This window comes from Mesoplodon densirostris, chromosome 8, assembly GCF_025265405.1.
Source record: "Mesoplodon densirostris isolate mMesDen1 chromosome 8, mMesDen1 primary haplotype, whole genome shotgun sequence".
NCBI classification, from domain to species: domain Eukaryota; kingdom Metazoa; phylum Chordata; class Mammalia; order Artiodactyla; family Ziphiidae; genus Mesoplodon; species Mesoplodon densirostris.
In genome coordinates this window covers 111,181,200-111,325,378 of record NC_082668.1, presented here as the reverse complement: position 1 = coordinate 111,325,378, position 144,179 = coordinate 111,181,200, and the positions used below count along the sequence as shown (strand labels likewise).

The following is a 144,179-nucleotide window of genomic DNA, read 5'->3' as shown; positions in this document are numbered from 1 at the left end:
TCGCTATTCACTTGACCCAGAAAATCCCACAAAATCATGCAAGTCGAGAGGTTCAAATCTTCGTGTTCACTTTAAGAACACTCGTGAAACAGCCTAGGTCATTAAGGGTATGCATATCCGAAAAGCCACTATGTATCTGAAGGATGTCACTTTAAAGAAGCAGTGTGTGCCATTCCGTCGTTACAGTGGTGGGGTTCATAGGTGTGCCCAGGCCAAACACTGGGGCTGGATGCAGGGTCAGAGGCCCAAAAAGAGTGCTGAATTTTTACTGCACATGCTTAAAAATTCAGAGAGTAATGCCGAACGTAAGGGCTTAGATGTAGATTCTCTGGTCATTGAGCAAATCCAGGTGAACAAAGTCCCCAAGATGTGGCACAGGACTTATAGAGCTCATGGTTGGATCAACTCATACATGAGCTCTCCCTGCCACATTGAGATGATCCTTACTGAAAAAGAACAGATTGTTCCTAAACCAGAAGAGGAGGTTGCCCAGAAGAAAAAGATATCCCAGAAGAAATTGAAGAAACAAAAACGTATGGCCCAGGAATAAATGCTGCAAAAAATAAATGCAAATAAAAGTAAAAAAAAAAAAAAGAAGTCCTAAAAATAAATTCTTGGTGGTAAGGTATTATGTTATCAGGAAAAGTAACACACTTAGCCTACAAATATACTAGGAGGGTTTATTTATGATCAATTATTAATATGACCCATCTTCACCTAGTAGAGACAGGTACTAATTGAAAAGAAAACAGAAGGAAGGCTTGAGCAGGGGCACTAGCTTGGCTTCCCTAGAAGCACAGCCTAAGACAGGGATTATTATTCAAGTGGTTTATGAAAGAATGCTTCCAGGAAAAGAGAAAGGGAAGCAGGATAAGACAGGGGAACGAGTGCAAGGATGTGGTCTCAGCTGGAGATGAGCTTCAGTGTAATTTAGGATTGGCCCCACCTTGAGGCAAGAAGGGAGGAGAGGATGGGACAGTGGGGGACCACATCTTTTGATAAGGCTCCCACTGTCTGGGAAGGAGGCAGCAGGGAGTGGTTATCAGCCACCCATCACAGCAGGGGATGAATGCCCATCAGGCATCTGGAATGTACCAACAGCATCCAATACAGGCAAGGGACCAGCAGGGAGCCTGGGGTCCCCAGCATCCCCAGGGCAATCAGTAGAAGACTTGAAAGACAAAGAAGAAAATGAGGCCAGAAAAGGAAAGTTCCATCAACCTGGGAGATTCCTAAAGACAGTTCTTGATAAATTATATTTCTCCTCTGGTAGCCCCCTGAAAGAAGGGAGTATTTCCCCCACCTTGTTCTGCACTTGCCCAACACTCAGCTTAGAAAAGCCTTAGAATCTAGCAATGGGAGGCACCCCAAAGCCCTAATCTGCCTTGCCTCAACTGTGACTGCAAGATCCCAACTCCTCACTCTCCAGGTTGGAAAGGGCTGTCAACAGTCCCTGCATCCACTACTGGTCCCTGACCAGCATTTTCCCCTTTAATCTCTAGCAATGCTAGCACTGCCTGGAGCATGACACTTACACTATAGCTGCAAATGTGGGCAGGAGGTGAGATGCTGCCAACTCTCACTTCCAAATGGTTCTCTGTGGATTCTCCTCAGCATAGCCAGCCTTGGGGAACTGCTGAGAAACAGATCAGTAGCCCAGTTCTCAGCTGGAGAGTATCACTGCCATACTGGGGAAATAGCTTCTGCCTTGGCCAAGCTTCAGGGGAAAAAAGCAGAAGTAAATGTGAGCATTGGTTCTTCAGGAGTCTGAGGGACTAATGGTATGCAAATGAAAAAAAAATCCTTGTATATGTTGTTAAGAACCATGGTTCATAAAATATGCCCCACCCAATCCTGGGATTCCTTTAGCTAAACTAAGGTCTTTTCTTCTAAAATCAAATATTAGCCATTTTCCCAATTCAAATAAATTAATAAATAGAATTTTTTCTATTTACATCTTCTTTCTATTATATTCTCTTACAACTCTGTCACCTGTTTGTTTGCTGGTAAACATTTCTAAGCAACAAAACACAAAGCAAGTATCAACTAGTTATGAACAAAAAACTGTGGGAAAACAAGGTATGTCTGGTTTATGCTTAGTGAATGTGCAGTCATGGTTCTGATCTTATATTCCATACAGAGGATATTAAAATAATAACTGCCATTTTTAGCCCTACTATGTGCTAGGCTTTGAGATGGTAGACATTTTAACTCTAGTATTCTCATGTGTAATTTAGACAGCATTACCCCTATTTTACAAATAAATACATAAATGGATAAACTGAGGCACAGAGAGTCTCAAAGTTAATAAAACTACACAAAAATTAATTTTGTCATGATGAGGGCATGTACTAAAGAGGCCTGAACTAGTCTTGAAGGTCAGCTAAGGTGTCCCTGAGGAGGTGATATTTGAGACAAGTTCTAAAAGAAGAGGAAATGGGAGAAGGGGGTCACAGGAAATTGCATTTGCAAAACCTGTGTTAAAGAGCGCAGCTGCTTTGGAAAACATTCTGGCAGGTCCTCAAAAGGTTAAATGTAGGGTTACCATAGGCAACTCCTTCCTGGAGAAGGAATGAAAACACAGTCAGCTTCTAAATAAACTTCTAGGAAAACTCCAATTCTAAGGAAGGATGGGCAAGTCATGGGGGGAAAATCCACAAGGACTAGACTTCCTCTTTTCTCCTCAATTTCCATACTCCATCAGTGAGTTGAACACAGTGAATAAAAAAGATGGGCTACCCCGGTGGTTCTCAACCAAGGGCAACATTCCCAGCAGGGGATATCTGGCAATGTCTGGAGCCATTTTTCATTCTCATAATTGGGAGGTGGGGTGGTACCTGCCCAGTGGGCACATGACAGAAACACACTGTCCCAAGGGGAGAATGGTGTCAACTGGGACCCAAATTGAACTATAGGCTTTGAAGCAAGCCTCTTTCTGAAATATAATTTTATCATTCCTAGTAAGAAATGATAGAAAGACAGACAGGCAGACAGAGAGTGAGGGAGACAGAGATGTGAGCAAAAGTACAAGGCAGAGACAATCCCAGCTCAACACCATAAAAACTTTCTAGAAAACTTTCCTTTCCCCACATACATTCCACCCAGGGCTACTTTCATTCTGGGTCTTTCTCTTTTCTAAGTCAAAATTCACCTTCCTGATGTTTTCCTTAGAATGCTAGTGTTTGATGGCACTTGGTAAGCGATGAAGACTGGAGGGAGGTACGCCCCCAATAGCTTCAAGATGTTTGGGGCATAAAAGTAATCCCATGACAGAGATGAGCACTATTATTACACACAAAAGAGGAGGTGGTAGCCTTGGGCTCTGAGCAAACTTGAAGAAAGGTCCAAACGCTGGTCAGCCCTGCGTTTTTCACCCAAAAGTTTATAACCTTTCTGAAATTTCTATCATTAGAGCCAATTTGAGGGTGACAGTTCCTTTAAACTCAATGACACAGAATCCATGCATTGCATTTTACTCCTCATCCTGTATGCAAACATAGAGTAGTCATTATGACTTATATTCAAATTTCTTTCCATGTTACTTTCCTTAATATTCTCTGCTGCCACTTTAGCCACCACTGCTACAGCTCCATTAACTACACCGAGCAGTCCAAACACAACACCTTGCCCCCTCCCATAAATTACCATTCACTCTGTTCACAATAAGTAATGATTTGCAACATCCTTCTCCCTTTTCCTGTTCACAACTCTGCCAATAGCATTTCTTAATGCAAACAGTAAAAACTGAATTACAAGTGTGATCCAATTTTGCTCTGCATAATTAGTGGATTAGACATCAGAGAAAATCCACTTATTTTCACAGCTCATCCAACTGCCCCCCACCCCCAACCCCCACACACAGAAATAAGGCTCCAGGAGCACAAAGTGAGAAAGGGCTTCATTTCTAAAGGGCTTCATTTCTAAGCTATCAAATTGTTTTTCAGATGACTCTAAGTATGATCCTTTCTCAGTTGGATTTTTCCCCTAAGAAAACAAAGCTGGGGATCTGAATAACAACACCTGAGTGAAAAGTATTCATTGAAGCTGCACATTTTTTGCAAGAGATTCTGGAATGAACTCTTGGTAGCTGAAAAACACCAAGCCACTCAACTTGTCTCAGCTTGGCTTCTGGAGCTGGAAGGTTTGGGTTTAATTCTTTGCTCTGCCAGCTTATAATATTGGGCAGGTTGCTTAACTTTTCTCCATTCTTTTCCTTACGTCTAAAATGGGCAGGGTTGTGAGAGTTAAGTAGGATAATACCTATAAACTGCTTGGAACAATGTCTGACACATGGTAAATGTTCAAAACGGTCTGCATTATTCCTCTATGCCTAGAGACCAGCTGCAGAGAACAGGGACCCTCAGCCTAACCACTCAGCCCACCCTGCATGTTGGGTGGGCATCAGGGCTCAGGACTGTGACAGAGGCCTGGGCCCCATGTTATGCTCATAAACATGTGGTCCATCCACCCAGCACTGCCACAGGCTGCCAAAGATGGATGCTGGAAATGGCTCGCCCCAACGTGGCCAAGACTTAACTAAAGAAACAAATGGAAGATGCTTCTGCCACTGCTCATGAAGTAGGGGAAGAATGTAGGCAGGGAAGGCAGAGAGAGCAGGGAGGGGAAATAGGACTTCTCAGATTTTCTCCTGCATCTTTTCCCTCCCAAATGTCTACACCAGCTACGTGCAGAATAAATTAAAACATCAACAGTTGAGTGGACAAGCACTCCTGTCACCAAAAAGCAATCACAGTTGGGTAGCTCTCCTGTTACCTTAGCATCATAAGTATGATTGCTCTCATGTAAGTGCTTTAGGTGCATTTTCCCATCTAATATTCAAGACAACCTTGTGGAGTAAGAGCTAGTATTACTCTGATTTTACAAATGAGGAAACTGAGTTCCAGAGAACTTAAGTAAATGCCCAAGGTTGTGCAGTTTGTAACTCACAGAACTGGAACTGAAAACACAAATCTATCGACTCCAGAACTCATACTCTTCACCACCAGGCCCTGACTCCTTGCAGATTCCCAGAGCTTGGATGGGTGTAAATCCAGGATTTGGAAAGATGGAACTGACTGAGCAATGTGTAGTGCCTCTATCAGTTCCGGTTGGAAGACAGAGAGCTTAGTAATAAGACCCACCCAGGTAACAGAGAGGCTTTCTTCTCAGTGAACTGAAGAGTCCCTTTTAAAAATGCCATCATAGGGAACACTATCGCTCAGGATGGTGGAGTAGAAGGACGTGCACTCACCTCTTCTTACGAGAACACCAAAATTACAAATAACTGTTGAACAACCATTGACAAAAAAAACGCTGGAACCTACCAAAAAGGATTCCCTACATCCAAAGACAAAGAAGAAGCCACAACAAAGGGCGCAATCATCATAATATCAAATCCCATACCCACTGGGGGGGGGCGACCCACAAACTGGAAAACAATGATACCACAGAAGTTTTCCCACTGGAGTGAAAGTTCTGAGCCCCACATCAGGCTTATGAGCCTGGGGGTCTGGCAATAGGAGGAGGAGCCCCAGAGAATCTGGCTTTGAAGGCCAGCTGGGTTTGATTGCAGGAATTACACAGGACTGGGGGAGCAGAAACTCCACCCTTGGAGGGTGTGCACAAGGACCCGTGCACACCAGGACCCAGGGGAAAAAAGCAGTGATCCCATAAGAGACTGGGCCAGACCTACCTGTTGGTATTGGAGGGCCTCATGCAGAGGTGGGGAGCAGCTGTGGTTCACTGCAGGGATAAAGACACTGGCAGCAGCAGTTCTGGGAGTACTCATTGACATGAGCCCTCCCGGAGGCTGCCATTAGCCCCACCCAAGAGCCTGTAGGCTCCAGTGCTGGGTCGCCTCAGACCAAACAACCATCAGGGTGGGAACACAGCTGTATCCATCAGCAGACAAGCAGCTTAAGGTCTTACAGAGCATGGTCCTGTCCATCAGAGGGACAAGAACCAGCTCCACCAAGCAACAGTCTCTTCCATCAGGAAGCCTGCACAAGCCTTTTAGAGAGCCTCATCCACCAGAGGGCAGACAACAGAAGCAAGAAGAATTACAGTCCTGTAGCCTACAGAACAAAAACTGCAATCACAGAAAGTTAGACAAAATGAAGTTACAGAGGAATATGTTCTGGATGAAGGAACAGAATAAAACCCCAGAAGAACAGCTAAGTGAAGTGGAGATAGGCAACATTCCATAAAAATAATTCAGAATAATAAGAATGAAGATGATCCAGGGTCTGGGAAAAAGAATGGAGGAAAAGATCCAGAAGATGGAAGAAATGTTTAACGAAGACCTAAAGGAACTAAAGAACAAACAGAGATGGATAATAGAATATCTGAAATGAAAAATACACTAGAAGGAATCAACAGCAGAATAACTGAGGCAGAAGAAAACGAATAAGTGACCTGGAAGACAGAATGGTGGAAATCACTGCCATGGAACAGAATAAAGAAAAAAAGAATGAAAAGAAATTCAAACAGTATATGAGATCTCTGAGACAACATTAAACACACCAACATTTGCATTATAAGGGTCCCAGAAGGAGAAGAGAGAGACAAAAGACCTGAGAAAATATTTGAAGAGAAAATAGCTGAAAACTTCCCTAACATGGGAAAGGAAACAGTCACCTAAGCCCAGGAAGTGCAGAGTCCCAGGCAGGAAAATCCTAAGGAGGAACACACCAAGACATATAGTAATCAAATTGAAAAAAATTAAAGACAAATAAAAAATATTAAAAGCAACAAGGGAAAAGACACAAATAACATACAAAGGAACTCCCATAAGATTATCAGCTGATTTCTCAGCAGAAACTCTTCAGGCCAGAAGGGAATAGCACAATATATTTAAAGTGATGAAAGGGAAGAACCTACAACCAAGAATACTCTACCCAGAAGGCTCTCATTCAGGTTTGATGGAGAAATCAAAAGCTTCACAAGCAAGCAAAAGCTAAGAGAGTTCAGCACCACCAGACCATCTTTGCAACAAATGCTAAAGGAACTTCCCTAAGCAGAAAAGAAAAGGCCACAACTAGAAATAAGAAAATTATGAATGGAAAAGTTCACCAGTAAAGGCAAACACACAGTAAAAGTCATCCACACACAAATATGATATCAAAACCAGCAATTGTGAGAAGGGGAGAAGACAAATGCAGGAGATTGGAAATGCATTTGAAATTAAAAGACCAGCAACTTTAAAAAATCTTGTTGATATACAGACTGCTATATTAAAACCTCATGATAACTGCAAACCAAAAATCCACAATCGATACACACACAAAAAAAGGAAAAGGAATTGAAACACAACACTAAAGATAGTCATCAAATCACAAGAGAAGAGAACAAAAAAGGAAGGAAGAAAAAAGACCTACAAAAACAAATCCAAAACTATTAACAAAATGGCAATAAGAACATACATATCAATAATTACCTTAAACATAAATGGATTAAATGCTCCAACCAAAAGACATAGACTGGCAGAATGAATACAAAAACAATACCTATATATATTCTGTCTACAAGAGACCCACTTCAGACATAGGGACACATACAGATTGAAAGTGAGGGGATGGAAAAAGGTGTTCCATGCAAATGGAAATGAAAAAAAAGTTGGAGTAGCAATACTCATATCAGAAAAAATAGACTTTAAAATAAAGACTGTTACAAGAGATAAAGAAGGATCAAAGGATCAATCCAAGAAGAAGATATGGCAATTGTAAATATATATGTACCCAACATAGGAGCACCTCAGTATTTAAGGCAAACACTAACAGCCATAAAGGGAGAAATGAACAGTAACACAATAATAGTGGGTGACTTTAATACCCCACTATCATCAATGAACAGATCATCCAGACAGAAAATCAATAAGGAAACATAGGCCTTAAATGACACATTAGACCAGATGGACTTAATTGATTTTATACAGCATTCCATCCCAAAGCAGCAGAATACACATTCTACTCAACTGCACATGGAACATTCTCCAGGACTGGCCACAGGCTGGGCCACAAAGCAAGCTTTGGTAAATTTTAAAAAATTGAATCACATCAAGCATCTTTTCTGACCACTATGCAATGAAATTACAAATAAACTACAAGGAAAAAAAACTGTAAAAAACACGAACACATGGAGACTAAATAATATACTACTAAAGAACAAATGGATCACTGAAGAAATCAAAGAGGAAATAAAGCAATACCTAGAGACAAATGAAAATGGGAGCACAATGATCCAAAAGCTATGGGATGCAGCAAAAGCAGTTCTAAGAGGGAAGTTTATAGCAATACAATCTTACCTCAGGAAACAGGAAAAATCTCAAATAAACAACCTAAACTTACACCTAAAGCAACTAGAGAAAGAAGAATAAACAAAACCCAAAGTTAACAGAAGAAAAGAAATCATAAAGATCAGAGCAGAAATAAATAAAATAGAAACAAAGAAAACAATAGAAAAAATCAATGAAACTAAAAGCTAGTTCTTTGAGAAGATAAACAAAATTGATAAACTTTTAGCCAGATGCATCAAGAAAAAAAGGAAGAGGGCTTACATCAATAAAATTAGAAATGAAAAGGAGACATTACTATGAAACCACAGAAATACAAAGAATCATAACAGACTACTACAAAAAACTATATGCCAATAAAATGGACAACCTGGAAAAAATGGACAAATTCTAACAAAGGTACAATCTCCCAAGATCAAAGCAGGAAGAAATAGAAAATACGAATAGATCAATCACAGGTACTGATATTGAAAGTGTGATTTAAAATCTCCTAACAGGTGGCGGAGTCAAGATGGCATACTAGGAGGATGCGGAATTTGCATCTCCTCACAACTAGGGCATCTACCAGGTGGGGGACCACGGACACCTAAGGGGACGGGAGGAACCCCCAGCAACCAGGTAGGATGTGGAGTTGGGGGGGGAGGGAAGGGGGAGGAGAAGTGGAGGCAGGACAGGACTGGAGCCCCTGAGGGGTCGCTGAGAGAGGGAAGGAATTCCTACACCCAGCAGGACCCACCCATGGTTAGGGGTCCAGTGGGGATAGGGGAGACCCTTGGGAAGACAGTGGGGGGGGTGCAAAGGAACCAAAAGGAATGGGGCCAGTGCTTTCCCTGTCCAGTTAGACATCAGGAAGCCGGTACGGCTCCCGGGCTTAATCCTCTGCCCTCTGAGCCTCCCTCCTGCTGTGCAGAGCCCAAGCCCAGCCCCTACACTCCCACCCAGGGCCCCACCTCTACACTCAGAGACCCCTTCTGAGACCCCCTCCAACATGCTGGGCCTAAACCCCACACACACACCCTCACTCAGAGCCCTACCGCCAAACTCTGGAACTCCACACTCTAGAGGCCCTCCTTTCAGTGTGCTGCGTCTCCCCTTCCATGCAGGTCCTAAGCAGATGCTCCACCCCACACTGTCTAGGCACCACCCCATGCTCAAATATCCTGCCCCATCCTAAACCCCGGCCTTGCCTAAGTTCTACATTCTGCCTAAACTCTGTCCCCATAGCCAAGGCTTTTTTTTTCTTTTTTTTCCTCTTTTAGATTGGGGTTCTCTTTTACATTGTTTTTTCATTGTTGTTGATTTTTTTATATTTTTATTTTTCTTAATAAATCTTTTATTTTTCTAATTTTATTTTATTCTTTACACTTTGTCTCCTTTTGGCTTGTTGCCTCCCACCACCATTTTTTTTTCTTTTTTCTGTTGTGGTTTTATTTTACCTTGTTGCAGTTGTATCAATTATAGTATTATTTTTCCTAATATATATTTTTTATTTTTTGCATTTTATTTTGTTTTTTATTTTTTGAAAATGTATTACCACTTTTTTTCATTCTTTCATCTTTTTTTTTCTTTTTCTTTTTTTTTTTTTTTTTTTTACAGTGCCACAAAGCTTATGGGATCTCGGTTCCCAAGCCAGAGGTCGGGCCCAAGTCCCTACGGTGGGAGTTCCAAGTCCAACCTGCTGAAAGTGAGTGACTGAAAGTGAGGGGATGGAAAAACAGAGAATCTCAGACCCCAGGGAATATCAATCAGAGTGAGGCCTCCCAGAGGCTCTCATCTCAGGACGAAGACCCAGCTCTATCCAGCTGCCTGCAAACTCCAGTGCTGGACTTCTCAGTCCAAACAACAAGTAAGACAGGAACACAGCAACATGCATAAAAAACAAACAAAAAAAAATGAAATGGCAAAAAAATATGTTACAGATGAAGGACAAAGGAAAAAACCTACCAGACCAAATAAATAAAGATGAAATAGGCAACCTATCTGAAAAACAATTCAGAGTAATTATAGTAAAGATGATCCAAAATCTCAGAAACAGAATGGAGAAAATCAAAGAAAGGTTTAACAAGGACCTAGAAGAATTAAAGAGCACACAAACAGTGGTGAACTACACAATTACTGAAATTAAAAATACTCTAGAAGGAATCAATAACAGAATAATGGAAGCAGAAGAATGGATAAGTGACCTGGAAGATAAAAGGGTGGGAATAACTTTCAGGGAGCAGAAAAAAGAAAAAAGAATGAAAAGAACAGAAGACAGGTTCAGAGACCTCTGGGACAACACTAAATGCACCAACATTCAAATTATAGGGGTCCCAGAAGAAGAAGGGAAGAAAATGGGGTCTGAGAAAATATTTGAAAAGATTATAGTAAAAAACTTCCCTAACATAGGACAGGATGGAGTCAATCAAATCCAGGAAGCACAGAGAGTACAATAAAGGATAAATCCAAAGAGAAACATGCCAAGACAAATATTAATCAAACTATCAAAAATTTAATAGACAGAAAAATTATTAAAAACAGTAAGGGAAAAGCAACAAATAACATATAAAATAATCCCTATAAGGTTAACAGCTGATCTCTCAGCAGAAACCCTGCAAGCCAGAAGGGAGTGGCAGGACATATCTAAACTGATGAAAGGGAAAAAACTACAACCAAGATTACTCTACCCAGCAGGGATCTCATTCAGATTTGATGGAGAAATTAAAACCTTTACATATAAGCCAAAGTTAAGAGAAATCAGCACCACCAAACCAGCTTCACAACAAATGCTAAAGGAGTTTCTCTAGGACAGGAAACACAAGAGAAGGAAAAGACCTAAAATAGCAAACGCAAAATAATGAAGAAAAAGGTATTAGGAACATACATATTGATAATTACCTTAAATGTAAATGGATTAAATGCTCCAAACAAAAGACACAGACTGAAGAATGGATTAAAAAACAAGACACATATATATGCTGTCTACAGAGACCCACTTCAGACCTAGGGACACATACAGACTGAAAGTGAGGGGGTGGAAAAATATATTCCATGCAAATGGAAATCAAAAGAAAGCTGGAGTAGCAATTCTCATATCAGACAAAATAGACTTTAAAATAAAGACTATTACAAGAGACAAAGAAGGACACTACATAATGATCAAGGGACCAAGCCAGGAAGAATATATAAAAATTGTAAATATTTATACACCCAACATAGGAGCAACTCAATACATAAGGCAAGTGTGAACAGCCATAAAAGGGGAAATTGACAGCAACACCATCATAGTAGGGAACTTTAACACCCCACTTTCACCAATGGACAGATCATCCAAAAGGAAAATAAATAAGGAAACACAACCTTTAAATAACACATTAAATAAGATGGACATAATAGGTATTTATAGGACATTCCATCCAAAAACAACAGAATACACTTTCTTCTCAAGTGCTCATGGAACATTCTCCAGGATAGACTACATCGTGGGTCAAAAATCAAGCCTCAGTACATTTAAGAAAATTGAAATCACATGCAGTAACTTTTCCGACCACAATGCTATGAGACTAGATATCAATTACAGAAAAGAAGAAAAAACCCATAAAGAATACAAACAGATGCAAGATAAACAATATGCTAATAAATAACAAAGAGATCACTGAAGAAATCAAAGAGGAAATCAAAAAATACCTAGAAATAAATGACAATGTAAACACGATGACCCAAAACCTATGGCATGCAGCAAAAGCAGTTTCAAGAGGGAAGTTTATAGCAAAACAATCCTACCACAAGAAATAAGAAAAATCTCAAATAAGCAACCTAACCTTACACCAAAGGCAATTAGAGAAAGAAGAACAAAAATCCCCAAAGTTAGCAGAAAGAAAGAAATTATAAAGATCAGATCAGAAACAAATGAAAAAGGAAATGAAGGAAACAATAGCAAAGATCAATAAAAGTTGGTTCTCTGAGAAGATAAACAAAATTGATAAAGCATAAGCCACACTCATCAAGAAAAAAAGGGAGAAGGCTCAAATCAACAGAATTAGAAATGAAAAAGGAGAAGTAACAACTGACGCTGCAGAATTACAAAGGATCATGAGAGATTACTACAAGCAACTATATGCCAATAAAATGGGCACCTGGAAGAAATGGACAATTCTTAGAAAGGCACAACATCTGAGACTGAACCAGGAAGAAATAGAAAATATAAACAGGCCAATCACAAGCACTGAAATTGAAACTGTGCTTTAAAATCTTCAACCAAACCAAAGCCCAGGACCAGATAGCTTCACAGGCGAAGTCTATGAAACATTTAGAGAAGAGCTAACACCTATCCTTCTGAAACTCTCCCAAAATATAGCAGAGGGAGGAACACTCCCAAACTCATTCTACGAGGCTACCATCACCCTGATACCAAAACCAGAAAAAGATGTCAGAAAACTACAGGCCAATAGCTCTGATGAACATAGATGCAAAAATCCTCAACAAACTAGCAAACAGAATCCAACAGCACATTAAAAAGATCATACACCATGATCAAGTGAGATTTATCCCAGGAATGCAAGGATTCTTCATTATATGGAAATCAATCATTATATGGAAATCAATCAATGTGATACACCATATTAAAAAATTGAAGGATAAAAACCATATGATCATCTCAATAGATGCAGGAAAAGCTTATGACAAACTTCAACACCTATTTACGTTTAAAACGTCTCCAGAAAGTGGGCATAAAGGGAACCTACCTCAACATCATAAATGCCCTATATGACAAACCCACAGCAAACATCATGCTCAATGGTTAAAACTGAAAGGATTTCCTCTAAGATCAGGAACAAGACAAGGTTGCCCATTCTCACCACTCTTATTCAACATAGTTTTGGAAGCTTTAGCCACATCAATCAAAGAAGAAAAAGAAACAAAAGGAATCCAAATTGGAAAAGAAGAAGTAAAACAGTCACTGTTTGCAGATGACATGATAATATATAGAGAGAATCCTAAAGATGCTACCGGAAAACTACTAGAGTTAATCAATGAATTTGGTAAAGTAGCAGGATACAAAATTAATGCACAGAAATCTCTTGTATTCCTATACACTAATAAAGAAAAATCTGAAAGAGAAATGAAGGAAACACTCCCATTTATCATTGTAACAAAAAGAATAAAATACCTAGGAATAAACTTACCTAAGGAGACAAAAGAGCTGTGTGCAGAAAACTATAAGACACTGATGAAAGAAATTAAAGCTGATACAAACAGATGCAGAGATATACTATGTTCTTGGATTGGAAGAATCAACATTGTGAAAATGACTCTACTACCCAAAGCAATCTACAGATTCAATGCAATCCCTATCAAACTACCAATGGCATTTTTCACAGAACTACAACAAAAAATTGCACAGTTTGTATGGAAACACAAAAGACCCCAAATAGCCAAAACAATTTTGAGAGAGAAAAATGGAGCTGGAGGAATCAGGCTCCCAGACTTCAGACTATACTACAAAGCTACAGTAATCAAGAAAGTATGGTTCTGGCACCAAAACAGAAATATAGATCAATGGAACAGGATAGAAAGCCCAGAGATGAACCCACACACCTGTGGTCACCTTATATTTGATAAAGGATGCAAGAACATACTATGGAGAAAAGACAGCCTCTTCAATAAGTTGTGCTAGGAAAACTGGACAGCTACACGTAAAAGAATGAAATTAGAACATTCCCTAACACCATACATAAAAATAAACTCAAAATGGATTAAAGACCCAAATGTAAGGCCAGACACTACAAAACTCTTAGAGGAAAACATAGGCTGAACACTCCATGACATAAATCACAGCAAGATCTTTTTTGACCCACCTCCTAGAGAAATGGAAATAAAAACAAAAATAAACAAATGGGACCAAATGAAACTTAAAAGCTTTTGACAGCACAGGAAACCATACACAAGACAAAAAGACGATGCTCTGAATGGGAGAAAATATTTACAAATGAAGCAACTGACAAAGAATTGATCTCCAAAATATACAAGCAGCTCATACAGCTCCATGTCAAAAAGACAAACAACTGAATCCCAAAATGGGCAGAAGACCTAAACAGACATTTTTCCAAAGAAGATATACAGATTGCCGACAAACACATGAGAAGATGCTCAACATCACTAATCATTAGAGAAATGCAAATCAAAACTACAATGAGATATCACCTCACACTGGTCAGAATGGCCATCATCAAAAAGATCTACAAAACAACAAATACTGGAGAGGGTGTGGAGAAAAGGGAACCCTCTTGCACTGTTGGTGGGAATGTAAAATGATATAGCCACTATGGAGAACAGTATGGAGGTTCCTTAAAAAACTAAAAATAGAACTACCATATGACCCAGCAATCCCACTACTAGGCATATACCCTGAGAAAACCATAATTCAAAAAGAGTCATGTACCACAATGTTCATTGCAGCTCTGTTTACAATAGCCAGGACATGGAAGCAACCTAAGTGTCCATCGACAGATGAATGGATAAAGAAGATGTGGCACATATATACAATGGAATATTACTTAGCCATAAAAAGAAATGAAATTGAGTTATTTGTAGTGAGTTGGATGGACCTAGAGTCTGTCATACAGAGTGAAGTAAGTTAGAAAGAGAAAAACAAATACCATTTGCTAACACATATATATGGAATCAAAAAAAATGGTTGTGATGAACCTAGGGACAGGACAGTAATAAAGACAGAGACATAGAGAATGGACTTGAGGACACGGGGAGGGGAAAGGGTAAGCTGGGACAAACTGAGAGAGTAACATTGACATATATACACTACCAAATGTAAAATAGATAGCTAGTGGGAAGCAGCTGAGTAGCACAGGGTGATCAGCTCGGTGCTTTGCGACCACCTAGGGGGGTGGGATAGGGAGGGTGGGAGGGAGGGAGAGGCAAGAGGGAAGAGATATGGGAACATATGTGTATGTATAACTGATTCACTTTGTTATAAAGCAGAAACTAACACAACACTGTAAAGCAACTATACTCCAATAAAGATGTTAAAATAAATAAATAAATAACTCCCAATGAAAAAATTCCAGGACCAAATGGCTTCACAGGAGAATTCTATCAAACATTTAGGGAAGAGTTAACACCTATCATTCTGAAACTCTTCCCATAAATTGCAGAGAAAGAAATACTCCCAAACTCATTCTATGAGGCCACCATCACCCTGATGCCAAAACCAGACAAAGATACCACAAAAAAAAGAAAATTATAGGCCAAAGTCACTGATGAACAGACACAAAAATCCTCAACTAAATACTAGCAAACAGAATCCAAAAATACATTAAAAGGATTATACACCATGATCAAAGGGGATTTATCCCAAGGATGCAAGAATTTTTCAGTAGCTGCAAATTACTCAGTGTGATACACCACATCAACAAATTGAAGAATAAAAACCATATGATCATCTCAATAGATGCAGTAAATGCTTTTGACAAAAATTCAACATCTACTTATGATAACAAGTTTCCAGAAAGTGAACATAGAGGGAACCTACCTCCACATAATAAAGGTTGTATATGACAAGCACACAGAAAGCATCATTCTCAATGGTGAAAAACTGAAAACATTTCCTCTAAGATCAGCAACAAGACAAGGATGTCCACTCTAGCCTGCATTATTCAACATAGTTCTGGAAGTCCTAGCCATGACAATCAGAGAAGGAAAAGAAATAAAAGTATCCAAACTGGAAAAGAAGAAGTAAAACTGTCATTGTTCGCAGATGACATGATATTATACATAGAAAACCCTAAAGATGCTACTAGAAAACTGCTAGAGCTCATCAATGAATTTGCTGAAGTTGCAGGATACAAAATCAATACACAGAAATCTCTTGCATTGCTATACACTAACAATGAAAGATCATAAAGAGAAAGTAAGGATACAATCCCATTTATCATCATAACAAAAAGAATAAAATACCTAAGAATAAACCTACCTAAGGAGGCAAAAGACCTGTACTCAGAAAAATGTAAGATACTGATGAAAGAAATCAAAGATGACACAAACAGATGGAGAGATATACTATGCTCTTGGGTTGGAAGAATCAATATTGTGAAAATGACTATACTACCCAAAGCAATCTACAAATTCAATGCAATCCCTATTAAATTACCAACAACATTTTTCACAGAATTAGAACAAAAAAATTTACAATTTTTATGGAAACACAAAAGACCCCAAATTGCCAAAGCAATTTTGAGAATGAAAAACGGAGCTGGAGGAATCAGGCTGCCCAACTTCAGACTATACTACAAAGCTACAGTCATCAAAGCAGTATGGTACTGGCACAAAAACAGAAATATAGATCAATGGAACAGGACAGAAAGCCCAGAAATGAACCCACATACCTATGGTCAATTAATCTATGACAAAGGAGGCAAGACTGTACAATGAAGGAAAGACAGTCTCTCCAATAAATGGTGCTGGGAATATTAGAAAGCTAAATACATGTAAAAAAATTAAATTAGAATACTCTTTAACACCACACACAAAAATAAACTCAAAATGGATTAAAGACCTAAATGTAAGACCAGATACTATAAAACTTTTAGAGGAAAACATAAGCAGAACACTCTCTGACATAAATTGCAGCAATATCTTTTTTGATCCATCTCCCAGAGTAATGGAAATAAAAACAAAAATAAACAAATGGGGCCTAGTTAAACTCAAGAGCTTTTGAACAGCAAAGGAAACCATAAACAAAACGAAAAGACAACCCTCAGAATGGGAGAAAATATTTGCAAATGATGTGACCAAAAAAGGATTAATCTCCAAAATTTACAAACAGCTCATGTGGCTCAATACAGTGAAAACCAACAACCGAATAAAAAAATGGGCAGAAGACCTAAATAGACATTTCTCCATAAAAGATATACAGATGGCCAAAAGGCACATGAAAAGATGTTCAACATAGCTAATTATCAGAGAAATGCAAATCAAAACTCAATGAGATATCACCTCACTCCAGTCAGAATGACCATCATCAAAAAATCTACAAACAACAAGGGATGGAAAGGCTGTAGAGAAAAGGGAACTCTCCTACAATGTTGGTGGGCATGTAAATTGGTAAATCCACTGTGGAGAACAGTATGGAGGTTCCTTAAAAAATGAAAAGTAGAGCTACCATATGATCCAGAAATCCCACTTCTGGGCATATATCCAGAGAAAAACTTGGTTCAAAAGTATACATGCACCCCAATGTTCATTGTGGCACTGTTTACAATAGCCAAGACATGGAAACAACCTAAATGTGCATTGACAGATGAATGGATAAAGAAGATGTGGTACATATGTGCAATGGAATATTACTCATAATGAAATAATGCCATTTGCAGCAACATGGATGGACCTGGAGATTATCATACTAAATGAAGTAAGTCAGACAGAGAAAGACAAAAATCCTGTGATATCGCTTATATGTGGAATCTAAGAAAAACAAAACAAAAAAATGATACAAATGAACTTAGTTACAAAACAGAAGTAGACTCATAGACTTAGATAACAAACTTTTGGTTACCAGGGCAGAAGGGTAGGGGGAGGGATAGATTGGGAGTTTGGGATTGACATGTACACACTGCATATTTAGAGTAGATAACCAAAAAGGACCTACTGTATAGCACTGAGAACTCTGCTCAATATTCTGTAATAACCTAAATGGGGAAAGATTTGAAAAACAATAGATGTATATGCATAACTGAATCACTCTGCTGTACACCTGGAAAAGAAATTTTTTAATAAAATAAAATAAAGATAAAAAGAGGAAGAAAAAATGTCATCCTAGGGAAAGGGAAAGGGGGTGGGCCCACATGGGGGTAGGAGATTAAGAGGTACAAACTATAAAATAAGCTACAAGGATATATTGTACAACACAGGGAATATAGCCAATGTTTTATAATAGCTATAAATGGAGTATAACCTTTAAAAATTGTGAATCACTATATTGTACTGTATTGTACTGTATTGTATTGTATAACGTATATAATATTGTACCTCAGCTGTACCTCAATTCAAAAGAAATGCTATCCCTAGATGTCATATCAGCTTAAACCTGCCCCTTTTCTGCTGAAATAAGCACAAACAGCCTTGCATTCATTCAGTGTGTTCTTGTTGGCTTCAGCATATAGTAGGCATTCAGAATGTAGGTGATGAGGTAAATTTCCAGAATGGAATTTTTTTCCCATGTAATTATTCACCACAAATGTTCATTGCCCTCACAAGGCACCACACTCAGTGCTGCGTGGTTACAAAGACCTAAGACATAATCTCTGACCTCAAGAAGCTTACAGTCCAATGGGGCTCCATGGCAGAATGTTGGACATGAAGGAAAAGACAGATGGGGGGCTCAGAGGAAGATGTAATCAGCCAGTGTAGGAAGGTTCCTAGCAGACTGGATAGAGGAGGTGCCACTTGCCAACAGCCAGCGAAGTGTCAGGCCTCCTGGGAGCTCTGCACACTGGGAGTCAGCCCTTAAAAACAGTGGGATGCCAACAACAGAAGCCATAGCATGGAAAACAAACAAACAAAGTCTCATAAAGGAGAGCTCTGACACTTGAAAACAGAGGTTGGAAGCTATTTAGGGAGAGTTTTGACACATCCAAAGAGACTGACAGAGGTTCCTGGACCTGTCTATGATGTAAATGTAGGACTTCTGGACTTATTTTTGGTTTCTTTGGGTGACTTCCTTACTGGGAAGAGAGTTTTTGTAAATATGAAGTTGATTTTGTAAGAACTTGAGCTTAGAAGTCAGACAGACCTAGGCTCAAATCTACACTCTTCTACTTACCAGCTGTCTAAACTCTCCATGCCCCAGGCCCTCCCGCCTGGGAGATGAGGTCATTAAAAAGAATTAAAAAACAACTATGCATGCAAATGCCTAACACAGGCTGGCAGAGAGCAAAGGATCAATAAAGGTTACCTCCCTGGGTCTGCTAGTGATTGGTTTCATTTGCACTTCAGCCAGTTAAGAGTTTTTCTCAGAGCTTGGGTTTGAGACCTTGTAAACAAGGGAGACCTTGAAGGAGTGGACTGGACTCTTGAAACCTTTGGTCCATAGGTGACATTCTCCCACCTCCTCCACCACTCCTACAGGAATGCAGCTAACACTCCCCAAGTGAAGCTGAGTGGAAAAATTACCCAGAGAAATTGGTTCATGTCAAAAAGTTACCTGGTTTGTTTGAAGAAAACCACATTTTCCCCCTTTTAAACACAGAGAAGAGATCTAACAAAAACTTTTTCCAAACGCAATCCGTTCTATTAAGAACATTACTGTTCAAACAATCAAAACAAGATGCTTTGACTGATTCTTTCAAATGATTGAGAATCATTTAGGTAGAAGTTGGAAACATTTTTCTGCAAAGATTAGAGAGCGAATGTGTTAGGCTTTGAGGATCATAGGGTCTCTGTCACAGTACTCAGCTGTGCCATTGTGGTGTGAAAACAGCCCTAGACAAAACAATGTAAATGAATGAGCTTGGATCTGTTGCAATAAAACTTTATAGACACCGAAATTTGAATTTCATATAATTTTATGTATCACAAAATATTAATCTTCTATTGATTTCCCCCCAACCATTTAAAAATGTCATTCTTAATTTTCAGGGTTATAAAAAAACAGGCAGAAGACAGGATTTGGTTCATGGTTCCTTGCTTGCTGGCCCTGACTTAGACACTTACGCCCTCAAAAACAAAAACAAAAAAATCTCAGGAAATATTTTGTCCAAGCCCCGTATGTTATGGTTGAGTATCAGACCCACAGAGGGGAAGTGACTTGTCCAAGATCAGCTGAGGAACACCAATTAATGCATTTCTCTCTCTCAAACAGTATGAGATCAATGTCAGAAGCTCAATACAAAGAGTATGGCTAGTCAACGTCAGGCAATTGCTGGCTTAATAATGGAAAAAAAAAGAAAAAAACACTTTTTCAACTGCTGTTGGTTACATTCAATGTCAGACAGCCAGTTTAACGGATTCCTCCACTCCCCAGAACTTTTCAGTTTACTCTCTTATTTTACAACTTGGTCATGAGACAGCTGTGTTAAAAATTCTTAGAAGTGGAGTATGATGAGTGATTTTGTGTCACATCAAGGACAAAAATTGTCTTTTCACTGCCTGAATCTTATTAGGAAACATTCTGAAACATTGCAATATGTCTTCAACCTTAGGAAACTATAAAAGACAACACTGTAACTTTACCTTCACACAAACTACACATGGAAATAAAAACTACAAAATGTAAAAGGCGATTTTCTCTTTTGAAAATTGCTTTACATATTTTAATTCTTGTATTTCCCTTAGGGGTTAGATATTTCTGTCACATAGTTATCCAATTAAAATGAAAACTCTCTGCTTTAGCCTTTAGGCGAGGACAGCTGCCAGCTGCTAAGTTTTATAAAGTCTTTAATCTTGTCCATAAATATTTAACAAGAATTGGTTGGTACACAAGCTGAAGTAAAGTAAGAAATCAAAGAGAGAATCTTAGAAATAACCTCTGTGTTATGGGAAAGCTGTGTAAAACAAAAGCCGAATGACCAATGCCCTCCTTTTTTTTATTAAAATAACCACTAAGATATTTCTGAATATTTTGATCACTCCTTTAGCTTACTTGCCCTCACAAATGCACAAAAATAGGTAGATTACAAAAGGATATTAAATGTGAGTTTCCGTGCCCTTTTCTCCAGGATCCTGCCATTTGTTTCTGAGACAAAATCTCATGTTTCCATGGAAACCCACAATGAGGACCTCTAAGCACTTTAGCAGCATTTGAAAATATAGACACCTCTTTTTCATTCTCATACACACACACACACAATCCATACAGACCCACATACATATATCACATGCTCACACCTACACAAAGACCACCACCACCACAATCCTACACATCCTTATCACAATATCCCAAACAGGCTAAAAACCCAGAATTAGCAACTAACCATAAATACACCAAGGATTCATGCCCTCTCTTCTTTGATCTGCTGAAAAGAGAATGCTGCCATTTGCTTTGGCCTGGTCTTTGGGCTTCATCCCTTTCCCTCCTATCACCCAATTCCATTTTGCAAGGCTGCAAATCTTTGAGTCATCTTTAAGGTCATCTTCACTTCCACATCCTCCTGGGCAGAGAGCCCTCATGAGTTTTCCTCATTCATTCTCTTTCATGTAGGATCACAGAGCTTTCTAGAGAATGGTGAATTTATGCTACTGGCAGAGATCTTTTAGACAAGAAGGTTTTCCCCCACTTGCCTCTGTAACAGATTTCAGGATTGAGTACTCCTTGCTGGTAAGAAATTCTTCTTTAAACCTAACTGAAATCTCTTAACTGTTCCTTAAACTCACTTGATTGTGTCCTTGCTCCATCCACAGAAGAGAGAAAAATTAGAAGGCAACCACTTCCTTTATATCAGGGTAGATTGGCAGATGAAAGACAAAGATCCAAAAAGAAGGAGGAAAGGCAGGAGGGAGGGAGAAAGAGAGAGAGAAAGACATTAATTGACGTTCCTCAGCCTTCCTTACTCAAATTCAGGATTTTCTAGTTCTAGACACCCCAGAAAACTCAGACTCCTTGCTGTGGGAATTACTGTGGCCTTTAAGGTTGCTTCCCTGTAACATCTGTCCATCCTGATTCTGTTCCTTTATACCAGGCCAACATGTCCACTGCCCTTTCAACACTTCAATCATTTACTCAACAAACACTTAGGGAGGGCCAGCTATGTATCAGGCACTGCTCTAGGCACTAGGCTTATAGCAATGAACAAAGTGACACAAATCCCTGCTTACAGACTGCCCTCAGATTGCTCTACACTGGCTCTGATTCCATGCCTTCTCCAGCCCATCCCTGACTCACGGCTCTGCCACCCATTTATGATCCTGATCTTTCCCATTCCCCACAGGATGCTAGTATTGATTTCTCACTCTCTTAATTCTAGACTCTTCCACAAGTTGGCTCAGAGCTTCCAAGTGACACTGTTGCTTTTATACTGTCTCAAACTGAGTCCCCAGACACCCCACTAACATGGGCAGACAGTCATCATCACAATAGTTTTTAAATTTTTTTATATGTTGCATTTTCTGTGTGCCAGGAATTAAGTGCCTTACACATATTAATTCATTTAATCCTTTTAACAATAGCTAAAATGAGGTATTGCACCTTAGCCCCATTCCTTAACTGACTGATGAATAGCGAACTTGTGACTTGCCCAAAGTCACCCAGTCCAAAAGTGGCAAACCTGGGGTTGCCATCCCGCATTTGAGAACTTGGATTTTCATTGCTCCAGGCATTCCTGTTACCTTTGGTTATGTTTTTGCTTATATTACCTTTTCCCCAAGATCATCTGAAATGTGATCCTTACCATACAAATTATTCACCACTCAAGTTTTCCTCTCTCACGTCTCCAATGAAACTTAAGTGGCCCTCAGCCAAGGGCATCACCTTGCAGATACCACTGTTTTCATCCCCCAGGCTGATAAAGAGGGAGACATCAAAGATCCGTTTTGTCAAACTGAAAAGAACCAGTGCTGTGCATGCACCCTGCATCTTAGTTCTGCTATTATAAAAGGTGTTTGGATTTTACTATCTCCTCCCATATTGTGCTTCATTATATTGTCCACACGACATCCTCTACCCTTGACATATCTCATCCCTCATGTAATGATGATTACCAGCCCCACTCTCCTCTAACTTCTCTAGGGCAGTTTCCTACAGATCTAGGTTTTGTTTTATTTATCACTTCTCTCTGCCCTTTCTTGCTTTAATTAAATTCAGCCTCAGGACATAGGAAACCAGAGAACTTATTTTTTCTTCCTTTTGATGAAAGCGATATTGTTTCCTGGGGACAGCAAATATCTCCCCCACCTCCCAGCCTCCCCAAATTCACTAGTTATGTCTCAAACAGCCTTTGTCCTTTGTTTTCCCATTTCTGCATGAGTGTTTCAAGGTTCAATTTACATTTTCATAGTTTCTGATCCAAAGGAAGGAAATGAATGGGAAAGGACCTTCATTTTCCCCTCTTTTACCATCAGTTCCTATCATTCTTCCAAAGCACTGAAAAGCAGCTGTTTTCTCATTCAGGACAATCTTCACAGCTCACAAGAAAGGCGCTTCTTGTTATTTACATAAACGGATGGAAAATAAGTCATCTGATGATAACAGCTCTCAGTTACCTGCAGTTTATGAGAAGGACTGGCCAGCAGATTTCAAACCTCAGCAAATCTATGCTCACCCACATGGTATGGTTTGAGGGCTCACCACAAAATCAGATTCTCCCAATCCTCATTTATAACAATAACAACAAAAATACTGTTCTTAGGATCATGTAAAATCACTCATATTTTGGTACAAATGAACATACTGATTTCCTCCAAGACTGAAGTGGTCAGTGATTATATTCAAGACAAAGGCACTTCCTTCTCCAATCCATTCTTCTTCCACATGATAGTCAGAATGAGCTTTCTGGAATACTGTGCTACTATTCTGCATAAAAACCCTTCATGGTTATAAGTCGTCTTTAGGCTAAACTCCAGGCTCGGTAGCCTGACGATAAAGCCCTGCAGCACCAAACCCCCTCTGCCTCTCAGGCTCACCTCTCACACATCTGGCATTTCCCACTCTGTGGTCCCACCATCCTGGAACCACATCCCTCTGTTGCAGTGGTCAGCCTTGCACACTTGCTCCCTCTTCACTTGGCTAATTCCTTTTTCCCAATAAGACTCACCCCACGTGTCATCTCCTTCCAGAAGCCCTTTCTGACAGTCTATCCTTAGCCTGCTCTGCACTCTGGGACGACCTTGCACTTCTTTCCATCATGGCTGTAAATGTAATGGTCATTGTCTTCCCTACTTATGATCATCCTGTCAGCAAAAAGGATGTTTTTCATTTGTTTCCCTGATGCCTCCTGAAAATAAGGTAGTTCTCTAATAAGTAGATAAACAATGGAATAGATGATTCAATGAATGACTAAATGAATGAAGGGCAAAAATGGAGTTAGAATCACCCAAAGCCATCATTCCAAGGGTCACAATTTTCCTGAGGGTCTCCCCTGATTGGAGGGACCAGAAAGCTCAGCAGGTACGTGGAAGTGTCATATAAATAATGTCCCCAAAGTCACTGAGTCCAAGAGTCTCAATTTTGCAGCATTGGAGTTATAAAGGGCAGATCTCCAGCATTTTTCCAAAGGACCAAGCTGTTCACTGCTGCTCTGATTGTAAAGGCACTAAGGTGTCATCAAGATCCTACAGGCAGAGCCAGCATGGATTGCTGATAGGAACTTCTTCAGCTCAGCTGTAGGCCAAATTGCTCCTGTTGCCAGCAGCCTCCTGATCAGTCCCTTGAAAGTCTCAATTCCTCCTGGAGGACAGGGACATGCCAAACTTTGAATCTGCTACCAAGACTTCACTCCCCTGGAGCTAATTCAAAATTATCTATGGCGACAGGAGACCACCTACAGAACTCAATTTGGCTAAAGATCTAAGCATTTGATTTTAGCCAATACTTTCTGATGCATCATCATCACCATCACCACTAACATCAATATGATTTTTTTAAGTGAATGTAGCACAGGTCTTGAACAAGCATACAAATAACCACATATAGGAAAAGATACTTTTTACAGTTCTGACATTCAGAAGGTTGATATCCTTAATATTTGATTTCTGACAAGTTTATAAGGAAAACAATAAAACTTTATTTTTGAAAAGGAGGCAGAGAGAAACTTTCACTTCTGGGGAACATACATTTCCCTAATCCTCCCACTAAGTACAGCTAAAACCCCTGAACTTATAGGTAAGACAAACAAGGAGACTCTGAAAGATGGAGGGAAGGCAGACCAGCTAGGAACCTTGGACCTGAGAAATGACACAGTGGTGAGCTCCCTGGGTTTCCTTTTTGCCCCATATACACACCCCAGACTTGGAGCCTCAGGAGCTGGCAACCTGGAAAGGCCAATGGATGCAGATCCTCCAAAATTCTTCTCTCCCTAAGGAAAGCCTAGCAAGGAGCAGCCTAGCAAGACAGATAACTTTTAGACCATAATGCTCTCCTCCAGCTAAACATCACAGATAAAACTGTGGCCCACCCCACCCATGTCAGCAAAGGTAGGGAGCTTACAGACCATCTTCATTGGTCTGTAAGAAGGTCTCTGAACTCTTCCACCAGGGTGATGGCAGAAAAGGCAGAGTAGGGAGCAGGACAAGCAGTAGGGTTGCCTGCAGTAACAGGCATGTAATAGGCAGTAATGTGGTCCCCCACCCCCACGTTGTGGAGACCATGTGGGAAGGCTGCAATATAACAGCACCAAGTAAGGAACCTACCAGCAGTAACAAGGTACCATGCTGGGGTTCAGAAGACGCCTGGCATTGAGTCAGGACTTTCACCACCACCCAGTGCGAAGGAGGCCACCCTGCCCCCGACCATGGAGGCTATGTAGGATCAGTGACAAGGTAGTAACAAGGGTGGGCTCCCTTCCTCAGATGGAGCAATGCTACAAATGCCAGCTAAAAAAGAAGGTCTAACTAAGACCCACAGTCCATAACATAATACCTCAAATGGTTTTGATCAAAAAGCACTCATCACACAAAGAACTAAGAAAACCTCAGCTAGAAGGGCAAAAAAACAGATACCCACACAGAGATGTTAGAATTATCTGACAAGGGTTTTAAATCAGCCATCATATAATGCTTCAATGAACAATTTAGAACACTTTTGAAGCAAATGAAAACATAGAAAGACTTAGCAAAGAAACAGAAAATCTCAGCAAAGAAACAGAAGATATAAAGAAGAACCAAACGGAAATTTTAGAATAAGAAAATAGAAAACCTAAATAAGAATCAGTGAATGGACTCAACATCAGAATGTAGAGGACAGAAGAAAGAACTAGTGACCTTGAAGATAGAACAATAGAAATGACATAATCTGAAAAACAGAGAGAAACAAGCTGGAAAAATAAATAAATACACACACACGCACAGATGTTCAAGAAACTGAAACAAGGGTTACATGGAATCTCTCTGCCTTATTTCTTATTACTGCATAGTTATCTCAAAATAAAAAGTTTAACTAAAAAATAAAAAGAAAGCAGAAAACAGGAAACACTTTGACTGACAATTCACCAAACAGCAAATAAATATAGCAACTCTGGGGCTGGGGGGGTTGATGTTTAACTTTACTAATCAGTGAATTTAAGACAGATTTTTTAAACAAGAAATAAGTTTCCAGCAGTTTCTCCACATAATGGAGAAGAAGTCCCCTGGTAGCAAAACTTTCATTTGGGTGCAATAGGACCTTTTGAGTTTTATAGACCATAATAATTTTGTGGCTACCTTATGTGTGTGTCTTTGTGCCAGGGACATTAAACACTTCACATGGATTATCTCATTTAATCCTCACAGGGATCCTAAGAGGAAGGTACTTAAATAAACCCTCTTTCACAGATGAGGAATTTGAGTCTTAAAGAGATTAAGCAAATTGTGCAAGACTACCCAGCTCAGAAATGGTAAAGCCAGGATTCAAAGTCAGGCAGTAAACCCACAGAGGATACTCTCACACCCAGGTTTTAGGAGAAGCTCCCTCCACCTGGTAGACAGATATCTTGGAAGGAGTGGATCTGTTTCACGAACAGCCCAAGAGCCTTCTGAGATCACAGTCTTGGCCCCCACTCCCCACCTCCCAGATTCTAAACTAGCACCTTGTCTGGACCAGGTGTTCCTGGCCCTTAAAGTCTGCAGAGAGAAAGGATGCTCAGGGCACCAAAAGGTGGGAGGCATCTAATGGCTCAGGCACGATAGGGTCCCTGAAGCTCACAGGCTAGATCTGGGGTAGCATGGGACAGTGCTATAAGCATGACTCTCACCTCCAAGGCAGCCAACCTGACACCACGGCTGAGCTTGAACACAGTGAGTGAGTATGTGTGGGACATGTGGACAAGGACCTGAATTGCTCAGGGCAAGCCTTCAACAGCCACCCCCTCTGCAGCCTCTGACAGAAGGTACTGATCAGACTCTCCAGTTACCTTATTCCCAGGCATTCAGAAGTCAGACGAATTTTTCCCTGTGGATTCTCAGATGAGGCAGGGATGGGGATGTTGCTGGGAGGCATCAAGAGGGCATATTGAACTCCCTGCTCATATTGGCTATAAATGCTGAAATCATCCTTTGGGGGTAATTAGAGCAATATAATCACATTTGTACCCCAAATAAGTAAAGCAGGCTGTACAGATTTTATTCATTATCCAAGAAACGTATATGGAAATAACAGTGGAGTGTCATTTCCTTATTCTAAAATAGGCAGTAAAATATGATACTTCATGGCAATGGAGGGAGTTTGGTGGAAATGGAACTCTGAGGCACAGCTGAAGGGACTGTAAATGCATACAAGTTCTCTGGAAAGTGTTTAGCACTGTGTATCCCATCCTCTGTGGGAACAGCAAAGATTTATGGGAAAGATGCTCACTGTGGCATTGTCTATGACAGAGAAAAATTACATACAACAAGGGAAAGTTTAAGTAAATCAGAAATACCTGTACAGTGGAATAGTACTGGCCACTCAAGTTATGAGAAATATGCTTATTGGTCTAAGGAAATGCTAATAATATAATGTTAAGTGAAATGAAACAAGACATAAAACTTAATAGGTAGTGTGATTTCAACTGTATACACGCACAAGGTCAAACCAAGATGGAAATACAACACAACATAAATACCTAGTGCTTCTCAATGGTGGGGTTCAGAATAGTGTTTTAATTACTTGTTTTCAAATTTTCCAAATAGTCAAAAATTGCCGTGTTCTTTTTATAATGGGAGGAAAACAAAAGAAAAAGAGATGAGTCCTGTTTGTGACCTCTGGGAGGTTACTAATTATGAAGGTAAACATAGGGCAGTAGAAAAAGAGCTGAAGCAGATAATGAGAGAAGAGAGGGTGCCACCATGTATTATGGCCACACATATGTCTTTCTGAGCATTAGAGAGATGCTGGCAGGAGGAAATGGATGCTTTATGTTTATTATCTGTCACTGTCACTGTCTGAGAAACAACACCCATAGGGGAGGGTCAGATGGCACCCCGTTTAGGGAAGGGCAAAAAAAAAGTAAGGGTCTAAATGATCTGTAAGCCAGAGAGCAGCTAGATGCACAGTACTTGGGCATAACTGGAGATGAGCACGTTGTGTTACTGGGAGTTTCTGTTTCCACTCTTTCCTTCCACTTTGAATCTCCTCCAGCAGATGCCTGGGAAAAACCATACCACTGCCTCTGGAGACGCTCAGAGCTCTGAGCCTCAGGCCAAATGGCAGCAAGTTCAAAGCTGCAGACAGTGTCCAATTCTGCAAGTAACGGCCACAGTTGTGAACCCAAGATCCTTGGGCTCAGGAGGGAAAAGCAGCAGTTTGGCTATTCCTAGGAATTTGCAATCTTTCCATTGGGTTAAAACACCCAGTCCCTTGGCAAGGAGCAATCCCCTGCCATCTTTGTATGCAAGTGAGAGAGATTAAAAATGTATCTATGTTTCTAGAAACAGAAGGCCCCAGGGAGCAATGAGTTCAGTTCAGAGAAGCACGTGCCCACATTTTTAAGCTAATTCAACTACAGCTTGAGAGCCAATAACACATTTGGAAGGGACTATCAGCAAAGCCTTTGAGAATCCTCTGATGTGAGCCAAGCACACTACAACCACAAAACAAGACAGAAGCAAACTGTGTTGATTCTTCTAATGTATGAAGCACTTTCTGTACATCAATGTAGAAGGAATAGTCCTAAATAAGTTAAATAATTAATTCTTTCCTGAATTTTAAAAGGAAATTTCAGGTCTCTCATAGTTATAAAATAATTTGAAAGAGGAAAACTGTGTATCTTTGGACTGTGACGTATGCACATTTTGTTATAATTGTATAAATTTTACACTGGTTATCATTCTCTCCTTTCACAGTTATCCAATTTTCATTTCATCATTATGGGTTTATCCTTTTAGCATCATCCATTCTTTTATCGTTCTAGTTAATGTCATTGTATAATCAGCCTGAAATAATTCTCTTTATTTTATTAGTCTTTTTCACCCTATTTTCCTGGCACTGTATTAGCGCTTTACGTGTGTTATTATATTTAACCTTCAGAGTAACCCTCGGTAGGTAATAACCATATTATTGAAGAAGAAGCTTGAGCCTTAAGTAAGTGAAGTGACTTCCCCAAAATTGTACAGTCATCAGGGAGAAGAGTTTGGGCTGGTCTGGGGGTTGCCATCTTCAAAGCCCTTCATTTACCCATTATCCAACACTACCACCACTAGGCTCTACTGAAGACACGGAAGACACACTGAGATCCTCTGAAGATTCATCCTGAAGGACACTTAACCCAGTGTGATGGCCTCAGATAATAATGCTGCCCAATGACTCCAGCTACGAAAATCTTCCAGAACCTACAGTGTCCATAATTACTGAGCTTATCACCACACTGTTTGCTGCTCTTACAGGGGAACAGTAGATAATGGAAAACATTTTAGAGGAGGATAAAACACACCATGTTAAAAAGGCAAGAACTGTAGTACCTGTTTCTTCATGGAACATGTTTGTAGAGTATAATCTCTAGTTTTGCTGTTTTCATCACTGCAGAGAATAAAGGGCATTTAGGAAAATCATTGTTAAATTTTTCTCTGAGCTCTAACTATCAAGCAATTTTGCATTACAATTAATTGATTTTTTTAAAAGACACTGTTTTAAGTGTTTAAGGCACTATATAGAAGGCTCATGAACCTTTGGCCCTTGGTAGCCTATCCCATATTAGGAGCTTATGTTCTATAATTAGAAGAAAGATACCTTATTCACTGTCATACTCTGTGACATTGCTCAAGAAAAGACCTCTCTCTTATTACATATTTCAGATTACTGCTCTGTTTTGGGTGTTTTGCTTTTAATGTAATCAATAGTATCATATGTGATGCTTGTGAAACCATATCTTTGAAAGAGGAAGTGCAGCAAAACAAAAATTTTTTTAAAATCACACATTTTTCTCCACTCTGCTCTTTCAAATCTGCTCTGTGGGACTAATTCTTCTTTATATTAAAAATATTTTCTCTATTTTTTCTCTCATTCTTATATATTTAAAAAATTCTCTACTTTTAGACTCCCCATCTTTTTTCATAATATAACTATTCAGTCTCAAGCAAGAGTCAAACTCTCATCGATACTTAATAGCAAAGCTGCTTCTTCATCCAGGAGGGGGGTCAAGGCCACATTCTCCATTTCCCCACCTAGAACGTCTGGCCCTTTCCTCAACTCAAAAACACATCTCTGCTTCCTCCAGGGGCAGAACGGAGGAGAATTCGCGGGCAGGAAAGGATGACCTCCGGCTGCGGCAGACGGTTAAGGCTGATGCTTCCTCTTGGGGCCCTTTTGCACGGGTATTTCAGAGCCTGATGGTTGGTGCCCTCTCCTCCAACTGGCTGCAGGGGTTCCCTCCTCAGCCCTGCCCCTGCAGCCTTCCCAGACACAGCCTGACTCTGTTAGGTCCTAATGCCCCTACAAGTAGTCAGCTTCAGCAAAGTCCCTCTAGGCCAGCCCTCTTCCACTTGTCTCTTAATTCATCTCATTCATCCTTGTCTCACAAACTCTGGAAGCATAGCCTGCTCCCAAAGCAACCAGCTCTCCCACTGGCCACAGGATCTCACCTTCAGACTCCCAACTCTGGATCCTACAGTCTCTGTGCCTCCTCATGGTCCCCAGATGAAAAGGTCCAGCTCTCTGCAAGTTCCCTCTGAAGTCCCTCTCACTAGGTAGAAGTGAAAGGGAAGTACCCACCTCCCCTTTCCCATCAGGAGAAGGGAAAGAACACACTACAACATTTTGACAACTTCCTCAAAGAAGTCTTCTCTTGACTTTCCAGCTTCTCCTTACATAGACAGATTGGGCTGCAATAACAAATTAATCCCCAAATGTCAGTAGCTTAGCAAAACTTTAATCCACTCTCAGGAGAAGCCTGCTAAGAATCGGGATGTCTTGTGAGGGCTGTTGCTCATCAGGTGACCCAGGATTCCAGGCAATTTCAGTTTTGTGGCTTAGCCACAACACCAAGACTAGGGAAGAGAGTGCATGTAGAAGCCATACCCACTCTTCTACGATTGGAGCTAAAAGTGACAAGTGTCCCATCCCTTCACAGACTATTGACCAGAACAGTCCTGTGGCCCCGCCTACCTGCAAGGAGGCCAGGAAATGAAGGAAAGCACAGGAGATATTGGTGAGCATTCCTATTTCAGCAACATCCCCCAACATGGATAAGGGGCTTATGGACTTTAATTTCCTTTGCAAGTCCTTCTTCAACAATAGAGCATCTTGGGCTTCCCTGGTGGTGCAGTGGTTGAGAATCTGCCTGCTAATGCAGGGGACATGGGTTCGAGCCCTGGTCTGGGAGGATCCCACATGCCGCGGAGCAACTAGGCCCGTGAGCCACAACTACTGAGCCTGCGCGTCTGGAGCCTGTGCTCTGCAACGAGAGGCCGCGACAGTGAGAGGCCCGCACACCACGATGAAAAGTGGCCCCCGCTTGCCACAACTAGAGATAGCCCTCACACAGAAACGAAGACCCAACACAGCAAAACTAAATAAATTAATTAATAAACTCCTACCCTCAACATCTTAAAAAAAAAACAAAAACAAAAACAAAAAACAATAGAACATCTTGCTTTGTTATATGGGGGCTTTTGGCACCTAATGTCTTGGGTATCAGCCAAAATAAAGACAGAATGAGTCCCATTAAAACATCCTATTACACTGTGTTAGCACTTTAAAAGTTTACTACATACAATGAAGAGAATTAACATGTATTGAGCTTCTACCAGATACCAGGCACTGTTTCATGTTGTTTACATGTGTGACCTCATTTGACCCTAACACAAATGCTGAGTAAGATATAGGTGGTAATTCCCTAGTTTATCACATGAAAGAAGCTGAGTCTCATAGACTAAATACATTGGCCAAGGTCAGTTTATTAGGGAAAGAGTCAGGTTTTCAGAATCCAGATGTGTATTTCACAACAGCATTCTCTTCCACGTGGTTCACATTTTGTCCATCTCAAGCAAATAGACCCAATGCACCAATCCATCCTCTCAGCACCAGACATATTCAGAAAGCTATAACAATGAATGTGAGATTAAAATTAGTAGTATTATCAGAATTAATGATCTTCACTGGATTTTAGAAACGTATAAATATCACTAGGCTCCAAGTAATAGAAGGTCTAATAATTATTTCTTGCATTTCTGCCTGTTTTCAATCTCATCATGTGCTCATACGAACCATGCATTCCATGGGCTCTTGGCTTAGTGATGCCCTCAGACTTATCCATGCTTGGCACATGGAAAAACCTAAGGGGGATGGTAGAGGGAGTGAATGAAAAGTTTGTTGTCCCATGTTTGACCTCTTCCCACTTGCCTACTCTTCTCACCTCTATCTTGATCTCTGTGAGGTCCATTAGTTAGACATCTACTTCCTGTACAGCTAGAATAATGTCAACCTTGAGATATTCCATCCACAAATACCAAAGATTTATGCAAATTGTATGATAGTCACATTATAAATCAAATAAATGTCATCCCATGATTCCAACCTTCCTCATTCTTGGGAAAATTGGTGTTAATTACCTATGTGCAAGCACATGAGAGTCCCAAGTTGGAGGGAATCTAATGAATTGGACTGAATGTACAGTGTGTGGTTTTGAGTGGGTTTTGAATGTGGTTTTGACAGTTCATCCTCAGGAGCGTGTAGCATACAGCAATTCAGAGTGAGGAAATAGGCTTAATGAGAGTGTCAGCCTTAACTACTGCATTCTATGAGAAAAAAGAAAAAAAAACTTTTCAAAGGATTCTCCAATCCTGGGCAATAATCATTGCCTATGGCTCCATACATGCCGGGGTGCTTAAGGAATCAATGGTGTAGAGAGTAGAAAAGACAGAACAAAACAAAAAGAAGAAGAACCACATAATAAGAATTGAAGTTTCAGGACTTCCGGGTAAGATGGCGGAAGAGTAAGAAGGGGAGAACACCTTCCTCCCCACGGATACACCAGAAATACAGCTACACGTGGAACAACTCCTACAGAACACCTACTGAACGCTGGCAGAAGACCCCAGACCTCCCAAAAGGCAAGAAACTCCCCCACATACCTGGGTAGGGCAAAGCGGAGAGATTCCCGCACAGAGGATCGGTGCCGAGCGGCACTCACCAGCCCGAGAGGCTTGTCTGCTCACCCGCCGGGGCGGGCGGCGCTGGAAGCTGAGGCTCGGGCTTCGGTCAGAGCCCAGGCAGAGGACTGGGGCTGGCGGTGAGAACTCAGCTTGAAGGGGGCTAATGTGCCACAGCTAGCCGGCAGGGAGTCCGGGAAAACTCTGGAGCTGCGGAAGAGGCAAGAGACTTTTTCTTCCCTCTTGGTTTCCTGGTGCGCAAGGAGAGGGGATTAAGAGCGCTGCTTAAAGGGGCTCCACAGACGGGCGCGAGTCACGACTGAAAGCGTGGAGCCCAGTGACGGGCGTGGGACGCTGGGGCTGCTGCTGCCGCCGCCAAGAAGCCTGTGTGCGAGTGCAGGTCACTGTCCACACCACCCTTCCGGGGAGCCTGTGCAAACCGCCACTGCCGGGGTCCCGGGATCCAGGGGTGGCTTCCCTGGGAGAACGCACGGCAGGCCTCGGGCTGGTGCAACCTCACGCCGACCTCTGCCGCTGCAGGCTCGCCCCGCACTTCGTGCCCCTCCCTCCCGCCCGGTCTGAGTGAACCAGAGTCCCCGAAGAGGCTGCTCCTTTAACCCTGTCCTGTCTGAGCGAAGAACAGACGCCCTCCAGCGACCTACACGCAGAGGCGGGGCCAAATCCAAAGCTGAGACCCAGGAGCTGTGAGAACAAAGAAGAGAAAGGGAAACCTCTCCCAGCAGCCTCAGAAGCAGCGGATTAAAGCTCCACAATCAACTTGATGTACCCTGCATCTGTGGAATACATGAATAGACAACAAAACATCCCAAATTGAGGAGCCAGGAGTCAGTGCTGTGCCTCTGAGGTGGGAGAGCCAACTTCAGGACACTGGTCCACAAGAGACCTCCCAGCTCCACATAATATCAAACGGCGAAAATCTTCCAGAGATCTCCATCTCAACACCAGCACCCAGCTTCACTCAACGACCAGCAAGCTACACTGCTGGACACCCTATGCCAAACAACTAGCAAGACAGGAACACACGCCACCCATTAGCAGAGAGGTGGCCTAAAATCATAAAAAGTCCGCAGACACCCCAAAACGCACCACCAGACGTGGACCTGCCCACCAGAAAGACAAGATCCAGCCTCATCCACCAGAACACAGGCACTAGTCCCCTCCACCAGGAAGCCTACACAACCCACTAAACCAACCTTAGCCACTGGGGACAGACACCAAAAACAACGGGAACTACGAACCAGCAGCCTGCAAAAAGGAAACCCCAAACACAGTAACATAAGCAAAATGAGAAGACAGAAAAACACACAGCAGGAGAAGGAGCAAGATAAAAACCCACCAGACCTAACAAATGAAGAGGTAATAGGTAGTCTACCTGAAAAAGAATTCAGAATAATGATGGTAAAGATGATCCAAGATTCTATTTCCCAGATCCAAAATCTTGGAAATAGAATAGACAAAATGCAAGAAACAGTTAACAAGGACCTAGAAGAACTAAAGATGAATCAAGCATCGATTAAAAACACAATAAATGAAATAAAAAATACTCTAGATGGGATCAATAGCAGAATAACTGAGGCAGAAGAATGGATAAGTGAGGTGGAAGATAAAATAGTGGAAATAACTGCTGCAGAGCAAAATAAAGAAAAAAGAATGAAAAGAACAGAGGACAGTCTCAGAGACCTCTGGGACAACATTAAATGCACCAACATTCGAATTATAGGGGTTCCAGAAGAAGAAGAGAAAAAGAAAGGGACTGATAAAATATTTGAAGAGATTATAGTTGAAAACTTCCCTAATATGGGAAAGGAAATAGTTAATCAAGTCCAGGAGGCACAGAGAGTCCCATACAGAATAAATCCAAGGAGAAATACGCCAAGACACATATTAATCAAACTGTCAAAAATTAAACACAAAGAAATCATATTAAAAGCAGCAAGGGAAAAACAACAAATAACACACAAGGGAATCCCCATCAGGATAACAGCTGATCTCTCAGCAGAAACTCTACAAGCCAGAAGGGAGTGGCAGGACATAATTAAAGTGATGAAGGAGAAAACCCTGCAACCAAGATTACTCTACCCAGCAAGGATCTCATTCAGATTTGATGGAGAAATTAAAACCTTTACAGACAAGCAAAAGCTGAGAGAGTTCAGCACCACCAAGCCAGCTTTACAACAAGTGCTAAAGGAACTTCTCAGGGCAAGAAACACAACAGAAAGAAAAGACCTACAATAACGAAGCCAAAACAATTAAGAAAATGGGAATAGGAACATACATATCAATAATTACCTTAAATGTAAATGGACTAAATGCTCCCACCAAAAGACACAGATTGGCTGAATGGATACAAAAACAAGACCCATATATATGCTGTCTACAAGAGACCCACTTCAGACCTAGAGACACATACAGACTGAAAGTAAGGGGATGGAAAAAGATATTCCATGCAAATGGAAACCAAAAGAAAGCTGGAGTAGCAATTCTCATATCAGACAAAATAGACTTTAAAATAAAGACTACTAGAAGAGACAAAGAAGGACACTACATAATGATCAAGGGATCGATCCGAGAAGAAGATATAACAATTGTAAATATTTATGCACCCAACATAGGAGCACCTCAATACATAAGGCAAATACTAACAGCCATAAAAGGAGAAATCGACAGTAACACAATCATAGTAGGGGACTTTAACACCCCACTTTCACCAATGGACAGATCATCCAAAATGAAAATAAATAAGGAAACACAAGATTTAAATGATACACTAAACAAGATGGACTTAATTGATATTTATAGGACATTCCATCCAAAAACAACAAAATACACATTTTTCTCAAGTGCTCATGGAACATTCTCCAGGATAGATCATATCTTGGGTCACAAATCAAGCCTTGGTAAATTTAAGAAAATTGAAATTGTATCAAGTATCTTTTCTGACCACAATGCTATGAGACTAGACATCAATTACAGGAAAAGAGCTATAAAAAATACAAACACATGGAGGGTAAACAATACACTGCTTAATAATGAAGTGATCACTGAAGAAATCAAAGGGGAAATTAAAAAATACCTAGAAACAAATGACAATGGAGACACGACGACCCAAAACCTATGGGATGCAGAAAAAGCAGGTCTAAGAGGGAAGTTTATAGCAATACAATCCCACCTTAAGAAACAGGAAACATCTCGAATAAACAACCTAACCTTGCACCTAAAGCAATTAGAGAAAGAAGAACAAAAACATCCCAAAGTTAGCAGAAGGTAAGAAATCATAAAAATCAGATCAGAAATAAATGAAAAAGAAATGAAGGAAATGATAGCTAAGATCAATAAAACTAAAAGCTGGTTCTTTGAGAAGATAAACAAAATTGATAAACCATTAGCCAGACTCATCAAGAAAAAAAGGGAGAAGACTCAAATCAATAGAATTAGAAATGAAAAAGGAGAAGTAACAACTGACACTGCAGAAATACAAAAGATCATGAGAGATTACTACAAGCAACTCTATGCCAATAAAATGGACAACCTGGAAGAAATGGACAAATTCTTAGAAATGCACAACCTGCCAAGACTGAATCAGGGAGAAATAGAAAATATGAACAGACCAATCACAAGCACTGAAATTGAAACTGTGATAAAAAATCTTCCAACAAACAAAAGCCCGGGACCAGATTGCTTCACAGGTGAATTCTATCAAGCATTTAGAGAAGAGCTAACACCTATCCTTCTCAAACTCTTCCAAAATATAGCAGAGGGAGGAGCACTCCCAAACTCTTTCTACGAGGCCACCATCACCTTGATACCAAAACCAGACAAGGATGTCACAAAGAAAGAAAACTACAGGCCAATATCACTGATGAACATAGATGCAAAAATCCTCAACAAAATCCTAGCAAACAGAATCCAACAACACATTAAAAGGATCATACACCATGATCAAGTGGGGTTTATTCCAGGAATGCAAGGATTCTTCAATATACGCAAATCAATCAACGTGATACACCATATTAACAAATTGAAGGAGAAAAACCATATGATCATCTCAATAGATGCAGAGAAAGCTTTCGACAAAATTCAACACCCATTTTTGATAAAAACCCTGCAGAAAGTAGGCATAGAGGGAACTTTCCTCAACATAATAAAGGCCATATATGACAAACCCACAGCCAGCATCGTCCTCAATGGTGAAAAACTGAAACATTTCCACTAAGATCAGGAACAAGACAAGGTTGCCCACTCTCACCACTCTTATTCAACATAGTTTTGGAAGTTTTAGCCACAGCAATCAGAGAAGAAAAGGAAATAAAAGGAATCCAAATCGGAAAAGAAGAAGTAAAGCTGTCACTGTTTGCAGATGACATGATACTATACATAGAGAATCCTAAAGATGCTACCAGAAAACTACTAGAGCTAATCAATGAATTTGGTAAAGTTGCAGGATACAAAATTAATGCACAGAAATCTCTGGCATTCCTATATACTAATGATGAAAAATCTGAAAGTGAAATCAAGGAAACACTCCCATTTACCATTGCAACAAAAAGAATAAAATATCTAGGAATAAACCTACCTAAGGAGACAAAAGACCTGTATGCAGAAAATTATAAGACACTGATGAAAGAAATTAAAGATGATACAAATAGATGGAGAGATGTACCATGTTCTTGGATTGGAAGAATCAACATTGTGAAAATGACTCTACTACCCAAAGCAATCTACAGATTCAATGCAATCCCTATCAAACTACCCCTGGCATTTTTCACAGAACTAGAGCAAAAAATTTCGCAATTTGTATGGAAACACAAAAGACCCCGAATAGCCAAAGCAATCTTGAGAACGAAAAATGGAGCTGGAGGAATCAGGCTCCCTGACTTCAGACTATACTACAAAGCTACAGTAATCAAGACAGTATGGTACTGGCACAAAAACAGAAAGATAGATCAATGGAACAGGATAGAAAGCCCAGAGATAAACCCACAGATATATGGTCACCTTATCTTTGAAAAAGGAGGCAGGAATGTACAGTGGAGAAAGGACAGTCTCTTCAATAAGTGGTGCTGGGAAAACTGGATAGGGACATGTAAAAGTAAGAGATTAGATCACTCCCTAACACCATACACAAAAATAAGCTCAAAATGGATTAAAGACCTAAATGTAAGGCCAGACACTATCAAACTCTTAGAGGAAAACATAGGCAGAACACTCTATGACATAAATCACAGCAAGATCCTTTTGGACCCACCTCCTAGAGAAATGGAAATAAAGACAAAAATAAACACATGGGACCTAATGAAACTTCAAAGCTTTTGCACAGCAAAGGAAACCATAAACAAGACCAAAAGACAACCCTCAGAATGGGAGAAAATATTTGTAAATGAAGCAACTGACAAAGGATTAATCTCCAAAATTTATAAGCAGCTCTTGCAGCTCAATAACAAAAAAACAAACAACCCAATCCAAAAATGGGCAGAAGACCTAAATAGACATTTCTCCACAGAAGATATACAGACTGCCAACAAACACATGAAAGGATGCTCATCATCTTTACTCATTAGAGAAATGCAAATCAAAACTACAATGAGATATCATCTCACACCAGTCAGAATGGCCATCATCAAAAAATCTACAAACAATAAATGCTGGAGAGGGTGTGGAAAAAAAGGAACACTCTTGCACTGCTGGTGAGAATGTGAATTGGTACAGCCACTATGGAGAACAGTATGGAGGTTCCTTAAAAAACTACAAATAGAACTACCATATGACCCAGCAATCCCACTACTGGGCATATACCCTGAGAAAACCATAATTCAAAAAGAGACATGTACCAAAATGTTCATAGCAGCCCTATTTACAATAGCCCGGAGCTGGAAACAACCTAAGTGTCCATCATCGGGTGAATGGGTAAAGAAGATGTGGCACATATATACAATGGAATATTACTCAGCCATAAAAAGAAATGAAATTGAGCTATTTGTAATGAGGTGGATGGACCTAGAGTCTGTCATACAGAGTGAAGTAAGTCAGAAGGAGAAAGACAAATACTCTATGCTGACACATATATATGGAATTTAAGAAAAAAAAATGTCATGAAGAACATAGGGGTAAGACAGGAATACAGACACAGACCTACTAGAGAATGGACTTGAGGATATGGGGAGGGGGAAGGGTAAGCTGTGACAAAGTGAAAGAGTGGCATGGACATATATACACTACCAAACTGTAAGGTAGATAGCTAGTGGGAAGCAGCCGCATAGCACAGGGAGATCAGCTCGGTGCTTTGTGACCGCCTGGAGGGGTGGGATAGGGAGGGTGGGAGGGAGAAGCAAAAGGGAGGAGATATGGGAACATATGTATATGTATAACTGATTAAATTTGTTATAAAGCAAAAAAAAATTAAATTAAATTTAAAAAAGTGCTTGGAACAGTGCCTGGCACAAACTACCTACCTAATAAATGCATTAAGTACAATGAAAAAAAAAAAAAAGAATTGAAGTTTCAGGCAATGCTAGATGACCTCTCCAAAAGCTAGCTAAAGATTCCCCATGCAGGCAAGCCTTAGTGTCAGCTGGAGGCCACTTGTGTTTTCCTCCTCTCCTGAGGAAATCCAATTCAATGCCACAAGTATTTACTGAGCTCTCCTGTGCAATGGCCCAGCAGTCTTATTACAGGGAATACAGACATGAGTGTGACACTAACCTTGTCTGTGGGTACGTTGGGTGGGAGAGGAGGGTAATACACAAAAAAGGTAAGGGCCCAAGGCGAAGGTGGACAAAAGGCCAGTACACAAGACTGGAGTTGAAGGTTACAGACCATTGAAGAGTCCAATTTGACTCAGTACATGTTCACACACTTGCACACAGCTATATTTGTGCTAGACCCAGCTGATTCACACCATTTATCAGCTCCTCCTCCCTTCCCTGGAAGATGCTGCCTCTAGATACACAGGAGATTACTTTGCAAATCAACAGCAAGTTAGGTAGTAATATCTGATTTTCCACCTATCAGGCATTTTGGTCAATCACTCTTCTACTCTGTACTTACAGGTTCTTTATTAAACCTGTGTTTTTTATTGAACACAGGTTTTTTATTGAATTCCTACCCCAATCTGCATGATTTTCTCATTAAATTTCAGGTTTCCGGCACTTATTTCATTTAACACACCTACTGTGAACAGAAACCATCAAACAGGATTTGTGCTGGACGCTAGAGACAAAAAAGAATATGACACAATCTTTATTCTTCAAGACTTCATGCTGTATTGGGGAAGACAGAAGATGCAAAGAAAACATGTTGTAGGGGGTTCCTTCTTAACCCTTTAGAACTACCAGTGTACTGGGGATTCTGACCTCTGGAAGAAAACAAAGATCAGAGGCACAGGTTGCAGATGAGGCATGTGGGGAGACGGCAGGCAGGGAAGGGAGCGTGCGTAGGAGGCATGGTGGATGTTGCTCGTGGTCAACCCAGCAGACAGTCCTCTCCAACCTCCTGCTTGGGGGCAGAGATGCCTGGATCACAGAGAAGAAAGCCAGCACCTCCACCCACCATCCAGGGTGTGAATCATGATCATTCTAAGTCAGTGGAAAATCCATCTCCCTTTGCCAGAGATTAGTCTTGGGGTGGGAGTAGTTCTGGCCAATGATTCATAAGGGGAAGTCCATCATGGGAGGCCTTGTAGGATAAAAAGACAGATCTCTGAGAAGAAAGCTTTTTGACGCCACTGTCCTTGGGGCAATGCTGTGAGCACATGGTGTCCTGGAGTTGGAGCACCCATCTTGTGGCCATAAAGCATAAACTGAAGAAGAGAAAATGCTAGATGGCAGATCACAAAGATATATAGAGTCTGCATCCCAACTGAAATTGTTGAACTATCGAAAGACCGTGGAGCTGCCAACCTATAAGTTGCTTTGTAAGATAACAATGAACACCTTCATAAATCAGGTCAATGTTCACTGAGTGTCTGTAACCTGCAGCCAAAAGCATCCTGACTCAGGTTGGGTAGAAAAGTCTTATGTACTTCTCACAATAATTCTGTAAGGTGGGAAATACTATTAACTCCATTTTACAGATGAGTAAACTAAGACAGATCATTTAAATCATTGTCTCAAAACACAAAAATATAAGTAAATGTCCAGATGGAGATTTGATCATGGGCGTAATTCTAAGTTTGTTCTCTTCCCACTATGAAATCTTATTATCACAAAAAATGGCAGAGTTCATGACAAAATTATTTGCATAATGACCAGGTGTCAAGAAAATGGATACAAAATTCTCTTGAGAAGCAATTTGAATCTATTCTCTCTTAAATTCAATAAAAATTTACTGAGGGTCTGCTCTGGATTAGGCACTGGATTACAGAACTGTCTTCAGACAGGCCCCTGCTCATGGTTTCAGAAGAACAACCAACCTTATACTCCGGAACAGCCTTACCTTGAATCAATATGATGTCAGATGTCAGTGGGCAACCACATGATTAGTCATGCATCTAGAGGTAAAACATCTGGAAAACAGAAAGTTGGAACTCTTCATGAGCATGGAAAGACAATGGAGTATGAAAAAGTCAACTCATCCTTTGGACAGTCCCCAAAGCCCCCATGTTTGATGCCATGTGGACCAAACATTAAAATGAGTGGGGACATCCTTCACCTCCTCTTATTTGGCTGTGGTGCTTTGTCTCCCTTTATCACCACCTCCCCCTTCCCCAGCTCAGAGGAGGCAGACCTGCTGTAAACTCACCCTCATGATCCCTAACTCTGACCCTATGTCACCCTCCTCTGTGTTGCTGCTGAAGATGCGACTTGAGCTCCCAGATCCTTTTGTGCTGTTGTTGACCCTTCTTCCAAATCTCTTGCAGTCAAGGTGCCAGGGAACTAGGCACTTCCCTGACTGCAGGCTCACAAGCTGCCTGAGGAGCCAGGGATTTAGCTCTTTAATCTCATCCGCAGGGGAGGCGAATTTTCCAGCATGAAACAGGAAGAGTCTTATATGTAGCTCCAGGTTTAGTCTATGAGAAATGCTGAAAATAGGTAGAATAATAATAATAGCAAATATTTATTAAAAAGTGGCCTTATTATAACTCCATTTTTTTTCCAAGACACCAATCCCCAGAAAAAACATATGCTTTGTGTCATATTCTCAGAAGTGCAGCTTGTTCTTAGTCATTCTCTCTCTCCTCTTGTCTTTCTCTCTTCCCCCTCTCCTTCTATCTCTCAGGTCAGATGAAAGTATTGATGAATGATCAGTTTCAGGGCCAAGAAAAGCCTCCAGGAGAACTCTTCAAGACTTCGACGTGAGGCCTGGCCTGCTCAATATTTTCATCCTTGATTTGAGTACTGGCAACGAAGCATGCTCACCAAATTCTCAACTGAAGCAAAGCATTTAAAGATTATTTGATGCTGATACCTGCGTTCAAAACTATAAGAGAGTCAAATGCCAAGTCCTGTACTTAGCGTCAAATGTCAATTTCCCAAAGGTTAAATGGGCATCTGGCTCAAAGTTGAATCTGTATTTAAAGGTCAGATTTTGTGTGTGTGTGTTGCATTGTTTCATATTATATGGATTTTTTAATTTCACAGACAGAGTTAAAAGGGAACTTCAGTGTATCAGCTCTTTATTGGACACCCATGAGGTTCTACTCGCTGTACTGTTGTGGTGGTCAGAATTGTGGCCCTAAAGATGCCCACATCCTAATACCCAGAGCTTGTGAATACAGTATGTTCAACGGCAAGGGAGAATTAAGGTTGCAGATGGAATTAAGTTTGCTATTCAGCCAACCTTAAGATAAAAAGATTGTCCCAGATTATCTGGGAGAGACCAATGTACACAAGGTCCTTTGTTTTTTGGGTTTTTTTTTTCATTTTTTTTTTATACAGCAGGTTCTTATTAATCTATTTTATACATATTAGTGTATATGTGGCAATCTGGTGGGCAGAACTCAGTAAAACTTTAATCTGCGTATCTGCTGATGGGTGGGGCTGGGTTCCCTCCCTGTTGGTTGTTTGGCCTGAGGCAACACAACACTGGAGCCTACCAAGGCTCTTTGGTGGGGCTAATGGCAGACTCTGGGAGGGCTCAAGCCAAGGAGTACTTCCCAGAACTTCTGTTGCCAGTGTCCTTGTCCCCAAGGTGAGTCACAGCTGCCCCCCACCTCTGCAAGAGACCCTCCAACACTAGCAGGTAGGTCTGATTCAGTCTCCTGTGGGGTCACTGCTCCTTTCCCCTGGATCCTGATGTATACTATTCTGTGTGTGCCCTCCAAGAGTGGAGTCTCTGTTTCCCCCAATTCTCTCCAAGTCCTGCAATCAAATCCCACTAGCCTTCAAAGTCTGAATCTCTGGGAATTCCTCCTCCTGTTGCTGGACCCCCAGGTTGGGAAGCCTGACGTGGGGCTCAGAACCTTCACTCCAGTGGGTGGACTTCTGTGGTATAAGTGTTCTCCAGTTTGTGAGTCACACTCCCAGCAGTTATGAGATTTGATTTTATTGTGATTGTGCTCCTCCTACCATCTCACTGCAACTTCTCCTTTGTCTTTGGATGTGGGGTATTTTTTCTGGTGAGTTCCAGTGGCTTCCTGTCAATGATTGTTCAGTAGTTAGTTGTGATTCTGGTGGTCTTGCAAGAGGGAGTCCACAAGGTCCTTTAAATGTGGAAGCAGGAGGCAGAAGGTTAGTCTAGGAGGCATTGAAAATGCTGTGCTGCTGGCACTGAAGATAGAAGAGGCCATGAGCCCAGGAATGCAGGCAGCCTCCAGGAACTAGAAAAAGTAAGGAAGCACATCCTCCCACAGGGCCCCCAGAAGGAACACAGCCCTAGTGTCCTTTGATTTTAGCCCAGTAAGACTCATTTAGGACTTCTGACCTCCAGAACTGTAAGATTTAAAAATCTGTGTTGTTTCAAGCCACTAATTTTGTGATAATTTGCTACAGCAGCAAGACAAACTAATACAACTAGGTTTGTTTAATATACATTTACTTTCTTATTTGCTCTTCACTATGGTTGAAACATTTGTCTCCATTGTACAAATGAGAAACCTGAGGCTCAGAGAGGTTAAATGACTTGCCTAGGGCCATACAGCTATTCAGTGACAGAGTAAAGTTCAAACCTGAGTCTGCCTGACTATAGATTCCAGGATCTTTACTACACTCTGTGCTCCATGTCAGTGGTTAACACACAGCTGACAGCAGACTACTCGTCTTGAAGTGAATATAGGAAGGAATAACTTTTTAAAATAAAATTAGAATAGAAAAATGAAAAGAAGAAATTAGGAGAGATAAGAAGGGGAGAGGGGAGGAGAGATGAGGGGAGGGAAGGAGAGAGTAGAGAGCACTGCAGTTGCTATGGGTAAATGTTTTCTAAGAAAATTTTAGGTATATTTTAGATGGATGTTTGTGCATGATATAAAATGTATTTCTCACTGTGGTTGAAGTAAAAAAAGTTTGAAAGACACTGCCCTACAACATATCTCTAGAGAGAAGGGGAAAATACAGCCCAACTCTTACCCTGAGAATACCCATAATCTAAACAGAGACTCATAAAACAAACCATTGGAATGCAATATAGTATGGGCTGGGTCTGACACAGCATGCCAGAGAATCACAGTTGACACGACAGGTTCACATCATCCTCACTGCCCACTGGGGGTCCACGGAGGCCCTTCAGGAGCTCACACACAACATGTGTAAAACGGAATTCACTATTTGACCACAACACTGCTGCTCCCCTACAGCCTACCTGCAGTTAACAGCATCACGACAACCTGCTTGTTCAAAATGGAAACAATATAGTCTTCTGTCCTTTCATCTCTTCTCTCACCAAGACCACTATACTCTGCTTCCTAAATCCCCGAATCATCACTTTTTCTCCACCCCTATTGCCACAGCCTTGAGAACCTCCTCCTCTCCCATCTTGACACCTGGGATTCCTCCCAGCCCGTCTCCCTGACCCCAGCACCTCCCTCTCCAGTCCACAATGCAATCTGCAGCCACAGATCCTACTGTGTCTCCTTCGGCCTCGCTGCCCTGCCTAGCTTCTCCCTTGCAAAGCATTTTGCATGTTCAACATTTGGACCCAAAAGTCTTCCTTTCCAACCACTTCCCTAGTACACAGTCTCTACAGCCTGCCTATACCCAGCTACCTGAAAGTCCCCACATGGACCATCAATTTTCATACCTTGCAAATTTTGTACTTACTGCTTTCTGTCCTGAGAATGATGTTCTTTCCACTTTAGATCTAGGAAAACCCTTGTTCTAGCAAAGCTGGGAAAAACTCTTCTGACTCCCTCAGGCAGAAGAAATCACATCCTCTGCTGAGCCACATGGCTGTGTGAATATATTTCTTTTACAACATTAATCCAAATGTATCCTGTTTCCTTCTCCAGTGCTTCCAGGGCAGCAACCACATCACAGCTATACTTTCACCCCAACTCCTAGCTAGGGACCAGAATGTGGTGGGTCTTTCCAATAAGTAAACAATGGTTGGAATGGAGCTCCAGACCTTGATATCAGTCTACCTCTTCTGGATTTCCTTCTGGATATCTCCCATGCCCCACAGTCTAACACGTTCAGAAGCAGACTCTGTATTCCCCTCCTAGGGAACCACCTCAGTAAGTGCAGTCCCCGAGCCAGACATCTGGTCAACCTCCCTGTCACTCTCTCCTTATCTCAGCAATAGGCCAGCATTAATTTACCTCAGAAGCCTATATTTAATGAATTACCTCGCTTTTATTTTCACCATCACCTCCATGTACCAACCATCATCTCCTGCCCATTACTGCTGAAACAGTTTTTTCACTACTCCAACTACATCCATATTTGCCCATCCCACACTCTAATCCGCTCTATTAATTGTAACCAGTGTAATTGAGAGCTCTGAACATGTCACTGTCCTACGTAACACCCTTCACCCCAAATCTTGAGATGAAGTTCAATTTTTTTCAATATTCTTTCTTTCAATATCCTTCCTTTTTTCTTTCCCTCCTTTCTTTCTTTCCTTTTTTTTCTCTTTCCTTTCTTTCTTTCTTCCTTCCTTTCTTCCTTTCTTTCTTTTCTTCTTCTTTCCTTCAACAAATCCTTACTCAGTCTAATCCCTGATGACTTCTCCAGGAACTCCTTGCCTGTCTGGCCACACCAGGTTTCTTGTGGTTGCACCTTCCCCCTAAGGGTTCCCATGAAGCTTCCTCTGCTCAGGAGCAGGGATAATTCCATCAGAGAAGACATCATTTTTTCCTCAGCTTCACTGACACTTGACTGATGTCAGTCTACTAGAATCTAAGCTTGCTAAAGGGAGGAACCATATCTATCTGATTCATCCTTCTCTCCATCCCCAGCTAACAGCCTGGCACACTGTAAGGGCTGACCTAACATTTGATAAATGGAAGAATTTAATCAGTGGAGCTGGCTGTTCTACAGAGCACCAGTTTCCCCAAAAAGTCCCCAAGGCCCTTGCTGGGGCCAGAGGGAGGCAGAGTAGGTGAACTTAGGACCCCACGACCCACTTTGCCCAGAGAAGATCTGCGTGGGTCTGATTTAGATGCTGGGTCTCTGCAGAAGAGTTTATTTTGAAAATAAGCATTCTACTTGTAAGTTGTGTAAAAGTAAATTTTAAAACCAGGAACATGGAGAAAAGGGGTTGATAACAAAGGGAAAGCAGGAGGATGATAGACTTGGAGGATGATAGACTTGTTTGCATCTTGATTGTGGCAGTCGTTACACAATTGTATGCATTTGTCAAAACTCATAGCATGTGCTGAATTTTACAGTGTGTAATTTTTTAAAGCAAATAAAAGTAGGAAAGATTTGATTACCTTTGGAAGTTATTTACAGATTCATAAGAGGAAGGAATTTCATATCATGACAAAAAATGTATGCCATGACCAAACACAGACACACAGAGCTTAGGAGGACCTGGAATTAGATTTTCTGTTCACATCCAAATACAAGGCTTGCCTGAATACAAGGCATGCAGCCATTTTTCCCAATGAGAAGAACAAAAAATTATTTCAGGCCCTCTTCAGTATATCAACTATTAGAGTAAATTACATTGCCAAATGACTAAAAAATTTAGTTTTATATTTATATAAAATATTATATGTATAATTAATATAAATATTTAAATATAAATATTTAAAATCACATATTATATACAATAATATACTGATTTAGAAATATTGCTTTTGGGGATTCCCTGGTGGCTCAGTGGTTAAGAATCTGCCTGCCAATGCAGGGGACATGGGTTTGAGCCCTGGTCCCAAAAGATCCCGCATGCCGCTGAGCAACTAAGCCCATGAGCCAGAACTACTGAGCCTGCGCTCTAGAGCCCACGAGCCACAACTACTGAAGCCCGCGTGCCTCGAGAAGCCACCGCAAGGAGAAGCCCACACACTGCAATGAAGAGTAGCCCCCGCTCGGCACAACTAGAGAAAAGCCCATGTACATCAATGAAGACCCGATACAGCCAAAAACAAATAATAAATAAAATAAATAAATTAAATTAAAAAAAAAGAAATATTGCTTTCTTCATTCACACATTTTATGAAACATCTTTCTTGGAACTCTTCACATACACTGCTGACAACAGAATGACTGCTTTCACCAAAGACATTTTTTGAGCCACATAACACAAAACGTGGCTCATCAAAACACATCATCTTTACTCCCATAACAGTTGTTAAAATATAGGATTTTGTGACTCCACATGATGTTGTCACTGAGATGATTTTTATTAGCCTTGTAGTTATATTCCTGACTTCCTTAAAGCAAAGCTTCTCGGCTAGAGCACAACTGACATTTGGGCTGGATAATTCTTTGTTGTGGGGACTTGTCCTGCGAGCAGCAGGATGTTTAGCAGCAGCCTTGGCCTCTATCCACTAGGTGGCAGCGGCACACGCACAACCCCTATCAGCCATGACAGTCAAAAATGGCTCCAAAAATGTCCAAATATCTCCCAGGAGATATCGTTCTTATCGTTCCCAGATAAGAACCACTGCCAGAGAGCAAACTCTTACTGTACTGTTGTATTATATGATTTTTAAATTATTTGTTTATAACAACCTCAATATTTTGAACTGCAAGGTCAAATACCCAGAAACCATTACTAAATTTTTCAGAAATTCCTTTGCTTCATCTTTTACTGATTCTATTATTTGAATCTTAATGCATTAAAAGTAGCATCAACTAAAGTATTTAAAGATTCTCCAAGGGTTATTCTGGGGAAAACCTCGCCTGAGATGCAGGCACACAGGATAACTCAGCCTAATCTCACCTACAACATTCCCACAAGTGAGCATTCAACCTTTGCTTGAATAATTCAAGTGACAGAAGTCTCATGACTTTAGCAATTCTGATGGAATAGTTACTCAGGTCTCCCTGCCCTGAACTCCTAGGCATCAGGCCAAGTTCTGCCCCTTTGCAACAGGACACCACTTTAAATATCTCAAGACAACAAATGAAGTCTCACTTTAGTCTTTTTTTTCCAGGCTACATTTCCCCTGGCTCCTTCAGCTCATAAGACATGTTTTCTCAGTATGACTTTATCCTAGGCCTTGTCACAGGCCTCTGATAAATGTGGCTTAGAATGAACCTGGTGAGAGTCTGATCAAGACAGAGAGAAGGGGACTTTGATCATCTATGTCCTGGACACTTTGCAGGCCAGAACTATTCAGCTTTTTGATAAAAAGGTCATACCATTGTACAATATTCAGTTTAGGAACTATAAAAAAATCATATAAATGCCACACAAGTTAACTATTTCATCTTCCATTAAGTAAACCAAAGAACAATAGTAAATGCTCTTCTGAACCTAATTTTTCCCAATAATGAGAGATGTTTTAGTGAAATTAAAGGGTCATAGGAAAAAATGACTATGTAATATCTAGAGAGCTCCCATCCTTCTATAAACACAAGGAAAGAGAGATAGAGACAAAGAGAGGGCAAGAGGCTAAAAGATGGAGAGAAAAAATATCAGCCTCTTATTAGTATTTTGTATATAGTCTTATTTAGGCTTTATTTAGTGGTTCATTGTGACTCTCAGATTCCTTACTTGTGTGACTGCACAAAACCAATCCTCCTCCACTGGCTTTAGAAGAAAAGTCACACTGTTGTGACAGTCAGATGCAATGATACTCTGTATCCTTTAGCTACAGAGCATAAAAATAAATAAATAAATAAAGCTTGATTTATGCTAAACCTTAGAGGAATGACTATCCAGGCCTATTTCTCCTAATGCTTTATCCCAGACAGTGCAGAGTTATATGATTGAGATTCAAAGCCACCCCATAAGAGGATCAGTAACATAAAGGAGGAGGTACAGAAAAAGTGTATTTTTTTTTTTTTTTTTTTTTTTTGCTGTACGCGGGCCTCTCACTGCTGTGGCCCCTCCCGTTGCGGAGCACAGGCTCCGGACACACAGGCTCCGCGGCCATGGCTCGCGGGCCCAGCCGCTCAGCGGCATGTGGGATCCTCCGGGATCGGGGCACGAACCCGCGTCCCCTGCATCGGCAGGCGGACTCTCAACCACTGCGCCACCAGGGAGGCCCAAAAGTGTATTTTATAATGGTGCCCGCCACTAAACTGAATGATGTCTGATGACAACTTTCCTATCTGGCCTTCCAATTCTCATTCCTCCAAGAGTCAAGGCACCCAATAAATGTGGATTGACTCATGGCCCTTGATAAGGATGCTTTGAAGAAGCCATTGCTAGTTTTGGCAACATTGAAACCTAAGCCACATGTGTTTTTGAGGACCTCTCCTCCCAACCACTGATATATTTTTTTCAGGGAAGAAGCCAATGCCCACCAGTTACCTTCTCTGTGGGATGTAATGAAAATGGGCCTTGAGCAACAAACCCGGACCTGTGGATTATTGCCAACCTCCTTTCCTCTTGAAGACTCACCTGACCCATGGTCCAGCTCCCCCAAGACCAGCTGAATACCTGGATCAAAGTCTTGTTAACACAGGTCAACAGCAGATGTCTCCTGGTTAACAGGCAGCTCCATTTTAGACGGATGCCATAACTCAAAGGAATGACTTAATAGAGGCAGTTCAGAGCAGAAGGCAGTCCTAGGAATTAGGTGATTTGGACCTTGCCCTCTACTTTACTCTGGGTAGGTAACCCGCTGCTCTTCAGTGGGAAGCCGAGGGGGAGGACTGCCGTTTGTTTGCTTTCAGTTGTGGACTTTTTTTTAACACTTCACGAGCCCTTTCGCTTAAGGTTCTTATTACCTCAGTCATTTCTTCAAGTGTTCAAATTATTGACCACCTCATCTGAACCGGTAGACAAGCCTAATTCTCACATCTGCGGCAGCAGGCAAGGGCCAGAGGCTAAGAACCACGTCATCTGACCATCAGAGTTTTAATTTCCTCCACCGAGAAGCAGGGAAGGCAATGAAGCTGAGAGCAAGACACATGCAGCCTGTAAACAGCCATCCTTCCTGCTCCCAAGCAGAGATCCAGCACCAGTTTAGTCTTATCTGTCTAGAAAATCTTTAGTTGAAGACCTAACAAGGTTAAGAGAGTTCCAGTTTTCACTCCTTGTACTTTCATCTACAGCTCAGAGAGAGGAGGGAACCTGACAAGCATGGGGTTAATTTGCTTCCCTCAAGCACCCACAGGGAAAATATTCAGATTGTCTGTACAGGGTCAAATAGAAGTCAGAATTCATGGCACCTTCTGTCCCTCGCTGTGCTGGTAAAATATCAGCCTTCAAGATAAAATAAAGGTGGTGGGTCTTGGGTGGAGAAGAGTATAAAATGGGAAAAGCCAGCTGGGCCTCTTCGTCAATTACACGCAGGGCAGTTCTTAAGAAACTACTGTGTGCCAAGCATTGCCAATCACGTCCCCCCAGGGGCTCGCAGCCTAGGGAGTGGCAGATAAGCAAACCAAAGCTTACAGAATTGACTGAGGTTTAAAGCAGTCATAGTGAGGCCAATAAAACAGTAGTGTAGACGGAGGGAGTGTGTACAAATATAGGGAATTACATGGGTAAAAGCACTGGATTCTGAAGCAGCAGAGCATTCAGCTGATGCAGGAAGAAGCATAGTAGGCCCCCGGGAGATCCATGGAGGAAATGTACTATGTAAACGGCGACCACATTCATCCAGAAGCGGCCTCTGACCACCCAAAGTTCAGGGTCCAATTTAAAAAGCTAACACATATGTAACAATTAGGATTAGTTAAGGGATCCTTGTATGGTGCTGACCCTAAGCCCAGTAGAAGAGCTCCAGGCAGGTCAGAAAAATCAGAGAAGAAAATCGGGAGTAAAAGCCCTAGGCCTTGAAGAGCAAACATAAAAGGAAAGAAGGGGAGAGGGCATGCAAGGCAGAGGAGAAGGATGAAGAAAGACACGTTGGTGGAAATAAGCAAGACAATTAACAAAGACCTGTCAGGCTGCAGACAACGGCTTGTGTTGGGAAAGAGCAGACATTCATATTATGGGGGCTTAAAGTTAATACCCAGCAGGATTAATATACAAGCAGAATTAGAGTGTTGATACTCAACTGGATGACAGAGAGTTCTGAAATCTGTTCCTACTCCTTCCTTTCTTGTCAGACCCAGAGATATTCCATCTTCCCCTCCTCTGTTCTCCCAGGTAAATAAACACTGGGGTGACAGAGAATATCCTCCACACCTTATCTCAGAAAGAGGCCCCTTTTCAGGGGCTGTTATGGCCTCTGAGAAAAAAGGCATAGATGGGAGGAAAAATGAAGCCTTCCTCCACCCCCCACCTCCTCCCATTTTATACACAAAGAAGCAGAGGCCCAAAGAGAAACACTAACTAGAGTTTCCAAGACCACACCCCTATCCTTGATAGACAGAGGCACTGATTAAGGCCCCGAAAGTGCACGAGGACAGCACCAGACTGAAAAGCAAAAGTGGATGACTTAGGTCTGAATGTTAGGAGAGAACCTAATCTGACAGCAAGAGGAAACGGAGATGGGGTGGTGAGATAACAAGACGAGAACTAAGAAAGTGACGGCGGGCTGGAGTAATCATGGGTTTTTTTGGTGGTGTTTCTTAGGTTTTGGCATCTTAAATACCTCGCTGGCAGGGAGAGATTGTCCCCATCAGGGCTACCCAGTTCCTAGAGGTAACAAAGGGCTCTGCCAGGAACAAGTCTTTCACAGGCAAACTATGCAATCCAGAGCCCACATTCTAAATCATCTCCTCTATCTGCTTCATGCACTCTAGGAGACTATATTCCTTTGCCCTCATCACCCAGGGACAGGTACCAGACAGCTAGGGACAGCCCCTATGCCCCAAAGCCCACTGTAATTATTCAAACTACCCAATCCTAAAGCATTTACCCTGCCCTGCCTTTTCTTTCCCTGTGGGTTAGGCTTTCCCCTCACTCCTGCTTCCACCTCCTGACCAAACCTGGTACTTCTCCGCGTGACCCTGCATGGCATGTGTGTCCCCGTTTTTCAAGAAATATACATAATAAAAATCCTTCTTTCAATGGCATTGGCTTCTCTGTGTCATCACTCGGTCAGCTTTATAAATTAAGACTGAGTCACATATCATGGGACCAGATAACATTTTATCATGAAATGAAAATTTACCTGCAAAGCACCCGCTCTGGTACAAGATTACAGACAATCTCTTAGATCTGAATAGCCCAGCCGAAATAACAGAGCAGGCTAATACTTCCTGAGACCAATAATGTATTCATAACCAATACATTAACTTTTAAATGAAACATTAATAAAACATCTTAAAATGACATGAAAATGAGTAGCATGCTCACCTATATACATATATATATATATATATATCATGCTCATATATATGCATATGTATATTCACAGTCACATTTTTTTTAATTAAAGCAAGTTCAAACGATACAAAAGGGTAGCCAGCAGGCAGAAGAGTAATTTTATGTTATTTATTAAATACAATGACTAAACCTCTGAAATAACTTCATCTTCAAAAAGAACCAAAGGTGATAAATGGTAGAGGCAGGAAAAATGTTCACTGTCAGAAATACAAAGAGAAATAAACACAGTTAACCTAATTCTGAAGACAAGTATACAGTTTCAAATCGTTATGAAATGTGTGGGATCACAGGAACATCAGAAGTTGTCATCTTAGAAAGGAGACAGAAAGAGGCAAGAAATATGGGAACATATGTATATGTATAACTGATTCACTTTGTTATAAAGCAGAAACTAACACACCATTGTAAAGCAATTATACTCCAATAAAGATGCTAAAAAAAGAAAAAATAATAAAGGAGACAGGACTCAATTTCCTTGGATAGACAAATAAAGGCAGAGAATGGTGACTCTACAGAGATATCATGAAGTGGCATTGTTCTTCCTTCCTTCCTTAGAAAAAGAACCTCTGACATTTTAGTTGGGCAAATGGCTACCTAGAGAAGGTTGCATTCTTCAGACTTACTAAAGCCAGAGGACTAACTAACTCTTGAGTGAGTTGTAAGGTGATGTGTTGTATGTGATTTCTGGGGTGTGTCCTTAAACAAAGGGATACACCTGTTTTCTTCCTTTTCTTCATCCTCTTTCCTGGAATGTGAATACAATCATTGGATCTCAAGCAGCCATGTAGCTCATGAAGATGGAAGCCACACCCAAGGTACAGGAGAGCACTAAGCTGGAAGGTATCTGGGTTCCTGAGGATCATGAAAGTAGCCCTGAACCTCCCACTTCTTAACTATACATAAGAGAAAATAAATTTTATCCTGTTTGAGCCACTGCTATTTCAGGGGATGTTTCCTTACAAACATGAGGGTAAGGAAGTTAATGATTTGAGAAGGCTCACCTTGAAAGACTTGTCTTCTTAGCAAAGCAGAAGGTAAGATTATAAGCGGAGAGAAAAGAATGAGGAATAGATGAGGTGAGGGCTTGTGTACGGCAGAGTGGGATAAAGGAGGACATAAGAGAGAAGCAACAGAAGAGAACTAAAAGGAGTCGCCTGCTGAACTGAGGCCCCAGCTGAGAAAGGAGGGCATGGATACTTACTAGACAGACAGTCTCATCCCAGTTCTCCACGACAATGCACACCTATGATAATACTGGAGACAGAATACAGACACTGGGGAGCTGTGTGTGGTTAGTGATGGTCAAAGCAGGCAAAATGAAAGGGTAAGGGAATAAGAAAATCTTGGGTGCCTGTAAAGGCATAGACAAAAGGATAAGAGAACCCAAAGAAAGATAGGAGGAAAAAGAATAGGAAAAAGCTAAGGTTCAGGGTCATGATGAGGGTAAAATCAGATTCAGAGAAAAGAGGAAGATGGGGTGCCAGTAGAATTTTAAAGAATTTGTGGACACATTTTTAAAGCACCATACCCACATCTACCTGTACCCATAAGCTTTAGTGTTTTACTTCTCGCTGATCCTACCTGCCACAGATCATGCTATACATGCCCCTTCCATACTGAGAGGCAAGAGGCACAATTCTGCTGCAGCAGGTAACCTAGAGTCACCCAGTAAGACTCCACAAAGAGTCAGGGAATGCAAGAGCTGCAAGGGAAAAAAAAGCCAATCGCACAGCCATGTTCCCTTACTGCTTAAAATAAATTATAATGAAAGGTGTATTTCATTTCTGCTCTTCCCCTTTCTCAAAAAAAAAAAAAAAGACCTGATAAGTATTATAGCTAGACAGTAAAACACAACATGTTGAAATAATTCTGCTAAGAAGTTCAGACAACGTTTGAGCTGGGGCCAGCATAGCACAATGAACTCTAAAGGTTCGAGGCGATCTTTGTGTGTATGATTGTTTGTTTTGGAGGCGGTAAGGGAGCAGAAGGGTGTGTGCCAGAAGGAAAACACAACATTTTGAAAAGAAAATGTCAGAGCTTTAGGTGGAATGAAGAGATTTAGATTTATTGATAAAGACTAAACTTCAAAACATTTCCAAACAGGAAAATATTTGGTATTTGTCTTCAAATCTCACATTATTTGCAGTTACAGCTGAAATGCTGGTAATATTCCCAAGCACGAAGAAATGGATTCTCACACATTTACTTACAGCTTCTGGTAGTTTATGAGTTTCTGGTAAATACAATGTCTGTCTTTTCTCCAACTTTTACACATTCATTTGTCAGTCTAAGAGAAAGATAATCACAGGCTTCACTCCTTCCTTGTGACCGGTGTATAAAGTCACACAAACATAACGATGCAATGTATACATTCCACGGTGTCTGTTTTCCTGCCATATGTTCATGTAGTGCCTAGTGTTGAGCATCAACAGTTCTGATAAGTTACGTGGAATCCCAATTTTGTTGCACTGCGATCACAACATCTGAGCGACCTTGAAAGGTCATTCCCTTCCCATCCCATCTAGGATAATACTCCTATGCCCCTAGATTAAGTCCTTGTTGAAAACCTCAGAAGAAAGAAATTCTGCAAACTCTTCTAGTAAACTTGATTTTAACAATTTACACAGTAAGATTCTTATTTTTGCTATCTTGGAAACTGTTTCCAGGAATGCTGGCATTTAACCTTTCAGCTTCACTAAATGCTTTTGTAATGTAAATAGATATACCTTAATTTGTCTTTGTGGGCCAATAAGAAGCCTGTACATCAGATTGTATGAAAGTAGAGCCCACTTAGAGTTTGGTACAATCAGCTCTCATGCCAAGAGTGCCCCAGAGCGGGTGCACGATTCTCTGGCACCAGACTCAGAAGTCACAAGTGCCAACATCATCTTTCGTCGCGACTGCCTCCCTGATGACAGGAAGGTCATTTTGCACCCCCAGGTCCCCCTGTCTGTCACTGTCACACAGAAATGGGGAGGCCAATCTTTGATTTTTCCCTGACAAGTGTCTAAGCAAAGAGTGTTTAAAATAGGTCAAAACTAAGAAATGTCCCCTAATTAACTCTTTCAGTGCACACCCCTCCTCCCCCTTCAGTGTGCTTTCAACAGCCAGCGCCTGTGTATCTTCTTTGGGAATGCCCTTATCCTACTAGGAGGCCAGCTCCTGGGGTTTACATCCCACCTTCTACAGGGTAACCGTTAATCAAAACTGTTCACCAAGGGAGAAGGGAATCCTAACTCCTTTGCTCCAGGCAAGAAAACACTAAGGTGTAATGTACCTTTCCCTGGGAATCTTCCTGAAGACTTGGCCTGAGACCACATGCTGCCTTGGCTCCCTCCCTCTCCCTGTCCTGCTCCCCCAGCCCCTCCCTGGTCTCCATTGGGAGCCCTTCTTGAATAAAGCACTTGTACAGGAATTCTCATTTCTGGGTCTGTTTCTGCAGAACCCGACCTAAGACATAGCCAAATCCATAAAAGCAATCAAACTAACAAAACTTTCAAAAGGAGCTATATCTAGTGGGTACCATCAAGAGTTTCCAAGTTAAGACAGGACTCTGTGCCTTTGACGTCTAAAAGGATATGGTAAGAGGAGTAATTTAATATTTGTTGAATTATGAGGGGTCTTCTGAAGACCTCTTGTACTTTGACCATCACTGCCAGTGATGCCCAGATGATTGAAATGAGAGAGAAGCAGTCATTTGATATTTGGACTAGGCAAGATGGGGGAGGTTATGCTACACTTAACAACCAAGCCCCCATGTCAGTGGCTAACAACAAAAGAAGGTTTATTTCTCCCTCACACTACACACGACCAACATGGATCGTCAAGGAGCTCTGTTCCATCTTGGCCTTTATGTCCACATTCACCATGGCAGGGGAAAGCATATATGGTGAAGCACATGTTGGCCCTCAAAGCTTCAGCTTGTAAGTGACACGTATCACTTCTCCTCATATTTCATGGGCTAAGGCAAGTCAGAAGTCCATGACTGACAGGAAGGAACAAGGAAGAGAATTCTACTGTGCCTGGAAGAATGGGAAACAAAATATTTGTGAACAACTCTCACGACTGGGTCATGAGATCAATCTCCTAAGTATCAACCAGAAGCACCGTGAGAAATGAGGTGTTGACTGCTTCTAAAAAGTAAGCCAGGCACATGACAACTTTGAGCTACCAGAGTTCCTATGAGATTTACTCATTCAACAAACATCTCTTCATATCTTCTCTAAACAAGGGACTATGCTTAGGCCTGGAGGCAGCAGACTGTCATGACACTGGCCACGAGCTCTGGAATTAGAGGGTATGTGTCAGAACCCCAGATCCACCACGTACTAGCTGCAGCAGGTCAAACAAATGACCTCTCTGACTCAGTTTCACTATCTGAAAAATGGAGACAATAATAGAAGGTATTTTATAGAATTGATGAGGCAATTAGAAATGATAATGCATGCAAATAGCCAATCAATGTAAGCTATTATCTTCATTATTATTCCAAAAATAAATGAGACATGGTACCCACCCTGGAGAAGCTCACTCCTAGTTACAAGATATGGCTTTTCAACTCATGTCAGCTCTGTTTGAAAGATATTTCGTGAGAACCTACTAAGTGCAGGGTGCTGGACTGGACACTGCAGCATAAGAATGAATCAAACCCTGTCCCTGCCCTTAAAAAGTGGAGAGTTTGGTGGGTGAAACAGAAACAGATAATTTCAGTATTCTTGAGTGACAAGATGGAGGCTAGGGGGATGCAAAAGAGGAACATTTAGCTAAATCAAGGGTAAACAGGCAGCTTTTTGAGGGAGAACTTTTCCTGGGGTGCATTTCATATGTGTGAAATCAGTTCTGCTTTAACTCAAGGTCAGCAAAGAAAGCTTTCAAGCCCTGCATCTCCCAGAATGCCTCCCTGCCCGGTCGGTGTTTGGCAGGTGTAGCTAATGGCACGAGCGACTCCCAGACACTCTGCTCTCATCCTCCATGCAGACTCTTAGAGGCCCTCTTCCATGGGACTGCCAGTCAAAACTCGAGAAGGATACGCAAAGGGCACATATCTGCCCCAATGAAATACTGGATTCTCCTCACAAAGTGAATTGTGATAAACAAATGAAATGTCTCAAAACAGCCACAGCCTTCATGGCACAGGAGTTCTGTGAGCAATTCCACACAGATCTATGACACTATTTTACCCTTGCTGGGGGAGAGATTTTTTAAAATTCTTTTCCATGATTCATCTACTCTCAGGAACACAAAACCTCCGATTGCATTAAAACAAATATCGGCATCTATCAGTTGTATGAATTTCTTATCTCTTAACCCAGAAAGGCTAACATAAGTTTTCCCTATGACTACAGTCATATACAATGAGAATAAGATCAACAGGCCAGACACCTCCAAGAGAAATAAGGCATACTTTTCCATATTTAAAAGACCGTAGACATATAATATAAATGTGAAGCCAGAGGGCCCTGTTTTTATTTACAATCCACTTGAAAAAGATGGTTTCTATGGCAGCAGGAAATGTCAGGGTTTTTTCAAAGGAGCTCTTGAATTTACAAAGATTCACTCACCCCATTAGAAATCTTTCTTCTTCTTTGATGGTACGCCAGAACTGATGAATTTGGAGTGATTTATGCCACAATGTTTGTTCTGCAGTGTTCCAGAAGATGACACATGGAAGGGGCTTTCGCTTTCTTCTCTACCAGTGGGTTTCTTACCAGGGCATCTGCCTGGAGGTTTGTAGACATCCACATGGAAAGGAAGGAACAATGGTTAATTCATTCCATTAGACAAGAAACAGTGGGCGTGCAGGAGTGAGAGGGTGGCCGCAATCTGCCACTGATGCTTTGAAAGGATGCAGCTTAAGAATTTCCAGTCTCTTGACTGATAGGCTGATCAAATAAACACCTGCATAATTACTCCTGTAATCAAAAGAAGAAAGAAACATTGAATCTATCTTTTCATTACTTGTGATTGTAACTAGTGGACTCGGCATCCGTCAGAGACTAGAACTGCTAACATTACTTTCAAATGTGCAGGCCAGACTCCATTTCAGCAAGCAGGTGGTTGTCGGCCCCAAGGGCCCACTAGTTGAGAAACAGCCTCCCAGGAGGTTTTGCATCTTGGGTGGCATGGTCTCCACTGTAAGGGAAAGGCAGCGTTGAGGGGGTGAGAGAATGCAGACACGAAAAAAGAAAGGAACATTCCCAGAAAAATAAGTAGCTGCGGCAAAAAACTGTAGAGGCTGATCCGTACAACTGCCAGTCCTGATGTCTCTCCCAAGCCAGACTGACATGGCAAACTGCCCGCTGGACGTCTCCATTTAGATGTCCCTCCAGAAACTCAAGCTCGCCGCCAAACGGAACCTTCAGCCCTCATGCAGCACCGGCTTCTTTTCCTGTGCGTACAGCCCAATAAATGGCACCACCATCCACGTGGCCAACAGAGCCGGAAACTGGGCGGTCATCCCAGAGTCGGCCCTCTGCCCTCTGCTACGCCTCGCGGTTCCCACGCTCTGTGCTTCCCAGTGGGTCGCAGCCTGAACTTCCACCTCCTGCCTTAGGGGGGCGCCCTCACTGCGCTCCCTGCCCAGGGTCTTCCCCTTCCATCCATCGCCACACTGGTGCCAGAGTGCTCTTTCTACATGGAAATGCGAGCGCGTTTGGGGTTACACTCTTACTTAAAATCCCCAAAGGAACCCATAGCTTTTGCAATGGTTTGAAAGCTTGAACTTAGCCATCAAGACTTGTCCCAATCCAGTCCTGCCTGGCTCTTCTCAGCAACTACCTCTGCCCGTCTCTACAAACATCATTTCCTCTGCACAGTGACTGTTCCACGTTGCCCCGAACACGCTCTGCCGTTTCACAGCGGCTGCCTTCCGACAAGCAACAGAATGGGCAGTGTCTGACCAGGTCGTGCTCAGCTACAGGGGGCGGGTGGGCTGTCTCAGCATCAGTGTGACATGACACCCACTGAGACAACTAAGAAGCGGAGTCACTGGGCCTCTGAGACCACAGACTATGAAGGATGGCCGTACACCCATGGTTTTGTTCCGCTCCCTCTCTTCTGGCACCTGTCGTATTTCACTTTGTAATAGTGAATTGAATGGAGTGAGGGTCCATCAAATACCCTGCTGACAGGACAGCCGTGTGGCTAATATTACAGAGTGAGCTGTGCTGGGAGCTCGGTGCTGTGGGTGAGTGCTAACATGCCCATTCCTTTGTTGAGAAAAGTGCTCCAAAATATGGGAAAGAAGCAACATCGGTCCCTTTTCCATAGGAGCAGACTTATCATGTCCTGAGGAGAGAAATCCAACTCTAGACCCAGGCTTCCCACTTGCCTTCTCTTCTCGGACTGACCTCTGGCTCCATCCGTTCTTGTCCAGGGCCAAATAATCAGAGCTTGGTGAGAGTTACAGAAAGAGAGCTCTGCCTAAGATTTCCTGTTCTAACCTGGGCACCTGCGCCAGCAAAGAAAGAAAAACTCTTCCCTCTTTGACGGAGGAATTTCAATATGTAAATATACATACATATACCCGTGTGCATGCGCACATACACACACACACACTAACACACACACACACAATGCTTCTTTGCAGACTTATCTGAATAGAAGAATATTGGCAACAACCCAGATATGTATCAATAGAGGACTCACTGAACCAGCTGTTAAAAAAGAAAAAGAATGAGCTATATATTGATATAGAAACAAAGTCAAGTGTTTTCGCCAGGTTGAGAAAAGATATATATTTAACTAGATAGAAAAAAGCAAGTTATAGAAGAATAACTCTACCTTTGAGTAAAATGAGGGAGAAAATAAGAATATATGTTAGGTTTTGTTTGAATATGCATAAAGAAACTAAAAACAGTGTAGACCTGGAAGAGAATGGGATGAGAACTGGGTGCTTGAGGGACAGGAGTAAGAGGGAACTTTCTTTTTATGTCTTTTAAACTATTTTAAACCACATATGCCATAAATGTGTTATCTATTCAAAAATTAAATTAAGAAAAAAGCTTTCCTATTTGTACACCCCTTTACAGTTTAAAAAGCTATTTAGCATGTGTCACCTCATTGAATTCTCACAATTCTATGAGTTGTTATTATTCCCACTTTATAGATAAGAAAAGTAGTTTTGGAGTCATTAAGTGACCTGGAAACAGGGTCATGATTAAAGCCATCAAGATGGCCAGTGGTGGACCTTCCCACCAGGCCCTCTGTCTGACAGCATCCAGCAAGGATGCAGCCCAAACCTGGGGGAACTCACTGTGTTTCGTCTTGTGAAGGAGTATGCCACTCTCCTCTTTCCACACTCCTACGTGTGATGCCAGAAAAATCTCACCTTGAATTTAAAGTTATCCTGCATTGCAACACAAATACCTCTGAGAGGCATGACACACTTATAGTGTGTACAGAGCTTTGGCTTCACGAGTGGGAAACTGACTCTGTTAACTCATAAGGGTAAATTAAGTGAAGCCAGTATAATAACTGGCAGGGTACAAGCAAGAAAAACTTGTTTTCCTCTCACTGTTGCCTGCAAACATCCTTGTTCAGGGTTCCCTTCCTCATCCCTGGCAACAACTTGGGCAGATCAGATCCTGTAGATTTTCTGCTTCTTCCAGTATTGACGAAGTGTCATCTTCAGGCATAAACAGTACAACCCAATTTGCTACCATCAAGGAGGACCATGTCTCATCCTTGTTTGAGCTTCTGTACACCCACACACAGGGCAGACCCACAAATCTGTAGACAGAATGGGGTAAGGAGGGTGCGTTCTGCAAGAGTCTAGGCTCATTAAAATTATTCCTTGGATATGCACCTTAACTATCTAGGGCCAGCATCCTGTTTTTCTCCATCCGGTATTCCCCTTAGGGTGCACCATCAAGGTGGCTACAGTGGCTGATGGCTTGATGGTGGGCAACATTCACTTACTGGAATGGCAAACTACATTCTTTGTCCAAAGCACCTCCTCTTGGTTGTAAATTTGACCACAGTTTGGAAGGCATTTCATGACCAATTTGTCCTGCATCGTTAGGAAGGCTCATCCGTAAATCAGGCACGGATTCTGCTGATAGGCCATTCAATGTGCTAATTTTTTGTCCACAGAACAACAGCATTAGGAAGCTCAGAGAGTCTATGGACCACTGTAAAAGCTGGGTTGGTTACAGAGAGAACCAAGAAAGCTGCAGAGCTCCAAAGAGCAGGAACATTCTGCTCAACATGAGGACACTGAGATGAATTTATCTTGCATAGTGAGTCTCCTCAATTAGAGAGGAAAAACTCAGGTCTTCTGTCACCCATGGTGGGAGCCAGGCACCTGGCTTTACAGTTGAACAAAGACATGATAGAAGGAGGGGGCGGCAGGTGAATGCTAGGGGCCAAAAAGTAGCAAATGTTTACTACCCCTTCCTTAGTAACATCATTGGTAAATCTGTTAATGAGCTTCCTTCCAAAGCAACAACGGTGGAGACTAGCTCTCTCTGCTGGGAATGAGGTGCACTGCAGGCAAAGGTGGTAGAGCCATCCAGCCAAGGCATTTCCCAGGAGAGGCAACCAGGGTGGACCACGGAGGTAAAGGGGATGGAAACCTCAGAAGGGAGACAGTAAAGGGAAGGCAAGTTCCCCAAACTCTGCTGCTCACTCCCAGCTAGTCTAGGCAGAACTCATCCCCTGTAGTTCATCTTTGCAACAATTCAATACAAGGATGTAGATTTCTGACCCGGAAAAAAAAAAAGATGCAACCTTCTTAATTTATTAATTATATTCATACAATAAAAATATTTGTGGCTAATTCTGTCTTCTGGGTAGGGCCAGTAACTTTTCACTGTCTCCTGCGGGTCGCCACTCTTAGTCCTTTGCATAACCATCTAGAAAACTTGAATGATGTATTTTAATATTGCTGTAGGTGCAGTTTGACCTTTAAATCACATTATTTAAATATTAATGACATAGCAAGGAAGCGGCCTACTGACAGGTGTTATACAACTCAGACCAAATAGGACACTAAATCTGCGAGTGCCTTTGAAACTCCCATTAGAGATAGTGAGGTACAGGCATGGATTTCCTCCCAGTGTCCGGCACTGGTTTGCTCCACATCCAGCCAGAAAAATTAACCCATCATTCTTCCTTCAAAATGCCGTGTAATGACTTGCGCAGCTCCACAGGAGGATAACAGGAAAGCAGCTATTTGTTTCTCAGTCTTGGAGTGAATGCCACATTCTTGCAAGAGCTGGATTCCACGCTGCTGGATGAGAGTTGCAGCCTTTCTTCTGGAAAGGCCAAGAACAGACACTCCGTTCTGTCCACGTCTTCCTCCTAGCTAGCTTGACAGGACTGGGTGCTCCCAAGTCACACTCTAGGTTTCTTGGATCGTTTAGTAGGAAACTGAGGCATCACAGGCAGCAATGACTTATCCTCCTAATACATCCAGTGAACTGAGGGCATCTCAGCTCCCAGGCCAGGGTTTCCTCAACCTCGGTACAATTGTCATTTGCAGCAGGATGATTCTTTGCTGAGAGGGGCTGTCCTGTGCACTGTCGGATATTTATCAGCAACCCTGACCTCTATGCACTAGATACCGGTAGCAATTCCCCAGCTGTAATACTCAAAAATGTCTCCAGACAATCTGTCCCCAGCAGAGGGGCAAAATTGGCCCTGGTTGAGAGCCACTGACATATATTAATTAGATACCTCAGTGTCTTCACATTGCTCCACAGCTATTCAAAACCCTCACTTCAGAATCCAACAACCTGGACGATTCACCTGCTGTTTAAAGTTGACATATTCTTCACGGTGCTCTAGACCAGAAAAGGGAATTAAAGTTGCAATGGAATATAAGAGACCAGGAAGATGACTCTGAGTTAATCACCTTAGATTGAAATAAGAGAAGTCCATGAATTCTAGGAGAATTCTTTCTCTAACCACGCTGGATCTGACATACCACAGTCTTAACACCCAATTAAAACTGAGCCTGACTCTACTTATTCTAGAAATACTTGGTTTTTTGTTTTGTTATTTTTGCTTTTATTTTTTTTAATTTTTTAAATTTTTATTTTATATTGGAGTATAGCAGATTAATAATGTTGTTTTAGTTTCAGGTGCACAGCAGAGTGATTCAGTTATACATATACATGTATCTATTCTTTTTCAAATTCTTTTCCCATTTAGGTTATTACAGGGTATTGAGTGGAGTTCCCTGTGCTATACAGTAGGTCCTTGTTGGTTATCTATTTTAAGTATAGCAGTGTGTACATGTCAATCCCAAACTCCCAATCTATCTCTCCTCCCCCCCACCCACCCCCTGGTAACCATAAATCCATTCTCTAATCTGTGAGTCTGTTTCTGTTTTGTAAATAAGATAATAAATGTTTGTATTATTTTCTTTAGATTCCACATACTGTATAAGAGATATCATATGATATTTGTCTTTCTCTCTCTGACTTACTTCACTTATAGAAATAATACTTGTTGATCATGGGACACCATGCAATGAGCCATGGTACAGACAATCTGGTTGTCATATTTTCATATTTGATTTGGTTTGAGTTAGATATTTTCTAATATCTGTAACTGTGTTAGGATATTAATAATATTACTCAAAATAATCCAAAAAGCCATGCAATGGTGCATTCTTCTGAAGTGTACATCCTGAGAATTCAAGCCGACAAGAAGCTGAGGAGCTGCTGAGAAAAGTACTGAGTGGAGATGCATCACCAATGAACCAACCAGTGACTGAGAACTTGAGCACCCAGCTGGGCACTGTGATGCCCTCAGACAGACATCTCTTCATTGGTGCTGTTTTTGTGTGTATTCCTGAAGATCTGCTGATGTCTACAGCAAGAAAAATAACTTGCAGCTTTATAATTAGGGTCCAGGTTACAATTTTGGCTAACCCAAGTGGATTTTATGCCAGACACCATTTCATCAAACCACTAATACTCTGATAAACAAAAATGCATGTGAATTTCTCAGAGCACACTGGACGAGACACATCTCGAATATCACAGTGGGACCCCTGGTCAATTCAGTATGTTCCTCTGTTGCTTCACACAATCTAACCTCAACCTAGGTCAGTCGTTCTCAAAGGCCACAAGGTAATGCTGATGCAGGTAAACTTTGAGACCCACGGATCTAGAAAATGAGTCTCATGGAGAAATTAAATCAAACCATAATTCATAAAATTGCTCATTTTCCTTACTACTACCAAACTTAATCCAGTTATCTTTGCATGTATTATTACTCACATTATTAACATGCACAATATTGTTTGTAGGTGGATTAGAAAAAGAACAATGCATATTCAACAGAATCCTAGTGTCCTTTTCTCCCTCGAAAGTCTTGAACTACATTAGAATCTGGCTGACACCCATGAAATCTAAGAAATTCTGAGCATCTTGGCACCTTCCTCTTTATCCCTTATACATACGCATTATTAGGGAACATATGTTGTTTAATCAAAAGATAACATTACCCTGGATAATGTTCATGAGCACTGGCAAATATTTCATTTACAAGCTGCCATAGTTAATTATCTGGAAAAATAGAAATATTCATATTTGGCCAAATTCCTTGTACCTCCTCCCTCTGTATCTCTTCTGCAAACAGCAGCCCCAGCCAGCTGTCCCACTGCTTTTGCAAACAAAGCTTTTAAAATACAGGCCCACTGGTTTTTAAAAAGTCTGTTTCTAGTTGGCAATGCATCACTGTGAACTAATATGGGAAATAAGCCCAGAGCACGTCAGGGAGGATGAGAGATTCTGACAGAGGGAGAGAGAACACAGGCTGTCATCAAGTACCAACACCCCAGTAAGGATCAGAGGTTCCAAACAGGTGGGCTCTGCGGCCACACTGATGGGGTCAAATCCCAGCCCTACCCCTCAGACCACCTCCTTGAAAAAGGGGGATAATGGCTCCTCACAGAGTTGTTGAGGATTACATGAGCTAATCCAAGTAAAGCTATTAGCTTAGAGCCTGGCATGTAATAAGTACTCAGTACATTTCAGCTGTTTCATTACAGTTTTGTTATAGCCCCAAAAATCATTTCTGAAGACAAAAGACATAACTGTTTAGAAGTAAAGATTGTAAACAGGAGTTCCTCCATAGAAAGCCATGGAAATCCTTGTCAAAACAGTGTTTTGTTCATTGCTAGTGTAATGTATAGCAGGCCAAGGCAGAAATAAGTCTTATTAAGATAGAGTCCTAGAGATCGGTTCAAGATGGTGGAGTAGAAGGACATACTCTCACTCCCTGTTTCGAGAGCACTGGAATCACAACTAACTGCTGAACAATCATCGACAGGAAGACACTGAAATTCACCAAAAAAGATACCTCACATGCAAAGACAAAGGAGAAGCTGCAGTGAGATGGTAGGAGGGGCGTATCACAATAAAATCAAATCCCATAACTGCTGGGTGGGTGACTCACAAACTGGAGAACAAGTATACCACAGAAGTCCACCCACTGGAGTGAAAGTTCTGAGCCCCACATCAGGCTTCCCAACCTGCGGGCCTGGTGACGGGAGGAGGAATTCCTAGAGAATCAGACTTTGAAGGCCAGCGGGATTTGATTACAGGACTTCAGCAGGACTGGGGGGTGGGGAATAGAGACTCTACTCTTAGAGGGCACACACAAAATAGTGTGCTCATAGGGACCCAGGGGAAGGAGCAGTGACCCCACAGGAGACTGCACCAGACCTACCTGCTAGGGTTGAGGGGTCTCCTGTGGAGATGGGGGGCAGCTGTAGCTAACTAAGGGACAAGGACACTGGCAGCAGAAGTTCTGGGAAGTACTCCTTGGCGTGAGCCCTCCCAGAGTACACCATTAGCCCCACCAAAGAGCCTGGGTAGGCTCCAGTGTTGAGTTGCCTCATGCCAAACAACCAACAGGGAGGGAACCCAGCCTCACCCAGCAGCAGACAAGAGGATTAAAGTTTTACTGAGCTCTGCCCACCAGAGAAACAGCCAGCTCTACCCTCCACCAGTCCTTCCCATCAGAAAACTTCCACAGTCCTCTAAGATAGCCTCATCCACCAGAGGGCAGAGAGCAGAAGAAAAAGAACTACAATCCTGCAGCCTGTAGAACAAAAACCACATTCACAGAAAGATAGACAAGATGAAAAGGCAGAGGGCTATGTACCAGATAAAGGAACAAAATAAAACCCCCCAAAAAACAACTAACTGAAATGGAGATAGGCAATCTTCCAGAAAAAAAATTCAGAATAATGATAGTGAAGGTGACCCATGACCGTGGAAAAAGAATGGAGGCAAAGATCGAGAAGATGCAAGAAATGTTTAACAAAGACCTAGAAGAATTAAAGAACAAACAAACAGAGATGAACAATACAATAACTGAAATGAAAAACACACTAGAAGGAATCAATAGCAGAATAACTGAGGCAGAAGAACAGATAAGTGACCTGGAAGACAGAATGGTGGAATTCACTGCTGCAGAACAGAATAAAGAAAAAAGAATGAAAAGAAATGAACAGAGCCAAAGAGACCTCTGGGACAACATTAAATGCAACAACATTTGCATTATAGGGGTCCCAGAAGGAGAAAAGAGAGAGAAAGGACCTGAGAAAATATTTGAAGAGATTACAGTTGAAAACTTCCCTAACATGGGGAAGGAAATAGCCACCCAAGTCCAGGAAGCACAGAGAGTCCCACACAGGATAAAACCAAGGAGAAACACGCCAAGACACATAGTAATCAACTTGGCAAAAATTAAAGACAAAGAAAAATTATTGAAAGCAGAAAGGGAAAAATGACAAATAACATACAAGGAAACTCCCATAAGGTTAACAGCTGATTTCTCAGCAGAAACGCTACAAGCCAGAAGGGAGTGGCATGATATACTTAAAGTGATAAAAGGGAAGAACTTACAATGAAGATTACTCTACCCAGCAAGGATCTCTATCAGATTTGATGGAGAAATCAAAAGATTTACAGACAAGCCAAAGCTAAGAGAATTCAACACAACCAAACCAGCTCTACAACAAACGCTAAAGCAACTTCTATGAGTGGGAAACATAAGAGAAGAAAAAGACCTACAAAAACAAACCCAAAACAATTAAGAAAATGGTCATTGGAACATACATATCAATAATTACCCTACACGTGAATGGATTAAATGCTCCAACCAAAAGACACAACTTGCGGAATGGATATAAAAACAAGACCCATCTATATGCTGTCTACAAGAGACCCACTTTAGACTTAGGGACACATACAGAGTGAAAGTGAGGGGATGGAAAAAGATATTCCATGTAAATGGAAATCAAAAAAAGCTGAAGTAGCAATACTCATATCAGATAAAATAGACTTTAAAATAAAGTTATGTTACAAGGGACAAGGAAGGACACTATGTTAATGATCAAGGGATCAATCCAAGAAGAAGATATAACAATTATAAATATATATGCACCCAACATAGGAGAACCTCAATACATAAGGCAGCTGCTAACAGTACTAAAAGAGGAAATCGACAGTAACAAAATAATAGTGGGGGACTTTAACACCTCACTTACACCAATGGACGGATCATCCAGACAAAAAATTAATAAGGAAACACAAGCTTTAAATGACACAATAGACCAGATGGATTTAGTTGATATTTATAGGACATTCCATCCAAAAACAGCAGATTACACTTTCTTCTCAAGTGCGTATGGAACATTCTCCAGGATAGATCACATCTTGGGTCACAATGCAATCCTCAGTAAATTTAAGAAAATTGAAATCATATCAAGCATCTTTTCTGGCCACAATGCTGTGAGATTAGAAATCAATTACAGGGAAAAAAAGTCACAAACACATGGAGGCTAAACAATATGTTACTAAATAACAAACAGATCACTAAAGAAATCAAAGAGGAAATCAAAAAATACCTAGAGACACAACAATGAAAACATGATGATCCAAAACCTATGGGATGCAGCAAAAGCAGTTCTAAGAGGGAAGTTTATAGCTATACAAGCCTACCTCAAGAAACAAGAAAAATCTCAAATAAAAAATCTAACGTTACAACTAAAGGAACAAGAGAAAGAAGAACAAAAAAACCCCAAAGTTAGCAGAAGGAAAGAAATCATAAAAATCAGAGCAGAAATAAATTAAATAGAAACAAACAAACAAAAAAACAATAGCAAGGATCAATAAAACTAAAAGCTGGCTCTTTGAGAAGATAAACAAAATTGATAAACCATTAACCAGACTCATGAAGAAAAAGAGGGAGAGGACTCAAATGAATAAAGTTAGAAATGAAAAAGAAGAAGTAACAACAGACAATGCAGAAATACAAAGCATCCTAAGAGACTACTACAAGCAACTCTATGCCAATAAAATGGACAACCTGGAGGAAATGGACAAATTCTTAGAAAGGTAGAACCTTCCAAGACTGAATCAGGAAGAAATAGAAAATTTGAACAGCCCAATCACAAGTAATCAAATTGAAACTGTGACTAAAAATCTTCCAACAAACAAAAGTCCAGGACCAGATGGCTTCACAGGTGAATTCTATCAAACATTTAGAGAAGAGCTAACACCCATCCTTCTCAAACTCTTCCAAAAAATTTCAGAGGGAGGAAAATTCCCAAACTCATTCTATGAAGCCACCATCACATGGATACCAAAATCAGAAAAAGACACTACAAAAAAAAGATAATTACAGACCAATATCACTGATGAATATAGAAGCAAAAATCCTCAACAAAATACTAGCAAACAGAATCCAACAATAAATTAAAAGGATCATACTCCATGATCAAGTGGGATTTATCCCAGAGATGCAAGGATTCTTCAATATACGTGAATCAGTCAATGTGATACACCATATTAACAAATTGAAGAATAAAAACCATATGGTCATCTCAATAGATGCAGAAAAAGCTTTTGACAAAATTCAACACCCATTTATAATAAAAACTCTCCAGAAAGTGGGCACAGAGGGAAGCTACTTCAACATAATAAAGGCCATATATGACAAACCCACAGCAAACATCATTCTCAATGGTGAAAAACTGAAAGCATTTCCTCTAAGATCAGGAACAAGACAAGGATGTCCACTCTCACCACTATTATTCAACATAGTTTTGGAAGTCCTAGCCATGGCAATCAGCGAAGAAAAAGAAATAAAAGGAATACAATTTGGAAAAGAAGTAAAACTGTCACTATTTTCAGATGACATGATACTATACCTAGAGAATCCTAAAGATGCCACCAGAAAACTACTAGAGCTAATCAGTGAATTTGGTAAAGTTGCAGGATACAAAATTAATGCACAGAAATCTCTTACATTCCTATACACTAATGAAGAAACATCTGAAAGAGAAATTAAGGAAATTCTCCTATTTACCATTGCAACAAAAAGAATAAAATATCTAGGAATAAACCTACCTAGGGAGACAACTGTATGCAGAAAACTATAAGACACTGATGAAAGAAATTAAAGATGATACCAACAGATGGAGAGATATACCACATTCTTGGATTGGAAGAATCAATATTCTGAAAATGACTATACTACCCAAAGCGATCTACAGATTCAATGCAATCCCTATCAAATTACCAATGGCATTTTTTACAGAACTAGAACTCAAAATCTTAAAATTTGTATGGAGACACAAAAGACCCCAAATAGCCAAAGCAGTCTTGAGGGAAAAAAAGGGATCTGGAGCAATCAGACTCCCTGGCTTCAGACTATACTACAAAGCTACAGTAATCAAGACAGTATGGTACTGGCACAAAAACAGAAATATAGATCAATGGAACAGGATAGAAAGCCCAGAGATAAACCCACGCACCTATGGTAAACTAATCTATGACAAAGGAGGGAAGGATATACAGTGGAGAAAACACAGCCTCTTCAATAAGAGACTGTCTTTTCCCAGCAAGGTGCTGGGAAAACTGGACAGCTACATGTAAAAGAATGAAATTAGAACACTCCCTAACACCATACGCAAAAATAAACTCAAAATGGATTAGAGACCTAAATGTAAGACCAGACACTATAAAACTCTTAGAGGAAAACATAGGAAGAACACTCTTTGACATAAATCACAGCAAGATATTTTTTGATCCACCTCCTAGACTAATGGAAATAAAAACAAAAATAAACAAATGGGATATAATGAAACTTAAAAGCTTTTGCACAGGAAAGGAAACCATAAACAAGACAAAAAGACAACGCTCAAAATGGGAGAAAATATTTGCAAATGAATCATCGGACAAAGGATTAATCTCCAAAATATATAAACAGCTCATGCAGCTCAATATTAAAAAAACAGACAACCCAATCCAAAAATGGGCAGGAGACCTAAATAGACATTTCTCTGAAGAAGACATACAGATGGCCAAGAAGCACATGAAAAGCTGCTCAACATCACTAATTATTAGAGAAATGCAAATCAAAACTACAATGAGGTATCACTTCACATCAGTTAGAATGGGCATCATCAGAAAATCTACAAACAACAAATGCTGGAGAGGGTGTGGAGAAAAGTGAACCCTCTTGCACTGTTGGTGGGAATGTAAATTGATACAGCCACTATGGAGAACAGTACGGAGGTTCCTTAAAGAACTAAAAATAGAATTACCATATGACCCAGCAATCCCACTACTGGGCATATACCCAGAGAAAACCATAATTCAAAAAGACACATAGGGCTTCCCTGGTGGTGCAGTGGTTGAGAGTCCGTCTGCCGATGCAGGGGACACGGGTTCGTGTCCCAGTCTGGGACACGTGGGAAGATCCCACGTGCCGTGGAGCGGCTAGACCTGTGAGCCATGGCTGCTGAGCCTGTGCATCCACAGCCTGTGCTCTGCAACGGGAGAGGCCACAACAGTGAGAGGCCCATGTACCGCAAAAAAAAAAAAAAAAAGACACATGCACCCCAATATTCATTTCATCCCTGTTTACACTAGCCAGGTCATGGAAGAAACCTAAATGCCCGTCGACAGATGAATGAGTAAAGAAGATGTGGTACATATATGCAGTGGAATATTACTCAGCCATAAAAAGGAATGAAATTGGGTCATTTGTAGAGACATGGATGCATCTAGAGACTGTCATACAGAGTGAAGTAAGTCAGAAAGAGAAAAACAAATATCATCTATTAACGCATATATGGGGAGCCCAGAAAATCGTACAGTTGAACTGGTTTGCAGAGCAGAAATTGAGACACAAATGTAGAGAACAAACGTATGGACACCAAGGTGGGAAAGCGGTGGGGGGTGGTGGTGGTAGTGTGATGAATTGGGAGATTGGGATTGACATGTATACACTGATGTGTATAAAATGGATGACTAGGGCTTCCCTGGTGGCGCAGTGGTTGAGAGTCCGCCTGCCGATGCAGGGGACACGGGTTTGTGCCCCGGTCCGGGAGGATCCCACATACCGCGGAGCGGCTAGGCCCGTGAGCCATGGCCACTGAGCCTGTGCGTCCGGAGCCTATGCTCCGCAACGGGAGAGGCCACAACAGTGAGAGGCCCACGTACCAGAAAAAAAAAATAAAATAAAATGGATGACTAATAAGAAAATAAATAAATAAATAAACATTTAAAAATAAGGGGAAAAAATAAATAAAAAATTTTTAAAAAGATAGACTCCTATAGGAAGCTTGTTTATCTGCACTTTAGACGTCATGACTATGAAAAATCAGGTGAAGACCACCTAATCAACGCACCTGGTTATAGCCATGTGTAATGCCTAGAGATTTTCATTTATAAATAATATTACAAAGACTACAAAATAATTTGTTGACCAGCTGGACCAACACTCTATAGTGAAAACAAATATAATTTACTATGAACAAAGATATCTAAGGACCACAAAGAAATGGTTCTGATATCCATCTCCATTTCAATCTTACCAAGAAACTAGTAATTATTCTGGGACACAGTAATCACTCAGTAATAAATAGTTGTCAAATATCTAACAATGTGGCTAAAGGAATAATTCTGGTCTGGACTATATTCTTCTGCCAGGTTTTCAGTATCCTTTTGTGTACCAGTGTGATAGTATTAGGAGGTGGGGTCTTTTGGAGGTAATTAGGATTAGATGAGGTTATGAGGGTGGAGCCCCCATAAACAGGATTTCTGTCACAAGAGAGTGTGCTTCCTCCTGCCATGTGAGGACACAACAAGAAGACCACCTACAAGCCATGAAGCAAGTCCTCAACAGACATCTGCCAGTGCCTTGAGCTTGGACTCCCCATCCCTAGAGTTGTTTAAGCCACCTAGTACATGGTAGTTTGATGAAGCATCCCGAGCAGACTAAGACACCAAACAATGTCATCAGGAACCAACTCTCAACTCTTCTCTTTGATGACATCATCCTCAAGTTCCTCAGGATTGAGCCCATCATCTTATATTCCCAATGATATAATGTGAAGTACAGAGGAAGTGAGAGAAAGACTCTGTCTCCCATAATACTATACCCACAATCCCTGAATAGGGCCTTTTTGATGCCAATAGTCCTGATTTGGGTCTTAGGCCTATTCCTGAGCCAAACCACAGCCAGGAAGATAGAATGCACTGACTGTCTAACTTGGATCATGTGATCCACCCTGAAGCCTGAAGTAGACTCATTTCCTAGAAGCATATGGGCTGAGAATGGAGAATCAGGGCACACTTGCCTCAAAAAGGGGCATTTATGCTGAACACAATAACCACACACTTTCCCTATAATAGTATAAAAATCTCTCAGGCCAGCAGAACATTTCTTTAAAACTTTGGAAATTGCCTGTAATGTACACCGGATAGTCATTGAGAAAAAAATTATTTGAGGGAACATAATTATGAGAGAAAGTAAAAATATGAAAAGTTAAAATCATATTAGTAACCATACACTAACATTTGAAGTTCATGATGACTTTTTTATGAGGGCCAATGGTAGGTCAATGAAATGACAAAGCTTTTTTATCATCTTAATCATTTTAAGGTCAGGAGGGATTTGGAAGTGAGATTACTGAAGAGAAAAAGTATTGTATGGTGAATTTATCACCCTCACACATTTTGTCTCAAGAATACTTGCTCCTGCTCTTTGCTGCTGAGAGGGCTTGAGATGTTTAGAAGGTGCAGGTTCTAAGTAGGCCAGTGAGGGGGCTCCCGAGGAGCAGGCAATATTTGGTCTGCTGGTGAAGGTTTTATCCAGGATCCAGCTGCTACCAAGAGCAAGTCCATATACTGACTGAGGAGATAAACAGTAACCCACAGACCCAGGATACAGGGAAGTAGCCCCCTCTGCTTCCTGGTAACCCATGCTCAAGACCAGTGGTTTTTACCTCTGCTCACCTAATCAAAAGGTATCTCACTCGGCACCCTTCTAGGTGTACTAGTAATCAAATGCTCTGAAATACCTTGCAAAAGAAGAATAAAATCTGAAAAAAAATGTATAGAATTAGTAATTCTGCTTTTATTTGTTTGTATCTAGGAATCCCCCACAAAATTATGACCTATTCCTAAATTCTACTTTTCTATGGAAATCATTCTATGCAGAAGAAAGGAAGGGGCAGGCTAGGGATGCACATTCTTGGATTGCTCATCCCGGATCTTAACATATGTGGGCTTTTTAATTCTCACAACAACCCTGAGATGTAAATTATTATACCCATCTTACAGATAAGGACAGTAACTTCCCCAGAGACTCAGCCTACAGTGAGCAGTGCTTTGAGCCCAGGGCCATCTAATTTCAAAGTTCAGATTTCCCTTTAGTATATTGCCTCCCAATGTTTTTTGTTTTTTGTTTGTTTTCCTATTTACAAATAAGAAGAGAGCCATAGAAATGACTCTAGTTTCTTGGCTTGCTTTCTTTCCAAGCAGAGTAGCTAATATTCTTTTGAATCCATTTCTTCCATTACCAGTGGAAGCAGGACGTCAAAGTACCCTTTCAAGAAAGGCTGGTGGAAAAGAAGGCATATGGCAAAGTGGTGAGAGGTGAAGACTGGAGCCACAAACTCCTTGCATGGTCTCTGTCCCTTCCTGGCTGTGTGTCTCTGAGCAAGTTATTTAACTCCTCTGTGCTTCACTTTCCTCATCTGTTAGATGGAGATAATAATACCTACATCACAGGATTATTGTGAGACATAAATGAGTTATCATATAACAGAACAGTGCCCAGCACATAGTAAGTTCCCAGTAAATGTTAACTTCCATTAATGCTCCTCCTTGTCCTCACTTGGTACAACCCACAAGGCCCTCAGCCTCCTTACAATTATCAACCCTATAGGAAGAATGTAGTGTTTCGCATGTACTTTAGTTAGTTACTGATTTGTTGGCATTTGTGGACAGCGTGCTCTGCCCGGATGTCTCTTAAGCCCATCTGTTAGCTCAGTGGTTCTCAAATTTGAGTGTAAATCAGAATCATCTGGGGCACATGGGAACCCACAGACTGCTGGGCCCACCCCTAGAATCTCTGATTCTAGGTCTAGGATGGAGCCTGAGACTTTGCATCTCTAACAAGTTCCCAGATGGTACTCTTGGTCCAGGAATGATACTTGGAGACCTCCCGTAAAAGACACATCCTAGCATATAAGGAGTCTGCTTAGCTCCACTAGGGAAGACTTGTGATGTAGTGAAGGAATGCATCAAATCAACAGGGGAAAATGACCAAAACCGAATGGACTGCAAGGCTTCTGCCTTCTAAGGAGGGAGCTGGGGGAGTGTCATTAACCATATCTGTGAGTCCTAAAATCTCTCTCCTACTCTTTTTCCCTTTCAGCAGACACCGGTGGGGAAGGAGAAAGTCTGAGGCCATTGTTCATGGTCCACTGAGCTGCAAACCACTTTTGTGAACCCTTGGATGTGCAAAGAGACCCGGGGCTGAGCTAAGCACTTTGGGACTTTTTCCTGTTGTTATTCCTTAGTGGGAAGAGGACAGGAGTTGAGGAGGGAAGAGAAATAAATAGGATAAAGGAAGGGAGCAAAAAAACGAGTGAGAAACGCCAAGGAACACGTTGTGAAGCTGGAGCTCGGGTTGGTGAAAATGGTGAAGGGGTTTTAAAGAATATTGTCCAATTTTAGGTTGTTTGGCTTTTTGTAGTATCAGTTCTATTTTCCCAAATCTTCACTGAAGTCAATTACCACTTCAAGGCCTTGGGCTTTGGGGCACAGCGTTGTAAAGCAAGGAAAGAGGCCAAGTTCTGCAGCTCAGATGATGAATTTTGGAACATGACACTGTGAGCAGGACAGAAACATGTTCTGTGAACTGAATTACTCTGGGAAACAGAGGCTTGAAGCCAGAGAAAACCAGTAGAAATGTAAGCCACCCTCTCCCAGAATCGCTCAAGAGACTGGGAATGACTGACTTCCTACTGAATTTGGAACAAGATCAGAGCCAACTTCATTTGAATCTCAGTGGTCAGGAGACCTCAGCAGACATCTGGCTAATACAAAACTACTCTGAGTAGTTTTAGGAGTGAGCAGATCCCAGCTTTCTAGGTTAGGAACCACCAGATAGTTGTTAATGTAACCATGAGCCCTCCTTCCTGCATTGCTTTGCACAACTGGGCTAAGAAACATGGGGGTCCCTAGTTCTGTACACCTTGAAGTATCTTTAAGATGACGGCTCATGCCCAAGAGTTTGAGAGTCATCATCCTTTGAGAATGAATATATTTTGCACCTTCCTAGTATGACTCAAAAGCCCTGGGGAAGGGAAGTACAAGTTTTTAAGTATGAGAAAAGAACATTAATTGGTTGGTGGCAGTTAAAAAGTAATGAGTAATTTGTATTGGCTTTCTGCTCTAATTTACATGGTAACCTTTTTCTCCTCTACAATAAAATTCACAAACAACAGAGACATCTGTTTATTGGTCTCCTGTCTCCCATCTGCATTCATTAGGCATCTGGGTGGGGTGGCAGGAACTTCTAACTCTTCTACCCCTCACCTGACTGAACATCTGATTCCACTTCCCTTTTGCACCCAGAGGTGCCCCTTACCAACCTGTAACTAAAACCAGTTTCCGTGGGTGTTTTTTAAGTACTAATGGCATACCCCATTTGCAGATGGATCATCCTGGTGGTGGATGAAAAGCCAAAGAATTCCTGAAAGTATCCTCCAGTGTCTGCCCCCACCCCGTGCCAAGTATGCACACTAGGGGGTGTGAAGAAGGGAGCTTTCAGTAAAGCTTTCACACCTGAGATCCAAGGGTGTCAGGTGCCCAGGGATGCAAGAATGGCAGAAGGAGAAATTTTTACAGCATGTACGGTACAATCAAGTCCCATCAGGTACACACTTAAAAAGAACATTATCTTCCTTTGGATGGTTGCTATCACTTCTCTCCACTCCATGGAGGCTGTTTCAACATAGTAACCTATCATCTCCCATTAATGTCAAATAGGTCCATAAAAGGACTGTGTGTAGTCATGTGACTGAGCTGAAAATTCAAGAAGAAATGAACTCAACTGTGTAGTAATGGAGAAAATGTCTAAGGCTTGGTACTCTTCTCTACTGCTATTTTTTTTCCTTTTGAAAGTTTAAGAAAAGCTTCCTTTTTTTTCTACCCTCTATCTCAAGATGTAAGGTTTTGGTGGCAGATCCCAGTAGCAAATTCACTTAGTAACAATTGGGTTGCCACAGTCTACTTGTCCCTTCCAGACCCTAGAGCCCTCTAGCTACCTCCACCTCTTCCTAAACAAACTTTGGGCATTTTCGCTAATGCAACCACAGCTGAAATTGAAGAATGCGAAACTTCAGAACAGACACTTTGTACATCAAAGCCAGAGCTATGTGCAGGCTGCTATAGTTTGGCCCAAAGAGAAGGTTTGACCTAGAAGATGTTAGTGGAGCTCTTTATCCAGAACAGTACCCCCAATTGCTGCCATCATTCTCCTGGTTGGCTTTACCCAAGGAGGAGATGGTACAGTTGAAAGATCTTGGTATTCAGAGCCAAACAGGCTTCAGTCTCAGTTCTGACACTGACTAGCTGAAGAGCCTTGGTCAGTTCACTCAACCCCTCTGAGACCCAGTTTCTCCTTCATTAAAATGGGAATCATTACATTTACCTCATAGTATCTGTACTTAGTAAGCACTCCGTAGATTTTTTTTCCTTTCATGATTATTGCTGTTGTTGCTGCTGTTGAAATACGACAGAAGGAAAGGATAGAATCCCAGGAGTGAGAAACTATTTCTTGAGAAGAAAGAAAAACACATTCTCACACAAAGGAAGGAAGCCCTGCCTGGTCTCTGTCAGGCCCAGTGTGTGGCTGAACCACACTGACTCTATTCTGTCAGCTCCATCTTAGGCCCGCAGTCCTGCTCCCTCCCCTTTCTGCATGACTGGGCTTTAGCCTACTCACAAGGAATGCACCCAAGCCAGATAAGTTCCCAATCAACTTTTACCCTTGCTTTCCCCTGATATGAGAACTGGAAGAATGCCTTCTACAGATGCAGATGGTTAATGGTCCTTGAGGAATAATGGTAATGAGACCCCTGGGGAAGAAAAAAACCCTGGTTCCTGTTGGCACAGATGTGTTTCTCCCTTGGTAGTCAGGTTCTATTTCTAGCTTTGGACCCTTTAAATCCCCAGTACCCCTTTGGGCGGTGTGGAGTGAAGCTGTGAATGCCTCTGAATCATCCTCCGCCCAGTCCTGCCTGTATGGAAGTTACCTGCAATGAAAATCATCATTACACTTTATGGAGTTGTCTCCTTCACTTTTTGGTCTCAAAGTTCCTTCTCAGTTCGGAGGATATTATTCCATATTCCCACCAACCAACACCCAGATATCCCACTCTGCCCTGCAGAGTTAAGAAATATCTTTAGATAGCCCTGGAAAGGCAGAAAAGCCCTTCTAATTCTGCCCAACCGGAAAATTCCCCAGTCATGTAAAAACGGATAGTGAACTCTTTAAAGGCTACCAAAATATACTTAAAGGCAGATCAGAAAGCCACGCCAATTGAATGGTCACCAGTCAGAGACTGTCTCAAGACATCTCCTTTTGTTCTATAAAACCTATACAGCCCCTTCAAACCCCTGCTGAAAGGAAGGTGACAGTGCTGCTGTAAGCTTATGAATAAATGGCCTTTGCTAACTGGGTCTCTGGTTTGTTTTTGTCTTTGACAGCAGGGTAACCTATTAATTCACCAAAAGTCATTAACGCCTCTCCCCTGATTTGTTGCCGGAGGGTAAGTTTGGAAAGGATGTGTCACAGGACACGTTCGCTTACAGAGGGTCAGGACTGAGGCAAGAAGGAGAGTATGGGTTGCTTCCTGCAAGAAGGGGGACCTGGGGCAGCAGACATGCACCAGAGGCAGGCTGGGTTCCTGGGACGAAGAAGCGAAGGAAGCTAAATGAGACAGGGTGTTTTATAAAGAAAGAAACAGAACGCTAAAGACAGATTTTACCAAAGTTACACTTGCTTCCAGTGACTGGCACTGGCTTTGGAAATACTGTGATTCTGAGCTAAATGCACCATCTGTTTTCAGGTGTAGTGCATATAAATGTGCTCCACTGGACTTGGGTATAAGTAACATCACATTGCTTTATTTTTGGTTTAGATTTAATTTGGTAAGGTGCCTAATATCATGTAAATTCATACATAAGTCCTAGGAAGGGAGAAATGGCTTACATTTCTCTCCATGTTGTTACATCCCTATTGGTTGCTGCTGGAAGAAGGAAGAGGAGGAAAAGAAGAAGATGAATTAGATGAAGAAGAAGAAGAAAAAGGGGAAGGGGAAGAGGAAGAGGAAGGAGATGGAGGAGAAGGGGAAAAGGAAGAGGAAGAAGGGGAAGGGGAGGGGAAGGGGAGGAGGGGAAGCAGAGGGGGAGGGGGAGGGGAGGGGAAGGGGAGGGGAGGGGAGGGGGAGGAGGAGGGGGGAGGGAGGGGAGGGGGGAGGAGGGGGAGGGAGGGGAGGGGGAGGGAGAGGGGAAGGGGAGGGGGAGGGGGAGGGAGGGGAAGGGGAGGGGGGAGGGGGAGGGGGAGGGGAGGGGAGGGGGAAGCAGGGGGGAGGGGAGGGGAGGGGGAGGAGGAGGGAGAGGGAAGGGGAGAAAGAGGGGAAGAGGGAGGAGGAGGGGGAGGAGGAGGGAGAGGGAAGGGGAGAAAGAGGGGAAGAGGGAGGAGGAGGGGGAGGGGAGGGGAGGGGGAGGGAGGGGAGGGGGAGGGGAGGGGAGAGGGAGGGGAGGAGGAGGGGAGAGGGAGGGGGAAGGGAAGGGGGAGGAGGAGGGAGAGAAGGAAACAACAGGCCCAAGGTGGGGCCACTGCCCCCAGTACTGCAAACTAAGACTTAATTGCAGTTCCTGATCAGCACTAGTGAGGTAACCTTGCTGGAAACAGTCCTTTCTTTTTTTAGCTAATAACCTCCTTCTCCCTCTAGGTTCTATAAAAGCCTTAATTTTGTACAGTTCCTCAGAGCCCCTTTTCTATTTACTAGATGGAATGCTGCCTGACTTGTGACTTGTTGAATAAAGCCAATTAGATCCTAAAATTTACTCAGTTGAATTTTGTTTTTTTAACACTACTAAGATGCTCAGTGCTCAGGTTGGCAAGACCTGTTTAGAAGGTGGAATATCCCTGGTCTGTACCAAGGTGGACCTCGGAGATCCTTTGCCATGACTTCCAAGCACATCCATTTCCCCCCGACACACAACCTTGGCTCTATGGAGCTACCGTTCCATCCAGGATACTGTGGACAATCATGGCCTGGGTCTCCACTTCTCATGGAGACCACCACCACTCCCAATCTCTCCCTGGTCATAGGAAAGCCATTCACATTTCTGTGGAACAAGAGAGCCAAGCCAGGCCTGCCTCCTCACTGCCCATTAAGAGACTCTCTGCCCATCATTTCGATGAGCTACCACCAGATAATACCTAGGTAGGGCCACACAGACACCTGGCTACCTTCATATACTGAAGCAAGGGAGAAAACCTCTCTGTCTTTCAAGTTTCCTAAAGTTTACTCATCTAGGGACTTTGTACAAATAAGAAAAAAGTACCCCTTCCTCAAGACACATCACACATCACTGCCATCTGTCAGAATATTTTCCATGTTTTTTAGAACAAGACACTTATTGCCATCTTCCAGATTTTGTGTAGTGAGTACACAAAGCCACAATGTATACAACATAATGGAGTCTCCTTAGACAAGGAGCCTTTTTGCAGTGCACAACCTGCACAACTTATAAGCCTAGTTTACAACTGTACATGGAGGCTCTGAAAGCAAACAGCAAAAAGCAGGATGCAAAATAAAACCCAGTACAAGAGGATAAGGATGCTGAACGTTCTACCTGCTTACAGAATGCATGCATTCTGTATGGCTTTCACAGTGCCTGTTTCCAAATTTGAATTATGCACCAGGCTGTCTGAGATGCATGTATGCAGAATGCAGACCACAGGCCTCCAGTATGAATATGAAAAATAATGGAGCACGTCTTCTCTTAATCTTTAAAAGTATCCAAGTTCTTACCTTATGGGGAGAAAAGACACCAGAAGCCAATCATCCAACCTCAAATGCCAGCTTTCCACTTAAGCTGCCTTCATGGCCCAGTGATAAGGAAAACACTCCATACACTGTGCTCAGAGAATGGTTCCTACACTGAGTCAACAACAGCTCTAAAAGAACTGCATTTGGCTTCATTCACTGAGTGATCTTTGGCAGAGGGTTAAGGAGCCATGCTCCATGGCCTGGGATGATAAGAAGACCATTCAAATGCCTGGAGGGGGTGCATGATGAAGCCAAGGTACATTTAATCATACCAGCTTCTGCAGAGCTGGAAAAAGGAATCCAGGGAAATAGGCAAAGAGAGCAGACAATATATATTTGTGCTGTCAACAAACGGAGACCCATAGAGAAAATCTTTTGGTGGATGCCCCATGGTGACAATCCATCTCAATGCAACAGGGTTATCACATCAGTGCCTTTGCCTGCTCCGTCATCTCTCCTGTGAACCAGGGCATTGCTCACACTCAACATAGCTCATGAGGGCCATTTTAGAACTGGAGTGCCATGCATAGTCGCCACTTATACACTGCTTCCCGGACCACTCTATGCTTTTATTCTCAGGTGTGCTGACTTGTTGTTCTCCATTCTCATCTTGCTCTTCAGCCTCGACACTTTGCCTTTTTCTCCAGATACAACCTTGTTTCCTCTAGACATTGACCTTGATAAGCTCAAACTAATCCTCATGCCAAATATTATCTTTGGCATATTTTGGGGTGGTGAAACCCACTCCCCTTCAAGCCACAGACAACTATTAAATTGTTTCAGAGTTTTCTGGCAAGCTTGGATCCTTATATTACTTATATAGAATAAATTCCAAATAGAATTATACACTAAACCCAAAGTTTCCTTCCTCCCTCCCTTTCTTCCTTTCTCCCTTCCTTCCTTCCCTCCTTCTCTCCCCTCCCTCATCCTCTTTCTCCTCTCTTTTTCTCTTTCTTCTCTGTCTCTCTTCTTCTTCTCCTCCCCTTCCCCACCTCAACTCCTTCCTTTTCTCTTTCCTAAATGGCTCAGTCCTTTTCTCATCTAGACCCCCATTTGCCTCCTTAAGAAGTTTTCTCAATTAACCAGTTTGAATAGTCCATTCATTTCTCAACTTCACTCTTATAACTTAGCTCTTTTAAAGTTTCATCGGTTGACCTTTTTTTTTCCAAATAAAGCAGAGTCTGTAGAAATCATGACTAAGGGAATAGGCCTTGGAGTCAGATAGCCCAGGTTCAAATCCTGACTCTACTGCGGTAGACACTGCAGACTGGCTCATCCAATTTCTATTTCCAACATCCTTATCCTTCATCTAACTCTGTTATGGAGGCTATAAATGCTAAAGGCTAAAGCAGCTAGAATTGCTCACAAGATACTTTTCTTGTAAATGAGCTATTACTTTTTGATATTATTTAAAAATATGGTGGGAGTTAGGTGGGGGAGAGTGTGACTCCTGCCATACGGCGTGCTAGGTGCATTATGATTTCCCATTAGAACCATTACTTCTATTTCCACAGGCTCTCCAGTACAGAAATAGTAATTTTTTTTTTTTACTAAAATGTTGCTGAAACCTTATTCCCCTTGCAGTAGAATGTAGTATAAGTTGAGGTCCACATACTTCTCCCAGCAAATCCTTGGGATCGAAGAGTCAAAAGGTCTTAGAAGATGATACTCTCAGCCATCTGCCTAGGGCTTTGTGTTGCCTGCTTCCAAGTTGGGGAGGGCAGTCAGGACTGAGCATGACCCATGGTCCCAGAGCAGGCTGGCTGAGCTGGGGAGGTAGGCGGTTTTGGTCAACGGTTCCCTAACAATTCCACCAGGTTGTTGACAAGTGTCACTGAACATATTATCTGAGAACACTGCTCCTTCAAGACAATGGAAGAGTTTACCTGAAAACTGTATATTGTGGAAAACATGTACTTAAATAAATGTCAGCAACTCTACTTGAAAATATCTTAAACATTTACTGTTCAGATTTATATTGTTAATATCTGACAGGTGATATTTAATACCATGTCTCTCAGGCATTATTTTTAAGGAACATTTTGGGAACTAGAATTACACAAATACCATTTGCAGATTTCTGACTTGATCAACTCCCCTTCCTAGACCATCTGTAACCGAGCAGGACTCTCTGAGGCCTTCCCAGAACAGACCCCACCCCCATATCCTCTGCTTTAGCTCCTCTCTGAAGTACCAGATAATAGTGTCTGATACACATTTCATGAGTTGTTTTACAGATGCTAAAACCCCCAATGAATGAAAGAAATTAACTACTTGATGACCATGAACGCATAGCCCCCAGACCTACCGGCACCTGAGGATTGATGATGTTGACCCCTGTGACACTACCCTGTTTCCTCACCATCAACCCATCAGAGAATTGTGCACGAGCTGATCACATACCCTGCAACCCTCCTCCCTCACCTGGCATTTAAAATGCTTTGCTGAAACCCATTGGGGACTTTGGGCTTTTTGAGCACTAGCTGCCTGGACCTTTTGCGTACTGCCCTGCAGCAAACTCACTTTCCTTCACCACAGCCTGGTGTCAGTAGATAGGCTTTGCTGTGCGTGGGTGAGTGGACCCAAGTTTTGTTCAGGAACACATCTTGCATTTTACTGGAATCACCCCTGGGTAAGACTCTTAATGAAACAGGATGGAAGGGGGCAGGGCATAACCTTTAAAGTAATGACACAGCCATAGGACATGATAAAAAATGGTCAGAACCAGCTAGGTCCAAGATGGTGGAAGATTCGACTTCCAGTGGACATTGAGCCTTATTATAGGCTCATTGTGATACATCAGCATGCTAAATTACACACCCACCAGCACCATGACAGTTCTGAGGCTAACTATAAAAGGCGAAAAAGTGGGCCATAGCCCAATTCCTGGAAATCCCTGCTCCTTCCCCAAATAATTGGAATAATCCTCCTTCTCATTAGCCTATGAAATTACCCAGCCCATAAAAACTAACCACCCATATTTCAGGGCCTCTTGCCTTCTGAGATGGCCCACACTCTGTCTATAAAATGTGTATCTCTCTAAATAAATCCACTTCTTACCACTTTGTCTTTCACTGAATTCTTTCTGCAATGAGACATCAAGAACCTGAGCTTCACTAAGTCCTGAGACCAGGTGTGTGATCTCAGTTAAAAGACTGTGGGTTCAAGTTTCAATCTAAGTTTTGGCCGGGTTCTAGTCCTGGTACATAGGTTCAAGTCCCAATCTGAGGTGCACGGTTTCATTAACAGTGGAAGTTTCAGGCAATAGAGCAAGAGAATGAGGAAGAAGTGCTGATTCCTGGGTTAGATTTTCTAAATTCCTACTGTTCTACAGCTGTTGGACCATTTGTGGGTGAAGCCAACCCTTCTAGAAGTCAGGGTGGACACCTCCTTGGGCTGAGTGTTCATTTTTCTAAAGACATCCACAGAAAAGCCTTAATCTCAGTCAACAACAGGAAATTCACATTCTTCATATCATTAACAAGAAATAAAGATAATAAGAAACCTGGGTCTCAAACATATTCTGTAAATCAACAAGCCGGCAGCCAAATCGCTCCGTTGGCAGTGTTGAAAGTGGGAGCTCAAGCAGAGAGCAGCAGGGTAAGGGAAAACAAAAGGGGTTAAAAATCCACATTTCCCATCATCCTGGAAAGTTCCAAAGGGACATGATTTTGTAAAAAAACAAAATAGGTAGAAAGGAGGAAACTAAATTATTCTTGTCGCACGCAGGTGGTGTTGTCCCACTGACAGTCGAGTGTTCTAACTTGGGAGCGTCTCCTCTCTCACAAGAGGTAGCAGCCCCCCTCTTACTGGAAGTCACTGTGGACAACTTGCCCCCAGAAAAGCCTGCCTTCTTTGTACCTGATCCCAACAAATCTGCAGGCACTGTTGGCTCTCTTTTTGCTGTTTGCTCTCAGGCAAAACTGCCACTGATTTACAAATGCCACTTGCCATACAAAGAACAACTGGAAGAGGAGAATTATGCCCCAGAATATGTGAGACCTGAAAACATCCCTCTTCATGTTAATGGATGAGAATATAAATGATAAAGGATGTCAATGTGTGAGGCTACCTACTCCACCCCAGGGAGGTAATGACCCTGCAGGTAGAATTCTATGTGACTGGAGGGGGACTGGGAGAATGATTCTCTCGACAGAAGTTTCAGGGGACCTTCAACCAGAGGCATGGGCTTCCAGAACTGAAAACAAAAGAACTCAGGAGACTCCAAGTGGGTATCTAACCCTGAAAAGTCCAAGGCCAGTACTGAAGATGGGGCCATGAAGCCAGGATCCAAAATTCATGAGCAGAAAGAAAAAGAGTCTGGTGTTTTTCATAAATTATCAAACATAATTCTCACAACAGCCCTGCAAGTTTGTTGTTACTGGTCTCGGGAGATAAGTGACTTGCTAAATTAACACAGCCATGAGCAGTAGAACCAGCATTTGAGAGGGGTCTCAACCTTTTCCCTATTAAAAAATAAGACTTACTAAAAGTTTTAAGAGTTTAAGCAAAAATTGATTCAAATTGGACAGTGCCAAACCAGAAGTGGTTAAAAGAGCTCCTCCAACAAGAGCCAGGGGAAAGATTTATATAGAGAAAGTACAAGAACAAAGAAAGGAAATTATTTGATTGGCTAAAGCTTAAATCCTAGTTGGCTGTTTGTGACTGGTTGTCTTTAGCATTTAGCATTTTGATTTCATAACCTTGAAGCATTTACAAGCTCAGATTTTGGGTTGATGTTGAAGGGGAGCAAAACTTGCCACCCCAAAATGTCTCTGGCATGCATGTGTGTTATTTCAAGCTGAAAACAATCAAGGCCCAAAAGACTGCAGAAGAAACTTTGACCTCCCCTCTAACTGCCGAAAAGAATTTTGACAGAGAGCCTGTTCCCGAATACATCCATCACCAGAGAGATCTGCAAGGAATATGGGCGAGGTTAGGCGGGGGGAACAGGGTCTAGAGATTAGAGTCCACTGTGTGTCCCATTGGCTCTGCCCAGTCTAGCAGAACTTTATCTACCAAACATTTGCTATTCCATCTCCTTGTGAATTGCCTTCCTCCCCTTTGAAGTCCCAACCCCCTACCCCCAGCATCCTCTTTTGTCTTTAGCTGAAGATGGTATTTAAGATGAGGGCTTCAGCCATTATGGCGAGTTACTCATTGTAACATCTATACGTGTTACTAACCTTTGTTTGATCTTCTCCTGTTAATCTGCCTCATGTCAGTTTAAATCTTGGACCAGCCAGAAGACCTAGAGGGACAGAGGAAAACATCTTCCTCACTGACAGCACTACAGCAGTACAGCCACATCTGTCTAATGGCCTCCTTGTTTAATTAATTTAAACCCCCTCCAAGGCAATCGTTGCCTAGAACAGTCACTTCCAACTGACTTCTATTTAGTTTTTAAAGTCACATGGGTAATACATGAGTATGGTCTCTTCCCTGAGTAACAAGAACTCTCAACTATAACAAATAAGCTCCAACTCCTACTTGGCCATTACCCCCAATCCTGTCTTCTGAAGACAACCATTGCTACCCTTTGGCATCTCTGCTTCCAGAGCTTCTCCTTGCATTTACATCCACATATGTGGACCCATGAAACATACAGTATGGTTTCATGGGAGTAACTCTCACCTAAATGGTGTCATAGATTGCTCTGCAGCTCACTTTTTTTACACAACAGTACATCTTTGAGATCTTTCTCTGTTAGAAGACCCAGAACTACCTCATTCGCTTTAGCCACAGCAGTGCATTTAATAGCATGGCTGTTACGAAGACATTCCTCTCTGGTTGGGCATTATAGTTGTGACTGGCTTTTTTTATTTATCAACCTTGCCATGACATGCGGTGGTGATCCAGGCACATTTTAGAACCTGAGATAGGCCAGACCTCTGAGAATTAGCTCAGAAAGCATCCCAGGAGAGAGGGATGCAAAGCCTGTAACGGAAGCTAAGCCTCTGGAATTTCTGTCTGAAGATCCTCATCCTGCTTTCCCTAGTGGCTACAGATCAAATTTGTTGGAAACTGAGAAGTTACTGTTAAAGCAAGACATAGCCCATCTTCCAGTTTAGGAGGAGACTACAAAGAGAAACACATTTAAAAGTGGAATCAAATCCCTCCCTGGAACCAAAGCATTAGTCCTTAAAGATTGAGTAATCCATGCATCCAAAACCCAAACCAACTTGAAAGGTTAATATTGATCAAGTACGGAAATTTCAGCTCTACAAACCAAACAAAGAGGTTTTGAAAAATGCTACTCATTTTAAGTATTTATAATGTTTTTCTTCATTTTAAGCAAACGAGAAAACAAATTAGTTCCCTATCCAATCCATGAAGGTGGAGGGTTACATTGGCTAAGAAAATCCACTGATGTGGACAAATGGAATCTACTACACCAGAAGGAGAGGAAATTCATTTTATTCATCATCCTTACCATTCCAGTTAATCTTGGATTGCATGAAGCTCCAAAAGATTAAGTTGTATTCTGCTTCTTTTCCCACCAGCTATGCCTGGGGAACTCCTACAATTTCTTCTTGACTCTGCCCAGCATCCTCTACTGCAAGACTGCCCCTTCCCTCCCAAACTAATTTCAATACCTGTATAGCAGTGCGTACATATCTAAATATCATAGCACTTCTTGTTTGGTGTTCAAATAAATTACGTGTAAGCTTTTTCAGAGGAGATAGTACGGTGTGTGTATTGTGTTCCCCCAATATATAACACAGTTTCCAGCACATAGAAAGTTATCAATAAACATTTATTGACCTGAAGATCTCTAAGGAAAGAGAGTACTCTTCTCATTCAATAATCGCTAAAGGTTTACAGAAGTCGGACGTGAGAGGAAAGCAGTAAGTCACTAACTCATTTCATCAATTCACCTCTAACTTTTTTAAAAATATTTATTTATTTATTTATGACTGTATTGGGTCTTTGTTTCTGTGTGAGGGCTTTCTCTAGTTGCGGCAAGCGGGGGCCACTCTTCATCGCGGTGCGCAGGCCTCTCACTATTGCGGCCTCTCTTGTTGTGGAGCACAGGTTCCAGACGCGCAGGCTCAGTAGTTGTGGCTCACGGGCCTAGCTGCTCCGCGGCATGTGGGATCTTCCCAGACCAGGGCTCGAACCCATGTCCCCTGCATTGGCAGGCAGATTCTCAACCACTGCGCCACCAGGGAAGCCCCACACCTCTAAGTCTTGAAGGAATTAACTCTAAGAAGTAAAGGTTTTTCTTTCCCTCATTAAATTCAAGTATACTTCCTAAAATCTTCAGAATCTGGGATTTTATATTAAGGATTCTTGGTTAAATGAATAGATTTTAGAATCAAAGAACTCAACAAAACGTTCTACAGTTAATTGCAGCAGTTAAGATCTAATAAAGAATTTTTCACCTTTTCTAAAAAGCGTCTTTCCATTTGATAGATAAAAGCTCTCAGGTTCCACTCTTGGAGATTCTGTTGTGTCTCTTGCATCAGGTTGAGGAAATGCCTCACGCCTGGGTGAGAATCTCTTGGCTGTCTCAGGAGCTGAGCTGAGGTTCAGGAGACTAGAAACCACTTCCAGTATTTCCCTTATGAAAGCACATGACCTTGGGCATATTTGTCAACTCTTATGCCTCAGTTTCCCCATATGCAAATTGGGAATAATAAATATGTCCTGCCTACCTAATCAGACTGTCAGATTCTATCACTCCTTACACCATGGCCAAGCATCACCTCAGCTGTTGGAGGCTTCCTCAGCACTGCTGCTATACACATTCCCATTAAGAAAAATATTAGATGCAGCTGCAGTGGACTGCATATTCTAAAATTGACCACAGCAATATCTCTAGTTTCATATATTCTTCCAGTATGTTGTCACTCCCACCATTTCCCTCCCCTTGACCTTGACCAAGTCTTTGTGACAGTTTCCACAAACAGAATGCATGAAAGCAGTGCTGCATAAGATGCCAAGTTAGGTTATAAAGGACATATCTATCCATCCTTTCATCCTTCTATCCACTCATCAATATGGTTTATTTTTTGGATGCATTTCAAAGTAAGTTGCAGACATCAATACATATCACCCCTAAACACTTCAGCATGCATGTTGCTAAGTAGAGCCCAATATTTGTTTGCAGTTCTTTTTTGGCAAAATGTACAGAAAGTGAAATACACAAATCTTACATGCCCATTTAAAGAATTTTATTTCTTCATTTCAGTCATTGATATTTGAAGTCGTTTGTTACCATAGCATAACCCAGCCTATCCTGGCTGATTAAGTCCATTGAATGTTGTGTTGCCCTGTGATATCACACACACACCCCCAGATGCCCTAAATCTTCCATTCAGTCTGCCACACACGCAGTCTAGAGTTGGTGGACTGGAGAGAGGAGATGGTCAAGGAAGTCCCCAGTATAGTGATGTGGTAGCAAAATGGGACACTGTACGGAGTCGTCAAAACGCAAGTAGAGATTAAGAAGTCTAAACTAGAAGACTGCGGTGTCAGAGGCAACTTGAAGACATGCAAGTATCCCTTCTCCCCCTCCCCACCGCCCCCAAGACCACTAGAAAATATTGGAAGGAGACCCTGAGTGTCCCCTTATACCCTGGCTGGGGATTTGAGCCAACTTGACTTTGTTGGCCCAGGTGATTACTCCCTCCTCCTTGAACACCTTCTTGGTTTGGCCTCCAGGATCACCCTCTATCCTGGTTTTCCTCTTAGCTTCCTGGTTACTCCTTCTCAGACTCCAGTTTCTCCTCACCTCTAAATGTTAGAGCACCCCAGAGATCAATGTCTGCATCTCTTCTCTTTCGCTTCCATACTTAGCCCCTTACAGATCACATCTAGCTCCATGGCTTTAAATACAAGCAATATGATAAAAATTCTAAAATTTACATTTCCAGCATGGATTTCTCCCCTGAACTCCAGACATCATGATCTGACAGCCAATTTAACATCACTACCATTAAGTCTAATAGGCACCTCAAACTTAACATGTCTAGAATGGAACCTCTGATCATCCCCCCAACTTTCATTCCTCTTGCTGTCTACCCCAACTAGGTCACATTCATGGCAACTTTGCTCTTCCCATGGGTCAAGCCCAAAATCTATCTTGTTCTCTCTCTCTCTCTCTTTCCCCCTCTCTTTCTCTATCTCTATCTCTCTGTCTTTATCGCTATCTCTATCTCTCTACTTATTACGTCAAGATTCATTATTATCTTTACCTTTACTATGTATCCAGATTCTGATGACTTCTAGAGAATTTTACCACTACTCTCTTAGCCTAAGCTACCTCCATCTTTCCCCTGGATTATGTCAATAGAGTCCCAGTAGGTTTCCCTGATTCTATCTTTGACCTCAACAGTCTATTCTCAACATAGCCTGAGTGATTCAGTTACACATAAGTCAGAACACAGCATGCTTCTGCTTACACCTCTCCAGTGGTTTCCCATTCACTGAGCTAAAAGTCCCTAACAAGCTACGAAACCCTACCTGATTTGGTCTCCCCTTACCTCCTAACCTCACCTCCTTCTACACTCCCTCTCATTCACTGCTCTCCAAACACATGGACCTCTTGTCTATTCAAGCACCCTCCTGCCTGCCCTAAATCAAAGGAATGTTCTGCTAACCTAATTAGAAGATGTAGTCAGTTGCAGCCTTGCTCAGAGGTCAGTTATGTCCACAAGGATGAGACTAATTTTCTCTTTCTAGTCTGCAGACTTCAATACAGAGGCAACAATCTCCTTTTATGGTCGCAAGGGGAGTTGTCACAGCTCTAAGCCTTGCATAGTCCCATGAGAGTGTCCGAAAGAGAAAGCAAGGGAAGTATTAGCAAAAGGGCTCTAACCTCAAGTGCCTCATCTTGTCAGGGAAGTAAAACTCTTCCAAAGGGCACCAGCAAAGTTCCTCTCATATATCATAGTCCACAGCATACCCACTAGCAAAGAGGAACGTGATTACTAAGAACTAAAATACTGCCTGCCATATCAGTAAACAAAGGGTGTTGCAGCCATCAAGCCATTACATTTCAGCTGCTGGGACGTTGACCTCTGAGGGAACTCAGGATGGAGACAAACGGGCTGCCCACTTCCAAGCCCATCTAGCAGTCAGCCCCTGCAGCCACCTCCATGGTGCACCCTGAGCAGACTCAGGATGAGAAAACACAGGATACTGGCCCCAGATAGCTGAGGTGCATATCAAAGGAATGGCTTCAGTGAGCCCAGACTCTTGCATCTTCCCATACACAGAGAAGAACTAAATTCCTTAACTTGAGATATCTGGTTTTCTTTAATTAACAGTAATCTTTTGATGTTCCAAATACTTGGTCTTTGTTGCAAAAACTCCTATATATCCTGATTCCCCCTCCCCCCTTGACTCTTTGGAACAGTTTTCTCAGCGTTATCTGAGATGCTGTGTCCTGAGCTGGAAGTCCTCAGAAAGTTCGCCGAATAAAACATAACTCTCCACTTTTAGGTTATGCATTTTTTTCAGTCAACATTACCATGATAGTCACCATCTGTCTCACTGGGGCTGGGCATATTATGTCAACATCAAAGTAGACATTATAGGAGCAAGGAGGAATGGGGCAGCCAGCATCTCCTAGACACCACTGACAGGCCACTAGATTCAGAAAGAGGAACCCTGGACCCAATACTTGCTCTGCCATTAAACTTAACAACATTTATAAGTAATGCCCCCCTTGTAGATCACTGCTTCCTCATCTGCAAAATGAGGAGGCTGGGCTAGACATTGCCTTCCACTTTGAATTTTCTCTTATTCTGTGAACTTCCACGTGTCATAAAGATCTGAGTCTTCCTATGTGCCATTCCTCATATATATATACATTTCCTAAAATGATAGAAATGCAAGGATGTCTTTGATCATCTATTTTAAAAAGAGAAGGGAAATTTTAATAAGAACATTTTGTACTGCTCGTTCCTGGCTGGCCTTTAAGAATAAAGGATCTTTTTCTACCATTACTGACATTTTAAAAACAGCCTTTCAGATTCAGTAATTAGGTCCCAAAATCATTCAGCATAAAACTATGGCTTCCCAACAATTATTCTAGTGAGGAAGTTAGAATGACCTCTCATATCTGTGTTGCTAATGGTAATTCCTAGCCATTATCTTATTACTCAATTTAAATACAAGAAAATGGAAACAATTCTCTCCTTGACACCACGACCTCTGTCATTAACAGAATATAGGATTGAAGTCTTTATATGACCATATGAGTAGGCTTGGCACCCTGCTCTCCAACAGTAACTGGTGCTGAGAAGCCATACAACAAACAGTGAGCTCCAAAACCTCCAGTAGAAGGCATAGGGAGATCGATCTATCTATGGAAGATGAGAATGAAAAAAATAGACAGAGAGAACTAAATCATGTGTTTTTCGTATTGAAAGAATAAAGGGACAAGTAAATCAATTGCTTTGCCAGAAAGCTCCATTTAGATGTATCTTAGAATCTGCACAAATCAGCCATCTTACTTCCTCACTCCCTCTGCCTTTGGCAATGATTCATCTTGACTATTATCATTTGTCAGCCCTACTTCTTTGATTCTCATGTTCCTGCAACAGTAATTGCAAAAATGCTTAGAGATAGTAAAACACAATTCAGCCTTTGGCCCTTGCACACAGAGATTCTTTCAGCTGACCTCTTACCAGAGTGGAATGGACATTGACTCAGGTAAGCCCTCTCTCAGCACCTGTTTTCACAGGGTGTGTCAACTTTTTACCCCCAGCCACTGTCTGTTAGGGCCTTTGGGTCCGTACTTAATTGGTGACACAAAATGCACACACCTTAAGCAAATGTAACATTAAACATGCTGCTGCCTTCTGGTATTTATCAAAAGCTCAGTTTAGAGAAAAAATTATGATGGAGAATGTGTAAAATCTATCCCTTTTATCCTTCCATCCACATATTCTAAGGTCCACTCTTGAATTAAGCTAGACCAGCAGGAATTTGTGAACTAAGACTGTCTTTCACCTTTTTCCCTTTCACATTCTCAAAGGCTTTCACTGATTTGGGCTTTGGTGTGACGCCATCAGTCTACATTGAGAAACACAAGAGACACACCAGTGGAACCTCAGGTCTCTACATGGAGGAGGTTGAGGACACTGTTGCATTTTACGGTGTGCTCATTAGAGAGAATCCCAGAAGGAATGTTATTCTTGCCATAATATCAAAATGAATTGTGCCTCTCCTTAGGGATGGGTTTGTTTTTATTCTCATGTACTCTGAATAGTACAACCAAACAAATGTTCCGTTTCATTTCGTTTCTAGAATACTTACAGAACAATTTGGGGCCCATATGTTTCAAGAGTAACAGATTGTATAGTCTGCATTTTGTTTTGCCTTCATTCCTGGCCCCTTTTCATATCTCCACCAGTACATTTCTTTCTTGTTTCTCACCTAATCCTATTCATGGTGTTTTAAAAAATTAAATGTACCCTTATAAATGCTTTAAATCATTTATGGACAATGGAGGGGAAGATTTTTATTCATTTGTTCAGGCAAATTAACATGAAAGTAAATCTTACCCAATTTTAAGAGGCATTTTAAACGTGGTCCTCTTTCCCAAAACCTCTGGGAGACATGATAACACACACAAGACATTCTGATGATTTCCTGGTAAGTGGCAACTAGCAAGTGCTTCAATCCACAATGGTTCAAAGGTCTATGAGAAGGCTGTGTCTAACAACTGACTGTGCAGAGGGATAACTAATGGCAGGAAGGAATGTGGTTACTGATTACTGGCCCAGAACTGGAAGGATGAGCACCAAAAGCAAATATTGTGTGTTTAATACTTTTTGCCAAAGCCCAGCCTTAGCATGGTAAAGAGCAATGTATGAAAGACTCCAAAAGTTTGACTGAAGGAATATTGGTGGCACAGAATGCCACATCAGGCCAAAACAGACAGCATGTGATACCCATAACAATTCCACACAACCTTGAACCACCACCTTGGTTGACTAGATCATGCAATTGTCACATGTATAGATTAGGAGGCTTCACTTTTACTCAGAATGAAGAAAGTTTAAGGTTGAAAATGAAAAATAAGAAGAGTTGATCATATCAGCTGCTGTGAAGAAAAATATAACTTGCAAATTTTTTAAAGGCTAAATATTTAAATTCTCTGGGCTGAATATTGGGAGATGGGGGGGGGGATCTACAACAGATGTAATTCAATTCTTGTATTATATGTTGCTAAAATGACATTGCCTGATATTAAAAGTTCCTATAAAATAAAAAAATCCTCATGAACAGCATCAGAAATAAAACCCAAGTCCCGAAAAATTGCACCTTCCAGCCCAGCTTCATTCCAAATCAAAATATGTATCTCTTTTATTCATAAAATGATACATATACTTATGAATAAAAGCCCAAAGCTGGGCATTTTGAAATGAGTTATCTAACCTCAGAAAGCAAATAAGATCATTTCCTTTCACATCTCTTCACTCCTAGCAATTACCTGACTGAATTTTAACCTGACTCTAAACAGGGAGGGAGCATCTATTTGCCCTGGCTGAATATTACAGCATCCATATGCATGTTTTCTTCCTTTCTAAAAGTCTATCTCTTAATAAGATTTTTTATTAATTTCCTCAAGCACATTTCCACTATCAGATATGCTGGTCATGCCTCACAAATGGCCTATGTTTTAGTGGTTACTGGTCATTATATAAGGAAAGAGGAGAACATCTCCTTCTGTGTGACTCAATGATTTAATAATTATTAATGAGACATTATGCTTTTGTACATTTCTGACAGATGATTAAGTACACTATAAATGTTTAACATCGTTCGTTCTCTGTGGTCTGGAAATGTGATGCCAGATGCCTACCCGTGCTTCACACAATCAGAAAAGACAAATTAGCTCATGGCAATATGGCAGCACTGTTGATTTTTTTCAGTAATATTTACAATCTTCAGGTAAAATGTGAAATGAGAAAAAAACATGTATGTGATGGCAGGTCCTTTTAATTGAAGGATTTTCCCCATACTCATTCGGAAGCAATTTATCTTGTAGGCAGTGGTGTTGGGATAACTCTTAGGCAAACTTCTTGAGCTGTGTCTTCTTGCATTAGCCTCCAGATGGCCAAAGGAGCCTCATTCTCACCCTTTGACTCAAGGCTCATTTTTGCTAATCCTTGCACACAGGAACTTTGGCCCACAGAACAAGGCTGCATGTCAGAATCACCTTGAATTTTGCTTAATATAGATTCCTAGGCCTCCCCTAGCCTAATTAAACCAAAATCTCTTGAGGTGGTCACAAGCACTGGTATTTTATTTTTAACTTCAAAATGTTTCTAAAATACAGCCAGGATTTGAGAACCTCTGATATATACAATCTGCAGTGCCATATTTAACACATGGACCCAAAATTCTTTGACAGTTCTCCTATTAGGAGGAGAGGTCTAGGGTCCCTCCTCTAGAATCTGGGCTCCATGACAACTTGACCAATACATTAAGGCAAAAGTGACACTATGCCAGTTTCCAAGACCAGTCCTTACCAACTGGCAGCTTCTACTTCCTTCCTGTCTCTTAAGACCTCATTCTTGGAATCCAGCTACTATTCTGTGAGGAAGCCCAAGCAGCTGATCCAGAGTCTAGCTGAGCAACCAGACTTCCAGTCATGTGAATGAGCCACCTTGGAAGTGGCTCCTCCAGCCCACAGTAGACCTGCCCCAGATCTCATCACAGACGTGATGAGACCTGCCAAGCCCTGGCCAGACTTCAGATTCATGGGCAAAATAAATAATCAGTATTCTAAGCCATTAAATTTGTGGTGGTTTGTTAGGCAATAAATAACTGGAACAACTGCTCCCCCAGATGGTGTCATGGAAAGGAATTTGCTCTTTTAAAAGTTGAATCATAAGCATTAATGGGCTCAATGCCTCAAAAAATGCAGGCTTCCACCTTCTCTTTGGCCAAAATAATGAAACTCCTCTCCCTTCTTAACACATGATATAGCTCCTCCATGAAGCCTTCCCAATCTTCATTAGTTCTCTGTAATTTTTTCCCAACATCTCAAGTCTTGTTTACGAAATTAATTAGCACTTTGGTCACATAAAATTATGAACTCGGGCTTCCCTGGTGGCACGGTGGTTGGGAGTCCGCCTGCCGATGCGGGTGGCACAGGTTCGTGCCCCGGTCCGGGAGGATCCTGCGTGCCGTGGAGCGGCTGGGCCCGTGAGCCGTGGCCGCTGGGCCTGTGCGTCCGGAGCCTGTGCTCCGCAGCAGGAGAGGCCGCAACAGTGAGAGGCCCGCGTACCGCAAAAAAAAAAAAAAAAAAATTATGAACTCAAAATTTTGGATAACAATTTTCATTTGAAAGATAGTTTGATGAGAAGATAATAATAGTCTTTGAAGAGCCAAATTCTGGAAAAGGGTACAAAGGCTTAGATGAAATTGATAAAAATCAGATTGAGTAAGTAAAGAATGCAATGATGGATGGAGAAATTACAACGTGGCGGGGTAAAGGGGGTTGTTTACATAATGAGGAGCTAAGTGTCAGCAGTGGGCCTTAGAATATTCACTAGTTGGCTCTGGCTGCCATAAGAAAATACCAGACTTGGCTGGCTTAAACAACAGAAATTTGTTTTCTCGCAGTTCTGGAAGCTGGTAGTCCAAGATCAAGGTGCCAAGGTTTCTGGTGAGACTTCTCTTCTTGGCTTGTAGATAGCTACCTTCTCGCTATATCTACACATGTCCTTTCCTCTGTGCATGCTGGGGGAGAGAGAGCTCTGATGTCTCCTTCTCTTCTTATAAGGACATCATTCCTATCAGATTAGCCCCCAATCCTTATGACCTCATTTAACCTTAATTACTTCCTTAAAGACCCTATCTCCAAATATAGTCACATTGTAAGTGAAGACTTCAACAGGTGGATTGGGAGGGGGGCAGGGAGGGGGACACAATTTCATCTATAACAGAATGGGAAATCCTTGGAAAAAATGGAGAATTACACCTTCCCTACATGCCCCAGGCTGGGTGGTCATTTTGCCATCACTCTTACTAATAATAATAACAATGGCAATCATTATTGATCAAAAACCAAGTACCCAACATTTCACATTATCACATTTGCTCCTCAAAACAACTGTAAAATAGGTTCTATTTTCTTCATTCTTATAGCTGAAGAAGCTGAACAAAAGAAAGTTCAATAGTTTATCCATGACCTCATAGCTGGTAAATATCAGAACACGAATTTGAACACAGGTCTGTGGTCTTCAAAGCCCCTGCTTGCAAAGCTAAACCAAGCTACCTATTTCATTCATTCATTCCTTTGTCCCTTCAAAAATTATTGAGCACCAATTATGATCCAGGTCCTGTGTTTGATCCTAGAGATGCAAAGTCGAGCTGCAGAATAAAAAGTATTCTGACACCTGTTAAGACAGTAAGGAAGACTTTATTCAAGGGACTACCACAATTTGGGGTGGGGGGTGGGAGGGTGCAATAGGGGAGAGAGGTCAGGCTCAACCCTGAATACAACAAGGACAAGGAGGGGGTGTTTACAGCCAAAGAGCAGGGTGAAGGTCAGAGGATGAAAAATTACTAAGAGGAAACAGTAGGGATAAGGAGAATTCTTGCTAGACCAACTCAACAGTATTCTTGCTGAAGGCAGACAAGGGTGATAAGATATTGAGGGTGAGGGATTTGATTAGATATCAAGGGTAGGGGATTTTTTGATAAACTGACCCAGCAGGATTTTTGCTTAAATTGGACTAAGTGGGCTAAGGACAGTGTCCAAATCAGGATCTAGTCAAGAAGAGGGCTCAGAGGACCCTGACTAAAGTCGGGTCAAAGAGAGAGTCTTTGCTACCCTGCTTGCAAGGAGTTTATAGTTCAATGAAGAGAAGGACGCCAGTCAGCAGCTGCAGTGTGGCAAGATAAATCTGTGGATCTCTTACCACGCGAATCACTAGGCTTCCTTCAGTTCTCAGAAATAAGTATTTGCACCTATACACTCTGGTTTTGAAATTGGCAGAGAAAAGTGCAGGAGGTGCTGTGTGTGCCGCTGTTGAAGCCAAGCCAGAGATGGAGATGCCACGATTGTGAGACGCTGCTTCACAGAGGTTAGAAGCACTTGGAAGTGATCTCAACCATGGATCGGGCTCCACTTATTTTTGACACTCAATAGCTTCAAAAAGCAGGTTATCCCTAGAGGCCTCCTACACAGGTTTCCTCAGAGCAAATCAGTCGTTTCTTCATGACAGAGTCTTTGGTTTTCCTTCTCATCTATTTCCTTGGTGCCACTAACCAAATTCCTGACTTGTGCTCAGCCAGCCTGAAAACACAGAATGTTACTGGACCATCCTTGCCTCTGGATTCAACTTTTATGTTAAAAGCTGGATTCCTTTGCAGGGCAAAAAGAATCTGCCCCTAAATTGATTGAGAGGCTTTAAGAACTCCAGCAGAATTAATGGCCCCAGTTTATCCCAGTCCCCATCGCAGACCTGGATATACTGCCAGATTGACTGGAAATGCCCCGGAATGATTCTGAAATTGTTCCTAGAGATTGGAGGCACACGGTCACTTTCTGGGATGGTTTAAGCGCTGACCAGTATTGCCAAGAGGATACTGAGGAAAGAAGCCTCGAGAGGTTCCTAGGGTCCACGCCTCGCCCTCTCTGCTTCCTCCACCACCAGTTCTTACACTTGCATCTCTTTCAGCCTTCTCTGTGCCAGAGCCTTACCTCTGCCTCTAGCCTCTAGCAAGAGCACAGAAATTATCATTTATTGTTTTCAATTTTTAATATTTGAAACTGCTTTTTTCCCTACACTTTCCAAAACACAGCACTGTTGGAAATATTTTAATGTTCCACATAAAACAAAAAAAATTGTAATAATTTGTCCCAAAGATTTTCAGAAAAGAATATCAAACACTGGCATAATTACATAGTCTTTAGTTCAGGGTATTATATTTCTATTATATAGTTATGGACCTGCCTTTTCTTTTATTCCCATTGGATAGAACAGTTTGCTTCAAAACCTTTTAAGTTCTGTTTTAAACGTCATAAAATTTATATACTGACAAACCTGTATTGACATTTTCAAACTCCGAGGTATTTCCACAAGAAAGTTTACATCTGGAGCAGCCCAGGGGTATATGTTCTGGTTGATAAAGCATTTAGATGTTTGGGGATGTCAGGCAAAATTCCAGTGAGGAAGAAGCATGAGATAACCTAAAAAAAGAAGTCAGGATGGGAGACAGTGAGTTTGGGAAAACCTTCTTTCCTGATGGACAACAACTAAAACGCCCTGGGGTTCACCCTGGCAAACAGGGTGCGAATGACTGAAACTCTTTTTTTTTTTTCCAGAAATGTCAATCAAGAAGTGAGTTCAGGCAGTTGCATAGTCAAACTGCTGAGTTCTTTCAGCTGAGTAATATCACCAGTGCAAGTAGGAAATGTGTTTAGATTTTCTCAGTGATGTAAGTAAACCATGTTTAACCTAGTTCTGTTATACTCTATTAGAATAGATAGAAAAGGGGTTTCGTGTTCAGTGACCTCATATCTTGTCATGACCTAGAAAAAGTGGTCACGTAGGTAACATACAGAGTGAAGCTTCTTGGGTGTATTATCATTGGATGTAACATAGGCATGAGGGTGGGAGACCAACAAGACATGCCTGATTTGACCCTTAGTCATCTGGTTTAAGACTTTTCTGACCCAGAAATTCTAGGATGGTGGACATACGGACTTCTCTGGTATGATAGTTGATTTTATGTGTCAACTTGACCACACCACGGGGTGTCCAGATATTTGGTCAAACATTTTTCTAGATGTATCTGTTTCTGGGTGAGGTTAACGTTTGAATCACTAGACTGACTAAAGCAGATTGTCCTCCCCAGTGTGAGTGGGTCCCATCTAATCTGCTGAAGGCTTGAATAGAACAGAAAGGTTGAGTAAGGGAGAATATCTCTCTCCCTGACTATCTTCAAACTGGGACATTAGTCTTCTCCTGACTGTGGACTTGGACTGAAAGTGAAACTCACACATTCGGCACTCCTGAGTCTCAGGCTTGCCTCTGCAGATCTTGGGACCTGTCAGCTTCCATCATCATGCGTGCCAATCCCTCATAATAGATCTCTTTATATATGTATGTCATTATATGACATACATATATAACTATATGTATATAATCATACATCATTTTCTAATGGCTCTGTTTCTCTGCAGAACCCTGACTAATATACTCGGTAACTGTGGGGTGCATAAATCAGGCCCTGCACCAACAGAGAAATCAAGAGAGAGACAAACAGATGCAGACAGGTACAGAGCAGAGACACACAGAGAGAGGCAGATAGAAAAAAAACAGAACAGGGCTTCCCTGGTGGCGCAGTGGTTGAGAGTCCGCCTGCCGATGCAGGGGACACGGGTTCATGCCCCTGTCTGGGAAGATCCCACATGCCGCGGAGTGGCTAGGCCCATGAGCCATGGCTGCTGAGCCTGCGCGTCCGGAGCCTGTGCTCTGCAACGGGAGAGGCCACAACAGTGAGAGGCCCGCATACCGCAAAAAAAAAAATTAAAAAAAAATAAATTAAAAAAAAAAAACAGAACAAACACATGACAGAAAGAAAGCAGGAAGGTATGCACACAGATATACCTATGCACAGAAGCACAAAGATAAGAAAAAGGTAAGAAAAAATACATGTTCTCTCTGATTCACTCATGGAGCTTTATTTCTCTATTTCAGGGAGTACATCTGAGGGGGAAACATGCCCCTTATATCTTAACTGCACCTCTGCCCAGTCAGAACCAGCTGTCAAAGATGTCTGTGGGCCAGCTACTTGAGCAGACTGCACAGCGCCCAGGAGGAGAGGAATGGTTCCAACACCTCCCGGATACTCACATACGAACCTGTGGCCACACCCCAAGCCTGAGACCCTCTGTAGGTGACACCATGTAAAGATGGCTTACTGTAAACCGGGCATCTCAACGCAGCTGCCACTGGAGTCTCCTCAGACCTGACCCACCCTGGACCAGTTAAATCAGAATCTCTAGGGCCGAGGCATTGCTGCTTTTTGGAAGCTCCTCCGGGGAACCAGGAAGCAAGCAGGTTTGGGTTCTACTGCTTAAGGCCATTCGCCTGGGTTGCAGAGCTCAAACCTGAGAGCAATGCAAGTAGCCAGGTTTGATGATGTTTGTCACCTGGGCACACGACAGTTATCACTGACATGCCACAAGGTCTACTTTCTGTGCCACTTTCAAAGCTCCAAAGAGCACGGACTGATCCCAAGAGCACACTGTCGCTCTCTGGTGCCAGGCTAAGTGCTCTACAGATGATGCCGCATTTACTCCTCACAACACCCTGTGTCATGTAGGTATTACCTCCGTTTTTCAGGTAACGAAACTGAGGTCAGAGCGATTAAATGGTTTTCTAAGTTCAAAGAGCTAGTACGTGGCAGAGGCAGGGTTGCAACCAGATCTTCCACTCTGCTGCACAGAAAACACAGTGACGGCAGGCTTGGGTTTTATTCCTTTCATGTTTCAGGCTGTCTTCCACACAGATCATTCTGAAAACGAAAACCAGCATTGCCTTCTGTGCAGAGCAGAGGGCCACACACAGCAAGGCACGCGGCGCTTCCGTCTGGTGATCTTATTTTAGCCACGCCAACTGCACAATACGCTGTCACTTTTCCCTGGCCTGGGAAAAGACACAGTTAGAGCAACAGCCCACCACAAATGAGGGGGTGAAAGAGCTTTAAGTGTCTTCATTGACTTTAATTAAGCTCACCAGAGAAGTAGATCACAAGGGATTCTGCAGAACTTTCTTTAGTTTTATTTATCTTATTCTTAATTCCGATTTAACAAGAAAAATATTTTCCTCAAACCTATTCCACCAGTTTAAGGGATTTCTTTATCTATTAAGAAACAGTGCCATCTACTGATACATTTTCACACTGTTCATATAAACCATGAAAAAAAAATCACTGTTGTTCACACCTTAATTATGAACACTTTCCAAGACTTTCCTTAATTAGGAACACTTTCCAACACTTTCCAATTCATCCTTTCCAAATGCCTGTTCTGCACTTATAACCATATATATTATTTTCTTTTATAGTGCAAATGACAAACGAGTTTGGAATTACACTAGGACTTTCAACCATAGGTCTTGAAAAATGGCGCCTCATATCGAGATTTAATGAGGTGGGGAGCCAGGAGGCCCTGCCCAGCAGTGACCACACCTGTTCACCTGAGCCTGCCTGGGAGCTGCATAGCCAACCCAGGAGGGCATGAACCCTACATTCCAAAATACCTAGGAATCAATCTAAAAATAAGTGTGTTTGCCTGCTATACAGAAAATTAGAAACATTATTAAGAGAAGTCAAAGTATATCTAAATAAATGGAAAGCTATACTATGGATTGGGATACATATTCACAACAGAACTGAAATCTCCCCCAGAAGAAATAAAAATTGGTTCTGGAGGGATGAAAAATCTTACTGTCCTTACCTGTGTGTAAGGCACAGACATACAGTATATCTGTGGCATTAACATTTCATGGAGGTAGGGGGGTAATTAGGGGGAAAAAGTCTAAAAAAGACTCTTTGGAGGAATATTAGGGAAAAAAAGGTTGAGAAGCCTGAATTAGGAGCTTCCATATTGTAAATATATCAATTCTTCTAAACCAATTCATAGATTTAATTCACTTCTAATGAAAACTCCGAGAGAGAAAGAGAGAGACAGTAAATTGACAAGCTGGTCATAAATGTATATTGAAGGGAAAGGAAGGATGGACAGTTTATGGTATATCAAGACTCAAGATAGTGCTACAGTAACAAGAGAGTGGTACTGGCCCAGGCCAGGCGAAGAGACCACTGTAGACTGGAGAGCCCAGAAACAAACACGTGTACTTTCTGACACTTGGTTTACAGAACAGTGGAGAGCGGACTACCTTGTCAACAGATGGTACTGAGATTTCCATAGGAAAGAAAGGAAAACTGACCCTTCACAACTGCTGGTGGATCATAGGTATAAAGGCCCCAGACCAGCAGTGTCAGCTCCACCCGGGAACTTGACAGAAATGCAAACTCTCCAGCCTTGCCCCAGATGTGCTCAGCCAGAAAGTGTGGCAGTGGGCCTCAGCCAGCTGGGTTCAGTCAAGCCTTTCAGGTGACTCTGATGCACAGGGAAGTGTGAGAGTCACTGTTTTAGATGCTAAATTAGGGGACTATTTGCATGATCAAGGTAAGAAAAGGCTTCCTAAACAAAACATAACTATAAAGAAAAAGATGGGTAAATAAAAATGCAGACCTGCTGTTCATCAAACGAGACCATAAAGAAAGTTAAAAGGCAAACTATGCCGTGGAAGAAGAAACTTGTAACACAAAACTGACCAAGTCTTACCTCCAGAACATATAAAGAACTATCTATCAGTAAGAAAAAGGCAGACAACCCAAAAGAAAAATGGGCAAGAGACCTGAATAGACACATCCAAATGGCTAGGTATCCAGTAAATTTAGAAATTAGAGAAATAAAGGTTAAAATTACAGTGTAATACGATTACAGACCCATCAGAATAGCTGAAATTAAAGATTGGCAACATCCAAGTGTTGGTTGGTGAGACAATAGAACAGAAGTTGGCAAACTCTCCTTATAAAGTGCCAGATGCTAAAATTTTTAGGCTGTGCAGTCAAGAGATAAAACCAAGGATAGGATATGGGGAGGCGGAAGGGTAAGCTGTGACAAAGCGAGAGAGAGGCATGGACATATATACACTACCAAACGTGAGGTAGATAGCTAGTGGGAAGCAGCCGCAGAGCACAGGGAGATCAGCTCTGTGCTTTGTGACCGCCTGGAGGGGTGGGATGGGGAGGGTGGGAGGGAGGGAGATGCATGAGGGAAGGGATGTGGGAACAGATGTATATGTATGACTGATTCACTTTGTTATAAAGCAGAAACTAATAAAAAAAAATTTTTTTAATAAATAAATAAAAAAGAAACAAAAAACCCAAAAAACCAAGGATATATACACATACATGTATGTATATGTGGTGATTACATACATACATGTTGTATTTTACAATTTTAGTTTTATATGTATGTGTGTGTATATATATAGTTAAAATGGTAAAATACATGTATTCATATACATATATTTCATGTATAGCTCTGCCTCATTCTTGGCACTAGATACTCAATGCACAAAATACCAAATGAATCAATTACCTTTAAGAAAATAAGTACCTTTCTCTTTAATTAACTATATTAATTACATAAATAAAATAAATTGTACTTCCTCTAGAGCTGATGTGAGTCTCAGTTTCCACATCTGCAAGAGAATGGCTCATCAGCTTTCACTCCAAATACTTCGATGATTTTTTTTTTTTTTTTTTTTTGGCTGCGTTGGGTCTTCGTTGCTGCACGTGGGCTTTCCCTAGTTGCGGCGAACGGGAGCTACTCTTCATTGTGGTGCACGGGCTTCTCATTGCGGTGGCTTCTCTTGTTGTGGAACATGGGCTCTAGGCGTGCGGACTCAGTAGTGTGGCACACGGGCTTAGTTGCTCAGTGGCATGTGGGATCTTCCCAGACCAGGGCTTGAACCCGTGTCCCCTGCATTGGCAGGCGGATTCGTAACCACTGTACCACCAGGGAAGCCCCACGATGATGTATTTCTTAAAGACATTTTAAAGACTCCAGGATGATACCTGAAGGCACTTCCGACAAGTGCCTTGCCAAATGTCGTCACCTCTCTATTTGAGCTGTCTTAGAAGACTGAACCCAGGTATCCATAAACACAACAAAATTCAATAAAGGAGCCACATTCAGTCCTGCCTTATTTATTCAGTGATGTGAGGGAAGGCAACTTTTAGGATACATTGAGTTTCTCTCTTTTGCATTTAGTAATTCATCCATTCAACAAATATTTACTTAGAGCTTTTACCATGCCTAAACTTTTATTTTCACCATTTTAATGCAAATATTTCTGAAATATTTTATATCTTTCTCTGCCTTTTACACAAAGAAGGCTGAGAATACTTTAATCTTTTCTTAATGATTCAGACTTATCATAGAACCAAACTATACTCTAAACTGTTGGCTTTCAAATACTATACATTTTAAACGAGAAGCCACATTATACAATTCTAACATATGAAATAGATAAAAAGAAGAGTTGAAGTGAGAAATAGGGGTGTGGCAGAATCCCACCCACTTGGTATTTCTGGGACAACACAGAAAACTAAAACTCCAGGAATCATCCTTAGAAACTTCTGGTGCCACATAGTAACACTCTCAAAGGCTGCTGAAAGATAGAAGGCTACTCCTATGCTCAATAATCCTAAATTATGATCCAAACTTTATGTCCTTTTTTTAAGTTTGAATGTGTTTTATAGTGTCCTTCACAATGTCAGCAATCACTTCTTGCTGCCTATCAGCATGGCTCTCGGTATCTGCTCTCCTCCGCCCACCCACCCCCAACGTTTGTGGTTTCTGCAGATGAGAAATCAAAGTCACCAATCTTCATAGGAGTGTGGGTAGATCAAGAGTCCAGAGACTAGTAGGACTTCAGAGGCTCTTTCTTGAATAAAAGACATAGGCTTTACATTTTGGACCTTGAGTGATCTATTTTGACAGTCACACATCTGTTTTTCTAAGTTCCAGATTTCAAATATATACTTGAAGATAGGTAACCCTTAATGAAATCATTCTCTAACACCATATACAAAAATAAACTCAAAATGGATTAAAAATTGAAACGTAAGACTGGAAACCATAAAACCCCTAGAAGAAAACATAGGCAAAACACTCTTTGACATAAACTGTAGCAATATTTTTAAAGATCTGTCTCCTAAAGCAAAGGAAATAAAAGCAAAAATGAACAAATGGGACCTAATTAAACTTAAAAGCTTTTTCACAGCAAAAGGAAACCATCGAGAAAGCAAAGAGACAACTTAATGAATAGGAGAAAATATTCACAAATGATATGACCAATAAGGGGTTAATATACAAAATATAAAAACAGCTCATATAACTCAACATCAAAAAAACAAACAACCCAATTAAAAGAATGGGCAGAAGACCTGAATACACATTTTTCCAAGGAAGACATACACATGGCCAACAGGTACATGAAATCATCAGAAAAACATAAATAAGAACCAAGATGAGTTATCACCTCACACCTGTCAGAATGGCTATCATCAAAAAGACCAAGTTTTTGGTGAGGATGTGGAGAAAAAGGAACCCTCATACACTGTTGGTGGGAATGTAAATTGGTGCAGCCACTATGGAAAACAGAATGGAGGTTCCTCAAAAAACTAAAAATAGAACTACCATATGACCCAGCAATTCCACTCCTGGGTATTTATCTGGAAAAAAAAAAAAAAAAGAAGAAGCACTAATTCAAAAAGATACATGCACCCTAATGTTCATATCAGCATTATTTATAATTGCCAAGGTATGGAAGCAACCTAAGTGTCCATCAACAGACGAATATATATATATACATATACATTGGGTTGGCCAAAAAGTTCATTCAGGTTTTTCCGTAATGGAAAACCTGAATGAACTTTTTGGTCAACACAATATATACCACATCTTCTTCATATATATATTCTTTGTGTGTGTGTGCATATATATATATATATACACACACATATATATATAATACAATGGAATATTACTTAGCCATAAAAAATAATAAAATTTTACCATTTGCAACAACATGGATAGACCTGGAGGGTATTATGCTAAATGAAATAAGTGAGACACAGAAAGACAAATACTGTATGACAGGGGTTCCCAACCCCCAGGCTGCGGACCAGTAGTGGTCCATGGCCTGGTAGGAACCGGGCCACACAGCAGGAGGTGAGTGGTGGGCAAACAAGTGGAGCTTCATCTACTGCTCCCCGTCACTCCCCATCACTCACATTACCACCTGAACCATCCCGCCACCCCCGTGCATGGAAAAATTGTCTTCCATGAAACTGGTCCCTGGTGCCAAAAAGGATGGGGACCGCTGCTGTATTATATCACTTATGGGACTTCCCTGATGGTCCAGCAGTAAAGAATCTGCCTTCCAACGCAGGGGACACGGGTTCAATCCCTGGTCGGGGAACTAAGATCCCACATGCTGTGGAGCAACTAAGCCTACGCTCCACAACTACTCAGCTCATACGCCTCAACTAGAGAGCCTGCGTTCCACAAACTACAGAGCCCATGAACTCTGGACCCCATGCACCACAACTACAGAGCCCACACACCCTGGAGCCCTCACACCACAACTAGAGAGAAGCCCAAGTGCCACAACGAAGAGCCCACACCTCAATGAAAGATCCCATACGCCTCAATGAAGACCCCGCATGCCGCAACTAAGACCCAACGCAGCCAAAAAAAAAAAAAAAAAGGAAAAGAAAAGAAATAAATAAAATAAATAAATATTTTTTAAAATAGATATTACTTATATGTGGAATCTAAAAAGTAAAAGAAACTAGTGAATATAACAAAAAAGAAACAGACTCACAGATATAGAGAACAAACTAGTGGTTACCAGTGGGGAGAGGGAAGAGGAGAGGGGTAATATGCAGCAGGGGGTTATGAGGTACAAACTCCTAGGTATAAAATAAATAAGCTACAAGGGTATATTGTACAAAACAGGGAATATAGCCAATATTTTATAAGAACTATAAATGGAATATAATCTTTAAAAATTGTTGTAAACCTGAAACTTACATAATATTGTACATCAACCACGCCTCAATAAAAAAAGAAGATGTGACCTTTAGTTAAGTATGGAAATTCTCTACCATCAGTTCAATGAGACTGAATTAGCATTGTAGATAGTGATTCCATTTTCTCAATTGAGGAATGTTTCTAGAATCTCTAAGACCCATATCTACTAGTAACTTTCAAATGCAAATATTTGGATTGACTCCTGTACATTTAAATTTACTTATATAAAATATTTACCTATAAGAACTGGGGAAGAAATTATTCTCCGCACCACACATGTACATAAACACAAAATCTGTGCCCTTCATTTAACCCAACAGTCTTGGAGTTCACTGAATGAAAGGAGTTGTTGCCAGAAATAAACTGTTAAATTCATTCTAAGATGATATGCTCACCCCTGGCATTTTGGAGCCCTACTAACAGCAGCTTTCTTAGCAAATTGACATAATTTCTTGGTATTATGAGGGCACTGGGTAAAAGAATGTATCAAATGGATTTATAAGGTGAAAATCTAAAACATACAAGTAGACAAAGAGCAAGCACACCATAAAGGCACACAGACTCAGTTATATCCAATGATCAATTACAGAAACAAATTCAGTTCAATAACTTAACCCTGAATATATGTTTCTCTATGGGCCTTAAGCATCCTGCAAATTCACCTTCAACTTTATTTCATATCACCAAAACATTTTGTCTATATGGAAACTGTGGAGTTTGTGGAAACAACAGTTTTAATAGAACTGAATGTAGTATCTGATTTCACATATGTATAAAATCTAAAATGTGAATAATGTCTTAGGGGATATCTCTACTCACCAGATTTGTGATGCCTGAATCTCTCCTTCTGATTCTTGGCAAGTGGTTATCTGTTTATCGTTGGATACAGGGCCAGAGAGCTTTCTGGATTAGTTCTATATTTATTCAAGCCTTACTAGAATATATTCATGTATTATTAAATATTTGTATTTGGTACAACTTTAATTTTGAATTCGATGTGGGTTCCATTAAAACTATAAAATTCTTTCTAATACTTGAGAATACGCATACTTCAGATACATAATGCTAAACTTGCAAAAGTCAATTCAAAACATAAGCAGAATAAACAGATAATCTTTCATTTCTTCACAATAATAAAGCCTTACTTCTTGTATCTCATTCTAAGTGGTATGAATCCCTCCTCCCCAAAAGAGATCATTTAAATAAAAATAGCAATATTTTGAAATGATGCAAAATCTACTGATAACTATCTGAATGTGAGAAATATTTCTCTAAAAATTTAAATGGATTGCCCAGATTAATAAAAATTAGTTTAAGGCTACAAATCATATCCCTTTTGAGCAATTAACAGTTATATTTCAGGTAACATAATTAAGTATTCATTTGAAAATAATTCAAGGTTCTTGAAATAGATCTAAAGGAAAATTCAGGGTAGATCTGATGCAAAGGATGGGGTGTTACAAAAACTCACCATACACTCAGAACAGACTTTGCAAATCCCCAGTTATTTTAGCTCAGTAAAAAGATAGAGAAAAAAGTTAACTGTTTTCTTTTTTGCTTTTAATTTAAAAAGAAATAAACCTTTTTTCTTACCACAGCGAATATCAAATTTACACAAAACCTTGGCTCATCAAATAGAAGCCAAGACATAAGATTATTCAACATTACAGTAAAAAAAGTGATAAAACCCAGAGTACATCAAAGCTATTTCAGCAGCTGCTGCTACATTCTAAGCGAAAATATCCATGGGAGAAAGCCAAACTTTAAATAGGGTCCAAGGCACCCCTCCAATCTACACCAGGGATATTTTATCAGCTCTGCTCATTGAAAGAGACCACAGTCCCCAAAATCAGATAGAAACGCTTTCAGGGCCCCCTGGTGGTGATTTATAGACCTCCGGCATCAGATACAAATGACCATGAATCAAATAAACCAAAGCAGCCAGGGCCCAAGACCAGGTTCTACAAACTAGTATCTCCTCTACATGATGCTCAGCATTTTTGTGTGTCTAGTTTGTCTATCTCAGACAGAGTTGATTCAATCTCTCTACATGTAGCCTACTACAAGAAAAATGTTTTTTCATTCCTCTCAATTTGCTACAACTTAAAAAAAAAGAACTTTAGTACCTTGACACAAATAACCCTCCCTGTCTCCCTCTTTAGATAATTTTCACAAAAAGCATATTGTACAACACGGTGCTTAAGTGTACAAACTCATAAATCTTCATGGAATCTACCTATTCTCAGCACTGGCAAATGAATTACTGTCAGCTTAAATCTTTTAAGTGTCGATATGTTAAGAGTGGTGGATTTAACAGAATAGAAAGGAGTATATAACTGATTTTCACCAGGAACTACAACCTAAAAAAAGGAGCGAATCAATGGCCTATTAAGTCTGGAATGCTCTACCTGGCCAGGTGAGGTTGATCCAATAAACCAGTCCTCTAAATCTACCAGAGAGATAGATGGCCCTATTGGTAGAACCAGAATTCACCAAAGAACCTGCACAAGGTGTTCAGCACTTGGCCAAATATTATAATCAACTGAGAAGTCTTTTATAATGAGGAAGCCAGCCTACTCCCAGAGATTCTGATTTAATTGGTTTGGAGTGAGGTCTGGATGTGAGTGCTTTATAAAAGCTCCCCAGGTCACTCTTAAGGACAGTCAGAACTGAGAACCCCTGCACTCTTCCTAGGGGCTCTAAGCTAGGCAGTCAGTCAGGCTGCACCCATGTCTGTCTGTGGTTGAGTCCAGACTACCAAGGGTCACTTCTCTCATTCAAGTTGCAGACAAAGTAAAGCATAATCTTACCGCAATTTACATTGAAGTTACATTGTTGGAAAATTCTACATAGGTTAACATCATGCAAAAATACTTTGTATTTCTATGTGAAACGGAGTTCAGTGCCAAGCTCAGATAATTAAACACATAAGTATATATGAAAGTCATGTGTGAAGTGAGACAATACCTTGTATAGAAGACTGTCCTGTGAGCTGTAGGCAAACACTCTGTTCCTCTCCCACTAAACACCTCCAACTATTTGGGGGCACAAACAAAAATGCTCCCACAGATTTCCAAAGAGCCTCCTAGGTGGCAGCATTGCCCCCACAAGAGGCAGGTAATACAGCCTTTGGCTTTAGTACTTACACACGCCACGTGCGCTCATAGAACCCTGCTTTTCCTTTGTAATGCTACAGCCACATGTAAATATTTGCTTGATGTCTGACACCTTCATACTAAGGGCACCAAGAGAACAGCGACTGTGTCTGCATTTTGCTCACCATTGTGTTCCTAGCGCTTTGCATTGGTGCCAGCACACAGTGGGCACTCAATCAATTTTGCTGAATGAATGATTGAACATGATTCCTCTGGTGCTGAGTGCTGACAGAGCAGACAGCTCCATGCATGGCTGTGTACTAGAGTCAGAAAAGGCACTAATAGGAGTCCAGAACAGCCAACAGGGCTCTTGCCTTGATTATTAGAGTTCATGTGTATGTTTCCTGTTGTCTTAGATCAGGTTGCTATAACAAAATTCCATAGCCCAGGTGGTCTATAAACAATGGAAATTTATTTTTTACAGTTCTAGGGGCTGAAAGTCTAAGACAGGTTGCCAGCATTGTGAGGACCCTCTTCTTGTTGCAGATAGAGGATGTCTCATTGTAACCCCACGTGGCAGAGAGCAAAAAGGAAAGAAAGCTCTCCAGTGACTCTTATGAGGGCACTAATCCCATTCACGAGGGCTCCACTCTCGTGACCTCATCTATTCCCAATGGCCCCCCAAAGGCCCCATCTCCTAAAACCATCACATTGAGGTGGTAGAGCTTCAACATAAGAATTGGGGGGGGGGGGTGACACAAACATTCAGTCCATAACATCTGTTAAATTTCATACATTTTTCCTTAAGAACGATGAAGTTAAGCTTGTACTCTCGTTTACAGCAATGCCAAAGTAAGAGCCAAACCACACAGTTTGTCATAAGTCCTCAAATATGGTTGAAAGTACTAGAATACAAGTTTGTCGTAAAAGCTGATCTGGAAGAAGGAGCAAGAGAGAGCTTCCATTTCAATTTACTGCCTTCAGGTTATTTACAAGTAATATGAGCGGCCAGGGTAATTAGGCCCCTGGAAATTATTCAGATATTCAAATTATCACTATTGCTTTAGTTCACATGTGATTAGTAGGACAAGAAAGAGTGACTAGATTGATTACTCCAAGTACAAAACCCATTGATAACCAGCCAAAACTATTCATGATGGGCTAAGAGAGAGGGCTTGTTCTGGCAGAAGTCACAGATAGGAAAAAAGATAAATATTTTTGATATCAGACCTTAAGAGCTTCCTCATTATAAGTGATATGCATTCGAGTCTCTCCTCTCAACATATTTCTTATGATTTAGAAGGAGATATCATCAAGCCATATAAATCTGTCCCAATTTATTGAAAATTTTGGCATTAGGTAACAGGTCTGAAGAGCAAACAGGTCCTTAATCAAAGAGTATGAGCCACATGAACTTTTAAAAGGATATATTTATCCCATTCTGAGCCTTATTAAAAACAGTATGAGGGTCTTCCCTAGTGGCACAGTGGTTGAGAGTCCGCCTGCTGATGCAGGGGACACGGGTTCGTGCCCCGGTCCAGGAAGATCCCACATGCCGTGGAGCGGCTGGGCCCGTGAGCCATGGCCGCTGAGCCTGCGCATCTGGAGCCTGTGCTCCGCAATGGGAGAGGCCACAGCAGTGAGAGGCCCGCATACCGCAAAAACAAAACAAAACAAAACAAAAAAAACAGTATGAGTTAGTACACTGTTTCAGTCACAAAAATCCAAATTCTCAAGACCTCAAATACAAGTGCAGAACTTGAGCAATTATGGCTGTATTTTCTCAGACATTGGTTTAGGAGCAGACTGTGGACTAAAAACTTTAAACTCACCACCATAATGACTGAAGGGTAAACTGCACATTTCTGGGTTACTTCGTGGTCATAAGTTACTTTATGAACTGAAAGCAGTGAGTTAAGTCTACAGATTTAGCCCATATTTCTCTTTGTGTGTGTATGTGCATGAATCAATCCCTCATTGTGACTTCTTAAAACATGTATATTTTTTAGCTGAATAGGTATAAAGAACTGCAGTGCACTCTACTGGAAAAAAAAAGAGATTGTATTTCTTTTATTGAGAACCTTCATGTTTAAAGAAAAAAGAATAGTTTCTTATAGAAAAGCCCCAGACCCTAGGGAAAATTATGACTTCAGGATGATGAACCTGTCAATCTATAAGTTATGAGTTAGAAGCAGCATCTGAAATTGTGATTAATCTGCTCATTTTTCAATGACCCTATTGTGGCCTTGACAGCAAGTAAAAAGATCTGCAGTGCTAACATTGCTTCGAGTAGAAACACATGGGAGTAGGTTCTCAACAACAAAATTCTTTGAAGCTTTCTAAGTAAATGGGAGGCCTGTGGAGAGGTGATCTAATAAAACAGGTCCTTGGTGCTTTATGGTTTAAATCCTGTACCTCTAGGAGGCTTCATTCTTCCCCTGCTCAAGGTGTCTGAGCTGTACTGTGAACAGGGCATGCCAAGGGTTAAAGCAGGACTGAGAGCATGTTCATTCATTCAAGCATTTCCTACTGAGTACTGACCATGGGCCAAACACCACACTGCGTGCTGGAAGACAAACAGAGCATGTGCCCTTGGCATCAAGAGTTCGGAGTACAGTAAGCATATTTTTGAGCTTTTGAGCTCTCTGGCTACTTCCAGCCTGCATAAGGCTTTCTTTACAGATGCAAAATAACAAGCCAGAGGAACACCTTATTGACATCACACAGCATTTATTGATAGGACCGTTCCAAGCACTTCACCTGTATTTACTCATTTCATTCTCTCAACAACACTACAAGGTAGCTACTAACCTCATCTTCATTTTACAGATAAGGAAACAAAACACAAAAATTTAAGTAGCTTGCCCCAAGTTTACACAGCCTGACTCTAAGACTTTGTAAGTATTGAGAATGCCAGTTGATTTTCCTTCTCACATAGACATAAGGCAAACCAAGTGAAAAGGTGGAGGAGAATAAAAACGCATTCTTATTGCATAGTCACATTGAATTCCCCCAAACAAAGGGGCAAAACAACGTCAATACAGCCACCTAGATTGGCACTGAGCTAATACAATATGCTCATAGCTCAGGCCTTCCTTTGTCTATTACCTGTCGTGTTGCCTCAGGAAGTCTCATGCTTGTGAATTCATAGGCAGCTACTTACAAAAATAGGCCCATGATAATGCAGCACTAAGTATAAGACTTATTCATATTGGGCTTCCCTGGTGGTGCAGTGGTTGAGAGTCCGCCTGCCAATGCAGAGGACACGGGTTCGTGCCCAGGTCCGGGAAGATCCCACATGCTGCAGAGTGGCTGGGCCCGTGAGCCATGGCTACTGAACCTGCGTGTCCGGAGCCTGTGCTCCACAACGGGAGAGGCCACAACAGTGAGAGGCCCAAAAAGACTTGTTCATATTAAGTTGAGCAGAGAAGATTTAAAGAAAGAGGGGTGGGGGCAGGGGTGTAGGGCAAGGCAAGGGAAAATAACTAACCATGTATCCTTTTCTAGCACCTTTAGCTCCATTGCAATGTCTTATCTAAGAAAATTGATGGAAGATAAACCAATGCAGGGACTAAAGGGTCCACAAAACGTAGATGAGATTGATGCCGTAGATGTTCTGGAGAGGTTTACTGCATGGGACAAAGAATAGGGCACGCGCATGACAGGAAGATACTCAGAGGCTGCCACCTAGGGGTCAACTGGAAGATACGGGTGCATCACAGAAGGACCACCAATGCCTACGGGAACTCCTTAGGGAGTTCCTTGTCCATGGAAAGTGCTGGGGCAGTTTGCCTCCCCCTGTGCTTGCGCTGTGGTAAGGAGCTAGATAAGGGATGGTGACTAGAAAAATAGGTAGAGTAACCTCCCCATTGCCAATATGTGATTGCTTGCCTAAGAAGAAAGCACTTCCAAGTAACAACAACAGCAACAAAAGGAGAACCAACTCACCATGGAAAATCAAGAAAGTAAATGACTCTACATTTTTTTCCTCTCCCTTCTCCTCACTGTAATACCCAAGGAACAAGCACAAGAAAGAGGAGGGAAGAAGAATGTAGCAGACAAAGGCCTCATTCCTCCTCTTCAAATCTCTGGAGAGGAACACCTAGACTGCTCTAGAGGGAGGTGAGAGATTTGAATTGAATAAGAGGTTGACGTATTCAATAGCTAGATTTTTAAATAACTAAAGATGAAAAGTTATAGAATCAAACAGAAATATTTTTAAGGGACCTCACAACACAGCAGATACAGGGATCTGACAGGACAGGGTAAGAGTTTAAAAAGTCAAACTCTGCAATGTTTGCACCCCAATGAGCCTGAGATCCTCAATCAAACCAGTTACAGGCTGAAAAAATTATTCAATTAATATGAAAATAATCTCAAGATGTATCTTAAACTATACCAGTCCAAAATATGAGACATTTTGGTAAAATCATAGGCTGAATAATTCAAGTTTAAGGCTCACTCAGTGGCTAATTATAAATGTCCTAATACCATTAATGAATACATGATATAAAACATGCAATTTATTAATACCATTAATAAATATCTGATACAAAATATATCCAGTGTGTACTGGACAGAGATGAGCAATTAATACCTACGTGACAGATGCAATTAACAATAAATATCATAATGCAAAGGAAAAAAATGATTTCCATTTGGATTTGTGCCTGAATCCTGAGCCAGACTGGCCACTGAGCCATCATCAGTATTTTGGTATTTCCCAGTTCATATTTTTCCTAGATAGTGATTAAGAAACAACTTAAAGGACAAATAGATTGCTTTATTAAATTATCTGAAGAAAACGTACCTTCTTGTTTCTTTTTGCCTTAAAAAAAATATTTTAACCTGAAGTACAGGCTAAGGTCAGGCTGAGGCCTCACAGGACAGGATGTGGAGATCCCCCCAATATTGGGCTTAATTCTTCCTCTGTGATACCAAGAGCACTGGGCCCCTTTGTTTCAGTAGAATTGTTTTTCTTGTCTAAAACCAGGTGTGTGACCCCTGCTACACTGCCTCCTTCCAATGTGTGTGGATTACATAAGAATATATAATCAAATTTTTCTGCAGTAAGCAAGCCTGATGTTTGTGTCAAAGGGGACACAGCTGCATCTTCTCCTAAGAGGAAGGCCTTCACAGTTTCCCTCTGAGCCTCTACTCTGAGAAGCTGGTACCCCAACATTCCTTCCAGCCCTGGCATTCTATGAATCCTTCTGGACACAATACCTCTGCTTTGTCCATCCCAGACTGGGCCCCCAGGATCCCCATTTGGAAAACAAGTCAGACATTCTGGCAAACAGGATGAGTGAGTCTCTGCACATCTTTACATAAACCCAAGCAAGGAAACCTTTGGAAGTTTGCAGCAGACTGTTCTCTGTCATAGGCTGGAGAATCAAGCCAGCTATTCATAAATTTCATATTTTCAGTATAATGTTCAATTAAGGTATATGAAGATATACTCCTTTGGGCTTTCAATAACCATATTTTCCCCTATACTCTAAAAATGGATAAGCAGCATCAGTTTTCCGTGTGGGACTTCAAGAAAATCTCATGTCAATAATCATAACTCTCTACCCAGGGCTAACACATTCTCTTTCCTTTGACAGAAAAAGGTGACCCTGGCTTGGATATATTCTTCCCAATTAGTCACATGAATGTAGTTAGGATTTCAACCCATATTTCCAGTATAAAATGCAGAAATTCTTCCACCAGATGCTTTGATAGGTGCAGTTTAATTAAACTTACTCAAAAATGATTACATGAATGTATGAGAGATCCATTTCCCTTGTCCCTTCTTTTCTCACTTTAGTAGAAATTCCAGTCCTCAGCTCCAAGGCTTCCCCACAGTTATTGGTTTTAACTAGCTCTCCCTGTTCTTTCTGAACTCCCTTTTAATTCTGCTCCATGTGCATGAATAATACATGTGCATGAATAATAATGACAGTTGTCATTTAATAAATGCTAAGCATCAGCGTAAATGTGCATAACATTTATAAACTCATTGAATTCTCACACAACTCCATGGGATAATTCTTGCTATACCCCTTCTACAGATAAAGAAATTGAGGCTAAAACCAAATAAATATTTGCCGAAAGTAACACAGCTAATAAATGGCAGAGCTGGAATTCAAGCTTATATCTGTTTTACTCCAAACCTGAGCCTTTAACGACTAAACTTAATTTTTCTCTTAAAATCAAAACATTTAGTTTGGAAACTATAAAATATTATATATACTAAATATATGTAATATATACATAGACAGCATTATATATATAATTTATATATTATATATTAGTTACTCATATTTATGTGTACTGTATTACACTGTTATTTTAATATATTTATACATTATATATTGTTACATACTTATACATACGGTAAGTCCCTTACATACAAATAAGTTCCATTCCAAGAGCACATGTGTAAGTCTAATTTGTTCTTGAGTCCCACAAAGTTCGCCTAGGTACCCAACTAACACAATCAGCTATATAGTACTGTACTGTAATAGGTTTATAACACTTTTCACACAAATAATACATAGAAAACAAACACAAAGAATAAAGAAAACATTGTTAATCTTACAGTACAGTACCTTGAAAAGTACAGTAGTACAGTACAACAGCTGGCACCCAGGGGCTGGCATCGCGTGAACAGGCAAGAAGAATTACTGACTGGAGGAGGGAGAGGAGGTGGGAGATGGTAGAGCTGAAGGATCCTCAGCAATAGGAGACGGAGGACAAGCTGCAATGTCACTCACACCTGACGCTGATGACACAGATTCGGGTTCCTTGCTGGATTCACTTCTATCTACACTCTTGAAAAAACGATCCAGTGATGTCTGGGTGGTAGCTCTTTTTTCTCGTCACAGATGACACGGTAGTACTGGATTGCATTCTGAACGGCTGCTGCAACCTTCAGGTACCATTCTACGTTCGGGTCCTGTGCCTCAAAAACTAACAGGGCCTCCTCAAATGAAGAAAACCCCTGTGCCATTTCCTGCGTCGTTACTCTCTTCGGTTCTTCAGTTACTTCTTCTTCCACTTGTCTCGCTTCGTCCTTTCTCTGGGCCTCCAGTTCCATCAGGTCTTCATCAGTAAGCTCCTCATGTTGCACAGCAAGGAGTTCAATGAAGTCGTCCTCTTGCAGATCTAGCTCCAGCTTCTGGCTAAGAGTCACTAAAGCTGCTGAAGACCTCTTTGGACTCCTCATCCACCTTCTCAAATCCACAAAAATCGTAAATAAACTGCAGGCAAAGGTTCTTCCAAACCCTATTCATGGTGATGGCCATAACCTCATGCCAAGCAAAGTCAATGTTTTTTATGGCCTTCTGGATGAACAACAATACTCCTTCCGAAATTGTTGCATGGTTGTTCCTGTGTTGTCACTTGCCTTTACTGCCTGACAAAAAGTATGACATAAATAATATTTCTTGAAAGTCGCTATAACCCCCTGGTCCATAAGTTGGATGAGCAACATAGTATTCGATAGCAGATGCACTACTTTGACGTTGGGATGCAAGTCATCCATGAACGCGAGGTGGCCCTGAATATTGTCGAACAGCAAAAGACTGCTGAATGGGACATCCTTCTCCAAGCAATATTTCTCTACCTCCAGGATAAAGTGGTGGAAAAACCAGTCCTGGAGAATGGTCTGTGTAAACCAGGCTTTGGGGTTACTCTTCCACACAACTGGAAGAGAGCCCTTGGCTATGTTTTTAAGGGTTCTTGGGTTCTCTGAATGATAAACTAAGAGAGGCTTCAGCTTCATATCCCCGAAGCATTGCCACCAAACAACAGAGTTGGCCTATCCTTTGCTGCTTTATAGCCTGGCATCAACTTTTCCTCCTTACTGATGTAACTTTGGTCTGTCATCCTCTTCCAGTACAGTCCTGTCTCATCCACATTAAAAACCTGCTCAGGTAAGTACGTGCCGTCATCAATAATTTCTCTAAGTGTTTAGGAAATTCCCGGGCAGCTACCATACCTACACTCGCTCCCTCCCACTTACTTTTACCTTGTGAAGGTTGGCTCTAGCCTTGAACTAATGAAACCAGCCATGGTTGGCATTAAAAGATGCACTCTCTGATTCTTTGCCATGTTTCTTTTTCAAGGCTTCATAAAGGCTTTTAGCTTTCTCTTGAATCAGCATTAAGCTGAGTGGGACTCGATGCTGATGCTGATCCTGCAACCACACACTGAGAAGTTTCTTCACCTCCTCCCTCACTTTTCCATGCTTCTTCGATATTAGTGTTGACATCATCGGCACAGCAGACTTCACATGTTCCACGATCTTGTCCGTGTTTTTTAGAACCGTGCTGATGGCTGAACAATTCATGTTATAAGAACGAGCGATATCTACCATCTTTTTGCCTTGCTCCACTCTCTATTTTCACTTTTGTTTCCATCCTTACTGCTTGGCACTTCTTAGCAGTACCAGCTACATCACCGCTGCTTTTACGCTTGCTTCTGGACATCCTGGGCTTGAAATAAAGATACTGTACTACTGTATTCTATACAGTACTGTACAGTAAAGTACACAAAAGCACAACCACTTGTAGCAGATGCACGCACATGACAATGTACGCCAGACATGTGAACTAACTTGCATGACTGGACATGCGAATTCACATCCGCATCTTTGAAAGTTCGCAACTTGGAGGTCAGTATGCAGGGGACTTACTGTATGTGGCAGCTAAGTGTGTTCCAGACTGAATTTATTACTCCCATTATAGATCACCACCCCTGCTCTACCCTCAATGAATACATCAACTCTATAGGTGACAGTTCTTCTTTTCATTAATCAGTAAACCTCTCCAGTTTTATCCTCCAAATTTACCATTGATCCATACTTTTCTTTCCATTTTCCCTGTCATTAATTTATCCAACATAATTTAATTCAATTCACTGAGTGCCTACTATGTGCTAGGCAGAGTTCTGGAACCGAAGGATAGTATCTCTGTCTTTAAGTAGCTCACAGGGTACTAGAAAGAAAGATATTCCAGAGAACACATTACTATCCAGAAGCATCAGTAAAAACACAATACACAGGCAGTCCTGAGGAGGGAGTGAGCAGCTCAGCCCACAGGGGTTTGGGGGAGCTCCCCAGAGGGGGGCTGCACTGAAGCAGAATCTTGAAGGATGATGAGAAGGTAGCTGACTGGGGGGCAAAACTAAGTGGAGGCAGGGAAGGAGGGGAAGGTGTGCCAAGCAATGGAGACCACATGGGGGCATGAAACTAGCACCATGAAATCCCATCACTTTATTTCTGGACTAGCAAAACAGCCACCAACCAGTCTCAATTCTCTCCCGTATCCAATTCCTCCTGAACACTGCTGACAAAAAAGTCCTCCAAAAGCATAACTTTGGTCATCCCCACTGCCCTTCTCAAGAGCCTCTATTGTCATACATTATGCCTAAACTTCAGGCTCTTACTTAAGGACCTAACGACCTGTTTCCACATTTCCTTATCTTCCCTATTACTTACCCAACTGCCCTCAAAAACTTCTAATGACTCAACTCCTTTGCCGACAGGAGGTTAAACCCCACCTTACACCTCTGTTATGCCATTCCACAACCAAATTCTATCCATGCTTAGGACCCAGGCCCTGTGCCACCTGTTCTTGTTCCTCCTTTACCTGCTCCGGCTGTCAAAAATACTGGGCAATTGGCATCACAGACTCAGAACTTTATACAAAAAAGCATTCGCCCCATTGAGTCCATCTTCCCCATCTTTCTGTTGACATTCGAGCAGCAATCCATCCCTACCTTCACTCATTCAAGAGGTATTTGTGGGCCATCGACTATATGTACTTCTTCTCCAACTAAATGGTCCCACTAAGCTCATTTTCCCTTTCCCCTCCTCCTCTCCACCATGCCCTCCAAGCCTTCTTCTCTTCCTGTATTCTATACAGCACATCTCAAGCTGCAAACTTCAGAAGCATCCTCTACCCCTCCCTCTCTCTTAACTTCCTCATCCAACTGGTCACCCAGTTACATTCTTTCTTTCTCAGAAAATATACTGAAACTCACTCTGTTCCAGCCCCATGATCTTCATAATGTCCCTACTGAACCATTGCAACACCACCTGATTGATCATCTCACCTCTATTCTCTCCACTGCTGTCAGAGAAGTCTTCTCAAAACAGGGTGTCACACATTTATTGAGGGCCTACATAACTCCAGGCACTGTGCTGGCATGAGAAGTCTAAATGGGAAGGGAGACATCTTTGACTTTCTCCAAAAGTGCGAGCATGTTGACAGAGGGAGCTTTGGCTAATTTAACTTTATATTGCCAGCATATAGCCAATTACCTGTCACATCATCATGGATTCATAGATACTAGTTTGAAAGAATCAGTGAATGAATGGAAAGTTCTAAATGTAGGTGGTCTCTAAAGATGAATGAAACAACACTCCTGTCTTCAAGAAAGGAAAATTAACTGTGAAGTAAAGACCCAGACAATAATATAGGAAGGTAGTTTGATAAATTGTGTGAAATCAGTTGGTGAAGAGTCAGACGTCTCATAGTTTTCACTGTAGTAAAGCAGCTAGGTAGAGGGTTGGGGGGTAGCAGTTGCTTCCCTAAACTCATTCTCTGAAAGTGGCCTATTTTCAAAATTTTTTAGAGAAATATGTTGACCTGGTGGTTGTTAAAATTACTATGACAACACTACCCTGGGAAAGATAGGGTAAGTAAGCATGGGCGGAGGAGAGATCTTCGGTTGTAAAATAAAGAACCAGTAAAAACGACATGCTAGGAAATAAGATGTAGAACTTACCAGGTTCTGGCTGGTAGCCACTACCTTCATTTATTCACATGGATTATTTAGAAAATAGTAAATTGCCAGTGTTAATGTCTTAATTTTGACAAATGTCTTACAGCTACATGAGCTGTTAACATAAGGGGGAGCTGAGTGGCAGGTACTATCATTGTAACATTTTTGTAATTCTAAAGTCATGCCAGGACTTCCCTGGTGGTGCAATGGTTAAGAATCCGCCTGCCAACGTAGGTGACATGGGTTCGAGCCCTGGTCTGGGAAGAGCCCACATGCTGTGGAGCAACTAAGCCCATGCACCACAACTACTAAGCCTGCGCTCTAGAGCCCGTGAGCCACAACTGCTGAGCCTGCGTGCCACAACTACTGAAGCCCGTGCACCTAGAGCCCATGCTCCTCAACAAGAGAAGCCACCACAATGAGAATCCTGCACACCGCAACGAAGAGTAGCCCCCGCGCAGCAACGAAGACCCAATGCAGCCATAAATAAATAAATAAATAAATAAAATTTAAAAATAAATAAAGTCATGACAAGTAAAAAGTGTATTAAAGTAAATCCCAATTCTGAACTCTTATTTCCACAAGGTACTGGATAAGCAAAGGTCAGTCTATGATTCTGTCATCAGTGGTCAGACTGGAGGTCTCAGGGGGCAGGTAGTCAAAGGAAGGTGTCTTTTTGAAGTTCTCACTTTACCCCACCAATTCCTATACCTTTTCAAGCCTCCCTCCCCAAGCCTGGCCCAAGCCCTGGACTCTCCCATGCATAGCTGCTCTTGTGGTCCTGTACTGTCATTTAATGAAATACTAAGGCTTGTCTTTGCCAGCCTTTTCTCTGGCCTCAGATCTCTGCATGGCTGACTTTGGCTCCACAAAAATACCTCCCACCATGAGTAGCATGCTGCCCTGGCCTCCTATCCATCTCTCTCTATTATACGACATCATCTTGTTTTAATGTCTCTCCAGCGTTTAGCTCCATGTAAAGTTACCTTGTTCGCTCACTCGTTTAACTGCTTAATATCTGTCTCCCCTCTCTAGGCACTAAGCTCCCTGGAAACAAAGACCTTGCCTGTCTTGTTCACTGCTGATTCCCAGGGCCCGAAACAGTACCTGGAACAGAGTAGATTTTTTAAAATAGCAAATGAATACACTTAGAGAAGGGTTATGTACTCTAGTCCCTAGAACCACTGCAATAATCATGACTTGGAGAATTGTGGCAATGCTCCCTAAAATGCTCTCTCATTTTCATATCTGTCAGTTCATTGAAGAAGACATTTCTCAAGCACCTGCCATCTGCTTAAGACAATACCGAGAACCAGGGTCAAACCACATGAAGGGTGCAACACCCCACTTACTTACAGTAATGCAGCACTTTCCTACACACTAAAGGGTGGTTAACCTTGTAGAAAATAGTATTTGAAAGTCCCTAGGAAAATGTTTCAAGCATCCAAATGCAGTGATTAGAGAGTGAGTCAGTTATTTCTGACAAATTCTAAGGGATTTGTGAAATAGACTGATTTCTTTTCCCAGTGAAGTGAGGCATTTTTTTTTGAATGAGAAGAAATTTTGAATGAGAAAAAATGAGAACAAATCTGCTTTTTATTATACAAACACTTGTATAAGCCTTAAGGATCTCAAATGAAATTGAAAGAATGGTATGGGTAAGGAATATGGTCCATACTAAATTTAAATATTTCTTGTAGGCAGGTAAAAGACATCATCTCCACTCCCTGTTCTGCCTGCCTCTAGCCCAGTGCATATGCACAGTGGGTACTGAATGAAGGACTCCACTCCCAGACTAGGGTGTTGTTCCTGTCATGTGCTTCCCTTCTCACTACACAGTTTACCATGATTGTTTTCCATGTAAGTTCTGTAAGCTCCACAAAGGCGAGCCACATCGATCTTACCCACAGTTCTATTCTCAGAACTTAGCACACACCAATCACATACTCATTGCACAGATATGCTCAGAAAATAATTGCTAAATGAGTTGATAATTGAGAAATGAATATCTGGGGAGAGGGACATCTGGGATGGGGAACCAAGGCAAAAAGTTCTAAAGACTTTTGCAAACATATACTAAACAGATATTAAGATAGGCTCAAAATATTAAGATATTTTGTCTCAGTGAGAGACAAAAGGATTTTCAAAGGCACATGTTTTTTTTTTTTTTTTTTTTTTTTTTGCTGTACGCGGGCCTCTCACTGCTGCGGCCTCTCCCATCGCGGAGCACAGGCTCCGGACGCGCAGGCTCAGCGGCCACGGCTCACGAGCCCAGCCGCTCCGCGGCACGTGGGATTCTCCCGGACTGGGGCAAGAACCCGCGTCCCCTGCACCGGCAGGCGGACTCTCAACCACTGCGCCACCAGGGAAGCCCAAAGGCACATGTTTTTAATTGCCACCTCTCCAAACCTCACAGATATTTTCTGAAGTCCAATCCAGTGATACTCATTTGTTTACCAGACCTGGTCTTGGAAATTCACTCTGTTAAACTCCTACCCCCAATTTTGAGAGTTGATGCAAGGTTATCATCTCTCATCCCTTTCCTAAAAGTCTAGAAAAAATGGCATCAATAGCCTTATATGTGGCTACTGAAAGGTTGCCAATCCCTAAAATTAAGCACTTCCATGTACCTTAAGAAAATATGGAAGATATTAATTGTTGCACCTAAGGGTGATGGATGTGAATTTCAAAGTCACAGACCCAATATTCAGGTGTGTAATCATGTGAATATATGTTTATGTATATATAGAGAGAATTAGATATGTATGCATATTCTGTGCTCTTTCATGTTGATAGTCAGGTATGACCACAAGAGGAGACACAGGAGAGGCTCAAGAAAACAAAGTTTATTATACTCACAGGTACTAGAAAGAGGAGGCATGCCACACCATGCAGGGCCACATGGGAAAGCACCAGCATCCCATACAGGCAGAAGGGGCAGGACCAAAGGAGGAGCCTAGGCCACAGCCTTTATTGGAGGTTCCTCAGGAAAAGCAAGGCAAGGCAAAACAAACAGTTGGCAGTTGGCTGGTTTAAATAATTTAGGTGGGCTGTAAACTATAGGAGTGGTCCATAGTTGCTTGGTACCTGGCCCTGGGATGATTAAGGCAGAGGAATATTGCCTCTTGGGGTACACGGGCCAGGAGGTATGGCTCTGCATTACTTAGTTTGCATATTAAAGGCATGCTCCTGGCTGAGTCTTTTGCTATCTCTAAAAATTGGCTAGCCCCTGGAGGAGCAATCTTTCTCCAGCCATAAAGAGTTTTTTAAGATGTCAAGACTTCATAATATACAAAAAAATTCTAAGTATAAAAAATACAATGTATATAGACAAATATATAAACTGATATGTATCAATTTAAACTGCCATATATATATTTAAACTGAGATATGTATGTATGTCTGTATGTATATCTGTGTGTCTATGTGTGTCTGTGTCTGTGTGTGTGTGTCTGTGTGTGTGTCCGTGGGTGGGTGTGTGTCTGTGTGTGTGTGTCAGTTTAAATTTCTGACTCATCTGTTAACCCACCAAATTAGTAACAACTTAAACACATCATGGTTTGTCTCAATTTCTAGTCCAATTCAATGTGATTTCTCAGTCAGTTTATTTACATTCTGTTTACACTCCCTCCCAAGTTTTCTCCCTCTCTCTTTTTCCCTATGATTATGTCTAATCCCTATGAGCTCATGCTCTGCCACTCCAAGTGAACAAATTATTCTAGCTTTCATTAACCCTTCCAATTATCGTTCAGCTCAAATTGATTATTGCCAAGGGGAATTTGAGCCCATTAGGACCAATTTTTAAAGAAAAATGTGAATTTCTACAAGAACTATCCCTAATTTTTAATGTTGGCAACATTTTTTTTTTTAATGTACCCTCTTCCACACACACAAAATTGTCTACTGGCCAGCCAGATTGTAATGTCTGTCCTGACTTCTGAAGGGTCTGTGGGTATGAGCTTTGGGGATTATAAACCTTCATTTTTCAAACTGCAGTCAATCCTTTAATAAAGTAGTAAAATCAATTTAAATGTATTCTAATTAGAATATTTACTGACTCAGAATTTAGGATGGGATGAACGGTATTGAAGGAAAAACATCAAAGTGAAACAAGAGTTAGGGTATTGCTTTGAGAAATGTTATATTTATGTGTGGATTACTGGGTAGCAAGTGACATGGAAAGTGTATTTCTCACTAAGGAGAGCGGTCAAACAAGTTTGAAAACACACATCTACGAAATTTAGGTACTACTCAACTTAAATCGTCCAGGATCCAAAGAGGGTAGGAACATAAGAATGGAGACTCCCGGGCTTCCCTGGTGGTGCAGTGGTTGAGTCCGCCTGCCATGCAGGGGACACGGGTTCGTGCCCCAGTGCGGAAAGACCCCACATGCCGCGGAGCGGCTGGGCCCGTGAGCCATGGCCACTGAGCCTGCGCGTCCGGAGCCTGTGCTCCTCAACGGGAGATGCCACAACAGTAAGAGACCCGCGTAAGAATGGAGACTCCCTAAGGCCCTCTGCTCGGCCTTGATTTTTCCCACTTCCCCGGGATAAGCTCAAACTACCAAATGTCCCCAGTGCTCTGCTGGCTCGGGCACAATAAGAAGGAACATAGTGCAGGGCCAGTCCTACCTTCCCCTAGAAGGCGCTGCAGAGAAACCGTTCTGCAAGGGTAAGACGGCGCACGCGCCCGGAAGCATTTCCGCTCCGGACCCACTTCCTCTCCGTCGACCGCGAGCGCTCCTGTGACGTATTTCCGGCTGGCTGAACTGAGCTCGGGTGGCCGGAAAGGAAGTAACGTCATCGGGGAGAGCAGAGAAGCCGGGTTGTGGCGCCGCTGTGAAGGCGCTTCGCCGACAACATGTCTCATTTACCGATGAAACTTTTACGCAAGAAGATCGAGAAGCGGAACCTTAAATTGCGACAGCGAAACCTAAAGCTCCAGGGTGAGATGCGCTGAGCTTCGCGGCGGCCTGGGTTGCGGGGGGAGCCAGCACGTGGGCCGTGGCGCTCTGCGTCGGCCGCGGGGCCGAGCGGCCGAGCGGCGCTGGTGGGGAGGCCCTACGGCCCCGATGTAGCGCTGGCAGCGTCCCCGCAGAGCGCGCGTGCTTGCGGAGCGTGGAAAGGCAGCCCGGGGCGGCCTCCCGTCGGGCCCCGCGCAGATGCCGACTCTCCGCGTGTCCCCAGATCTGCCCTTTCGGAGCAGCAGTTTGTCCTTACAGAGTTCGGGCAGGAGGCCTCTAAGAGTTCGTTTCCAGCCTGCCCCACTTCCACCCTCCCTTTCTGACTTCCTCACCACCTCTAGGGTCATCCCCAACCCCCATTTCCAATCAGGCACGTGGGACTTTTCTCACCTCTCCGCATCTTCCTTTCACATCATCTATCTCATGTCTCTCGCTTCAGAACAAGCTAGGTGTCGCTCTTCACAGAACATTCCTGATACCCTTGCCTTCCCCTGCCCACCTGCCCTCTGTTTCGACTCTTGAAGAACTTCATCATTTTCAGCTCCTAAAGTGTCTTTTTGCACATATCATACGCATGTGCGTAATCTCGTGCCCTGTCTTCCTGTCACCCCTAACTTTAGGTTATAAATTTCTCAAGAGCTTCTACGTATTTGCATCCTTAAAGACCTCCATGAAAAGCATTTTACCTGAATGTCACTTTTCTTTACCTACCTCATTTACAGTCCTAACTTCCTGACAGTGGGTCAGACATCCTGAAGTTATGTTAACCTTTTTCGGTCCTGTATAATACGGAAGCCCCCTAGGGCAGTGTTGGAGGCATAATGCTTTACACTAGCTGGTTTTCTGCAGAGATTAGTTGATTGAAAGAAATCCTGGAGGAGAGAAGAGGTGTGTGGGTTTTAGGAATAATGTTTTTGAAGTTCCTTTATATTTCCATTTCCTATAGAATAACAAAGCGTTGCTAACTACTTTTTAGTTAAAAGTAACAAAAGCTGGTGCTTCTTCTGTATACAAAAAGAAACTTTTGTAAAGACAGCCTTAGGCATTTATATATGATAAATATCAAGACAAATAAGTGGTTACATCAACAGAATTTTCAATTCACTGATACCTAGGAAAGTATATTTGTCAGATACCTAATATTAGAATGTATATTTTGTAAGTAACATTGGCCCCATCTGTTATTTAACCTCACTGAAGTTTTCCTGTTACACACTTTTAACTCCTTATGGACGGAGGTGTGGTTTTTGAAGTTAAAAAATCAATGCGGCTTTCCCTTTTTTTTTTTCTTTTTTAAATTTATTTGTCCTGCAGTAGAACACTGTAAAATTGGAAGTTGTCTTTTACTATACATGACAGGGAAGTAAAAACTAAATCATTTCAGTCCTGGAAGCCATGACATTTCTCATTTGGGTTACCAGTGTTTCTAAGTAGACCTCTCCTTCTTTGTCACTATGTGTGTTCTGTTTTTAAACAGGGGCCTCAGCTGCGAACTTGTCAGAAACTCAAAATGGAGATGTGTCTGAAGGAACAGTGGGAGGTGGAAAAATTAAAAAGTCCCTAAAACAGTCTGTGAATGTGGGCTTGTCAGAAACCCAAAATGGAGACATCTCTGAAGAAGCAGTAGTAGGTGGAAAAGTTAAAAAATTCCTAAAACAGTCTATGAATGCAGGCTGGTCAGAAGCCCAAAATGGAGACTTACCTAAAGAAACAGTGGAAAATGTAAAAGTTAAAAAATCCTCCAAGAAATCTACCACACTGACCAGTGGGGAAGCAGCAATGCAGTCTCCCAATTCAGAATCAAAAAAGAAAAAGAAGAAGAAGAAGAAAAAGAGAAAAATAGTGGATGATGCTGGGCCTGGTATGTATTGTCTTTGAACTTAAGCTATTCAGGTTTTCAAGTTATCATTCTGCTTTTCCTCTCTTCTTCTTATGTCCACATGACATGCAAGACTCCTCTGTACTTACTGGCATACGAGAAAATAGCCTGGTAGCTAAAGCAGACATTGGGGGGGTGGGGGGGTGGGGGCTGCAGTTTAACGTTTCTCAAAATACTGCTCTTCTTTGGCAGTTAACTATCTGAGCTTTTTATGATAAACAGAACGTACTATGACATAGTATTGGGCTGGCCAAAAAGTTCATTCGAGTTTTTCCGTAAGATCTTATGGAAAATATTTTAGGTTTACCTGTTTCCAAAGAGAATTGTGGAATTACTGACACTAAAGAAATCTGGGCTGGTAGTAGAATCTATCTTGGGTCTTTATGTATCAAGGACTTTGCATTAGTGATTCTTTTCATTTACGTCTTTTTTGCCCCATTCCTTTTTCCTGCAATAAATTCCTACCTTTGAAAGGCAACTTAGTGATAACTTGGATGTGCAAAGTGTATAAAATAGCAGTTAGGAAACTTCTGAATAAATGGAACGTTAATTTCCAAGTGAGTAGAATGGCCAGGATTGGGGAGGCAGGGCTATTTTCTTTTGCAAGATTCTTGGATGGAATAAGCTTAGGTGAAAGAATAGGCATTTTAATTGAAATGTGAGCAAGCAGAGATTTCAAGACAAGATAGGACAGGTGTCAGCAAACTATTCAGCCTTCTGCCTATTTTTGCAAATAAAGCTTAATTGGAACACTGAGATGCCCATTTTTTTACTTGGCCTTTGTGGTGATAGAGACCATATGGCCTGCAAAGCCTAAAATGTTTACAGTCTGGCCCTTTATAGAAGTTTGCCAGCACTTGTGTTAGTATATCCTATTCATCTTTTGTCTGAAATAAAGGTTTCATTTAGAAAGACACTTTGAATTTTCCAAACATGCATGGCTGTCTTTTTACTGCCTACAGGCTATAATACATTTATAAGTTATGAGAAATCGTTTAAACAAAAAGTGAAATAAGATAGAGAAAAGCATGAGGATTAGACATTACAGTTTTGATTTAAATTGATTGTAATCCTATTCTAAAATGATTAGTGCCCTTAGGATTCTTGTTCTGAGTATGCCTAAGGAAGTGATATTATTTCTTCTCTCAAGCATTGAATCACAGGGCTGGGAGTTTAAATCCTATTGGTAACCTTTAAGAACTGTTTTAAGGAAAACAGAAGTAATAGGCCTTGAAGACCAGCTGATAATATCCATGGCCTTTGAACGTGTGGGTCCTGCAGTGTTGACCATTTCCCAGAAGGGTGTTAGTAAGGTCCAAGCAAGAGCCCAGTCCTGGGCTACAAAGAGTCCTGAGTTCTGGTTTAGGTCAATTCTGTTCTAACTAGCATCACTAACTGCCATAAACTTGTAAAAGCCCAGTATGGTAGTTAAGCCATTTGGCCCAGAGTGGAACATTTAAGAGCATGATGGGAGGTAAGACTGGAAAGGTAGTTTAAGGGACTGTGTTACAAAAGTTGTGGATGTAGAAATGAAAAGCCAGGAGGCCTTCCCTCTCCTCCCCTCACCACTTACATTCAAGGAACAGGCCAGTTTCTATCGCCCAGCTAAGTAGATTGTTGCTCTTGCTTTGTAGTCTGCCTCTGGTAACATGAAGAGCCTTTTGTGTTTCTGTTCCCCTTTAAAACAAAATTAGCTTTCATAGAAAATTTATGTTTAATGGCATAGGAGGAAAAACTGGTGCTTGTTACAAGTTTTTTTAAAAAACGTTAATGACTTGCCCTTGTTTTTTTTCTCAGTAAAGTTTATAGAACTGGGTGTGATTAACATACTTAAATTGTTCAGCTTATAAAAAATTTCTTGCTCACTTAAGATGGTATAATATATAAGTAGTAAGTCAGACAGAGAAAGAAATATTATATGATATCACATATATGTGGAATCTGAAAAATAGTACAAATGAACTTACAAAACAGAAACAGAAAGAAAACAAGCTTATGGTTACCAAAGGGGAAGGGGGGTGGATAAATTGGGAGTATGGGGTTAACAGATGCATGCTACCATATATAAAACAAAGAACAAGGATTTACTGTATAGCACAGGGAACTGTATTCAATATAATGAAAAAGAATTTTTAAAAAAGAATGTCAGTGTATACATATATGTATGTAGAACTGAATCACTTTGCTGTATACCTGAAACCAACACAATATTGTAAATCAACTATACTTCAGTAAAAGAATATGTATTAAGAAACCTAAAAAGTAAAGTTTGTTGGCAAATCTGTGTGTCCCACTGGGTTTTTTAATATAGCCAGATTTTTTAATCAGGAAAAAGAGATTCTTAGCAAATTAAAACTGAAAATATGTTAAGCTTTTGAAAATATGCCTTTTTGCATCACACATCTTTTATTTTGTGGTCTCATTTGGTATTCTTATTTTAAGAAAAAAATTTGGGGGGGCTTTGTCCTTTAATCCAAAGATTCCAAAAAAGCAAAAACTGAAGACAAAGGCGACTCTGAAGATGGTGCCCAGGCTCCTGAAGAAACAGAAAACAGTGTGGAGAAGCCAGACAATGAGGACGATGACAGCATGGTGCCCAGCCTGCCCCTGGGACTGACAGGTAGCTGTCCGTGTTTTCCAGATCTTCTCTAAAATGCCATGCCTCCTTGGATTATAGTATTTAAAGGTTCAGTTGTGGCTTTTAATTTACCCGGAAAAAATAAGTATTGACAAGAAATGGTTTTATGTCTCACTATTGCTTTTTATCATCCACGTTGTGTGCCTTAGTTCTTGTTGTTTCTTTTCTCTGTTTTTCCCTTTTCTTTATTTCTAACACTAAATATTCTGACATGCACACGAATAGTTCCTGGGGTCCTCTGTTCCTTGGGTTTGTCACTTTCTAAAGCTCACTCCATGTTGTAGTAGGAAAATCATTGGCCCGGAAGTCTGGAGCCCAGAGGTTCAATACTGGCTCCAATACTGAGAGAGAAGCGTGAAATTAACATTATTGAGGTGCCGGTGCCAGAGTCATCTCCTTTAGCCTCTATTTCTTTACCTGTAAAGTCAAGCGTTCAGGCTAGAATCAGTTGCTCCTAACCAGACATGTCTAGCAGTTGCTTGGGTTGTTTGGTTTGGGTTTTTTGGTTATTAAAATAATTGAGGCCCAGCACCCCATCTCCATAATCAAAATGGCAAAGGTTATGGCAGTGGTTCTCAAACAGGGTGATTTTACCTCCCAGGTAGGGTGACCAGCTCATCCCAGTTTTCCCATTCAAAGTCCTGCATCCCTTAAACCTCTGTCCCAGGCAAACCATGAGGGTTGGCCACCAGTATGTTTGGTTGTCAGAACTGGGGGCAGGCTACAGGCATCCAGTAGGTAGAGGTCAGTGTTGCTGCAGGACATCCTATAATGCATAGGACAGCCTCTCACAACAAAAAATTACCCGTCCCAAAATGTCAGTGGTCTCAAGGTTGCCAAAACTTGGGTTATAGCCAGGGCACGTGTGGGGCGGGGAGCTCCCGGGTGATCCTGATGCCTCCCCCTGCCGGAGAACCACAGTACACCTGATACACGGGTACAGTCTAACCATCTGTGGCTACATCTGACTCTTCTCAGTTGTCTTTCTGGAGTGAGAGTTAATATTTTGATTGATTTCATATTCAGTTTTTATTACACTGAATGCTTTCACTTTTTTTTTTTTTTTTTTTTTTTTTTTTTTTTTTTTTTTTTTTTTTTTTGCGGTATGCGGGCCTCTCACCGTTGTGGCCTCTCCCGTCGCGGAGCACAGGCTCCGGACGCGCAGGCCCAGCGGCCATGGCTCACGGGCCCAGCCGCTCCGCGGCATATGGGATCCTCCCAGACCGGGGCACGAACCCGCATCCCCTGCATCGGCAGGCGGACCCCCAACCACTTGCGCCACCAGGGAGGCCCTGCTTTCACTTTTTATTTCTCATTTCTTAAACATTTCATTTCTCTCTGAACTCTGCCCCCGCAAACCACCCCCGTCTCTCCCCTCTCCCCTTCCCGCCACCTTGGCATTTTCATTTCATACAAGTCCCTCTCCGTCTGTTATTTTGTTACAGTATAGGCTCTGGACTTTACATCACACGGCCATTAGCAGTGGAGAAACTTCAAAAGTACAAGGTTTTTTTATAGGAATGGTTGGGGTTTATTTTCTTATTGGAAGAAGCTCTTCTAAGCTTGACACCAACCCTGTCATGTTTTCAATCAGCAAAACTAATTTAGGAAACTAGCAATATTAACTATTAAGAAAAGATAAATTTGCTAATGATAAACTGTCTTCTCTTCAGGAGCTTTTGAGGATACTTCGTTTGATTCTCTGGCTAATCTTGTCAGTGAGAACACTCTGAAGGCAATAAAAGAAATGGGCTTTACAAACATGACTGAAATTCAGCATAAAAGTATCAGACCACTTCTGGAGGGCAGGTATGATTAACATTAAGGTTTGGGCATTAGTATCTCTATTTTTAGTGCTAGTAGTTTGGAAATAAAATACCAGTATGTTCTATTCACCTTGCACCATGTTGGGTAACATACCCAACCTTCGTTAAAGGCTTTAGCTTATTTACTGATGTTTGGAGAAAACTGTTCACTTCTTTTTTTTTTTTTTTCTGTACGCGGGCCTCTCACTGTTGTGGCCTCTCCTGCTGCGGAGCACAGGCTCCGGACGCGCAGGCTCAGCGGCCATGGCTCACGGGCCCAGCCGCTCGGCGGCATGTGGGATCTTCCCGGACCGGGGCACGAACCCGTGTCCCCTGCATCGGCCGGCGGACTCCCAACCACTGCACCACCAGGGAAGCCCAAAACTGTTCACTTCTGATTTTAGTACAATTCTTATTTTTGAGTTAAGTATTTAACCCACATGATTGATTTCAGTGATAGAGAAGATGGGGACTTTTTTCTTGTTATGATCCAGCCTCAGTGCCTAAAACATGTGTGATAGTACATGGTGCTTGTTGAACGAGTAGACTAAATGTCTCTCTCCTTTTCTTTTTTATTTTTTAGGGATCTTCTAGCAGCTGCAAAAACAGGCAGTGGCAAAACCCTGGCATTTCTCATTCCTGCAGTTGAACTCATTGTTAAGTTAAAGTTCATGCCCAGGAATGGTAAGTCTGTGGTCCCATTGTTTCTGCCAGTATCTCACTGGAAGTCTGTTGTAGCTGTTGGTGGACTCCTGGTGATAACTACAGTTTGACTTTCACTGTATATCCTGTTTTGCATTTTAGGAACAGGAGTCCTTATTCTCTCACCTACTAGGGAACTGGCCATGCAGACTTTTGGTGTCCTTAAGGAGCTGATGACACACCATGTTCACACGTATGGGTTAATAATGGGTGGCAGTAACAGATCTGCTGAAGCACAGAAGCTTGCCAATGGGATCAACGTCATTGTGGCCACACCAGGCCGTCTCCTGGACCATATGCAGGCAAGAGAACACTATTGTGTGGTCCCCATCTTTCGTCTGTGTGAAACATAAACTTGACAGCTAACAGTTTTTTCTTTGTCCTGTGTCTTGTCAGAATACACCAGGGTTTATGTATAAAAACCTACAGTGTCTGGTTATTGATGAGGCTGATCGTATCTTGGATGTTGGGTTTGAAGAAGAATTAAAGCAAATTATTAAACTTCTGCCAAGTAAGTAGGTAGCATCTGCATGTGGTTTGCCGAGTAGCTGCTGGAAGTAGATGAGAGTTTTTCCTGTATGAAAACTACTAATGTCAGAATTTTAGTTTAGCACGTGAAGTGGTTGTGCCAGTCACCCTCAGATGTAGTTTGCAGCATAAGCATCACTCTCACTAGTGACTTAATGCAGTGGTTTTGCCATTTGAGAGGCTGCCGTGCAAGTTGAACAGTCTTAACGTGCGTCTCGTTCCCGTCCGTCCCCGCCACCCCATCTCACATCTCCTGGGTAGTCATCGACTTGCTGCTTTCTGTGTTATGTTTGAGTGGTACATACCTTGGTTATAGTACTTGAAACATTGTAAACTGCTTATGTCTATAAAAACACCATGGTTCAGTACATTATACAGTTGGTTTTTTCATGCTTTGTTGTGGTATAATTAACATAATAATCTGTACATATTTTAAATGTATGATTTGATACGTTTTTGTCCTGTTTACACCTCGAAACCATCACCACAGTCAATACAGTGAACATTTCCATAACCCTCAAAACTTTCTTTGTGCGCCTTTGTAATCCCTCTCTCTCACCGTCCCCTACTTCCAACAGCTGCCACGCACATCTCTCTCACAGGTGACTATCGATCTGCTTTCTGTCACTGTAGATCAGTTTGCATTTTCCAGGGATTCATATGCAGTGTAACTCTCTTTTTGTCTGGTTTCTTGTGCTCAGCAAATTCTTCTGTGATTCGTCTGTGCCGTTACACATATCAGTAGTTCTTTGCTTTGTTCCTCAGTGGCGTTCTAGTGTATAAATATGCCACAACCTGCTTATCCATTTAACTGTTGATGGACGACTGTGTTGTTAATGGTTTCGGTCTACTACAAATGAAGTTGCTGTGAACATCCATCTACACGTCTTTTTGTGGGCGCATATCTCCTTTTCTGCTGGGTGATTACCTAGGAATGGAGTGGCTGGTGTATGCTTAACTTGTACCAATTTACATCCCCATCAGCAGTGTATGGAATTTCCAGTTCCTCCTGTTAAGTCTTGAAATTAGGTAGTGTTAACCCTCCAACTTCGTTCGTTTTCAAAATTGTTTTGGCTGGTCTTGTCCTTGGCATTTCTATATGAATGTTAGAATCAGTTTGTTAATCTCTGGGGATCTTGGGATTGTACTGAATATTGATCAGTGGTGGAAGACAATGTTGATTCAACACGTGAATGAGATAGATCTTCGTTTATTAGCTCCCTAATTTCTCTCAGCAGTGTTTCAGAGTTCAGTGTACAGGTTTTTTCATATCTTTGTGAGATAAAATTTTTCACTTAATTGTTTTCTTTCCTGATTGAGCTGGCCAGAACCTCCAGTATAATCCTGAGTAGAACTGGCAAGAGAAGACATCTTTGTCTTACTCCTGATCTTAGGTGGGAAAGCATTCAATCTTTCACCATTAAGTATGATGTTAGCTGTAGATGCTCTAGATCTGTATGCCCTGTATCAGACTGAGGGTGATCCCTTTTGTTCCTAGTTTGCTAAGATTTTTCTTAAATCAGAAATAAATGTTAAATTCTGACAGATGTTTTTTCTGTGTCTATTGAAATGATCAGGTGCTTTTTCTTTAGTCTGTTAATGTGGTAAATTATATTGGTTAATTTTCAACTGTTAACCAACCCTGCATTCCTAGAATAAACCCCACTTGGTCATGATGCATTATCCTTTATATATATTTCTGGATTCACTTTGCTAAAACTTTGTAAAAGGTATGAGTTGGGAAGCTCTCTTCAATGTCCTGGAGAGTTTATGAAATATTGATAATATTTCTTTCTTAAGTGTTTGATAGACTTCACCAGCAGAGGCCCTTGGGGTTGGAGTCTTCTTCACATGAAGATTTTAACTATAATTTCCTTAATAGATACAAGGCTATTCAGGTTTTCTATTTCTTCTTGAGCAAGCTTTAGCAGTTTCTTTTTCAAGGAAGCTGTCCATTTCATCTTAGTTGTCAAATGTCTAGACATAAAGTTGTCCATGGTGTTCCTTTCTTACTATTTATAGTGATACCATGTCTCTCATTTCTGATAGTTCCACTGAGAGCGTTTTTAGTTGTGAAGCAATTCTAAAGGTTCCCTGAAGGATCTGAGTTATGTTTCTGTGGGTGTGTTTCAGCCCGCAGACAGACCATGCTCTTTTCTGCCACACAAACTCGAAAAGTTGAAGACCTGGCAAGGATTTCTCTGAAAAAGGAGCCCTTGTATGTTGGTGTTGATGACGATAAAGCTCATGCAACCGTGGATGGTCTTGAGCAGGTACTTTTTGTCAATACCTTCAATTTTAAGGATCGTTGGTGTTTCCTTGCAAGTGTTTGGAGGATCGTCGAGAAAGCAAATGGGTCAATGAACTAAATATATCACTGCCAATTTTAGAGGAGTAAAAAACATTTTGCTGTTTAATCATCTCTTGCGCTAAGATGTGAGGTGAGTTAGAAGGCGGAGAGGCTGGTTTCAGGCGCCTCGCTGTGGAAATGAGGTGACAGAGATCCAGACTAGGTTGATTAAAAATAGAGCTGTAAGGTTGAGTCTTCTGATGAATGATACGTTTCCTGTAACACTTTAGCATAAAAACCTTTCATTGGTTGTTTAGTTTTTAAAAATATATTCACCCAGCTTTGTTATCGTGTTTAGGACAGTGCACTTAAGCTGTGGTTATTTGAGATATTGCTGTTAAGGACCTTCTAAAAATGAATCATTGATACACTTTGAGGGTTCCAGTTAATAGAAGTATTGGTATATTATGATTACAAGAACTTAATAACCAGTAGTCTCAGAAATATGGAAAGTATTTAGTATCCAGTGATTGTGGCCAATAAAAGGAATCAAAAGAGTTAAAATTAGTCTTATATTTAGGAATGCATTGTTATAATGACGGCAGTAATTTTGCTGTAGGTGAGGCATAACAGTGGTGCTCTCCATCAGATTATATTAGCTCATGAAGCTGAAAATGTCCATTTGATTATTTTGTGTCTGTTCACTTGAACCTCTCCTAGGGATATGTTGTCTGTCCTTCCGAAAAGAGATTCCTCCTCCTCTTTACATTCCTTAAGAAGAACCGGAAGAAGAAACTGATGGTCTTCTTTTCATCCTGTAAGTCCGTGAAATACCACTACGAGTTGCTGAACTACATCGATTTGCCTGTCTTGGCCATTCATGTAAGTGATGGTGATGAATTTATTAAAAACAGGTTACACTTACCACGTTAGAGAGATTGTGGGGATTGAGGTATTGCTGTCTCCTCCAGACATAGCTCTGAGTAGTTTGGGCGATAGTGGGTGACTGAGCCTGTGTGGGGGGAGCTTTGCTGGGGGAGGAGGGGCGGCGACCAGACAGGAGGAGCGGGCGCCGTCCCTTGAGGAGGTAGGACGGGCTATGAACTGGAAATAAAGCAGGGTAATAGTTCCACAGCTTGGGGATTCTACATCGAGACCTCCCACAAACAACTTCAAGTTTTCTGTTCCAATGGATGTTTTGTTTTGATTCTAGGGGAGGCAGAAACAAAACAAGCGTACGACCACGTTCTTCCAGTTCTGCAATGCCGATTCGGGGATCTTGCTGTGTACAGACGTGGCAGCTAGAGGGCTGGATATTCCTGAAGTGGACTGGATCGTTCAGTATGACCCTCCGGATGACCCCAAGGTTCCCTGAGAAATACTACATTCCACAGGATATCCCTTTAGGGTGCAGTGACTGCAGTGTTTCTCTGATGCTGACAGTGTTGAGGGCTTTTGCGGGACCCAAAGGGGGTGTGTGCAGGGAGATTGCAGAGGTGTCAGTGGGACTTAAGCTAGGCGAGTTGTATGCTTGGAAGGATCTGTTAAGAGCAGTAGGTGTCAGAAGGAAATAAAATTTGCTTACAGAGATAGATACCGTTCTTTAGTATATGTAGTAAAGTAAGTTTTATTGGGTATTTCAACAAACAATAGATTATATAAATTATCAGCCAGCATTTAAATATGTTTCCCAAAGCCCTTTTGAAGCACACTTAAATAGTCATTTGATGAGATCATAGAATTAATGTGAATGTTCTATCTAGCTTTCCTTGGCCCCGCGCACGGCTCTGTTACCTCTGTGGGGATGCTCCCTGCAGAAGGAATGGGGGACTAGCTTTGGGGAGCATGGTCATGGGCTGCGTGGCACCACTAGGTGGAGGTGGGCACCGTCTCACACTGATGTGCTGGCACACTGCCGTCCACTACCGTGCAAGTTCTGGACGTGCAGATCGCCATAGGTTGCCATGGAAACCAGTGTATTACTTCAGGTTTTCTCTCTCCACCAAAGGAATACATTCATCGTGTGGGTAGAACAGCCAGAGGCCTGAACGGCAGAGGGCATGCCTTGCTCATTTTGCGCCCTGAAGAATTGGGTTTCCTTCGCTACTTGAAGCAGTCCAAGGTAAAGACCTTCACTTGGAAAACCTTAAGCTGGGGACAGATTCCTCTCCAGAGGAATTGGTTACCGGTGCACATGGCCTTAAGCACCATTTCTAGGTGTGTCCGAGGAGTCCTGCGTCATGCCGTGCTGTTTGGACAGTTGTTATAGCAGTTTAGCAGATGAGATTTATGTGGGTCACCCCCAGGGAATGTGAGCAGAAAACTATCGTTGAGGCCCCGTTCTTGAGCTCTGTGTCGCGCAGGGTGCATCCTGTCCCCAGTCTCCGCTCTCGTCCCCCCAGCCGTGTTTGAAACCTCCTCCACCCCTTGTGAGTGAGCTCCCTCACACCAGTCATCTCTGCTCCCCTGCTGCAGCCCTTTTCCACGTGTCTTCACCCTGGTGTCTGCACCTCGCCCGAGGCCAAGGGAACCCATTCCTTCCTACCTCTTCCTCCTTCGGGCCCTAATTCGTTGACTTAGTCCCTCCCTGGCAGTTAGCTCTTTACCATCTCAAGTGTCTGACCAAAAAAAATAACTTCAACCCTAAACCCACTCTCCTATCACTAGGTCCAGCATGGCTACTGCCTGTCGCCTTTCCTCAGTCTGCTGTTTTGAAAAGTGGGTTATATTTCAACTCCTCTGATTTTGGTCTCCAGTCCGCCCTAATCGGGCTTTGGCCTCTCTGTTGCCAGGTCGTGAGAATGCTTGTCGGGCCTTGTCTTGCCTAACATTTGCCTCTTCACTGGCACAGTGTCGCCTGGTGGATTTTCCTTCCCCCACTGCCCCCATCGTGGAGCAGTTCCTTGGGATTCCCATCAGCCCTTGCACTTTTTCTCCAGATGCCTGCTTCCTGGCTCTCAGATAGCCTCTGCTTCCGCTAGCTGCCATCTCCTCTGGGAGGCCCAGCCCTCCTTCATGTCCCCCCCAGCACGGGTGCTTGTCAAGTTGTCTCATCACTTACCTGTCTCCCCCCAAGGCTGCAGGCTCCCTGGCGGCAGGGCCCGTGACTCGGGCAGCTGTTCTTTTCCCCCAGCATCTAGCACCGGTCTCGCACTTTCCCAGTCATCTAATAAGTTAGAACTAGTAAGAAATATCCTTTCCTGTAGGAGTTGTGATCATTGTGACCTAGTGTCATAAACCCCAGTCACAGAGCAGTGTGGTGTTGGAGAGAAGGGCTAGTGGTTCCTTCAGCTAGAAGCTTCAAGCTGCTTCATCACGTTGCATCCACAGAGATCTTCGTTTAGAGAAAGGGCTTTAGTGATTTATTGCCCCTGCCGGTTTCTCGCCTCTTCTTACAAGAGGGTTCCATAGCATGATTCCTGTGCAGTGAGCAGAGGGAAGGTAAGCCTTTCGCATTGGCATTGGGAGACAAGCAGATGTCTGGCCCATGGGATCCCACAGGCCTGTCCCCTTTCATCTCTTCAGTGCCTGATGAGCTGCAGCAGAGCCATCCTGCTTTTACTCATCTGCGTACTTTTGTTTTCTAGGTTCCATTAAGTGAATTTGAGTTTTCCTGGTCCAAAGTTTCTGACATTCAGTCTCAGGTATGCAGGGCAGAGGTGGGGAGAAAGGGTCATCCCAGCACCGCCTTTGTAGTGTCTCATGGACAGTCATTGTACTCCGAGTCTCCCTTTTCATAAAGTGAGAGGTTTGGACTGAGTGATTGTTTCAGTGTCTTGTTGTGCTGGTGACCACATTCCAGAGCTCTCCACCTTGTTTCAGTCCGTATCTTACAAGAATTTTGTCATTATTCTTAACTGCAGCCTGATTTTGCAGATATTACAGAGCTTGGAGCAAGTGTATTGGAACAAATGTTTTATATGACGTGCTTTTTTATTTCATTAAAAGCAATATTTGTTTCTGTTTCAGCTTGAAAAACTGATTGAAAAGAACTACTTCCTTCATAAGTCAGCCCAGGAAGCGTATAAGTCATACATTCGAGCGTATGATTCCCATTCGCTGAAACAGATCTTTAATGTTAATAACTTAAACTTGCCTCAGGTTGCTCTGTCCTTTGGTTTCAAGGTGCCTCCTTTTGTTGATTTGAGTATCCTTTTCTTTGTGGTTATGAATTCGTCCAGGCACTAAGGGACAGAGGCTTGACCGGGGGCCTTGGGGCTTAGCACTTGGGTTGGTGTGTCTGCTCTGGCTGAGGCCTGCAGGGCCCAGGCCTTCAAGCTGGTCACTGACCTCTTGTCAGTGCTCACATGGGGTGGGCAGGGGTTAATTGTCAGGGTGGAGACTACAGAAGCGAGACAGTTCATGGCTTTAAAAAAGACAGCAGAATTTGAGTGGCAGACAGAGCAGGGGGAGTTGACGTTCTGGGGAGAAGCTCAGAGGGGCAGGGCTTGGCGGTTGTGTGGCTCCAGTATACAGGGTGCACAGAGGAGCGGGATACCTTGCAGAAGCTGAAGACAAGATGGAACCTCTCAGAGGGCTTTTATCCTCTCGGTCATTGAAGCATTTCATGCAAGGAAGTCACAAGACCAGTGAAAGAAAATAACCTAAGTGCTACTCCAGATAAAAGGCAAAGGGAACATGTCCAATTGCTTCTGTTATGATATGTAATATGTGTTTTATTACACATTTTCAACAGAAGAAACAACCAGCTAGAGTGAGGCCCACTCATTAGCACTGGTAGAAACTCCCAAGGGGACTTGGAGGACCACAGTTTGGGTGGCGGTCCGCATCGGGAGCGTCGAGTGGATGTCTGCCGTTGTGAACACATGTTGAGTCCCCATGTGACAGGAAGAGCAACTCCACTCGGTCAGGCGCCTCTGAATCAGCTCCCAGCAGAGGTGAAAGTCATTTCATTTTGACACTGGGAGTATTTCTTAATGTGTTCCTACACACTTACCGATTTACCCCTTCGGCTTCATTGCGTGGAAGAATAATACAAGTATTACACTGGGCTTAAAAATCTGTCCTGCTAGTTTCAGTCCACAGTTACGTGGCCACTCCTGATTGTCTGGAATGTTCACGTGTGTTCGTGGCCTGGGGAGGGGTGGTGGGGCCCCTGGGGTACAGCTGGCTGGTTTTTCTGCAGGCAGTAGACTGGAGTCCTTGTCTTTGAGTTGCTTGATTTCCTTAACATCCCCCTTTAGACGTGAACAGCAACGATGGCAAACTTAGAAAAAGGGGCGGCGGCGGTGGCTTTGGCTACCAGAAAGCCAGAAAAGTCGAGAAGTCCAAGATCTTCAAGCACATAAGCAAGAAACCATCTGATGGCAGGCAGTTCTCTCACTGAAGACGCCTTTGTCCTGAAATGGATTTTTTTTTTTTTGCTCTAACAAAGGGATTGTTGTTGCCGTAGGATTTGGGACTCATCTAACAAGAGTATGAATTGACTTGGGGCGCTGGCACTGATATTTCCAGTGGGTCTCCTCTTCGGGGATATAAAACAGTTCAGTATTTCTTGATTGGCCAAGGACAAAGCAAGAGATCTTCTTAGTCTTTGTGATGATAGAATATTTTTAAGTTTAAATCTTTTTTTCCCAAAACTGGTTACTCTTCTAGTGTAATTCTTTTGGTACCTTTCCTTCCTGGTGTCTGAAGATTTGTATGGTGTGTCAGCCTGCCAGACAGGGCAGGTGACACTGGACAGCTGCAGTTATCTCAGTTTATTTTTTTGGTTTTGGTGGTTTCTTGGACCTTTCGTTGTTTCTTGGACCATCAGTAGTTTTCTGACCCCTCCTAAAATGCTGCCACGTAAAAGGGCAGAGGGCTTTGGGAAATACCTAAGAAGCACCTCCGGTTAAAGGTGACACTGTTTTCTTTATATGTTGGATTTTAAAACAATGATCCTTTCTCCATTTTACTTTTTTAAGAGGAAGAAATACGGGTTGTCATTGTTACTTGAGTAAAGGGCCCCAGCAGTCCTGACATGGAGGGTTGGGTGGGGATGGGATCTGAGAGCTTCAAGCCTCATTTATAGGTGTAATACTCCGCTGTTCTCCATTTGGTAACTTAGCAGACTTTTTTTTTTTTTTTTTTTTTTAAGGCACAGAGAATGGTGACACTCCTCAGTCAAACTTGTTTGTTTGAAGTGGTTTGGAGTTTGGTGAGCCCTTCCAACTCTTCACAGTACTTAGAAGGCAGAGCATCTTTTTGAGAAAAATTGCCTCTTTTAGATCCATGAAACAAAAATAGATATATGGTGAAAATTGAAAATGAACACACATCAGAATGAGCAACAAAGTCAGTGGTTTAGTCAGATGGGGTTTTTTGTTGTAGGAACTTTTGATTTCTGGTGTGTTTTATGTTTTATTTCTAGTGTGTTTTGTAACTAAGAATGGTTATTACATTTTGTAGTTTAAAACCAAAGTTGCTAGCATCATTTTGCTGTTGTACCAGTTCATATTCATAGATTCCTATTAAATATTACTATCAAGTGTAGAAGAAACCGTCTGGCGAACAGCACTGCAGTAGGAAAAGGAAGGAATGGTATTTTGTCCCACACCTGGGCTCGACCACTATCCCCCTGGCTGGACAGGTCCTGGGTGTCAGGCCTTGATTGCTGGGCTTCTGGCATTTAATAACTGTTTCTCTTTCCAGTAACTATTCTTTTTTGTTTCAGAAATAACCATGTTTCAGAAAGTACACAAAAGCAAAGAGAAGAATATTTAATCACTGAACAGAAGTAAATACTGCCAGTATTTTGATACATAACCCTCCAGTGTTTTGTATACATTTTAATTTTTTTAATCAAAGGTGAAGTAAGTCATCCTTACCCACTATTTGTAACCATCTTGTTTCATAACATTATTTTCCTGTCATTAAATAATTACATCTACTTTATATCTCATTTATTACTATGCTTTAACCTTGCCTGGTCTGCCTGGATTTGAGTTCTGGATGTCTGCATGTCCCACACTGGCTCTCCTTGTCTCAGTGTGTCTAGTGCCTATTTTGTCATTTGTGACAAAAGTATATAAACAGAAGGTGGAAAGATTGTCCTTACTACGGTAACGGCTTACTTCAGGACTTGCTGGGAGTCCTGTGTGCAATTCTGCTGGCAGGCTGGTCCAGCCTAGGGACATTCAGACAACCAGACTTGACCAACCTGGCCAGGATTCAAATGTGAGGGAG

At 41.7% G+C, this 144,179-nt stretch overlaps 2 protein-coding genes and 1 long non-coding RNA gene across 3 annotated transcripts in view; 2 read left to right on the top strand and 1 right to left on the bottom strand.

The window, feature by feature from the left end:
• The window catches only part of LOC132494975 (large ribosomal subunit protein uL22-like), a 589-nt gene extending 39 nt beyond the window's left edge, over nucleotides 1-550 (top strand). The window contains exon 1 of the mRNA XM_060106456.1: nucleotides 1-550. This exon is cut by the window's left edge and continues 39 nt beyond it. Coding sequence (XP_059962439.1) covers nucleotides 110-550 — 441 coding nt within the window. The 5' untranslated portion in view covers nucleotides 1-109.
• A 40,236-nt stretch (nucleotides 551-40,786) lies between these two features.
• On the bottom strand, nucleotides 40,787-126,890 carry LOC132495352 (uncharacterized). Its single transcript, XR_009533233.1, has 6 exons — nucleotides 126,818-126,890; nucleotides 99,677-99,822; nucleotides 86,843-86,907; nucleotides 58,822-58,980; nucleotides 41,924-41,993; nucleotides 40,787-40,981 (listed from the first exon to the last, which is right to left on the bottom strand). It is a non-coding gene; the product is annotated as an uncharacterized LOC132495352 (long non-coding RNA).
• A 75-nt stretch (nucleotides 126,891-126,965) lies between these two features.
• On the top strand, nucleotides 126,966-143,895 carry DDX18 (DEAD-box helicase 18). The gene is made up of 14 exons (XM_060106483.1): nucleotides 126,966-127,131; nucleotides 128,627-129,010; nucleotides 131,508-131,648; nucleotides 133,340-133,475; nucleotides 134,055-134,155; nucleotides 134,276-134,475; nucleotides 134,570-134,684; nucleotides 136,835-136,974; nucleotides 137,712-137,873; nucleotides 138,205-138,357; nucleotides 139,000-139,113; nucleotides 140,579-140,635; nucleotides 140,961-141,138; nucleotides 142,196-143,895. The coding sequence occupies exons 1-14, from the start codon at nucleotides 127,047-127,049 to the stop codon at nucleotides 142,336-142,338; spliced, it is 2,109 nt and encodes a 702-aa protein (XP_059962466.1). The 5' UTR covers nucleotides 126,966-127,046; the 3' UTR covers nucleotides 142,339-143,895.
• Nucleotides 143,896-144,179: the final 284 nt, after the last annotated feature.

Excerpts from the sequence above, each read along its gene's own strand:
- DDX18 (XM_060106483.1), top strand. The coding sequence starts at position 127,047 with ATGTCTCATTTACCGATGAAACTTTTACGCAAGAAGATCGAGAAGCGG. Across the intron at positions 134,685-136,834 it reads AATTATTAAACTTCTGCCAA|CCCGCAGACAGACCATGCTC; the intron begins GTAAGTAGGTAG and ends GGTGTGTTTCAG. Across the intron at positions 139,114-140,578 it reads GCTACTTGAAGCAGTCCAAG|GTTCCATTAAGTGAATTTGA; the intron begins GTAAAGACCTTC and ends TTTGTTTTCTAG.